At 29.7% G+C, this 122456-nt stretch overlaps 2 protein-coding genes across 3 annotated transcripts; one reads left to right on the top strand and one right to left on the bottom strand.

Moving 5' to 3' along the window:
* Positions 1-59645: 59645 nt before the first annotated feature.
* LOC129989245 (protein spaetzle-like) lies at positions 59646-88948 on the bottom strand. 2 transcript variants are annotated; one of them, XM_056097637.1, is made up of 4 exons: positions 88730-88931; positions 72469-72737; positions 69295-69519; positions 59646-60909 (listed from the first exon to the last, which is right to left on the bottom strand). In XM_056097637.1, exons 1-4 carry the CDS (start codon positions 88760-88762, stop codon positions 60642-60644), a joined length of 795 nt encoding a protein of 264 aa, XP_055953612.1. In that variant the 5' UTR covers positions 88763-88931; the 3' UTR covers positions 59646-60641. The 2 variants fall into 2 exon arrangements, with proteins under 2 accessions (XP_055953612.1, XP_055953621.1); XM_056097646.1 differs by lacking the exon at positions 59646-60909 and adding an exon at positions 67861-68188 and having other exon boundaries at positions 88730-88948.
* Positions 88949-100552: 11604 nt separating this feature from the next.
* Positions 100553-121696, top strand: LOC129962282 (uncharacterized). Its single transcript, XM_056076028.1, has 9 exons — positions 100553-100651; positions 106249-106563; positions 110443-110508; positions 113368-113439; positions 114271-114327; positions 117157-117231; positions 117977-118054; positions 120887-120926; positions 121587-121696. Exons 3-9 carry the CDS (start codon positions 110446-110448, stop codon positions 121694-121696), a joined length of 495 nt encoding a protein of 164 aa, XP_055932003.1. The 5' UTR covers positions 100553-100651; positions 106249-106563; positions 110443-110445.
* The last annotated feature ends 760 nt before the right edge of the window (positions 121697-122456 follow it).

Consider the following 122456-nt stretch of genomic DNA (forward strand, 5'->3'; position numbering starts at 1 on the left):
AACTGCATCAGAAACATATCGTTTGCCACTATTCGTTTATGATGAACATGCCCCATCGAATATATGAGAGAATACAATCATGTAAAGTGTGGTTTCAATGATTTAAAATTGAGGATTTCAAGAAATCTCTAAGTTTCTTGAAATCGCAATCAATCTAATTCAAGAGATTTTTGCAAGATTTCGCCGACATCCTGCTAAATTTAACTAACATTTCGACTCTAAAAAATTTTTAATATATTAAATCATAAGAGTTAAGCAAATATACTTATGAGTCCCTCACAAAAAGAAAGTTTAAATTAAAAAGTAACTCTCTCATAAAATCAAAGGTTGGAGTTTATTAATAGAACACATCGTTTATGAATTTTTGAATTAGAACTTTCAATGGAAAATACTGGGTTCATAACTCTTAAAAGAGATTTATAAGTACAGCTATGTAGATTTTTACCAATGTTGTCTGTTGTATGAGCCCAACAGATGATTTCAATAGACATGCCGAAGAACACGATAAATGACCAAAAAATATGAAATAAAAATCCGGGGAAAAAATCATGATGCAAATACTGCATTATTCGAATAAACCTTCGATGGTGAAAGATACTATATTTTATCGATTCGAACGAAGCATTCAAGCAGAAGTTTCCAGAATATGACGAAAGACTTTACAAGATTATTTACTAACAGAATAATATTTATCCACATGTTACCAGACTAGTGAGGGATACTTTAAAACATGTACATGGGATGTGTTGCTCCTCTCACTTTATTTACCAGACGTTGCTCCTTCAAACTACTATGTATTCCTTTCTGTGCAAAATACTCTTTCTGGAAAGAGATTCAAAGAGATTCAAGCAAATATCAAAAATTGGCTTTATAAGTGGAATGCATTTTCAGGTTACAACCAGGCATTCTCTTTTGCAGAATTCGTTTATTACCCAAAAGATGGTAAAATGCTTTGGGTTTTGAAGTGAAATATTTTGAATATATCAGTTTTTGATTTTTATGACAAACAAGTGTCTACTTTTAGTTTAGAAATGGCAAAATCATATGTGTATCCCCAATAACTACCTTACTACTAAATTTTTAAACCTATCCTAAATATACAAACATTTGAAATATCAATTTTAGCGTTCTTATAAAGGCTAATGGACATTAATTGATTTGAGGTGTCGTGAGAGAAATCATTTACTTACTAACATCAGAGAATGAAAATTCATTAACTGACATCAACTTTTATTAATTGTTTTTTGTTTTGCTTTGTTTAGAGACTAATTAAAATAAAAATCAAACCAAATTACATGTGTACAGACATTTGACAAAAGTAAGGCCATAAAAAATGTTTCAATTCTATTCAGTGTCTGAAGTTGTAATCTCAAGAATCATGGGATGATTCGGGAAATACTGTCTCCGACTGGAGTTAAGAATCATTACAACTCCTGGTCATTAAAGAAACTTAACAATTCAGCAAATCCCTGACTTCGATAACAAATGTTTAATTTGCATGTCTTGCGATTGATTACAATGTTTAATGGTCTGTTTCGAATGACGGTAAGGAATAAGTAACGGACAGATAAAAGTTTCCTCATATTTTCGTTGACAGAATAATGTGAGTAATATCAAAGCCATATTTATTTTTTTCCGGAATGTTTCTCTTTTAGTTTCTTTGCGTAAATAAAGCATTAAAAGAATTTTTTTTAAAAAAATTTGATATTTTAATGAATTGTCGCATTTTAGAACTCTGACACCGAAGCACACACCATTACTATCTTGTATTGGAAGTATCGAGAAAGTATTATTATAGTCAAAGAAAAAATCTTTGAAATCGAAATTCTGAAGAATCTACATGTTTCAGTTTTCTTTTTGTCTGAATACTGTTTATGGCATTATATCTGATTGTCTGTGAATGTACCAACTCAAAAAGGGATTGAGCCATACGGATGAAATCTGGTACATTGAATTAAGTCCAAATTTGTAGATTTTTAACGCATGTTGAAAGAACTCTATTCAGAGGAAGTCTGCCTGCCTGGCTCCTCAATTACAAGTGAACTCGTACGTACAAAACACTAAGAGCTAGATAGATAAATTTGATACATATACTATTTAACATCTAAAATGAAGACTCTCATAAACTTTACAATCACATCTAGCTCAAGATTGACAGTCTGCACCGGTGTCCTGGCTTAGGGGTAGCGCATCTTCCCGTGATCTCGGCATCCTAGGTTCGAGCATGGTTTTTCCATATTTTGTGTTCTGTATGTGAAGTGTTTTCACCCCCCTCCCCGTTAAAGTGAGTGTCATCTTCATATGAGCTAGAAGTCAGACTTCTGCCCCCGGGTGCTCAGGGGTCTTTACCCTTAAAAACTCGGCTTTTACTGACATTCCTCAACGGGCTTGTATAACAAGTGCCATAAGTAACAGCAACATTGACAGTCTGTAGATCTGTATTCATGCATGCTGTAAATACAATAACGCATAAATGCAATGACTTTAATCAATGAGATTCATTGTGGGAGCTTATGACGGTAAATGTAGTTCCGTAACAGATTTTCATTTCCATTATCCGGAAAAAAGGTCTCGAAAATACACATTATTATAATAAATTCAGTAAAAATGCTAGATTCCCTCCAAAATCTATATTTCGTAACAATTGCTCGTCAAAGGCATTCCGGAAATTCGTGGCCTTACTTTTACAATTTTATTCTTGAGAAACCCAGATTACATATTTATTATAGAGTATGCAAGAGGGGTTTGGAAAGACTATTCCCGCTGGTCAGAATTGTACCCGTTTACCTATTTGAGGACATTTGTAATCGAAGGTTAAATGATTCTAAGCAGTAGATATTGCTCAATATTCTAAATACCATTTAACCCTCTGAGCCCTAACTCGCCCGAAATCGCCCCGTCCAACAGAGTCCTGACTCAGGCGCTTTGAGGCGTTTAGGTGAATTTAAGGGGTTGATAGGTATTTCGCGACGAGCCTACTATGTGCTCGCTATGGGGGGTCCGCTAACCTTGACATTGATTGATGAGCGGCTTTTCAAGTCTGCTATGCTTGCGAAAGTAAAAGACACTTCCGATAGTAACTAAGGGGATGAAACATTTTTTATCATTTAAGAAGAACTAAATTCAATGGGTAGATTTTTTAAAACATTTTATTACGATTGTCATAAGTTTTTCAGTTTTTTTTAATGCATAAGATATTAAAATTTTTAATATATTTATCAATTAAAAAATCTATTTTATTCCTCTTTTCTTATTTTTATTGACACTGATTGTTCAAATATTTTTTTTGAAATATGTTTCCTCATGTTTTCTTTTTTTGCTACCTTATTTAATTACAAATCGATTTTTCTAAATTTATTGCATTATCAAAATACCTCGTTTATATACTAAATAAAATTTTCGACAATTACTGTTTCTTTCTTCACCTTTTTACAATTAGCACATTTTAGAAAAAATATGGTGGCTGTTAATTAAAATGAATTGCTGTATAAAATTTAGAAATAAAGTAAAATTTGATGCATTCAGTTTAAATTTTGAAGGAACCTCTTTGAAAATAATTGAAAAATCATGAACCGATAGGTAAATGTCAAATGCGTGTGAAAAGTACAAATAATCTTAACATATTTATTGCCTTATTTGTCAAACTTCTCAGTTTTATACAAATACAAAAATCTTGTTGTTTGGGATAAAATTTATTGTGTTTTAATTATGAAATTAAATAAAAAAAATATTAATTTTAATTCAGAGTCTAATTTGAATTGCTGTAAAAATTCTACAAGTACTAGAATTTTTTTATGAGGATAAATAAAAGGATCATTTGAGGAATCGATAACAATATTTATTTTTCTGTGAAATATCATCAGACCTCTCCTCTTCCCAATTATGTACTTTATATACTAATATAAAAAAAGATTTATTTACTTTTTTGAAGAAGCAAAAGGAGGTAGAATTATGTTAAGATATTCTTCGCGATCATCTTTACTGAATTAGTTTTTCAGGAAATTAAATATACAACGCAGAAAGGAAGAAAGCTTTACAAACTGCATTCTATATTACTGCTGATATTGGTAATTAGAGATGTTATAATTTCATATTGGCAAAATAATAATTTTTAGATATATTTTTTTTTAACCTTTTCATTAGATTCCTTTCAGTTTTTTCTAGTCCCCAACACCTTGTTTAATATTCCACTATATCATTAAAGATTGTAATTTTTTTTTATTTTCATAAAAAAATTTAAATTATTTTATTAATAATTATAAAAAGCTTGAATTTTCAAGATTTTTGTTGCAAAAATAGTTTCCCATTCTTTGAAGACTTTATGATAATTTTCATATGCTTTTTAAAGGTTTAAAAGACACTAAAAATAAAATATAAATTTAAAATTATAAGATTATTTTTATCATCATATGTTTTCATACTTCATAAGTAAGAAAATACACTTTTGAAAATAAAATCAGAAGGAGATTCGAAGATAATAATGTTTTATGTTTAATTAATTTATTCTTATTTTATTTTTTAAATTTACTCTTAATTCTATAGCAACGATAAAATGCAAACAAAAAATCGCCCCTAAAATCGTCGCAACACGTGTGAGTGTAAATTCAGCAACCACAAATTAAGCAAACCCTTCCTTCAAACAGCAAACGACGATCACATGGAGGTAAAAACTGACCACGCATTTCAAATGTATCTCAGTAAGTGTCCCCCTCCTGTTATCTCTCTGAAGGAAAAGACAATTCCATTCTGTTTTCGCCCTCGAAAAATGGCTCGGGACTTTGAGGCAATAGAATTCTCACGTTATCCGGGCTCATAGAGTTAATGTTGTGGTGATATCATAGCAATACTGACGGAAATTTTGCACTAATAGGAAAAAGTATTATCAAGTAGTATCCATAAAGGTGAATTCAATATCTTCCAATGTTAATAGGAGAAGAAAGGAATATATCAATCATTAACATTTCGCTATTTCGCCCGTGCATCTTACGTTTGCTATACTTGCTTGATTTTTTCTAAAGGCAAAAAATAATTTGCAAATTTCTTTATTCTATTTCCTATATTTTTTTTCGTTTAAAATTTTATTTTTTATATCAATAAATTACTTTGAAAATGAGATTGTATTTTGCAGTGTCACAGCATTTGCTCCTTATTTTTTCAGAACAGTCTGAATCTTTCAAATTTCAAAGATCCCAAATGTCCTTTAAAAAACAAACAGTATCTCAAACTTCCAAGTATATCTAACCCCCCCTTTCCCATCGTTATAAGTCGTTTGGTAAATACCTAAACACCGTAACTGTATCATACCGTACTGGGACTAAAAGACACCATTCCGGCATCCTTCCCCGCGATCTGGGCTTCCCGGGTTCGGGTGCTAGTTCGAGCATGGTTGTTCTTTACCCAGTGTTCTATCTGTAAGGTGCTTGAAAGAGCCCCCCCCCCTCTGTAAAAAGGGATTGTGGAAGCGAGTGTGTGTGTCATCTTCATATGAGCTAAAGTCAGACTTCTGCCCTCGGGTGCTCAGGGGCATTTACCCTCAGAAGCTACTGCACCCTTCTTTCCTCGATCTCTTACTTGGTTTGAATTGGAGTTCAATCCAAGGGGGATCAGCAACAACAACAACATGTCTTACTGTGACAGCCCCCCCCCCCCAGATAGATTCCCTTACAACTCTCTTAGAAATTCTAAACATACAGGTTTAATAACTGTATAACTGTAGTTGAACCTTTTTCCTGTAATAATTCTTCCAAACAGCTCACAATCGAGCAAAATCCTCTTTTATGTGTCAATTCATTAAGAGTACAAATTGATTTTCGGGTCACATAGGATCAATGCTTGAACGGGATGCAGACACCTCACAGGAAAAATCTTTGATTTAAATCCCTTATTGAAGGTAACCCTTGATAAAGAGTTCAAGCCGGATTCATTTTTCTTTCATTTTTTTTTTTCAATTTAAATTTTATATTTCTCTAATTTAGTTTGAAGCACTCACTTTATCATTATATAGAAAGAATAAATTTTCATACTAAAGGCCTCAATAATCATGAGATAGCAGATTTTTCTCAGCTGATACTCAATTGTGAAAACGTCTGTTAATATTTATCACAATTTAATGCTCAAAAATACTTTGTTGAGTAAAACATGAAAAATTATAAATTATTGTCGAAAATTTATTTGAAATTTAGCGTAACCAATAACTCAAATGGTCTCAAATGTATTTTGTATATAATAAAACAATAATCAGGAATTAATATCATAGCTCTAAAAAATTTAATGGAATATCTGGCAGATCCAAAGGATTACCCCTAATATTTAATTGTAAAGAAATTGTAAATATGAAAAAAATTTAAACCTTTTTATCATTGTATACAGAGATTTAATTCTGCATTAATAACAATAAGGCTTATGTTGTTCTTGGTAGGGCCGCAGTCGCCTGGTGGTAAGGTCTTGGCTTGTGAGCAGTAGGATTTCAGGTTCGTGACCCGATTCCACAGAATAACCGTCGTGTAAGAGGGTCTGTTGCACGTTAAATCCGTCAGATCAAACGTCCTCCCTCTGGTGTGGTGCGGTGTGGAGAAGTGGGTGCTGGCTCAGGTGTCGTCCTCGTCATCTGACCGCGGTTCAAAATGACGAGGTCCGTCCCAAAATAGCCCTAGTGTTGCTTCACAACGGGACGTTAATATAACTAAACTAAACTAAACTAATCTTGTTCTTGGTAAATTTAAGCACGAAATTACATTTGAGCTCGGAAGATTTTACTGATAATGAGCAACGTCGTGAAGCTCAACCTAATGGAACATTTCTTTGTTCAGAATTCGGCCGAAAAAGTTATAAATGCCATGCCAATGCAGATCATGGAAAATGCAAACACTAAATCACTGGAAGTTTGGATTGTTTTTGCCCTTTTTGTTTTGTAGCTAAGTCGATTAGCAAAAGAATAGATCCAGAAAAGGGTCTTGTATGTTTAATGCTGTGATTGGAAAATTATTCAGACAAGCAAACTGTTTTCTATTAAATTACGCAATGAAACATATTGATTTTTACTACATTTTTTTTTATCGGTATAATTGTTTTTATTTTTTCACACTTCGATACCTCATTATTAAAAGGTATGAGGAAAAAAAACTATTTTAATTGTAACTTTTTAAAAAGAATATTACTTCGAATAGCTATCCCAATGAAAGAGAATTTAGAGTAGTGATACAAGTCTTTAATTTGGTAGCATCACAAAAGTTGTTTTGGAAGGTAGCAACTTTAATGTTTTTCAAACAATACTACAAATGAGTAGGAACCTCTCACTCCAACTTCTTCTTCAGAATCGGAACATGATTTAGAATCCATAAACATGATACAGAATTTCAATCCATATGAACTTTCAGAATAATTACTTCAATTCCTTGATTGCAAATTTCATTGCTTACATTAATTAGTAAATCAACTGATCATAAGATTATTTAATAACAATAAAAATTATTTACTGGCAATAAAAACATTAAAGGCAATAACAGAATAAAAAAAGCATTTAGAAATTTCTTGAAACCTGTTGTGAAATTTTTATTACAGTTTTAAAGATGGAAGCAAAATGCGTAAAATTTCCCACGTATTTTTCAGGAAAAATTTATTTTAAAATTTAAATATATATCTCAATTATGTGCAATAAAATTTACATTTGTATTAAATAAATGTGAATAGTACATATTTGATCTATTATATATTTAGTAATATTTGGATGCGTTATTTTAATTTAAAGAGAAAAAAAATGAAACATTTTTTATGATCAAAAATTAATTCAATGAAGCTATCAATTTAACTTCTCAAAATATAAAGATTCAACGCTCATTTCCAATGTGATATTTTATTCAATTTTTCACTTCATGTTATTTTCAACTATAAATATTGATTCTTTCATTATATATTCAATTCCTTCAATACAACGCACATATTATCATGTGAGAACATGCTGTATTGGTTTAGGGTTTTGGAAGCCACAAAATGCACGGGCAGAAAATTGGTGACCTATCGTTTTTGAGGCATCAATTTTTAACCTCTATCTTTTTAAAAAAAATGATAAAGAATGATGTTCCATTTGGCGACTTAACACCAAAAAAGTCACAACGGCGCAAATGTCCGCCATGTATCCGATTCTCCTGTATGGCCAATAAAGGGAAAGGTCGTAAGAAGCTATTGCCCGAAGAAGCACAGGGAAAAAAATGGGAATTAATGCGATACAACGAAAAGAGGTATCAAATGTTTAAATTTATATATATATATATATATATGTGCAATTTTTCTAGCTGGCAAAAATAGTTTGGGAACTCAAACGAGTTTGAGATGGAGAAAACATCGCTTTTCTAAAAGTTGACTATTGCGCAATACGATAGTTACGTGATCATTCCTAACCAACTTAAACTGGAGTCACACACACACACACAAAAAAAAAAAAAAAAAAAAAAAAAATTCTGGCCTCGAGATAAAGTTTTGGAGCTCGATTGATTTTGAGATGAAAAACACCCATCGTTTTCTAAATATTGACTCTGCGTAATCTGATAGTCACGTGATTGTTTAAAACCGGTTTAAACTAGTTCTTCACAAAAAAACGTTCTAGCCTCGAGGGAAAAAATGTTAGAACTCGATTCATTTTGAGATAATCAAAACCATCGCTTTTCTAAATGTTGGGGATTGTGAAATATGAGTCATGAGAACATGTTTTTCTGTCAGAATGATACCACGTGACTTTAAAAAAATGTTCTCACATGATGACTTGAATTTTGAGATAGCAGATTACAATTTTTTTTCTTTTTCGGATCTGTAGGATATAATGATTTCAAGTAAAATTCAGTTTTAATTTTTTTTTTAATCATACCTTTGATTATATGATTAATTTCATCTAACTTTATTTTTCATTGATTCTGAAACTATGATTTTTTTGCCCATCATTGTCATGAAATCCAAATAACACACTAATTATTGCAAAATTAAAAAGCCCAAAAAATCTTTAACAAATTAAACTTTATTTTTCTTCTAATACGTCACACATACATTGTATATTTTGGGTTATTTTGGGTGAAATAACAAATATAATAATAACACGTGCGCAAGATTTTAACACCAAAAACGTGACCGTGCTATGTTCGTTTAGATTCTGAAGTCTCTATTCCATTTAAAATAATCCTAAAATTCTTATTCCAAGCATCTTGCTGCTCAGCATTAAGTATCTAAATTTCCTACTTGATAATCAGTCACGAAAACTGACCTTGCATCACGGAATGGTGCATTCCTTTTGTTTAAGTAGCTCTTGGATACAAGATTTGGAATGCTGTCTTCCAATTAGAGTTCGATTCATTAAGAGAGCTGTCATTAAGGAAACATAGTAAGAAGTAAGACGGTGTTTCCGATAACCGATAACTGGCTTGCTTACAATGAAATCGATTTCAGTTTTTAACAAAGGATTTCCTCTGGCAATATGAAATCAGAACTTCGGATTTATAGGGCTTCGTTCATCTCGATTGGTCGATAGTAAAATAAATAGTGAAATTTTTTGAATGGATTAGTTAAAAATACAGAATGAAATATTTCATTGATAAGAATGTAATGGAAAGATAGATAATTGATATATTTTACAAGAAATTGTGATATTTTTCCAAATTAGGCCTTTCAATACCAGTTTTTTTCTTTTCCAAAATTAAGATAATTTAGGTATATAATGAGTCAAATAAAGTATAAATAGCTATATTCTGCTAAAATAAAAACAAAAATTGACTATAGGTACATTTTTGGTGGCGGGACATATATGTCTCAGTGGTCTTTTTAAATGGGACATATGTGTCTCAGTGGTCTTTTTAAATGGGACACATGTGTCCTATTGGAGTTGAGGTGACCATATAAGATACAGTGGACACGAAAAAAAATTGCATTAGCATATGAATTTAATCACAGAAAACCATTAGAACATGCACTTCGATAAATTCCCCGCTTACTTATACCTTTCGGTGATTTAAAAATATCAGCGGGGCAAGCATGTCCCTGTGGGGTCAAAAAAATTAAAGATGCAGTTTGAAATGAATGTATAAAAGCACAGAAACCGAAATTGGTGAACAAAAATACAATGGATACTTCTGTCCATTTTAGATATCAAATATAAAAATACTTTCCGAATTTGAGACGCTTCAATGTATGATTATACAGATTCCAATATTGCACCAATTATTTTCAAAACAAAAATTATATTGGTATTTGACATATAATTAATTTTTTTCTGACTTTTACCATTCTTTTGATAATCGTTGATAAACGATAGTAATTGTATGAAATTTGGCTTAACCTGTGATGCAAACTGAGCTCAACAAGTGAACGTTTAATAACCGTTTTGTCAAGGACAGATGTTTGTATACTCCACTAAAGACAGCGGGAAATGGATATTATCTAAGCATTGCATTTCACATTCTTCATGTGATTTTCCACAAGACTAACCTAAAGAAAAATGTCAGTATTTAACCAAAAAAATCCTTCTTGAGCAGACATTTTACAGTTTTTACTTTCTCGTAAATGCAGTATAAAGAAAATACAGTAATCCTCAAAAAATTTGAACACGAGATTTTGACAAATCTCCATGTTCTAGACCTCCCTGGGTTCGAAAAACACATTTTTGGGAAATGTACGTTTGTGTGTGACAAAGAAAACTAAAAAAAGCTTAAAGGTAGGTGGATGAAATTTGGTCTTTATACCAAATCTGTAGATTTCTATCAAATTTTGAGCAAAATCCCCTTAGTGGAAGTCTATCCGTCTGGCTGTTCAAATATAATTTAACATGATAGCTATAACGTGGGGAGCTAGATAGATAAAATTCGGTACATAGAATTAACATTTGTAGTCTAGGCGCCAAGCAAAATTTGAACCAGATCCAACTGCGGATTGATAGTCTATCGGTCTGTACTTTTATAAACATGTAAAATCGATAACCCAAAATTTCACTGGTTTAAATATATCAAATTTGGCATGTGTTTTTGTCATTACAAGTGTAGTTGTGTGTCAAATTTTTATTACAACTGATTTGGAAAAACGCATCTAAAACAAAAATTTGATTTTCGGATTATCTCAACCGCATGCCGGGGATTACCAACAGTCACATGAAGAGACGGATTCAGTAAAAAATGCTAAATTCAAATCAAAGGTTAATATTTCGTAAAAATATACTCCAATGCCATACAAGGCGTTCTCCAGGATAATACTTTTATTAGAGAATATGTGAGAAAGTGTTGGGGAGTTCCACTGGTTTATAATAAATGAAATCCTTAATTACAACTCAGAAAATTTGAAATTGATAGTTCAGTGTGAATTCATATGCAAACAATTCATTACGACTTATTTGCTTTTCAACAACCTAAAGGCTGCAAAATTAAATATGGCTCTATCATTTGTCACATTGCTTCAATCTCTTAATTAGAAATGCCTTTATAAATTCAATTAATAAAATGTTTCATTTCTGTTTTCTCAAGAAATTAATTTCATGTAAGAGAATTTGTTCTATAAATCGCATTATAAACTTTTTTTCTTCATTTTTTTAGATATAAATTCATTACAGTTTAAATAATCAAATAATTTATTTAATATTCGTATTTTTCTAACCATGACCAAATTAAAACCATCGAACCGTAATTACGCATTATATTTCCAAATTCCGAACTCTTCAATCCACTTCAAAACAGTCTTCTTTTTCTTTTCTTCCCCAAACTTTTGCAAAGAATTCCAAGTTTCGAGTTGATAATCAGCAAGATAAAAAGCACTTCTTCCACTTAGAGGCTCCAGGGTATATGTTTCCGCATGTTGACATTAATTAGCTTTCCAACTTATTAAAAGATTCTGTCAGTAAATGTGACAACAAAGATGTAAATAATGGTTTCCTGTCTGATTTCAAAGTTAAATGTATTGCAGTTGAATTCAATTATTAGAACAGAATTCAATATTTAACGAAGCATTCTCCACGTCTATGAATTGAGAATTTTGAACAGTTATAACTTTATTTATATTGATTGAGTGATAAAACAACGGGACGTTTACATTTATTCAATGGGATAATGTATATTATACTATGGGAAATTGATTCAAAAATTTCTTGGAAAATATTGAGATAGCTAATGGACAATTTGAGATTAAAAATGAAAGCAATACATACGAAAATTTTAATCAATACATAATTCCCCACCGCTGTCTGTAATCCAGGGCGGGGTTGAAATATCGCTGCGCTTTAGTCTGCGTCATTATCGGATGCGAAATCTCAACTTTTGTTTTAGCATCTAACAACCGAGAAAAGTTTATTTATGTTTAACCCTTTCTAGGGCCGTAAGAAGTATGCTTCCCACCAAATTTATCAATCTTTGTATGAAATTATGTAGGTTGGCATAAGTTCTGACACACTTTTTTAGAAAGACAAAAACTTAGATGCTTCAGTTCTTTATCTCACACAAAATGATGTGTCTTGATTTATTACTTAATTATTAATTAACCAAATTAATTAATTAATTTAATTTAATTTATCTAATAAGTTCAATAAATCCATTTTCTTATTCTAATTTCCAGTCTAAAAATATTTTAACATAATAAGACTAGAAAAAATGGCCCTTTAAAGGGTAAAGGTACTTGAAAATTCAAAGTTACCAGAACATTGAAGAATTGTCAAGATAAACTTTGTTGGGATTTAAGAAAATCTAGATCAGCATCTACGTCTTCATGTTTAATAAACGGTGTTTATTGGTAGTCCTGGAAAAAATAGCATTTAATAAAAATTTTAAAATTTAATGAGCTATGACTGATGATTATTCCGCCCATAAGATATTAGATCAATGCAATTAGGAACTATGAATACGATAATACAACCTCTCCCCAGATTCATTTTTCTAGAGTTTTCGAAATCTTAAATGAAATGTTTCTTTTGGATTCCAACTATTCCCTTCATCTTACGAAAGTGAAGGAACCCATTTTTAAAAAATCAGATGAGAATTTGAAAGCTTTAATAATTTTAAAGGGTTTCTTTTTATCATGTCAGAACTTCATATTTTGGTTTCGGGTTTTTGAAGCCTCAAAATGCACGGGCACAGAATTGCCGATTTATCGCTTTTGGGACATCATTTATTCGCTTTTAGGGTTATTATAAAATGATAAAGAAGGTTGTCACATTTGGCGACTTATTGCCGATATGCAATGAGTGCAATTTCTTCATTTCAAATTCATTGCAATATGATTATGTGCGAAATATTTATAACATTAGATCGCCAAAATTAACTTCGATTTTCAAACCAAAAACAGTCTATATTTGTGAATGCTGAAGTAACAATTCCAATTCATGGGCACTTAAACATTACGGTAAGTTAAATGTTTACCATGTTATTTAATGTTAAGTATGATAATAAAAAAATGTTGCTGTTCATAAGTTATCAACTGTATACCAAAATTTGATTTCCTCGTTATTAAGGATTTAACCGTTTCGCGGCGGAGCTCTCAGAAATGAATAATGCTCTTGCCAGCCAACGTGACGGTCTTGCTCATCAAAATTAAAAACTTTTGGAGCCAAATTTTGTGCGCTGCAAAAATTTACCGCGTTTCGATGTCTGGTAATTCCTCAATGTTTTCAGAATCAGATTCCGAGCTACTTGGCAGTGGGCGTTTAGGTATAATTCTAAAATCGAATTTTCATTTAATCCTATATGCAAAATTTCCCAAACAGAATTGTCAAAAACGTCGGCATACAATAAATAAGAGAGAGAATCGTGTATGGGTGCAAATAGTTCTACCGAACAAGCAGAAGGGAATGCTTTATCAAATTAAAGAACATTTTAGATGTTCAGAAAGCTTACTTGCAGGCACGAAACGTTCGTATTAGCACCCATCGATGAACAATCTCATAGCTTATCCGCGCTTTTGATTCTAGAAAGTATATTCACTCGATATACCACAGCTCGTTTGTCACATGACTTGTGATTGTTTCATTGAAAATGAAAAAAATAAAGCATCCAAGCCTTGTTTTCACTATTCCATTCTTAAATTAAAGATCAAGGTTAGTGTTCATCCCAGCCCCTTACGATGAAAATAGAATGTATAATACAATTCATACAATTACCTAATTTAAGTAGTATGACTCCAGATGCAAGGTAAAAATTGATCAGATGTCGATAATTGAGCAAAAATTGTTACCGAAGTTTTATTTTAATATGCAACAAAGTCATGAGAAACAACTCATGTGAATATTGGCCTCCCTTTTATAGCCGGAACATTTCAAAGTCTTAAGAATGAAGTCGCCACTCATTTGCAGTTACCTCATTGCAATGACTTATTTGAATGTTTGATTATATATTTTTGATATATTTATTATATTATATATTGAAAAATATTTGATTAAATGCCAAGAGGATACTAAATGTTTTTATATTCAATAATTTCATGTCGATAAAGTTTCGAAATAGATTCTCTAAGGGCAAGTTTTTGAAAGATTAAAATTTCGCCTGGAATAGAATCCGTACATTTAAAGTTAGAGAAAACGGGACGATTTTTAAAAATACATATAAATTGATAAATTTTATTTCTCTAAAGAGTTTTTTTTTTTTGTAAGATTCAGTTTATTTATTCGAAAGTTATTTTGGAATGCTTAGTGGATTAAAAATTAATCTTTAAGGACAAACAAATTCTTGCATGACTGCTAATATACTGTCAGAAAACTTCATTAAGTTTACTCAGCTGAGAATCTGAGATTAATACCAAAGCTAGTCTACTTATTCGAGAAAATGTTCAAAGATTAAACACAAAACTGTTAATGCACGTTTTCAATAATGAATAGCCTCAAACTATTCATTGGAATGCGAATCATTTTGACAATTTAGACACTCAAAATTTGTTAGATGAATTTTTATCCCAAGTAACCCTATATTTTCTTAAATATTTTAAAGAACAATTTCAAACCCAAATTTTTTCCTAAATACACTATTCAGATGGATGAATATGATCAGCTCACAAATAAAAGATTTCGGTGTAGGTATTCACAGTAAGTGTATATCCAGAAATGGTTGCGGATAAAAATTAAAAGTTTGAATGCTTTATACACCAAAGAGCAATATAATGCGTATAAAGTTGAGAATTTCAAGAATTTTAGAGCTTAACTATTTATCCATTTGTTTTAGCTTCTAAAAGTTATAGGTTTGACGGTCTTAGCAACACGTAACTTTGTATGCCAAGCTTGATATAGGCCAAAGGTAAAAGGTCAATTTTCTGAATACTTAATAAATTGATATATATACAAGTTATTTTACGAATGTCCGATTGCTTGAATCCTGATAAATTAAATTCCATTTAAATTAATAAATTAAAAACATCTGGTCAGTGTCTCACCTTGATAGTGATTTCAAATATCTGCCTCGGATAGAACACTGCAGTGAGCGTGATATTTCCATTTTCTTATTTTCATAATTGTTTTGCATAGGCAATACCAGACTAGGATTTTGATGTAAAATAGTAATTGATAGGTAAGTCTTATGTATTTATATGGAGAAGCAGCTTGAAGATATTTAGTTGAAGCTCCTGCAAGAAAATTAAGTGTAAAATATTTCTACGCTATTAGCCTCAGTACTCTTATATTCAATTTTTAACACTATTCTAAACGTTGGAATATTTCGATTTCAGCAGCTCACAGAGTCTTAAGATTAATTTTACGGAAAAACAACTTTTAGCATTGAATTCATGTCTTGGAACATTAAAATGAATCGTTTGGATTTTACTTCTAATTATTTTTCTAGTTGCAAAATTTGAAAACTAAATATACCAAGTCACGTCTGTTCAGCGATACTCAAGAATATTCTAATACACTGGATAAAGAAATTTAACATTCACCGTCAGTTTCATTAACACTCATTCATTTTTACACACGCTTTTCCTCGTTAATGCCTATAATTTCGATAGAATTACATCTTTGAAAATTGTTACAGTTTGTGTTGCAAATACAAGCCTTGAAACATAAGAAGCCTTCTAAGAATTTGTTATTCATTGCAATTTTATCCAAAAAAAATGAATGAAAGTTATTTACCCCGATCGAGTTTTCAGAGGATTTTAAAGCCTTAGTACAGTATAATATCTTGAAGCACGGTTTACTTCTTATCCGAGATTCTATTCACTAAACTTTGAAATTAAGACGCTTCCAGAGAAGTCTGTTCAGCTTAACGAACTTTTCAAACTATTAATGTTAAAATTTAATTAGACCATCCTCTAAACTATTCATAATCATCCAGGCGTGGGTTATTTAATTTGTGTTGCGAGTCATCTTGCTTTCCGAGTTATCACATGTTTAACTGCAGCGCTCAATAGTTAAAATATTGACTTGAAGACTTTAATCCGAAAGGTTTTCTTCTGTGTTCATAACAAGACATTAACACATTTCATACATTTGTATTAAATGCAGGAAATTATTATGAAACGATTTGAAGATTTGAAATAGTTTTCGACTAATTCAGGTGTTCCAACATAGATACAATGGCCATTATTACCATGATTTGTGGAAATAAAAAGTTCATCAAAAGTACAACTTACAAAATAACAATTTTTGATTTAAAATTTTAATAATATAAATTTTTTTTTTAACTAATTCCTTTACCAATAACTGAGAAGATAGTTTCATTTACGAAGCTCACGAAAACTGATGCTAATATATATATTATAAAATTGTGACATGCTGCCAGTTTTAAAGGAAACGCACCGCCTCTCCCCCCCCCTTCTCAAAACATACCATAAATCAACTTAGAAAAACAATAAAAGGTAAAAAGTGGCAGCTATTGGTTTGTTTTAAAATATCTTGAATGATTTCTAACTCATCAAAATAATCCTAATGGATATTTTTTAAACAGGCAACTATTGGTTTGATTTTTCTAACCAATCAAAAGGATTCTAATATGTATTTATTTTCTTTTTAATTTGCATAAAGCTAATCGCTCTATGTTCGTATCGATGCTTTCAAAGCATGGTAGACGTGATGGGACACTTTGCATGGTATCCTTTCATCCTTTGTCCATGGTTTAGAAGTCAAGATTCGAATCAAGTTAGTCCTTGAGTCCCAGCTCAAAATTAGTTATCAGCTCAATTACTCAGTCTCGGTATATTATTTAGATTAAATAATAACAAATGAACATAATAATACATAAACATATTATCTAATGAGCTTAAAATGAATGGAACATAATTGGCTAATGAGCATAATAATATCAATTAGTGCAGTAAAAATAATTCATTAGAAATTGAGTAATAGTAAAACATTTTGGATCTTATTAATAAACTGATATAAGTAAAATCATTCTAAGCTTCCAAATTAAAATGTTAATTTTCATGATATTGTTTGTTTAAAGCATTAATCAAACGTCGAGTATTAAAAGAATCAACAGATGAAATAAGTTAGAAATATGTAATAAATGGCAAATCCTTAGTTATTTAAAAAGTACCGGTGATTTCAGTTCGATCATTTCATGTTTATATAATGATATGAAATCTTAAGATTCTCCTTTCCATATGTGTTTTCAATTTGTAATGGTATTAGAAATGAATAAAAGCAATCTTTTAGAGATAACGGAAGGCATGATTAATAGCATTAATTAAAACAACTGATATTTAATTTCTCCAATTACACCTATTGCTTTTTTTTCATATGATTTGTTTTATTATTTTAATACAATTACAGTTTTTGTGACTTTTTTGTTTAAATATCTTTGAAGTATGGAAACTTAAACATGAAATTTCCAATCCTGAATGAGTCTGCAAATTAAAAAAAAAAAAAAAAAAAATCCCTAGGCCCGATATGGATGTCACTGCGTAGAACTCGTATTCCAGAATTCATAAGTTCGAATTTTAAGTCTTTGAAGCAAAATTTTGATTATGATATGATTAGGCTTTGTGTCTAAAGCAGCTTTCACACGAGGCCAACTGTTGTGCGCAATAGAAAGTCACATCTATCTAAGGAAGATCATGTTACTGCAGTGGACACTGGAAAATAGTTGTCTCGATGAGAAGATCATTGGTCTCATTGAAACTACTATTTGCCATTGTCCCATTGCAGTAATATGATCTTCCTGAGACAGATGTGACTTTGTATTGCGCACAACAGTTGGCCTCGTGTGAAAGCTGCTTTATATTTGTTAAGTACCTATTCGGTCTTTGACTCTTTCGGCAGAATTAAAAATGCAGCATTACAAGACAGCAACTATTTGCAAGAGTTCTTATAAATAACTGGTTAATGTGTTCAAGTAAAGAACTACCTCTCCCATAAATCTTAAAGTGAAAAGGTGAATTATCCTCGTAAGTAGTAAGTACACTTTTAATTTATTGACTTTTAATTAATAAATTAAAATAATAATCCTTATAGGAAGAAGTTCAGGTCAGAAACAATAGAAAATAAAGAAATTAATGTATTTCAATGTCCTAGATAAAAAAAAAATGTTATTGGGGTTGAGAAAAATGAATATGAGTACTTTATAAAAAAAAACATACGCACATGAATATTCAACAGATCGAAAAAATAAATATAAAATTTCGTCAGAAAAATAGATCTATCATTTGTTCCAACTGAAAATGTTGAAAAAGTTCAAAAGTTTTGTAAAGCATCCGATTTTATTTCAGAAAAATGTTTATCTAATACTACATTTTCAACACATTAGCAGACTACATGACTCACCTGAGATTTACAGCTGCTTTTTAATTATCTAATTCCTTATGTATTACAATTAAAAAAAGGAGACATCTAATTAGATACATGATCCGAGTCTCAGAGGTAAACTAAGGTATTGAAATTGGTGAGTTCCCAATTAGGCAGTTGCCTGGGGTCACTGAGTCAAAAGCGGACTGCGAGCACACCAATTTAATATTATTACTTTTAATTAAGTATTAATAAGTAATAATTAAGTATAAGCCTTAATTTGTAAAAAGTATAAAGTCAAGGTATTATAAAATATCAGATTAATATTCTTAATTTAGTTTTCCATTTTAAACACCAAGCGTCTGCTTCAAAATAGTGAATCCAATGTATTCATGAGTTAATGATAAATAGTATGTAAGTTTTCACACAGCTACTTAAATTTTTAAAAAAATTGAAGCTAAATTGACGAGTTCACTGGAAAACCGCTGTTGATGTATATTGCTTAGGATTCCAAAATGCCTACATGCGCCATTATTACTATTAATTGGTATTAAAATATGAAACGATTTTCATCTAGAATTGCCTACAAAAAATATTCTCATGCTTCGATTTTAATATCTCATGCAACAAATATTTTTTTAACATATATATCACTTCTTGAACAAATGCTTCCGCTTTCTTTATTAGCGTTATCAATTATTCAACACAGTTTTTATCAATAATCAGCTTACAATTTCTCACTACTAATTTTTACTGCTGTGTTTACTTTAAAGATCTTGCATTTGACAAAAGTAAGTTAATCACGTGTCTTATTTAGACCATCAGTTATCAGCTTATTCTTTTACAGCATTTTGATGCAATGTACACGTTTTGTGCACGTGACTTCATAAGCAATAAATGTGATCCGAAAATGCCGTGAGAATTAGTTATTAGAATCGAGAATAATTTAGTATTCGAAATCCATTTGGAATTGTTCTTTGAAAACATTTTGATGTAATGTGCACGTTTTGTGCACGTGACTTCATAAGCAATAAATGTGATCAGAAAATGCCATGAGAATTAGTTATTAGAATTGGAATCAAAAATAATTTAGTATTCGAAATCCATTTGGAATTGTTCTTTGAAAACATTTTATGCGCGAGACATAGCTCCTAAATTTTACACAGAAGTTACGATTTTCATCAAAATCTAAAAGATATTTGTAATTCATTTTCTATTATCGTTTGCACAATCTTTGTAAATTAATATTTTTTCTTGATTTTTTTTTAATAGGCATACATACTTCAACTAATAACGAACCTTATTTTGTTCACAGAAACATTGTTGCTATATATGCAAAATCTTTCAGAATGATTAAGTATCAAAAAATAAAATTTTGAGACATTTACACAATTTAGAGCAAATAGTCAAAATCGAAAGATAATACTCTTTTCTATATATTGCCACTAATTATAAATTCTTTTTTTTTCCTTAGTAAAATTTATTGATTGGGAGAATTATTGGGATCTTGCATTCTTTTATGAATTAAATCAGATTAAATCACCTGAATTTTACCGTGACGTTTCATATATTTTGCTTTTTGGCATTGTTCATTTTCCTTCAAATTTTAATATATAAATCAGAAAATAATTTTTACACTATTTTTTTTTAATTCATACTCTTGAAGTTTTAATTATAGTAATGTATAACAAAAATTATGAAATTATATCAGTGAAACAAAAAATTTTTTTATGATTGATTTTAGAAGAAAATAGCAAGGAATAATGACTTCAAACTAAGTATATACAAAATATATTGCAGGTAAAATGAAGAAAACAGATAATTCGATAGCGATCTTAAATAATTTTTCAAATAAATACCGCGTGAATTTATTTTGTATTTTCTCCATAACTTTATTTTTTTATAATTCAAACCCCATATAGGATGGAAATATTTGATATTTACGAAAAAAATATTAAAATATAAAACTTTTTAAAACTCGCCCATTAAAAAATTTTCTTCAGCTTTTTGTTTGAGATCATATGATGATTTTTCTGACAACATAATTTTTCATATCAGTCTTAATTTTAGAATTGTGACAATTGTGTGACTCCATCTTCTCTTATGGATAATAGATGGCGATACCTGAATAAATATGCATCTCACAGCGCTCGGCGATTGTAATTATAATGAGATTATAATAAGATGAGATACTGTTTATGTTAAAGGTGCGCGCTTTCATGTCTTGGCTTGTCGTTCGTGTTTGTTCTGCGTGAAAGTAAATGTTAAAGTAATGTTCCCAAAAAATGCTTCCACTGCATGGATCATAATCTTCATTCCATCACAGAATGAAATTTTATATAAAAAAATAATACCTAGATCAGCAATTAAATTAGTGTAAATAAAATCAAGTTTAAAAAAATGAATTAGTGAAATAATTAATTTGCAAATTTCTAAGAAGGAAAATTCTCAGTCTGGCAATGTGTGTGATTTATCTTTTCATGCCTCTGTATTTCAAATTCCTAATTTTAGTTACTATCAACATGCTGAAAGAAAGTTTAACTGATGATTAAAACAACTTTTTTGAAGCACCCTTTGCAAATTAGAGAATGAATATAAATTCATTAAAAATTTAGAGAAAAAAATGAATTTATGGTGTAAAAGAGATTTATTAAATATTAGTTAATAAATCAAAATATCTTGTGCTATATAGACTTTTTTGCATGCTTTTTGAATTCCTTTTCTTGCTTCTCTTAGGATCATTCCGCTGTTTTATTTCGAAGGTATTTAAAAAAATGAAATTAATTGAAGTATGCGTAATTCAATATCATTGATTAATCGAATTTTTTTCTTTCATCTCATTCAATAAAAAGTGCTACCTTTAGGAAAGAATAGTTCTATTTCCCCTAAAATAGCAATTTCATTACCCTGATTATTCTCCGCGAGTTCTTACGGTTAAATTGTTCTCTTTCCGATATTTTTTCAGTCAGTTCAATACTATAATAATTTATTCGCGAAGAAAAGGTAATTTTTTTTTTCGTCCAATAGAAAACTAAGCTATTTCAAACACTCTTTATCGATTTCATAGGTGTTTTCTTAGTATTCTTATAGGACATCGTTTTTAAGGGAAAATACAATTTTATAATTCTTTTATAAAATGCTAGTAAGATGTAAAACGGATAATTAAAAAAAATAGCAATTTTAATAGATTTTCGATTTAAAAAAGATTCTAGAAAAATTTTATTTCGAAAGGAATGTGAATTCTTTGTGGATTCTTCACAATTCTTTTTACCTCATTGCATAAAATTTTGACAACAATTAATTTTCAAATAAATTGTGAAAAATGACAATTCTTTTTTGTTTTTTAGAAACAATAATTCAAAGAAGGGAAAGATTTATTTCGTTCTTTTGTAAAATATTGACTGGAATAATAAATTATTATCTAAAATATATGAAATGATGAATTCTTTAAATATAAATAATTCGATTGAAATGTAACAACTGGTAATCGATGTATATATATTATACATACAGAAAGACAGAGAGAAAGAGAGAGGAAAATATTCGGAAATACCTATTTATCTAATGCAGAAACGCTTAGAATAAATATGGGTCTATAAATACAGACTTCAAAATTTTAAATTACTTCTGAAAGAATCAAAGAATAAAAGAAGAGACAAAATATCCCGAAAATCTGTATGGACATTTATCAACTTTTGACTTAAATATGCATAGTACTTTTACCATAAATAATATAAATATTGTTACAAAATTTTTCCTGCTACAAATACCGCCACTCAATTGTAATAACTCAGCGCATTTAATCGCTATAGTTCAGCAGCTTTCTTACTGTCTAATCCTCCAGTTTCTTTACGTGTCGGCGACTCCGATTGTTCTCACACACAACTTTTGACAATACATACGACTTCTGACGATATACACGACTTCCCTGCAGCTTTAGAGTGCCTGTCTTTTATAGTTTGGAGAGGCGGGGCTGGAATCTCCCAGACCAATCAGGGCGTCTCTGGGTGTATCTCGGCTCCTACTGGATGGATCGTGAAACTTCTCGAACTTTCCAGTATGATCCATTTAGTCGCCAAACTCACCAAATTCGTCGCCAAATGGTCTCCAAGCTCTCAGGTTATTGACGCGGCAGCCGCTCAGTACAGATCTTACAATGGTCTTTCTCACGATGACACTATTCGTGCCGCGTAACAAAATTACAGATTTCTAACAATATATTTTAATATAAATATTTTCGTATTATTGTTTTAATAATAAATTATCAAATAGCTCATACATTTTTTTTTTCGTTTTTTTTTTTTTTTTTTTTTTTTTTTTTTTTTTTTTTTTTTCACTTTTTCGTATATGCAGTACAGAGAAAGTATAATAATCGTCAAAAAATTCGAACTCCTGATTTTGATGAATCTCCACGTTTTAAACCTCCCTAAATTTGAAAAACAAATTACCTGTAAAATGTCCCCATGTCTGTCTGTGTCGAAAATAAAACAAAAATACTTTAAGCTATACGGTAGAAATTTGGTATATAGTCCTTACAGCGATTTTTTGAATTCTATCATATTTTGAATAAAATCTGTCCAGAAAAATACGTCTGTCCGGCTGTTCGAATATAAGTTAAGACGGTAATTACAAACGAAGAGAACAGGATAGATAAAATTTAGTACTCATATTTAGCATCTATAGTGCAAAACCTGTCAAATTTTCAGCCAGATCCATTAATGGGTTGATTATCTGTCTGTCTATACTTTCAGAAACATTTAAATGCGATAATTTAAAAACGCCATGATGATTTAATTATATCAAATTTAATGTGGGATTTTATGACTACATGTGCGGTTTTGTGTTAAATGTTTGCTTCAATCACTTGAGAAAAACGTGTCTAAAACACAAATTCGATCTTTGGATACTATTAACGCATGCCAGGGATTAATCACCCAATAAATAGTCAAGGATCATACGATAGATTCAGTGTAAATGCTAAATTCACGCCAAAATTTAATATTTCATAAATATTGTACGTCTGTGTCATGTAAGGCTTTCTCTGGCGTGACAAGTCCATTAGAGAGTATGCGAGAAAGTTTTGAGAGACTTTTCCAGCTGTTTTTCCTTCCAGTTGAAAAATTAAGAATTTTTCTTCCAATGTTGACCATTTGACTTATTAACAAACTGACGAATATTTGCATCGTGATTTTTTTTACTATGAACTTCTATAATTTTGTATTCTGTTTGATTAATTTAGCATTTTTGAAATGGTTTTTAATTCATCTTACATATGATGTCGTAAATATTGTTACAAACCTGTAATTTTGCTTTCCAGCACGAATGGTGTCATCATAAGAAAGACCGTCGTACGATCAGCCCTGTGGGTGTTGATCGGGTGCCGCATCAATGACCTCAGAGCTTGACGACAAACTTGGCTACAAAATGGGTAATGCTAGAAAGTTTCACGAAAATTGTCACGATCCATCCAATAGGAACTGAGATACGCCCAGATACTCCTGATTGGCCCAGGTGGTTCTCGATCCGCCTCCTGGGAACTATAAAAGGCCGGCAGTCTCAAGCTGCAAGAGTGAATTGAATCGTAAAGAGTAGGTGGAGTCTTAGATAAGTAACGAGTCTTCGAGAGGATAGCGAAGCACCGGCGGAATGCCAGCGTTGTGTGGAGCAAGTGCTGAATTGCTGTGTGCCGAGTCCTGCTGTCTACTGTGGAAGCGGCGTCGTAGCGCGTGTATAGTAGCCAATTGTTAGAAGTAATGAGTCGGCAGCTAAAACAATAAGAGACAGTAAGAAGTTTAGCCGTTGGAGAGACAGTAGAGCGAAGCTCCGAGGATCTCCTCTCCTGCTGGATTCTGTCTGGCCGCTTTGTGTGCTGTGGTCGATTACTACTTGTGGGCTACTGTCTGCTGTAGAATGCTTCTGTGTGCTGTCCTGTGTTCGTCTCGGCTGTAAATATTTGTCGTCTGTGTCTTCGTGTAAATAAACGTCGTCATTGTTTTCTACCGAAGCCTGCTGATTGTGTTTTCACACTATACACCCACTATAAAGCGAACCAGGCGGCGAAATACGTAATATGCTTTATTTATATTTTTTCCATTGCCTTTATCCTAAAGTATTGCAAGTTTAATTGCTTCTTTCCCTTTACCAGAATCAGAATTTATGAAAAATCAATCTTAGAAGATATTTAAATATATTTCTAACCAAATCTGAATGTTATATACAAATTTCATTATCATATTTATGTATAGTTTTAAATTTATGAAACTGCAACATTTTAAGCATATTAAAAATTTACTTTTTCTGTTTTCTTTACAAAATGTTATACATTCTGCGATATTGTGGAGTATTTTCTACTACAATACCATCACTTCTGTGTGCCCTGTGGTCCGCATCTTACTAACATATTTTTCGCCTAGAGAGCCAATAAATGTCGTAAAACTAATGATCTAACCCTCCTGGAGGTGTGCAAAACTGAATGAAGTAAATACTCCAAGTATTGAGAATCAAATTTTATAACAGACATATCATATAACTTACTAGTAATTCAGTGTATTAAAATTTAGTTTTATATTTTAATGAAATTAAATTTTTCGATCGTTCCGGCCAAACATTTTGAAGCAGCTTTGAGTATCATAAAATATGACATACAAGCCTTCTTTATTATAGTTCATCTTTACCAGGTATCGTGATAAACCAGACATTAAGAATTGTTCTTTAAGGTGTACGTACACACTTGGAGATTTTTTTTTAATTTTAACTTTAAAAATTCAATTTTTTTACAGTAGGTCATTAATATATGTTTAAGCTCATTTCAGTTAGAAAAAAACCATATTTCACTAATTATTAATTAAATAATATTTAATGAGCTAATTAACCTATTTTTTGAATCATGATATCTTAAATTCTAATTTGTACAGACACACAATTCTAGTTGGAAATGATGCCTAATATTAGTCTTCATGTTGTCTTCCTCAATCAAGTTATAAAAATATATAGTTTTTTTTTTCTTTACAATTTTTTCATCAACGATAAATAGAAAAAGAGAGATTTTTTTTTTTGAATTTTATCTTTTAAACAGCTATTAAAAATTTATTTCTAAAAATATAACTTTGATTGAAACACAAAACATCCGTTATTTCATACAGATTATTTTGATATATAAATATCTGTATTTGGTTCATTTCTTGTTGAGTTATGATTGTTTGAATGAAGCAACATAGTGGGAAAATATCATAAAATATCTTCATAAAATGAGTTTTAAAAACACCGTAACTAGAGTTTTCAATGAAAGCACCTCAAGAAAAATAATTAATACTCGAGAAATATTTGGAATATTGGCAACATCTTGGTATCATTTGAAAGCTAAAGAATCAGAGAACATTATTAAGCAATAAAAAAATATTCGACATTTTGAACGATTTTCGAAGTTTCAAGTGTGTACATACACCTTAAATAAAATTTAGTTTTCGGAAACCAAAAACAATTTTTAACTTTACAATTTTAGTTTTGTGCCAAGCACTAAATACATGGTTATTTTAAAAATTGTTTATTGGGGTTATTTATTTTACATGAATATTGGACGGTAATAATCTTAATTTCCTTTTAATGCTAATTTTTGCTTTATATTTACGCTCTGTTAATTAATTTAATTCCATTCATGTCAGTCAAAATGAAATTTTAATCAAATTTTCATTCACTTCAGGTTGCATTAGAAATATAAAATTTAACATAACTACTCATTGCATATGACAATAAAATGTTTCCATACTTTTGGAATTTATTTATAAATTACTTAATTGATTTAATATTAATTTTGATTCCATAACAGAAGCGCAGTATAAAAAGGGACTTTATTTTAAAAAATTGATAAGATTTTTTAATATTTATAATTTGTCACTTTAGGTGATCACCTGGTTTGTGGAAATATTGTTCTATCTGATTTCAAATAAATGGTTTAGATGTGATCTTATGCCCATAGCTACGCCAAATTGTCTGACACTAAAATCGGGTTATTTCAATTGCTTTAAGTTCTTTTCATGGTGTACATGACATTTCTAATAGAGGCTCTTCCAATGACATCATCTTATCGCTCTCAAATATATATATATATATATATATATATAATTATTCCGTTCATCTATTTTCTAAACTTCGCTTCTAACTGCAACTTCACTTTTTTATTCGTCTTGTAAAATACACAGAGATTAAACAAAATTCGTATTTGCTGTTTTTCAATCAAGGAAGAAAATCAGGTGATTGATTATTTGATGAAACAAAGCATACAGTTTGAATTTTAGGACAACAGTGTAATTTATTGTTGGAAATTAGGTAAAAAAAATATTAAATTTTTCCAAAATTCAGGAAAAATTTGTACTACGGGGTTAAGCGGGTATCATTAAAAAGACAATTTTGTTAAATTTTGAATTGGCGTAAAATTTAATTTTGGGTCACTTTTTTCCGAAATTATCATTGAAAAACACCAAAATTCAGCTTAATTAATTCAAATTTTTTTAAAAATTCGTTTTGAAATACGCATTTTCCCCTTTCCAATATATATATATATATATACAGGGAGATCAAGAAATAACAGGAGGTGTTCGGAGCCTTGTAGCGTGTTATGTACTGGAGGAAATATAACAAAATTTGCCCACCATTCACATTAAAGTATGCGGTTTCGATTTATCAAAAAAAAAAAAAAAATTAGTACCAAAAACCGCCGATAGAAGAAATTTTGGAGCTGCGATCGAAAACTTTATTATATAATATGCTTATACGGGTACTTTGTGACATGACATAGAAGATAAAATGAAGGGTTGCGGGAATTTAAGTCATTCTGTGTTGTCACTACGTGGACGCGCCTTATTAGCCAAGCTGATTTATCAGCGAGTGAATATCGGAGGTTAAAACAGTTACATAGAGGACCGATGACCATAACTAACTTATGAAGAATAGTTGAAAGATTTGAAACAACAGGAATTCTTGGTGCGCGAGAATTCAAGGCTGGGGACATAAAGGTATCAAGTAGTGGCAAGTTGTAGAAGTTGCAACTGCCGTTATGGATCAGGCGATAGCTAATAAGCAGGTTAGCAGCAGTGCACGTTCAATATCACGACAAACATAAATATCCGTTCTCGAAGGTGCAGAAGATATTGCGTAAGATCCTGAAATTTTATCTGTATAAGATAACACTCATTTACTAATGACACTAATCTGAATCTTGGCAATTTCTGGTTGTGAGGCGGTTCTGGTTCACTTGAAAAGTGTTGTGTATCAAGGACATGTTCCTGACCTTCCTACTTTAAAAGATCAAATAACGTTACATGCCAGACGCATAAATGCCGATATGATGCGAGCCACCGTCGAAAACCTCGTGTACCGCATACATTATTGGACCATCAAATTGGTGGTCACCTTGAGCCAAATTTGTAAGTTGCTATAATAAACGTTTTTCATTGGTATTTGGTGTGTTACTATTTACTGTTTCCATAGGCAGTTATGTATTCTTTTTTCACACATTATGCGCTCGCAGCACCAGAATTTCCCCTATCGGCGTTTTTTGTACTAATTTTTTTTCTTTTTTTGATAAATCGAAACCGCATACTTTAATGTGTATGGTGGCCAAATTTTGTTATATTTCGTCCAATACATAACACGTTACAAGGCTCCGAACACCTCCTGTTATTTCTTGATCACTCTGTATATATAGAATATACATTCCATATTTGCATAAACATATATACTTGTGCACGATCTGCTCTGTAAAGCACCATGAAAAAAATGCAAATGTGATTTTAAATTCTATTTAATTACATTTAAACGCATATTATATTGCACAACAAAATTTAATTCCTTTGTTATATTTTATTATTCAATCTTAACATCGTTTAATTTGCTCATTTTTTCATTCAGAAATTTTAAAGCATAAGAGTATGTACAGTAATTGGTAGGGAAATATATTTTAGAAATTTATTTGCTATGAGTTAAAAAATAGCTAACATACAGTGAAACATTTTTAAAATTTATTAACATTATGCAATTTGTTTAAACGTGGAATATATAAAAATACTTAAGATAGATACTACTAGGGATTGCAATATCGGACCAAAAGTTCAATACCGGTATTCGGTATTTTTTTGAGATCTTAATACCGGAATATCGGTTTTAAAACCGGTAGTAGAAATTTTAGAAAAAGAAAGAAATCGCAGGTTTTTCTTTATTTTATTTACCAGTTTTAAAAAAGACCGTAAATATCACAAAAAATAGTTTGTAACTTAGAAATTATAACAGTATATAAAGAATCACAAAAAAGTAAAGGAACATCTTATTTAAATCACAAAAAAAAGTGTAAAGATCACTATTCAGTCTGTAGTACTATTAAAAATTTTTGAAATGTGATGTTAAAAAACATAATGCATCAATTGTACTGTCGTTAAGCCTGGAACGTAATTTTGTGCAAAAATTACCAGCTGTCGAAAACGCTCTTTCGGCATCTACGCTAGTTGGTGATACTGTAAGTAACGCGCGATATACTTTTTCCAAGTATTTACCTCTAAATCTCTCATCTTCAAATAAATCGATTTCTTATCAGATGGTTTTGGATATAGCTGATTTCTGTATTGTATTTTGGTTTGTTGAATTTTTTTTATTTATCACTGATTCTAACTTTTGTTCAAGAGCCAATTCCTTTTCGCTATCATATTAGTGTCATCATAATCTTCGATAACTGTACCGAATTTTTCTGAATATGAAATAATTTTTAAAAAATATACTATAAACTTGATCAGATTTGAATTGGGTTTCTCTCTTTTCTTTTTCATTTCCATTTTTAAAATCATTATAATTACGTAAATACCGTAAGAGTGCTGTGTTATTTCTGACAGCATTTTATTTTAACTCAAAATCTCGTATTGATATGTGCAGCCAAAACTGATAAAAAAAGCTTTCAGGAATAGTACGAAGAAAATTTTACATAATATCATTAAATATTGTGATCAAGAAGCAGAAAATGGAGAATTAAAATATTCCCGAAAAAATTTAATAACATATAAAAAAAGAAACATTTTAATATCATCATTATTTTATAAAAAAGTAATTACCAAATTTTCAGAACAGAAATTTTTCATGTATTCTTCATAATTTAATGTTTATGTTCCTTATATTAAATAAAAATTGCTCTGAAATATTTTACTGTGCATTAGTACCTTTTTTCTTCTGTATTACTAATTATCTGTAATGTTTACGAATCATAAAACCTGAAGTCATTAAATGTAAACATTTCGTCCTTTCATCTTTCCTCTCACTCCTAGTTTTGTCGAATTAAACCCATCCTAACACATGCGCAAAAGCGCGGGGAGGGGGGGATTACAATCCGTTGTCAAACAGTATTTTATCACTTCTCTTGATTGTACGAAGCAACTTTGTATTCGCAGGCTAATTAATTTTGCCCGTTAGGGAGACATAAAAACAAAAACGTATACTATTTTGCTATGTTGGCGATCCCTGAATATATAGTGGAGATTATTTAAAAAAAATTAGTAGTAAATAACCTAAAAACGGTATTTAAACTTGTGAACACCGGTATTACAAAAATGTGCAAATGGCTCAAAATACCGGTATTCGGTATCCCGGTATTGCAATCCCTAGATACTACTAATTATTTTCTAGAAGAAAAATAACATTAATCTTTAATTTCAGTTTTTGATATTAATAATTAATAATTCAATCTATTAAATTAGAATTAATCTTTAATATTTTTGCTCTAAAATCATGGACTTTTTTATTAAAAAAACATTTCCTCTAAAAGTAGCATTTCCTTAGAAATGTTGAGCCCACAGTAAACATTCGTTTGGCTAAAACACAGACCGGATAAATGCTGACAGCAAGCGGTGGTCATCAAAGTTGCAGACCCGAAATCACCGAAAGTCTTGCTTGTTTTTGCTCTCTTTGTTCTTTTGTTAATTCAATTATCAGCAGTGTAAATCTAGAAAGAGAGTTCGTGTGCTTACTCTTATAAGTGGATTGTCATTGGGACAAGAAATAGTTCTTTTTCGTTTAATTGTCTTACGAAACAAAAACTAAATTTTTGTTTAATTCTTTTTATAGCCAAAAGCATTACATGTAACTCGTTTGGAAGCTATTAACCATTATTAAGAAAAAGAACTACCAATAAAACTTGATTTCATGAGAATATATTCTCAAATATTGCATCCAAATAGAAATAAATAAGATTAGTAAGAAAAGTATATGAAAGTAGAAGCATTAATAAAAAAAAATCAGAATTTAATATTTGTGGAAAAAGAAAATGTCTGAAGGCCCGAAAGTTAGTAGTAGAAAGTCTTTAATGAAAGCGCGTGGATCTCTGCTTCTATCTGCATGTTTTTGAGATAAAAACTTTTAGGGATTTTGGCCTTAATCTTCCAGGTCCGAAACTTTCGAACCTAGATAATTTCATTCTATCCTCTTCAAAATGGCATCTGCAACAGCGAATTATTTCTTTCTAAGACTTTGGAAAACTAGTTTTCATTCTAAATAAGACAGTTAAACTTCTTATTTCTCGTTCTTTGATTTTATTTCATTGCGGTCTTCACAGACTTGCCAGTTATTCGGCATTTTGTTGATTTTTAAGCAATGTCTAATTTTTTCCTATACTTGCGTGATATTATTAAAGATATTACAGTACTTATCAAGTGTTAATTTTTAAATATAAATTTTATCAAATGATAGAATATAGATTTTATTATAGATTAAATATAGATTTTATCAAATTTAGTGAATATAGATTATATCCCCTAAATTTTCAACAAATGGTTACATCATTTTTAAATATTTGACTATTTAATTAATCAAGACTCTATTTTTTTTAAAAAAATTAAATTAATGATGTTTTACATTAGTTACTCACTCTATGCATATAATAATATTTTAAAGATAAAAATTTGTTTTAGTGAAATATGTTCTAAGCTAAATTCAAACTAATTAAAATCATTTATTTCACAATGAAAAAAAAATATTTAAGAATAATTACTCGAAACTTTTCTGAATATGCCTCTTTATTCGACGACAATTTGGCAAAAATGTTTGCTTCTAATATCTCATACTTACAAATATCTATTCCAAATATAAATGTCAATACAAAAAATTATATAACATAAGGTGTGCCACATCTTTTGTCAAATAATTATTTTAAGAAAAGGGCATTTTCTAGAATTTTTTAATGTATATATATATATCACCATTTAAAACGCATCGGATTACTACATTTTCAATGTTTTTTTAGTAATTACGTTTTTTTTTAGTTTTTCCTCATTTCGAAGCAGACGAGATTAGGAGAATTACCGGTAATTTTTAATTACAAATCATAACATGTGATTAATTTAATTTAATTGACATTCCCTTTTAAAACAACACGAAGCTGACTTTGACACATTCCTCATTATTTAAACTGCAGGAATGGCCTCTTCACAACTTTGTCGCATACTCTCCAATTACGGTCTTATTCATCTCCCTCAACAATAAATTGTGAGCCTTGGGTTTGAATGCCTTGCATGGAAAAAGTAAGCAATAATTACGAAATATAGATACCTGGTATGAATCTCACATTTCTACTGAATCTATGGTGCGAATATGTGTTTTGAAAACCTTTTTACAAACTTAATGGAACCAGAATTTGACGGAGTAACAATTGTAGTTACAATAAAACATACCGAATTTCATTTTTTATATTATTCTGCTTACGAGTTAATGCATCTACATGCCAAATGTCAACAGTTTCACATATTTGGTTCAAAATTTATTTAGAATAATTTTTTAGATCCTAAATCTGTGTACCAAATTTTATCAACCTAGCTCTCTGCGTTTTGGAATTATCGAGTTCACTCAAATAGCCAGACTTCTAAGAGTGGATTTCGCTCAAAATTTGGTAAAACCCATAAATTTGGTAGTTAGCCCCTATGCCAAATTTCTTTCATTACAAAGTTTTTTTAAGTTATAGTGTTCAGCTTAGCTTAGTTTAGTTACATTAACACCCTGTATAAAAGCAAAGCTAGTGCTATTTTGGGACGGACATCGTAGTTTTGAGCCACGGTCAGATGACGAGGACGGCACCTGAACTGACACCCCTCTCTCCAAACTTCCTCAACAGAGAGAGGACGTTTGGTTCCGAAGGATTTAACGTGCACGAGACCCGCTTTCACGACGGTTCTTCGGTGGAACCGGGTTTCGAACCTGAAACCCTCCGGTTCCGAAGCCGAGATCTTATCACCAGGCCACCGCTGCCCTTATCGTGTTCAAAGGAAGAAAAAGGAACGACAAACATAATGCCAAAAATGTGTTTTTGAAACTTAGTTAGATCTGAAACCTGAAGATTCGTTCAAAATCTGTGGTTCAAATTGTTTGACGATTACATTACTTCTTTATTTCGTATATGAAAATAGTAACAATGGTGAAATGGGGAGGAGTAAGCGTATACACCTCTCTTCATCATCTGCACTATTCAACAGAGGAAGAGGGGGCTTTGATGTTCAACATTAAATGTAATGTGTGCCTGATCCATATATATAACGCACGTTTATTGGGTCAAATTTTGAACGTGGGCCTCTCCGATCCTAAAGTCTGGATCTACCAAAACGCGGTGCAATCCTTAAAAGTATAAAAAATATAAGTAATTTATATATATAAAAAAATATTATAGAAATCCTACATAGTAAATGGGCAGAATTGATCCTTTCTAAATTGTCTTACCTCTGATTCAAGGGAGTTTATGCTACATTAAAGAAGAGAAAGAAATTGACGTTACCGCACCATTATTAGCCATAAGAGAAAATTATTTATTTACTTATGTATAAGTAAAAGAAAGAAAACAACTACAATAAACAAAATTGCGCCATCTGGTGTGGTAGACAGAAAATTACATCAATCTTATAAAGCTATGTTTTAATAAATATCTCTTTGAATACTTTTTTTGGTGATTAGAATTTAAATAATTGTAAATAGAAAATAAGGAAAAGAAACAACAGAGGTCATTTTTATTATTTGAATCTCTTTTTTTTTTCATAATTTATATTTTTATGCTAGGAAAAAGAGGAAAGAAAATTAAATCCACGTTCTTTTAAAAGATTTTTTACTCTGTAATTAAGATCCCAAAATTAGTTCCAGGCGAGTGAATATATCTTTGCTTAAACAATCGATATTTCATCATCAGAGTTTCGAAGCTTCATTTGACTTTTATAATGAAAAACAAAATGAAGAATCTTTAGGACAAGACAGAATTAAACCTCTCAAATTAAAGGAAATACAAAAGAAAAAGAATTATATAGAAAAGAAGCTAATTAAATAATAAGCATATTTAGAGAGACGTAATGAACTTATCTATACCTAAAAAAGAATTAACCCTCTCAAATTAAAGGAAATATTTTTTTTAAAAAAACGAACTGGAAAACAGCTAATTAAATAATAAGAATATTTGTGCAAATGAATTGAAACCATTAAAATTAAGTAATCGAGTTTTAAATAAAAAAATAATTAAAGTGTATCAAAGTCTGATTTATTCATCAAACTCATACTCTTTAGATTCATAACAAACATTCTTGCATTTTTTTAAGTAGTTCTGGTACCGAAAGATAATATTAGTTTCAGTAAACACAAATTTTAAGGAGCTTTTATTATAAATTATTCAAAGATTGCTTTATTGTGAGTATATAAAGCAATTTTAAATAAACCAGAATAAAAAACTGCAATTGATCTTTTTAATTAATAATTATAATAAGATAGCTGCTAATGTACTGAAAATGCATAATAATTTTTATTACTTATGACATCAGTTTTGTTTATAACACTGTATTCAAGTTATATCTGAATTCTCTTTCTAATGTTATAGACTCAGTTTTTGCTATTATACATTTAGGAAGGAGGGTAAAAAATATTTGGACATTGCATGAAATAATATTCAAAAACTCGCCAAATTCCTTAATTAAATACATAAGATTTATAGTAAGTAAAGCTCGTATTTAATTTTTAAAATATTTTATTTGAAACTTATTATAGGCTTGTAATAAAAACGAAGATACAAAATTAAGAATATGTTCAAGTAAAATTTAAAGTCGTATAAATATTTCCTTCAATTAAAATGCAGCAAAAATAATAATAATAATTCTTAAGCAGAAATGCAGCTAATGTTATGCATCAAAAAGTAAACAGAGAATGTTGAGAACGAAATTATAAAATAAATAATTAGCAATTAATATTTCTTCTGTTTTTCTTAGGATTATATCACCACCTTTATTCATCTTGGTATAAATTCTATTCTCCTTGATATTTGCAAGATGTTTCAAAAGGTTTATTTTTTCAATATGTATGAAATCTTTTGCTATTCTTCGATAATATTTTTCAATGCTTTCTTATTCTAGTGGTTCATTGACGTAAATAGTTATCAAGATAAATGCACAAGTGCTGAATAGGGTTGACTTATGGGAACTGTAGAGGATGACACCATACCATATTACCCATGTTCATTAACCAGTTTTTTTATGTGTGTGTGTGTGCGTTTTTGAGTATTTTTCACTTTTTACTTTTTCTAATATTTGCTAGATGTTTCTTGAAACTTTCACAGCAGTTGCAACTGGATTTGCTTTTATCTCTCGTACTACTATTCTCACTTCTGTATTAGTAATTCATCTTTGTCTTTCTTTGAAATTTTTGTATCTATTTATTCTTGGTGTATCTTTCAATGATTTTCACGATCCTACAATAATTCCTTCGAGAAATTACTTCTTTCCTCCAATTATTTTCAATTTTGTTTCATATTAACATCTCGATGGCAAATTCTCAGATATTTTCAGCAGAATATTTCAAACTCATTTAATGATTCGATGACCAAAACGTGGAGATGTCTTCAAAATTATATTTAAAAAATTAAGAGAAGACTTGTATTTGTTTAATTTTTTGATATCTAAAAATTGATGTATTTTCCCCTATTAAATTTATTTTTCATCTAGTTACAAAAATTCATTTATTGCTTCCAAGGAATTAAACAAATTGCTAGTAATAACTGTTCTTGCAATGTTACTTTATGTCAAGGTAAAAAATGTTTTTGAAATAAAAAGTTACACATATGAAAAATTATTTTAAAATTTTTGATTCTCATTGTGCATCAACTGCTTCTCAAAGTATGATTCGTTTATAGCAAACTTAATACCATCTTAGCATTTTAGAAAATAAGAATTTCGAGAACAATTTTGTTTTAATTAATTTAAAGTCCCATTTTTATCAAAATTCATTTTGGGATGAACTTTATAGCTTCAAGCGCGCAAATAAGGTCATCGAATTTTATAGCAACAACATTGATCGAAACTCTCAGATCATACCAGTGACAAATGGCCCCTGTCAGATTCATTGAGCATTTAGGCTACGCCTTAAATAGGTCTATGCTGGATTCAGAATTAATAAACTTTCGTCGTTCATGTCAGAATTAATAAATTTCGTCATTCATGTCAGAATTAATAAACTTTCGTCATTCATGTCAGAATTAATAAACTTTCGTCGTTCATGTCAGAATTAATAAACTTTCGTCGTTCATGTCAGAATTAATAAATTTCGTCATTCATGTCAGAATTAATAAACTTTCGTCATTCATGTCAGAATTAATAAACTTTCGTCGTTCATGTCGGAATTAATAAACGTTCGTCGTTCATGTCAGAATTAATAAATTTCGTCTTTCATGTCAGAATTAATAAACTTTCGTCGTTCATGTCAGAATTAATAAACTTTCGTCATTCATGTCAGAATTAATAAACTTTCGCCATTCATGTCTTGATCATAGTCAGTGTAGTTGTTTGAGTTACATGGAGAGATCTATTAAAAGCATAACTTCAATCACAACTGCTTTGAAAATTGTTTGAAGCTCAGTTTAAAATTATAATAACGAAACTTTTAGAGTCCTAATAATAATAATAATTCATCGTCATTAAAAGCATAATCAAATTATGCATTTATTTATTTTTTAATTATTCGACATATTTATGTATATTTGTGTTCTTAGAATAAATTTTATTGTCCAATAAAAAAAATTTTAAATGTTGGAGAAAATGAGCTACATTTATATGTAAGGCATTTGAATTATGGACATGGCTACACATTTGAATTTCAGAAATAATTATAATTCACGTGCCTTTAGGATTGAAAAATTGATTAAAATGCTAAATTATTTAAATAAAAAATTTGATATACCATATTTTTAAAATGGACTAAAAAGTATAAAATAATTTCTCTTAGCTGCATACAAATTTATAAGCCCTTACAGATTTTTTATCCCATTATCCCGTTACATTTATACCTGAAAATTTGTGATAAATAATTTTTGAAATTTGCAGTTACAAATTTTTAGGTCAATCTCTATGAGTGCAAGAAATTATTTTATCGTTTTTTTTTACCAGTTTTAAAATTATGATATATTCTTTTTTGTTTAAATCCTGTGTATGTGTGCGTGTGTATGTGTGTTAATAATGTGTCTGTGAAATTTTGCAGTTTTAAACTAACTTCCAGATGACAAAACCTGTACCGAACGGACAAGAAAGTCAACTAATATTGCATATTCATCCAGTCATCAACTACGTTTGAAATTTCATGTTTCTATCTCAGAGAAGTTGTATATTATTAAATTAATTTAATACTTACTTCAAAATTTGTACAGAATAAACAAAATATCAGACGAGAAAGTGTCTTGAGAGTGCGTTGTCATCCAGTTCTCGGCTATGTTTAAACTTCTTAAGAATCAGGAATCCAGTTTAAAAACTCATTGCAAAATTTGTAAGAAATAGACAGAAAAGGAGTTAACAGAAACATATTAAAACGCATAAAATTAAAAGTAGAAGTCAAAAATTTTTTTGTTTCTTGTTATTTTTATTTCGAGTAAACGTAAGTAATGCTGTAAACAAGCAAGAATCACTCATCCATCCTTTTTGCATTATGACCTAGATAGATATAACAAAAAAATGAGTAACCAGAATCTTTTGAACTTGCATTGTGAATAATAGATGTACTTTGGAATTCTCCATTGAGGAGGAGGTATGATCACTTATATGTTAGAACGCGCTCGTGAATCATTGGATGTTGCATTTCATAACGGACACGTGCGTAAGTATAATTCAAGTATCAACCAAGGCAAGTGATGTCAATAGTGCGTGACCATGCAACCGGACACAATGCAGCCTGAACAAACATCAGCAATCACTGGAAAGGAAATTATCAGGCGTGTGGATGAATGTCTTTTAAGACCAATTAAAACGTATTCAACCATGAAGTAGCTCTTCTCTGAACAGGACACCTATAAACAACACTTCAATGTCCTTGGTACTTATTAAGAAAGGCAAAATTCTTCTTTGGATAAGATATATTATTTTTCTGCAGTAAAGGGAAATATATTTTATGACTCTCTAGTATTTAATCATCATTTTCAGAAAAATTTTAATGGTTGGTAATTATTTTTCTTGACTGGTACTTCATTAATATTTGAATTAATTTTAAAAATCCTAATTGTGTAACTAATGAATAAAAGAAAAGACTCGACATTATAAAATAATATTTGTGTGAAGGAAGCAAATTTTCAGGTGGAAGAGACTTTGACTTGTCGTTTGATTAATACGTTTTACCTGATAGGTAGCTTGAGAAATATGGCAAAATACCGAGCTTCATAAAAATAACCAGCAGGAGTTGTCTTTCCACGCCTTTCTCGCATACTCTCTACTACACTTGTCATGTCAGAAAACGCCTTGCATAGCACTAACGTACAATACTTGGGTAACATTAACTTTTGGCGTGAATTTAGCATTTTTCCTAAATCTATCACGTCAACCTTGACGAGTTATTTGGCAATTAAACTTGGTATGCTTTACGCACGTTTTTCTCAACCAGTTAAAACATTGACACAAAAAATGCACTTGTAATCACAAATTCCATTACCAAATCTGATGTATTTAACTCGTTGCATTTACCGACAACTTCTCAGTTGGATTTGGATCAAAATTTGTTCAGGTGTTTACACTATAGATGTTAAATCTGTGTACTGAATTTTATCTGTCTAGCTCTCTTATTTTGTATTTATCGTGTTAACTTATATTCGAACAGCAGGACAGAGGAATTTCCTCTCAACATATTTTATTCCAAATTTGACATAAATCTGTTTATTTGGTGTAAGGGACCATATACCAAATTTCTGCCATCTAGATTAAAGCTGTTTTTGAAGTCTGTCAGTCACAGGCAGACAGTCCAACATTTTCCGAAAATGTACTTTTCGAACTCAGAAAGGTCTAAAACTTGAGAAAATTCGTCAAAATCTCAAATTCGAATTTTTTAACGATTACTATACTTTTTCCTTACTACGTATGAGAGAAAGTAATAAATAATAGTGCAAGTGGAAAACAAATATACGAGTTTATCTGATGAAGTTCAAAACCCATCTTTTCGTATGTTGTATTACATACATTGTTATATAAAAAAATAACGGAAAAAATAAAATATATTGTGTATGATAAAACTAATTCCATTAATTATTAGGCTCCGTTTGTATCTTCTCATCCTCTTTTTGAAGATAAGATTTTTGTTTGTTGTAGGCCTTGAAAGCCGATTGTACGAAAGATTATCCGTATATTTACTTTCCAAGAGCCATAACGTCTTTTCTTGATATGGCATAGATTTTTGGCAGGTCCCTGTTTCCTTTCTTAGGGTCCAAATTGCGAGTTTTCACCAAATAAACTTATCAACCTCGAGGTCATTTCTTATATAACTTCAAAATGTAATTTTAATACAATTTCTTAGTAAATAATCCATGTATATATTGATTTAAGGGTCTATAGAACCTTTAACAGCTAAGACAGATCTCGATAGTTGGTTAAATGCGACCCTCCCTAACGTAAGAAATAATTCTTAAGTTAGAGATAACTTAAAGTTAATAGATTTTTTAACACAATCTTATATAACATTTCACGTTATAATTATAATTTTTAAGTCTGTGAAATAATTTTCATTAATTAAAATATATATGCAAAAAAAATTTCATATAAATTGTCGAAGACAAGATTTGCTTGCGCGCGAAGTTTTTCAGAAAACAAGGAACTTATATTTATAAATGTTACCCCAATTTACACCCAAAGAACATAACTTGATAATCGTGAAAAGTGATAAATATATTAATAGATTTAATGGAATTATTTTAGTTTTTTAATTTGTTAAAACATAATCAAGGTGTTTTAAAAAAAACATTTTTATCGATTTAGCAAGAACTGAATAAATAATATACATAATAATATTTCGATTTTGAATGATTATCTTTATTATGCGTGTATAAGCAAACCAGAAAAATCTCGTATTGATACAATGGACCATTTTTGTTTTATCCAGAGAACAATCTCAGAAAATTTAGCATTTAAAAAAACGACGGAAGTAAAAATTCCTTTGTTAAACTTTTCTATTGACGAATACCACAATCAAATACCACTGACCTTCACGTTTCTGTGTGACCTTCACGTTTTTGACTATATATTTTAAGCTAATTAAACTTACATGTACAATACATTTAAATCTTCAGAAGAGTTTCGGCTATCAAATGAAATCATAAAAAAATGAAAAATTAAAAGTTTAAAGCCTCTTAATCTATCAAATGCGATGATCATTTTATTTGTAAATACAGTACATTCTCGATCATCCGGACTAATGTGGCTGAAGGGCAGGTCGGATAACAAAAAAGCCAGATCGGCCGGAGTTTTAAGAACTATTTTCTTTGCCCACCAATACCAGAAAAAAGTTTTTATATCAAAACTTACTCTTATAATATGTATTTTCTTACTTCTTATTGAGTAATAAGTTCTCCATTCATTCAAGCCAAGTAGAATGTCAACGTTGCCGTGGCCCGATGAATCATAGGAGCCATTGGCGGTAACGTGTCTATTTAAAATAGAAGGCTCTGTACTGATAATTTATGCATATTTATATACTGAATTGCATATTTCAAGAATTTATTAGGGAAAAAATAAGTTAAAGGATATAAACTGTTCATATTGTAACATAAACTCTGTAATACCTAACTTAAATGTAGAAAACATAAACAAAACTTTACCGTAAATCATGGGCCTATTTTTTGAGAACATTGACTTAAACTGATTTTATTTTTCACTGATACACAGATATGAAAATGTAACCTTAATATATGAGTTAAATTTACAGTTTTTAGTTTTTGAAAATCCAGGCTGGACAGTCGCTAACAGGATACGAGGGAGTGTAAGTATTTAGCATGAAGTGTAAAGAATAAGTATTTTGAATCCTTAAATAGAGAAAGAATTCATTGAATTATTTTCACTTATAAAAATATTTTCTATGAATTTTCTTATAAAACATTAGGATCTAAGAAGAACAACGGTTTAGTGTCAATAACCAAGTCAACCATCTGTTCAAAAAGTTCCACTGCTGTGAACAATCGATTTATTTTCTACCAGTTTCTATCAACTTGAAACTCGGATAATGCGATATTGTTCGAATCGTTATAAAGTGCGCGGAAACAAAAAAAAACTTGGGAGTGGAAACTGTTTTTTCTCACTAGAAATTCTGCGATCTGGAAATAGCATTTGTACCTCGAAGCTTCTCTCTTTTTTTTTCTTTTTTTTTTCGTGTTCCAGCTTTGGATACTGAATAATGAATGAAAGTCGTTGCACTAGAAAATGAAAATACTCAGAAAACAATTCAGTGAATAAGTGAAAGAATAAGCTTTGAATATTTTCTGGAATCCACAGTAAAAAATTGTTCTCTGATGCAAAATAATATCGTCTGCTCGATATTTTGTTGCCAGCTTCCGAACACAATATTTTCGATTTACTGCTTTTATTCTAAAGGCTTAAACTCTTATTTCTATCCAAGTTTGCAAACTTATATTTCCGGTGACTAAACTTTTATTATATATACTTCATAATTTTAGCACATCTGTGCAAAAAATAAGTGTTTGCAAAGAACTTGTAAAACAGATGGAATAAGCTAATTTCATTTTTACAGTTATCAATGGGCAAACTGATTAATTATTTCCAGTATAAGCTGTTTAATTAAAGAGGCTATTGACGCATATTTTTATACACTAACAAAGCAATGCGTATAAATATTTTATTTTGTTATATAGGTTTATTTTTTAGAATTCTTAGTAAATTGCTTTGTCTTGTAAAGAAACATTTTCCATTTCCTGATTAAAAAGGGGATTTTTTTAACTTGAATTCATGCTTTTACATTCATGTAAAAATATAATGAAAAATAAAAATAAATTGACATTTGAATAGAATCAAATGATATATGCTACATTTGAACACTGCTCAAAATTTTGTGATCCGTCCGAAAATAATCTCTAACCTTTATAAAAAATGGATGTTAATGTAATACTATAACATATACTCAGATTTGTTATCCTCATCTTCACAAGATAGAGCAAAACCATTTTTTTTTTCAGAATTTGTTTGTTATTTCAAAAAAAATTCCATCGCTCTTTTTCCCCTAATTTCATCTTTTGGGATTTTTTTTTTCCTTTCTTAAATCTTTTATTCTCCCTTTTTCTGTTTTTGTTATTTTTATTTATTATTATTAATATCGTCATGTTCTTTTTTTTTTCACTGCTTCGCTTTAAGGCGTATCAGTTAGAACAGTTTATAATTATTATTAAATGAACCTTTGTTAGACACTTTTCCGAGGTTAATTCTTAGAGAGATTTAGCCTTTGATAGTGCATTATAATAATTAAAGCCGAATGTCGAACTATATGAATCAAACACAAATCAAGGTAAATCTCACTAGCTGTAATATATTAAAACTTACCTCCATCAAATAGTTTCAGACATTTTCATTCATTAATAAGAAAAATATTACGATTAAAAAAAGAATGAAAGGATATTTTTTATTTAAAGGCAGTTACATAGACAAAATAAATAAGTAAAATGGCTTTTGAAGAGATTAATATTAGAAAGTTTATGAAAAAAAATCCATTCAGTTCCGAAACCGTAACATATCCTCTCGCTACACGTTTCGGTTGGGAACTAAAAGTGTTGAAGTAATAGAGCATTAAGAACCATATTTCGAACTTCTGATTAAAAACTTTAAAAATCTCTACATAAAATGCGTGTTACAAATTATCCCGGCTTCCCCTATTAATTTTAACTCCATTGGTGTTATCTCCAATGGCAAAATCAATGGAACATGGAGACTAACAACAAGCTGCATTTTATTGAACCACAATTGGCCACCTGGTCTTCTAAACTAAATGCAACGATGTAATTTTATCCCGACCACGCATTGGTGACACTCTCTTGACCCTTACAGATTTTTACTTTTTGTCGAGCTCCCTCCAGTATGTGGTAATTGAGCAGATATTTTAACAGTTCGTCACATTTTAATAGAATTTGCAAGTTTTAGTGATCTCCTCTTCAAACATTTTAATTCCAAAAGTTTTAGACTTTTTATTTAGACAACTCAGACTTTTTATTTGGATGATGTGTACATTTTAATTCCAATAGTTTTAGACTTTTTATTTAGACAACTCAGACTTTTTATTTGGATGATGTGTACATTTTAATTCCAATAGTTTTAGACTTTTTATTTAGACAACTCAGACTTTTTATTTGGATGATGTGTACATTTTAATTCCAATAGTTTTAGACTTTTTATTTAGATAACTCAGACTTTTTATTTGGATGATGTGTACATTTTAATTCCAATAGTTTTAGACTTTTTATTTAGACAACTCAGACTTTTTATTTGGATGATGTGTACATTTTAATTCCAATAGTTTTAGATTTTTTATTTAGACAACTCAGACTTTTTATTTGGATGATGTGTACATTTTAATTCCAATAGTTTTAGACTTTTTATTTAGACAACTCAGACTTTTTATTTGGATGATGTGTACATTTTAATTCCAATAGTTTTAGACTTTTTATTTAGACAACTCAGACTTTTTATTTGGATGATGTGTACATTTTAATTCCAATAGTTTTAGACTTTTTATTTAGACAACTCAGACTTTTTATTTGGATGATGTGTACATTTTAATTCCAATAGTTTTAGACTATTTATTTAGACAACTCAGACTTTTTATTTGGATGATGTGAGACACATCATCCAAACATTTTCTTGTACCTTAAAGAATCCAGCAAAATTTAACTTCTAGTTTTTTACCTGCGCTCCTTTTCAGTTTGTGACTAAGTTGAACGCAGTTTCATACACTTTCTACAATTTAAAAATGCTTTTTGTTTTACTGAAAATTTTTTAACCTGTTTCGGAGCGGCATATTCTGTATTAGGATCATATGCCAGATATCCAAATCCTACTAACTACTGAAGGCTAAAATAGTTACACACAAGACACAAAGTTTTCAGATTCCTCAAATTCGAGCGGTGAAGGCATCATTCACAATGAAAGCTATACCATATATCATGTCGTAGATACAGTAGTATTATTTTAAAATAAATCACAAATCCCTCTAATGTTGATGAATTGGATATGTCCGGGACACTGGAAATTTATGGGGCTCTTCACTGGTCCACTTAATCCTATATCAGAAACTGTTATAATTAATGACCCAAAAATCCACTATTTAGATTGGAATAAATGTTCCGCATGCTCCAATGAAAACTGAGCATATTTGGTGACTAGTTAATTTGCTGGAATTATTGGCTATGTCTAATTTCAATTAAATCTCTTGCACGCGACTTGATGTTTCTGATTCTCTCAATAAAGTAATTTTATGTATCAAATTGTAATAAACTTTAATACGTATTATTTTACCACAATGCCACTAAAGATGTAACTCTGCAGATAATCCACCTTCAAATTTTACAATGTCTTTCACATTATTTTTCATTGTCTTCAGGGATTATGAATTTCTCATTGTGCGTGGAAATTTATAATCCAAACTATATAATCATGTTTAAATAATAAGCAGAATCTTTTGTTCTCAGCTTTTAACAATGGAAGAAAATTAAACCATTGAATGTTTCATAAAATAATAAAAAGGGCTTGAACTTCTTTTAGGAAAAGGAAACTATTCTTCAAAATTGGATCAAACAAATTGTATTTTTAAATGAAGTGCCAAAATTGAAAAAAAAAAGTTTGTTATAGTTCGATACCAATAAAAATATAATTTTTTAAACTTTAAAAAGGCGAAAATTTAATCTTATGTGAGGGAACAATTTCGGAAAATATCGCAAGACTGAAAACATTTTCTTTTAATTTTAAATTAAAATTCGAAATAAATTATCAAAAAATTATGTCAAGGTACACACTCTTATCCTCCATTAATTTATATGTAACAATACATAAATTATGTAGATCTAGATCGAACAGCCAGTCCTATCAAGTCACATTCACACACTTATCTCCTTTATCCCCACTAATAATAAAGGTGTGTGTGTGTGTGTGTGTGTGTGTGTGTGTGTGTGTGTGTGTGTGTGTGTGTGTGTGTGTGTGTGTGTGTGTGTGTGTGTGTGTGTGTGTGTGTGTGTGTGTGTGTGTGTGTGTGTGTGTGTGTGTGTGTGTACTACTACTACTACTTTACTTCAGAAATAAGGAAAAAAATTTTAAGTACTTCCAGTTTTAAACACTGCTGTTCTTTCCGGTGATATAATTGTTGTTTATACCATATATATTATAGTCAGAAAATAAGAAAAAAGCATATGACAATAAACAGAAGGCTTCTGAGATAATATAAGTTATATGTTTATAAAAAGTTGAACTTAAAATATATTTTGCTCAGGAAGGCATTAAAACATAGCTACACAAAATAATAAATTGGAATTTTTTGCACCCATTCATCTTTGTTAACTAATTAGTCGCCAAAGGCGGCTAATAATTACTATGTATTAATGATGATAGTTATTTATTCATTCATTTACGTAGACTAGTTCTGTATTTCTGCCAGGGTCTCAAGATCCAAAAAACAGTCCTGAAAACATTTACAATACCAAAGGACTATATATTAACTTGATTCAGAATTATAAATATTCTAGAGAAATTATTGAAATTGACAACGATACATTTAACGTTAACTGAATTTTAATGAATACAACCTGTCGGAAGTGGCCAGTATAAAATAGATCTATTAAGTATTGATATTGAAATAGTCCTTAAGCATTTAAGTCCTTAATATCCCTATTGAAATTGTCCTAATCGCCTTCTAAACAAGTAAATAAACGAGGGATGTATGAAATTTCTGATTTACCCTGAATATAAAGATGATTAAAAAATCAGATCATTAAATCAAAATTTTTAAACAGTGTTCATTTTAAATTTGCTTAGGGTAATTTTGCTCTGTATTGCAATCTTTAGCTATCGAACATTAAGGATTACATTCTTGTAACAAATTAATTTTGAGCATTAAAAATAAATTAATTATGTTAAGGTGTAAATGGCTAGCTGTTTATTTTATCTTGAATAAATGTTCTTAAAAAGTCCATTAATAAGTTTATTTTTTTTTAAGGCTGTGTGTATAATTGTACATAAATAAAAAGTTTGTATGTGTAAAGATTTACTCTAGCTGGAGGTTTCTTAATATCAAATAATATCATAATTTTAGTTTCGACAAATTTAATATTTATTGAAGTCATAATAAAAAGTTATTGTATTTCCCACTGTTTCGCACATAAACACACAAACGCATATCTATATGCACACAAAAAGTAATTCATAAATGATTATATAAAATTAAAAAAACTGAATTCTTAAAAATCAGTTGAAAATATCTTTATCACCCTCATTTTACTGCTGAAGTTGTATCCAGTGTCCCATATATTTATAACAGTAATGAAAATATAATTTTTTCAACAATAAAAATTTTGAAATAACAAATAAATATTACATATGTTTTTTTTGGGGGGGGGTGCCTGATAACTCTTTCTAAAATGTAGGTGCCCACCCATTTAAGTCCAATCATATAAGAACTCATTACCTTTTATTAGATAGTTATAAATTAACTTTTGCTCCTAAGCCATTGAGTAGTTTAAAAAATTTCATATATCATTTTAAAGAGTAAAACTTATTGTACATTTTGATATATTACAATAAAAAATTTTCGTTTTTTTTATAAATATTATATAAAAATATTCAAGCAATGCTTCTAAAAATATCATAAATATTTACCTGTTAACTGAAAGTTGGCTTATTTGCATTTTTAGGGTCATATAATCAAAATTACATTTCATCACAAAAAAAGGGGGGAAAGTTGAGAGAGAATAATAGGAATATCAAACCTCTTTTTTGTTTATTGATTTTTCTTTGCACAAAAGGAGCAGTAGATGGCAGCACTAGTCATTTATTAAAAAATCTTAGCGAATTAGGAAATACGGCAATTAACAAACTTTTCGTAAGCGATTGTTTAAAAAACAATATTTTATCCCTTCGAAGATTGCATTGAATTAATTCATTAAACATTATTCGATTCCGTTTTTTTTTTTTTTTTTTTGGCCCTACTGCTAGAATAGGAATAACTTTCAATTGTCACATAAATGAAATGCGCTGCAGAATAAATAATCAAAATAATATTAATTAAATAGCATAAAAATAATAACATTTCATAAATTTTATATATATATATATATATGATATAATACGATTATAAGGAACAATGAAACCAAAAACTGATTAAAAAGAATATATTTCACGAAAAATTTTACGTGGCTCAATTTATTTTCTTCAACCTGTAAGATTTAAAATAAATTTCAATCGAATATACTATTCACTAAAGATACTTAAAATATATAAGAATTAAGCACATTATATGACTCAGTGTAGTAAAACAAATGCATGATAGTTTCTTGTTTCTCAACGGCTATAATAGCGTTTAAAACAAATTTCAGATATATTGTTCTTAAACTTTCAAAATAATTTTATTAAAAAATTCTTTAACTTAAAAATAATCAACAAAAATCATTGATTTTCCATTTCATTCCATGATAATAAATAAAGAAAATGTACAAAAATATTGAAAAATATATACTGCATCTGTCAACAATATTTAAATTTCATAAACTACTTCATCTAATATAATGTGTTGAAAATTGCTTATATCTATTTTATGCAATATTTCTAAACAACTTGAAAATAATCTACAATAAAAGGTATTTGACATATATCATAATATATATTAATTAGCAATTCCTTTTTGCAAAATTTTATTATTCTATTTTTGTACAACAATGGGGGAAATAATCCAAATTTGTGCTAAAAATATGATGCGCATGATGTATTTTAAAAATCAAACAACGCTTCATTTACAAAAAAAATTTTAAACATTTACTGAAAATATCATTATAGCAATCCTTACAAAAAAAAAATTTTTAATCTTCAAATTAAGCTAACGAATAAAAATTTCGAAAGAAAAAAATATATTTTTTCAGATCAATTGCTTCGAAAATGTTTTCTATAAAAGAACATAAATTTAATCAAAAATTCCAATATTGGTTAATTTTTCGCATTTAATTTATTTACCGTAATCTTAAATCCTACGATATTCTACGTCTATTGAGACATTTTATTAATATAATTTACATCATTTAATTATATCAGTCGCTTCACTGACCATTCGAATGCCCTAAAGTCGGATCCAGTTATTAATCTGAACCAAACAATTTATCAAATCGTTTTACAAAATCCCACTACCAAATTAATGTTTAAAAAGTCTTTTTACAATTAAATGTGACATTATTTTAACAAGAATTCAATTGTTCATACACTTTCAGCGCGATAGTGTTGTTTTTTTTCACAATCCTACACGGTAGCTATGCATAATTAATGTTAAAACTCAAGCGCAAATATTGCAATTACTAAAACTGAAACATCATAAACCAAGCTGTTTTAAAGAGGTAACTTTAATTTTAACTGAATTTTTGTGGACAATGCTCTGGCGAACATATCTGAATCTTGAAACACTATTCTTTTAAACAATAAAATTTATTAGTGATAGTTATATTTTTTATCATTCATTTTTATTTTAATTCATTTTTTTTTCATGCATTTCATTGCTAACAAATATTAGACGCAATATAGCCTAGTCTAACCAATGAGCCATAAAACCGAACTTAACTAAAAAAAGCTTCCGTGCATGCATAAAGAAGGGTGAAAACCATTCTTTACGTGCTCTTCTTTATCCTTTCAGAACTTCGGCCATATAAATAACAAAGGATTATTGATTCTCCTTGATTCCCTTATGAGACCAAATAAACAAGATGAATAGCAGTTTCATCTAATTGGATTTTTACACCAGGCGAGAGTCTGAGCTTTATTATTGTTAACAGAAAGATTCTATTTAATATACATAACTTAGATAAGGAGTAAGGATTAGTTTTGATTTTGATCCAAAGTATAAAATAAATTTTACATTAGGAAGATTGTTTTTTATGTGCTTCAAGGGAAAATAAATTTTTTATAACATATTTTTAATAAGGATTAAGTTTTCGCACGACGTAAATTGGATTAAAGAATTTTTTTTCTTATTTTTATGCATAAAAATCTGTAGAAACCGTATCCATAGTTCGAATTTAATCAAAGAAAACGTATTTGTATGATATTAATTGGATTAAACGCAATAAGAAATATTTAAACTCATCAAATGTTTCTCTTAGTAGTAAAAATGTATCTTAGTATTACTTCAAGACAAATCATCTGCAGAGTAAAATTAAATCAATACATTTTATCCACTTCAAAAAATTAAACATTTTTACACTATTTATCCGATATAGTTAGATTACTAAACTTTAATCAGCCATTTAAATCTAATTTTCAATCAGCGTTACCTAGCAAGCATTAGACATTCCCTCAAGAATGGAGAAATTCTCTAACTATTGTCGTTTTATTTATTTTTGAGTGTACAAACAAAAAATGGCGGATATCCTTCTTTTCAAGTTTGTTATATTTTTATCCTTTCAAAACTTGGCAATAACAAACAAAATAAAACACGTTGGCTCGCCACAGGGACTGAATAAACAAGATAAATAGGATTTCTTCTTTAATCCAAGCGTCAGTTTTCGGTTCTTTATTATTTTTAACTGAAATACCTAAAGGAAGATCTTGTTTAATGCCCATAATTTAGGAGGGGAATTGAAACAAATGCGATTTCAGGTTTAATTGTAAATTAAGGCCTTATAATCTGGAATTATCTTTTGAAGTTTATAGAAAGTTTAAAAGACTCATTAATTTTTTTTTTTTGTATTTTGATAGTATTTCAAAGTCTGTCAATCTTCAGACTAAAGTAAATACACATAGTCGACCCCTTGACAAATTTGATGTATATTTAAACTTTAGAAATTAATTCTGAGTCCTAAATTTAATCTACCACTCTTTGTTTTGGAGTTATAGTGTTAGACTATATTCGAATAACCAAGCATATATACTTCCACTGAATTAATTTCACACCAAATTGATAGAAATGTACAAATTTGATTCTAAATCAATGTACCGAATTTCATCCATCTAGCTGAAAGCGTTTATGAGATTTCGGGTTTATAAACAGGCATAATTCCAAAAAAAAAAAAAATTCGAACACAGAAAGGTCTGAAAGTGTCAAGTGAAAAGATCAAGTGATTCGTCAAGTTGTCTGACAATTAAAATTCTTTTTAGTATACTTCATATTTCAAAAAGTAATAATTTACTCTATATAGTTAAATCTGGCAAAAAAAAAATCTTTACTGATTTCATTGTTTCGATCGTTACATTATTACACAGACTTGTCACGAATGAATTTCTTCCAAAATGTAATAGAAAATTACATTTTTTATTTACAAACCTGATACCAAATGTCATTCTTCTAGCTTATTCCGCTTCCAGATTAAGGTGTCCATGGATAGACAAAAAAATTTATATTTTTTTTTTCTGTGATTCAGAAAGAGTTAAAAAGTTTATCAAAATCTAGTGATTGAAATGTTTTGACAATCAAATAATTTTTCTTTAAATAAAATCCATATAAGAGGATAGGAGGGTAGTGGCATAAAGTAAAACTCGATTTCTTATAAAATTTTGTTATATAAATTATAGTTTAAGTTATAAATTATAATTTTGTTATTTCATAAATATATTAAATTGGTACTACAACATTACAAAGACGAATGTATTTGCCGAAAAAGTAAAAAATAAATTTAAAAACAGTTTTGAGAAAGAAATAATAGGATTGTAATAAATGTGATGTTGTTGATGCATTTTTTTCCCTACTTTTCGGTGTTGGTATATTTTCAATCCTTCATTAACGCAGGAACAAAATTCAACCAAATCCGGCAAACTTTGAATCAGTGCATTTTTGGAAGCAGTGTAAACTTTGACTCAACTGCATTGTCCTTCACCCCTAAATTTAAGTTCCGAGCTCGAAAGCGTCCCAGCTATGGCTTTGTCAAGCGGAGTTATTTGAGGGGAGTCCGAGCTCATAGGGTTAATTCCTGACTTATCAGAACAGATTGATCTGATATAATGCTATTCTAACGTTATAGTTGCCTAATTTACACAATCAGATCTTAATATAGAAAATATCCTAAGTTTTCAGAATCAAATTTAAAATCCTTTTAAATGTTTGTAATTTAAACCCCTTCCCTTCATCGCTTTCTAGTAATTTATTACATTTCTTAATCTAATTTAGTAATCTTTTTCCAAGGGCAGTGTTAAGACAAAAATCGGTCTGTTTTAAGGATGTACTTAATACTTTAGAGAAAGACTGTAAGAATACTGTAAGAGAAAGACATCTTAACGGCGTTCGTAATCGCCATCTGAACGGTGTTTCACCACATGCTAGCACTATTACTGTCTTGTCCCCCATACCCATTGCAGCTCTTAAAAGAAAAAAGAAACTTTGATTCTCCTCTGGAGTTCCTTAAACAAGGTAGAATTTCCCTTTAAATTTAGAGCTGAAAAGGAGATCAAATGGGTTTTAAATAAAAAAAAATTATATAAAATTGTGCTACAGGGAAGTTTTAATTTCGGATTTGGAAAATTAATTTAAAAATGGTTTAGAAATAGTTTTTGAGACGGGGATCTTTGAATTAAATCGGTTATCTCAAAATAGGAATTAAAAAGTTTTGTTCCCAATTTTTACATCTAGTTGTCTGTGTGTTGATTTATGGTTAATTTTACAGGGAAATGTCATTGATAAGATTTGGAGCAAATCAATATTTTATTTTATCTTCAATGGCAAACAACATTTTTTGGCATAAAAATACTTATTATATACTTACTTACAAATTGCCGCTTTTTTAATCATATTTCATAAATACCCACCAAATTCATTTCATTTCATAAATACATTTTGTTCCATTCGTAGCCATAACTTCATGGTTACGAAGATTCAGATTTTATTATTCCTGATTTATTATTTAAAAAGAAGTTTCTTTCTTTCTTTCTTTTTTCGATGTATTCACATTCAAAAAATTAAAAGAACGTCATAAAAACTATTTCTAAGCAATTAAATTTTTTCAATATGACTGACTTAGGCAGTAAAGAAAGGCAGATATCTCATAAAATATAATTTTAAAGACATAAATTTTTCAGTCGAAGGCAATCGTTATTACAAAACGAATATTTGAATCGAATGTACAGAAAAATGTGAAATTTCTCATAATAATTATGTACACATTTCAAAATTCCATACTAATGACAGAAGCTCCTATTTTTTAAAAAAATACTTTTCAATAACAAGACCATGAGAAGTTACCGTCTTCGAATCATAAGTCTTTCATACTTCTTTCTTCCGTCTTCATACATAATCATACTTCTTTCTTGATTTCGTTCTTCAAAAGCATATAATGATTTCAAACTTATTTCAGTGTTTAAATTTTTTTTAGTTCATTTAACAGAAATTCAGATATACCTTTCCTTGTTAGTAAATTGATATCTCGTCACCTAAGCCTTCAGCTACTAGACGAATTGGTCCCAACCCACAAAATTAAATATTATATATATATATATATATATATATATATATATATATATATATATATATATATATATATATATATATATATATATATATATATATATATATATATATATAGTTACGAACCTGTGATGCTGCTTCCCAGCATAGTGGGTTCCATAGGTGGTCCCAGAGCTTGGCGACTTTGGCGCCAAAATAGATTATACCCGAAACATCGAGAATTTTCCCGATCCGTCCTGTAGGAACGGAGTTACGCCTCGAACGCTCCTGATTGGCTGAGAGGCTTCTAGCCCCGCCTCCTGAGACCTATAAAAGGAAGCAGTCCTGCCGCTGCCGAGTAGTCGTGACCCAGCGGTGAATTGAGGAGAAGTCGGAAGCGACAGAGCAGAGCAGAGTAGAGTGAACCAGAGTCTTCGTGATGAATTGAATCATGGACCAGTGGAGTCGAAGAGTAGTCGGAAGCGACGGTGAAGAACTCGTCTTCCAGGGACTAGCGGAGCAGCGACGAAGTAGAGCTCCTGTGTATACTGTTGTATGCTGCACGTCTCGCTGAAGATAATCGTCTTCTGTGTTGTCGTTGTGATAATCGTCTATATAGTTGTCATCTTTGTGCTGACCTGTGTGTCTTCGTGTAAATAAACGTCGTTGTTTTTTTTTCTACTGCCGCCTAGTGATTGAGCGTTCTCCACACCATATAACCCCCACTATCCAAACGAATCCCGGAAATTTCGTAACAATATATATCTATACTTATAATAAAGCTCAATGTGTGTGTGTGTGTGTGTGTGTGTGTGTGTGTGTGTGTGTGTGTGTGTGTGTGTGTGTGTGTGTGTGTGTGTGTGTGTGTGTGTGTGTGTGTGTGTGTGTGTGTTGGCACTCTACAGGCTAGACCATTCAACCTACAGCTACCAAATTTGGCATGTGTATACCTTGGAGGCCGGGAATGTGCACCTGAGGGTTATTTTTTCGAATTTTTAATTATAATTTTATTTATTTCAAAATTAAGCGAAATTTTGGCGTGTTTCTGCTATAACTTCCGAAAATATTACCGCACAAAAAAGATTTTTACATGAAGTTAAAGATCAAAAATTTATCTTTTAAATGATACCAATGTTTTAACCTTAAAATTAAATTTCTATTTTTAATGAATTTTTAAATAAATATCTTAACTATATTTTTCAACAATTTTTTTCGTACAAAATAAAAATAAAATTTAAGCTGCACGAGCACCTTTCGCATTCATGGGGAAAAAATTAGCTTTTTTCAAAGTGTTGCCATCACATTGATTAAAGCTCCAACTAAAAATAAATTAAATCTTTTTGGAAATGAAATCTGCAAAAATATAATTTTCGGCACGTGTCTGTAGGAAATGAAACGAATATAAAATATTATTTTTTTTAAAGAATAAATTCAAGAAAAATTATTTTATGATCTTTTACACTCTCTATATTATTAATCCAATAAATCAGTTTTATTTTAAGGCAAGTTTTGTTTAATATGAACAGGATATCCATTCAAATCAAGGCCACACAGCAAATTTGTAAACCTTTAGTAAGACACAGATCTGCTAAAATGGTCTAAATGGAAAATGATTATATTTTATGTAACTTGATTCAATAAATGCTCTAATAAATAACGAATTTTTGATTTTACATAAAGCTTCTGCTGTGGAAATCACAAATAACAAAATGTTCTTGAAACACTAATATTTTAAATAAAAAGAGTTAATTTCCAATCAACTAAATCAATCACTTAAACTGACTGATTTATGAAAATTTATATATCACTATTCAATAAAAAAAGGATAATTTTAGATTTTTCATCGATCGTTTCACAGAAAATAAGCCAATCAGCGCGCAGGTTTCTCAAGGTTAATTGGCCTAAGATTATGAAAATGTTGAGTTTTTTTAAATTTTTAGCATTCAAAACTTCATAAATCAGTCTTAGTTAATCGTGGAAAATAGAAACATTCATTCATTTATTTAAAATTTGGTGTGTCCAGAATATTTCTCAGAATATGATACCTTACTGCATAAAATTTAGACTTCATAATTTTTGAAATATATTTATAGGCCGGAACAAAATATTATTATTGATTTCATTTCAATCATTTTGAAAGCAAAACTAAAAACTGAATTTTATGCTAAATCTGAGAAATTTTTGTTGAATTATTCTTTGAGATATTACACAAATTATGAAAAATCTTTTGTAGTTCACATAAGACTTAAATACCGAACGATTATGTTTGCAGTACTCATATTCAATAATAATAATAATTAATTAATAACAACAAAATGATAAATAAAATAAAACGCTTGGTTTCATTAAAAAATATCTTTATATTAATTGCAATTTCAGCATTCACTTTAAATTAAAGTTGAAGTTTTACCGGAAATGACAACAAATTAGCAAAATATATATAGTAAATTGAACGAAACGATCTAAACAACAGTATACGTTTGGTATGACTATCAAAATTTGAAGATTAAAAATGTTTTGTTTGAGAAGCTATTAAGAGACAAGTTACTTAAAATATTTAATTGAAAATTGTAGCTAGCGGTAATACTGGTGAACCGGCTGGTCGCCAAAGGCGGCTAGTATATATATATATATTGAAGAACAGGAAAATCCAGGCGTTCAGGAAAACTGGTTTTCTTAATTTAAAAACCGATTTTTTAAAACCGGGTTTGAAAAACCGTCAATCCCTAATCAAAATAACTTAAATAACAAAACACTGGAATATCAATGCATTGATAAATATTCCATTGTTCTTTGACAAATAATTAACAAAATCTTACTGAAATTTTATTTGGCATAAAAATGCTGATTTTAATAACCGTTCAGCCATTTGTTAACTTCCATCTAAAAATAATATGCACTAAATTTTTATAATCAGGGGAGAGTTAAAATCTTTCCCATTCAGGCTATTTTTACTTCCAACTAGTAAACTAATTAATATATATCCCAAATCTTTATTCAAGTACCTCACTAGATACATAACCCTTCTTAAATCCGGTCGAGATTTGCTCCAATACCATACTATTATCAAAATCAGAGCCTTTAAGAAAACATATAATAGCTTCTTTTCATAAACGCTCGGAAATCATTGATTATACAGCAAGCAGCCTCTTACGATTGGAAATTTTCCAGGCTATTATCAAACTTTTCCAGCCTGGTGCACACACAAAGAACGTTGAAAATCATTCTTTTTCGGGTTTGCTTCTACTCTTTCCTACTGAACACATGCCCTCGTCTGCACCATAGAAGCTTGGGTTCTCCTCTAGGACTAAATAAACAAGATACAATTTTCTTTTATGCACTTTCTTAATCCAGAGACAGGTTGGTAACTTTGTTATTGTTAAGTGAAAGTTTGCGATGAAGATTCGACCTATTATTCGTCTAAACCATGAGCATTAGAGATTTTAATGAAACTTTGGCTTTGTGTATATAATAAATATTGATTCTTCAAAGTTTAGAAAAGTAAAGATTTTGCATAAATATGAAAGGGCACCTTAAAAGCAATTTATTGGCCAATAATCTGAAGATTAAGAAAATAAATCTTGGAGAAACAAGTTTGTTTTCCTAAATTTCGGCTTTATAATTCTTACGGTAATTCTTAAAGAACAATACCTATTCAAGAATAAATCCTAATATTTGAAAGATTAAGTAGTAAAAGATGAAAAGGGTAATATTTTCTGGACACAAAATAAAACGGTTGATTTTTTTAAATGAAAAATATCCGATAAATTAATAGAAAAAAATCCTCAAAAATATTGATACACTTACAAAAAAAATAATTTTATAGCTACAATAATATTTCTTATTCTTGACAGAGGTAAAGTATAAAATCATGTTCACTTTAAATTTATTTTTATAAGATATCGATTTTTTTTTCTAAAAATTTCATTTTAAATATACCACATTAAAATTTTTCTTTATTCAACGCCTATCTAGGATCAATTTCCCTATCTGTTTTTCAATTAATTAGATATTCTTCGTAAGTTATTATGCCTTATCTATCATATTCAGCGTTCAGCATCGTCCCAAACAAGTTTTTACTACGTGGAAATGTTCTTCTTTCAGTTTTTTACAATTCTACATCTAATTTTATCTTTACGTTTCAAACTGCTCTTTTTTCAGTCTTAGACAGTTCACTTTCTACAGTTTAGTTAGAATTGGCTATCTTTTGTCATGGTTGAATGTTAAACATTCAAAAACATACAATTAAATTATTTTTTTAATTTAGAAATTTGAAATTTAAAATCAGAAAATGCTCGTAAAAAAAGACTTTAAACAAAATTATATGCTTCTTTTTATTCAGTTTTCAATGACTGATCCCCAGATCTTTCTGGCAAATTACCACAATGAACTTAGGGGCATTAAAGAGGGATTTTGGACATCTATATCCGTTTTAGAAAAAGAAAAGGTATTTTCTTAAACATTTTGAAAATGCCCAATATTTTTTTTTAATTTCTTTTAAATCCAATTTTTTACAAAGCGACTCATAATTTTTTAAGCTGGTATTTATTTGTTTAAGGAAAAAAGTTTTAGGCAGTTTGAGTGAAATCTGTTTAACTTTTATCATTTTGTTACAAGCACGAGTCCGGAAAAAGCAAACTGAGCAAAAGAGATTAAAATACATAAATTAAGAATAATTCAGAGTCAAGCGGAAATCAAACTCTAAATTATATATATGCAAATTGCAATAAGCCACCATATGACACCGATAGTACGTCACAATGACGAGAGTGTAAGAGAGTGATGTCTAAGGAATACAGGCAAAGAAGTAAAATTGTTCGCAAGCGCTTTATAAGCCTTTCAGTGCAATAACCGCATAGTTATGATACAAAGGAAGCATTTGGATGATTTTTTAGGTGGTAGAATTATCGGCCGTCTGAAATCTGTGCGTACCCAGATAGAAGTATCCAATAAACTTGGAATCGCCCAGAATGTCATCTCCACTCTTTGGCAATGATTCCAATATGATGGTAATGTGAGTAGACGTTACAGCTCAGGTCGCCTCAGAGTTACAATGCCGAATGAGGCCCGGAATTTGGCAGTTATTGCCAAAAGAAACAGACGGAGCATAGCATCAGACCTGTCTCGTCAGCTCTCTTCAGCCCCTAGTACGACAGTTTCAAGGCAGACCGTGCACAGACGCTTAGGGAAGATTGGTCTATATGCTCGTAGGCCGGTCAGATGTGTTCCACTTACTGCAACTCACTATCGCCTGCAGTTAGCCTGGAAAAGAGAGCATGAATTGTAGACACTGCAACAGTGGGCTTGTGAGTCCAGGTTTAGCTTGCAGTCTGATTCTAGCGGGCCTTTCATATGGAGAGCGCCAGGTACCCGTTACCACCAAGAGAACATCATTGAACGACACCATTACAGTGGTGTAGGGTTGCTCATTTGGGGAGGAATTATTCTGGTCTCCCGAACTGACCTGCATGTTCAAATTGGAACCATGACAGGCAAAAATCTATCGGGACGTCATTCTGGAACAACATGTACGTTTGCTTCGGGGCGTAGAATTCGTGTTTTTGGATGACAACGACCGTCCTCATCGTGCAAACATCATAAATGAATGCCTTCGATCGGAGGATATCACCCGTATAAACTGGCCAGCATTCTCACCAGACTTGAATCCAGTACAGCATGTGGGGGACATGCTTGTCCGAAGAGTTGTAACTCGTCAACCACCTCCTACGGTGTAATATTCCCCAAGATCAAGTCGATAATTTGATAATCAGCATGCCTAGGCATTGTATGGACTGTATTGCATCGTCTGGGAGACATATTATGTATTAACTATCATACCAACCATGTAATATTGGTTTTTGTAAATAGGATTTTTTTTATTTTGTTCCAGGGCGTAAAAAATCGCAATTTTTATTAATGATATCAAACTTATAGCATCTTTTTTGCTCTTAACCTTTTTGTTTAATGAATAGGCTTTACAAATAAGACACATTTGTTTTGCTTCTGACCTTCTTTTCCTGAACTTACATTATCCTTAATGTATGTGATGTTTCTTTGATGTAATGAGTCTATTTCATAAGAAAGGCATTGTAATAAAGACAGCTTATATCAAACCAATTAATTTTCTCAACAATAAAATATACAAATTAGGTATCAGTAATTTAATAGATCTTTATTCAATACCATAGTAATATATATCGTTTAATTTAGCAATAATTAGAAAAGTTTCAATTTTTTTTTATCTAGTCAAATTGCCATTGTAATTATCAAAATCATTCCTTAATTTTTTGTTATAAATTCTTATTAACTTACCGAAATAATTGTAAATAATTTGAATAATATTCAAATTTAAAAAAAAACATTCGGAAACTAGTAAAATTCCTAAAAAAAGAAACTGAATAAAAATAGGCTTAAAATACTATAAGAATTCTTTTAATCTCTAAATTTTAATACCAAATAAAACTATATTGAAAAAGTTATTTTAAATGTTCACTCTTTGGAACAAAAATGCTACGGTTAACATCCTCAGTATTCATTAATTGCTGCTTCACTGACGAATTTGACAATGGAAATCCAAGTCGTTTTGGAAATTATTTTATTTGGAACATTCGATTCAAGCCTTCCATTTCTTATCATTCATACCAAAATAATATGCCTTTCTGTTATATCGTGGTATTTTAAACTTATGAAAATTGAAATAAGCAATAAACTGTGTTTATTAAATCTAACTGCACCCAGTCTTAAGCACATATATACACTTAGTTCGTAATTGTTCGTGCGTCTGATTAGAAATTTTTCATGATATTAGATGCTTCTGACATGGCATGACTGCCATTTTAAAATCTCTATAAAATTTATATTCTACTTTTGATTTTTTTTAAAAAATGCCAATTTACTCATACTAAAAATACCTTGTGTACCTAATCAATTTAAAAACAAAATTCACACTCCAGTACGTATAGATGACTTCACCGCCGACGTGCTTTTATCTGAAATTAATTTGCTCTGGTAAGTATCTATTTTTTAATTGGATAGATCGAACTCAAATGATAAAATGTGATTAATTTGTAAAAAAAACTATAAAATGGATAACTATAACTCTTAATAGTTGGAATTTAAGTATTTTTATTAATAAAACCTTTAACATATAAAAGACATTCAAATGTACAAAATTTCACATAATGAAAAATGTCTCAAAATAAATCTGTGTGCGTTTGTTGACAATCTAGCCAAGAATAATTAAGCTGGATTCCTGATTTTTTAGCTTTAGTTTTATAGAAAATATACAAGTTATTGATTTATCATAACCAAATAATTTAGAAAATAGTTTTAAAAAAAGTACCACTTTCGGTAGTTTTAGCAAGAACTGTGAAAAAAATCTTTCCATGTCCTAAGCGAAAATAATTTTCAATGAAATCATTATTATTATATTCAATTTGTAGTTCAAAATAAAATAAGAACTTAAAAACATTAGAAACATTGAAATCTGAAATTATTGAACAAAATTGATTAAGAAAAGAAAACGAGCTGAAGAATTATTTTCCAGTTGTTACAGTTCTCAAAAATATCAAAACTAAAAATAAATAATCAATCGTACAATACTAATCTTAAAAGAAGACACATAAAAGTATTCACTATCTTTGGATAAGTCTCGTCTGTACTCTTATCAATTAGAATATAAAATTTTAATAAATCTATTATGCATATATGCTTTACAAACACCATCGACAAAAAAAATGCTTATCAGCACTTATTGTCTTTCTAAATATACGTCGTAAAATTAACAGTAATAAGGGATTGTGGATATTTGTTCTGGTTCTTGAGTGATAGAATTTTCGTTAGATATACAGAAAACTTATGCAAGAAACAAGATGTGTGCAATGAAAACCATCGATCATTTGAAGGAAAATGCAATTTTTAAAGTTTAAATATTTATACTTCATTTCCTATTTATGGCATTTTCATGAAAGTTAGGAAAATTTCTCAAGATTGTAGCAAAGATAGTTCTTTACAGAAAACAAAACAATCATTACAAGATTTTACCAAGTATGCCAACAAATAGAAATGTTCAAACCAGGCTTATATACGATGTAATTTAAGGCTCCCTAGGATTTCTTTGCCTAACATTGGATGTTTGAGCTGGTGTTTGATCTCCAACTTCGATAGTTCTAGTTCTTGTCATGATGAAAGGCTTCTTCACATAGCATATACAGCATGATGGGAAACGAAAAGCATCTGTGTATGTCTTTTTCTTGTTGGGATGCAAAGCTAGAAGTCTTTTGTACGCGAATTTTTGACGACATCTAGACGTGACATCCCACGGGAGGGTTCCGTCCAAGAAGCGACAAGGCTGCTCGTCATTCCTGGAACAGACAATAATATGTATTTAATACTAGAACTACCGATATTAAATATATGCTTAATTTTACCATACCCGTCAAATTGACTGTTTTTTGATTGCCATAGTTTTCATTGTAACTTTTGGCTTAGTTTATGTAAATAAAAAATTTAACTAAAACAACATTTAATATAATAATGCATTAATTATTAATAAAAAAATCAAGAAAAACAGTTTGTATTTGCCTTTATAAGATATCCAGTTAGAGCTTTTAGTTCTAAACTGAATCATAATTAGAATAAAATAGATCCCATTATAACGGCTGCCGAACACTTTGAATTAATAAATATAATTTCATATGAAAAACATAATTCAAAATTTTTTTAGGAAATGTCTGAAAACGGAGTATAAATTAATGTAAATACGTATCGATATCCATCATTTCATAGATGATCCATAAAATATAATAAACTTTGAAATTGCTAAAGCTCTCATCTTGACTGGTCTTGGTATAAAGAGGTCATATTGATTATGAAAGTCAAAATGACTGAGTGGAAATTGAATAGGAATATGTAATTATTCTTATATTTCAATAAAAGTCGTCAAAAAGTTCTAGAACAATACATAAATTATATCAGAATTCCTAAACATAGAATTTTAAAACTGTCAAAATGATGGTCTTAATAGTTCTAGTGTTAAATAACATTTTATGGATTTAAAATTGCATCATTTCAAGTATTACAAAACAAACAAACGTTGGTTTGGATGAAACTTGTAGCTTCCTTTTCAGAATATAAACTAACCGAATTTTTAAAATACTTTATGAAACAGAAAATTTTTAATTAATTTGGAGTAAAAAATAATTACATTCTACAATGCATCAAATAATTGAATAATTTAAAATCAATAAGATGAAAACTCAAGATATAAAAAAATGATTCGTTAAGATAAAAATCTTTGTTCTATTCACTTTTCATTTTTAAGCGCAGCATTTAGAATTAATTTTAATTAAAAAAAAACTTTTAAATATTGGCACAACATATTTTTAACATAAAGCATGTTTTGGAAATTCTGTATTTTCTGATGTAATTGCATAAATGTAAATCATTATATAAAATTTCAATGAAAGTTTATACTTATTAAATAAGATTTTATTACGATTTTCTAGTCAAGTCTGAATTGAAAGTAATGGTACTAAAATCTGTTGTTCATCTTGGGGTGTTACAAGAATATGATAATTAAATAGTGGAAATAACAAAACTAAATATTCACAAATACTGAGCTGTCTTCCATGAGTTAGAGCATGATTATTACAAACTGTGTGCATCGAAACAACTTCGGCAGCAGCATTTCGATTCTTAATTATCTATATAACTATTAATCATGAATTGATGAATAAAAGTAAATTAATATTAATAATATGTTAAGTTTAATATCATCGTCTTTATCATTAAACTATAAATTTAAAAAATTGAAGACTTGATACAATATATCCAAATTCGTTTCAAAACTTATTCAATTAGTATATATATATATATATATATATATATATTGCTGAGTTCTGCCATATGTATATTTACAGGCGAAAACTATTTTTACGCGATTGCCATAAGATGCGTTAAGAAAAGGTCTATAACCATATCTTTCAAGTGATACATTACAGTTTCTATCAATTAATTGTTAGAATCTTAACCATCTTAAGCATCCTATATTCCTATCACATATATTGTAATCTTCAATTTGAGTAGCTTTTAAGCTTTGACTTCTCTTAGATTTCAGATAGAATTATTTATAAGTTAACCAGTATCACCAAGAAAGCAACAACTATGTTTACTGTCTTTAAACATTTATTCTACTAGTTGCGCGAAATTTAATTTAATTTATTAGGCTTTTATTTCATTTTTAAATAATAATAATTCATTTATTATTACTTATTGATATATCTGCATTAAATAAGAGGATAATATTATTATAGTGGATCTATGGTTACATACTGCTGCGGTTATAATGTGTAGGCAAATAACGCAATTTATGTTAGATGTGTTATTATAATATACAATTTACAAGTCATGCATTAATTTAAAAGTATTTGTGTAGTATTTAGTATATTTCCGTATTTTGCAATTTTATATAACTAATCAAAGATTATTTAAAATATAGAAATTTGGAAGAAAACTCTACAATATTAAGTTTCTCTTGTAGAGCAACTGAAATTCAGTTCTTGCAATGTCAGCAGATTTCCAATATGATATGTGCAGGATTCCAGAAAAATTATTGTATTAGAATATTTTTTTATTAGTATTTTGTGGCGATTTCAACTTGAAAAATTTGATATTGCTTCAATAATACAAATATTTTTTTTAATGAATCTCTTCATTTCCTGTAAAATTTTACAGAAATATTTAATTATATATGTTAATTGATTTCTATGATTCCTTTCCATTTTTATGCGTTTTTATTTCCATTAATGTTGTATGGTTTTTGGTACTCTAAATCGCTCGAAAATATTTGTTTCGCCAGTCACCAATATAATTTGTTTACAAAAACAAAGAGCTTTATTTCTTGCAACAATTAGCTTTAAAAAAAAGGTAATTTGTATTCTTTATCTGGTAACGTTCCTGATTCAGCTCAAGCGCACAAAATTAAATCGTTTAGAAATCTGTATTATTCGTTAAAATTCAATTTCATATTTTTTCATACCTTGCAAATAGATTGCTATTAATATGCCTTATATTAAATTCAAAATACTATTATGTATTCCGACGGTTCATTTTATGTCCTTAGAAAAAATATATAATAATTTAATCCAATGTCCCATATCGGCAATATACTTTTTATTACAGCTATCTATTTAATGCAAAAAATATAATTTTACACATAATTTCCAGTTGGTAATTTTCTACATTTTTATATTACTATTACTCAAAATTTATAAAGAACAAGAAATGCAAAAGATTTTCCCATACAATGCAAACCTAAAGAAACATTTCAGAAATATCTGAATTTATTATTTTATTAAAAGGAAACCTCTGTTAAAAAATACAGAAATTCAGTGATATAATTTTAAATGTATTGTCTTCATTCAAAACATTTCAAATAGAAATGTCATTTTTTTATTCAGTTGCATTATTTTTATCATGTAATATAAGATACGCCGTTATAATGAAACGATTAGCAAAAAACGAAAAAAAAAGTTACTTTGAAGGTATAATAAATATTTTATTTTTATCAAAATATCAATAAATTTATACTGCAAAAGTCATTTCAGACTATTCCTTTAGACAGCTACACATACCTAACAAAAATATTAAGATGTATTTTCTAATAATAAAATTGAATGTATTATATCTGCAATAAGCACATTTGACACAGTGGAAGGTAAAAATTTGCACTTGAGATTACTGGGTGAGTACAAACAATGGACCCTATCGGGTTTTGCTACAAAATGTTTGGAATGAACTGGATTACAAATTGGACGTACACTAATAGAAAATATAGATACACATCGAACATTTGTAACCGAAAAAAAAACTTGGTATATTTCTCTTTAAATTCATGCATCAGTATGCAGAATTATTTAAAACCGCTATAACTTAAGTAAATGAAATTGCGAAAGCAATTTTCTGACTACAGTTGTAGTGTTTTATCAAATTTCAATAAGTCAAAAAGAAAGGTATCCAAAAAACATTCAGTTCTCTGGTGCTCGTATATTAATAGCAACCCAGCAATTTATTGACAAAAAAAATCGTCAAAAATCGCACTTTATTAGGCCTTTTCATAACTATTATTTTCCAACAGCATATGGTTAATAATACACAAATATATTATTAGAGAATATGAAAAAAAGTTTTTGTTGAAACCACACCTCTTGATTCTTCATAATACAGTGCTTAGAAATACAAAACGTGCTGCATTTTGTCACAATACTCGAAATCTTGGGAAGGGAGAAATACATCCCTTCATTATACTGTCATTTTATAGGACCTTAGAAGGTTGGACGATATCTTTCTTCCCAATCCCCTCTATACATTCAGAAGTCTCAGAACACGGCCCTTTTCCTGCCTACCTCAAAAGGTTCAATCTGACTGAGAGTGATCAGTGCAATGGTGGTGGGATTGGCATGGCACTTCATTATGCTATGGAATGCATCCTCACAATCTCCTGGCATATAAAAAAAACCATCACCAAGCCATGAACAGGAATGGCTGAAAAGAGTTGCCAGCAACTTCCTTTCCAGTCAAAAAATCCATTGGATAATTATATTTATAAGTGAAATATATAGATCTATTCTTGCCTCAATAGCTCACAACATCAAATATCATACTCACAAAGACTAAGGGGGAAAGCAAGCACTGCAGTCTCCTATCATATATTTCAGTCAAACAGAGTTTCTCTTAGTTTCCATTAACCAAATTATTTTCCATCTGATTTTTTTAACTGCGTCCTCCTCTACTATGTCATAAAAATAAGCGAACACAGAATACATGTATATTTTTACACGTTTTATCTCTCAGCATATTATTATTTCAAATAATTTTTCAAAGTTGAAAATCTTTGTAAACGGTTTCATCTCAATATCATTTCTCATATACTTGTAAATTCTGTCAATAGTTTTTTTTCTACTGTAAATATTTTGGTATTTAAGTAAAATTCCGGTAATATGTCTACCAAACCGTTCAGTGACTAGAACGGTCACGGATACGGGGTATTTCTTGTTTTGTTCTATACGTCCACAAGATGCATACGTGAAAAGGAACTACATAATTTAAATAAATATACGGTGAGAGAAAATCGCTTCTTTTACATCAGGCAAGCCTGGTTTTAAAATCCGGTGTCTTCAGGACTACAGGATATCAATATTATTCATATTTTTTCACATCTTTCTCATATTAGAAGAAGGCATACATCTAGTAGTGTATTTAAATTTATTTTCAAATGATATTTTACGGAACTTAAGCATAAGTTTCCAACGTAGGAAATTGATATACCGCTGGCAATCAAGATTTTGGGTGGACTGAAAAAGTAAAAAAATACGAGACCATGTTTCATCTAGAATAATACTTTGAAATTATGATAATTGTCAGAAATGCTCATCAAGTGTTTGATTTTTTTCACTATGAGAACTCAAGGTTTTCTGGGTAAAAAAATAATCCCCAATAAAATATTTCAGATACGATATAAAATGGTGTAAGTAGGCGAATACAGCTAAAACAAGAACAAGGATAGTTACACTTCGCACATTTCTAAGAAGTTATTGCACAGATGTAAATCTAAATGCAAGAAATAAGTAAATAATTTGATATAAGGGCCAGGATTGGATTTTGTTAAATTGCGTTCCATTAAAATATATCGAAGCAATAAATATATATTCCAAAAAATGCAGATTGCATTACTAAATCCGATTTCTGCGAGATATAAAAATAAATTTAAAAGTTATTTAGGAAGTTGTAAATATACTGAATTGAACAAATTTCTCACATTATATTTCAGAATTTAGACGCGCTATTAGAGTTCTCATTTCCGGTTATTTCAACGTAATATGGAGTCCAACACAAAAGAAAGTTAAAACATGATTGATAAAATTTCTATATAAAGAAAAAAATTTGAGCTCCAGTAGATGGCCACCTAAAAGCGTACTGTAAAGTTTGAAGACAACTCCAATCAACATATATTTTCCTTTCTTTTTTTCCTCCATCTTGTTTAAAAATACAAAAATATGGATTTCAGACACACCGAAAACTACAAAAAACCGAAAACTACAAAAATGTACTGAAATTATAAGACGTAGTGCATTTTTTTATATAAAAAAAGAATATAAATTATTTTGAAGTATTCTTAATTAAACAAGAAAATATTATCAATTCTCCAAAGGTGAGGTTTTAAAGGCGAGTTTTGTTATTTCACTCTTTCAATGTTTAAAGATCTTGCAACATGTGTTGTAATCTTGTAATTTTTTTTATTCTATTCCAAGCTATTCTATTCATATGTAGTTTTTAGATTAAATTATTTTTTTTGTATTCATTATTATACCTATTTAGTTCATCAAACACTATGACAATAAAACAGATAAGATACGTTCAAATAAATTCTTCCATGACCAAAAAAACAAGTGTTTCGATACACGAGTGAAAAAAAAAACATGAGCGAACGAAGCTTATGTTTATGTCAAAATTTTAAATGCTGTTTCGTCAAGAGTGGAACAAGAAAAATGTGTGAAACATCATAAGGATTTTCTATAATCAGGCTAACGAACTCAAAATCAATAAATTATCACTTAACACTTTCATTAACTCAACTCTTCATTATTATATTTATTGTGAAATCTTGGAAATAAAATTTTCACAAATTCTGAACCTGATGGTGCCAAGTATATACATTTTTCGTATGAAACAACATGAAATTCCTTCACAATCAACAAGAAAAAAAAACTCATTTTTAAGCATGAGGACTATTAATAATATTTATATCTCATATCATAAACCATATTATATATATATACAAGTTTCTTTATTTTTATCTTGCCTAACCATTATGAATCGCTGACAGCAAAAGTTGATATTTGGATTTCGATGCATCTCGCGTTAAAGAAAACTGGCGGAAGACTAAAAACCTTTCGTGTAAACACAAATTTGCAAAAGCACTTTAAGCTGAAATAGATGAAAATTGGAACATGAAACTAATAAAGTCATAGGTTATAAAAAATGATGTAATCTGTAAATTTTAAATTTTGGAAAAGGTAACTTTAAAACCATGTGAACTGTTTTTTAAAATGCTGGTCAAGTTATTGAAAGAAAAACAGTGTTTATAGAAAAAAAAATCAACAAAACAGTTCTTGTTGCAAAAGAAAGTCTGCAAAACAGTTCTTGTTGCAAAAGAAAATCTAGAAAACAAAACAAAAATATGGAAGTCATACGGAAAAAAATTATCACAGATGAAGACAATCAAATTTCAAATTTATTTTCAAAAACGTGCAGCTTTGCAAAATATTTCTCATAAGATAAATGAAAGTCTTAATACGAAACAAAAATTTAGTTCTTTAGATTTTTCAACATGCTTACGTTGCACGTGGATTAATATTTTAAAATCGCTTTCCATGGTTTAAATTCTTGAACACTAAGAAGTATTCTTTCTTCACATAGCACTGGCAACAAGTCGGGAATTTGAATGAATCTATGTAGGTATATGTACCATTTGGATTGAATGCGAAAAGTCTCTTGTAAGAATACTTTTGGCGGCATGACGCAGTATGTTCCAATGGAAGAATTCCACTGTCACTGTAATAGCGACAGGGCCCATCAGGATTTCTGGAAGACAAGTAAATTGAATAGATGTGTATGGCTGAATTCATAAATATGGATGTCTTAATTTGAATTATAAATTCGAATGGCTTTTGTAGGTTCTAACATCATAGTGTGATAAAACCTCAAATGGCATTTAGCTGAGCATTTTTTAAATCCTTTTTACTTATACTTTGTCGATGTATTATTAAAACTCCTAAAACTATAGAATTCGGTCATTATCTGACAACAGTTAATCATTATTCAAGAATTTAAAAAAAAGACATCTTTTAGACTAATCAGAAGTAAAAATGTGAATGTTGCGTTACGTCTAGAATTAAAATGTTATGTTCAATTTCATCTCTACACACTTCAATCAATATTTTATCTCTAGAAAATGAAATTCTTAGAAGACAAACACCAAATTCTAAATATACTAAAAGCCCCCGATTTTCCCATCGTAATTATAACAACTCACAAAATAACACTTAATAATTTCAAGCACAAAAAAAAACAATCCTATAGAAAAGGGTAATTTTTTTTCTTCAATAAAAAAAACTCTACGAATATAACATTTTATTCAGATCGTTGGTCCTGTTAACCATATTTAGTAAAGCTACAATAACATTTTAAATGAAAATAAATGACTACTTTATTGTGTCGAAAATCCAATTAATTATGAATTTTGAATATTAAAATCGCGCAGTTTTATAAGATTGTAAGGCACTCCATTAACAATTTTAAAACTAATGTGCCAAAAGGCTCAGTTAGTTTTCTTTCAATCTAAAATTATGAAATTGTTGATTGTTTTAATCATCGCCAATATAGATTTTTTATAACTATTTACGAAAAAAAAAAATTCTAAAAATGAAAAAGATGAATGAAGTGGTAGATTTTGATATCAAAACAGCAGCTTTCCAACTTTATGGTCAAAAGAAACAAAAAGGTAATTTTCCTTCCCTTAAAATAAAAATGTTATTCGATTTTATTATACCTTACTTCTAGAAATTCAATACTTAATGATTAAAATGGGTAATATCATGCAAAAATAAAAAAAAACAATCACTATAAGCCGGAGAGGAAATAAAAAAGAAAAATCTGGAGAATTCTTTTCTTTTTTTTTCTTCACTTACTCGCATACTTCTGCCATGACGGTCTGTATATAGTCTACATCATTCACTACGAAGGCCCATTGGTCATTCTCGTTGACCGCCGCCCTGGGATAGAAGATCCTAGACTGTTGTTTGCAAACGGTGTCTTCGTCCAAGTCACCGGATTTTCGAGAACTAATGGCCATCGTGCCGAACAGTTCCACGAACTCCTCAGACGAATAGTTGATGGCTTTCCGGATTTCCTGCCTGGAAGAGTTTTTATTTTTCAATTACGAAGGTGTAAATTGATGACAGGAAGGAAAATGAATGAAGGCAATCAATAAAAGAAATCGCTTTCGTAATTTATGAAGTTGCGAGAAAAACTGTAAGAGTAAGAGATATAATAGTGAAAGAAAGGACTTTTGTCGTTTAAGATTTACATTATGTTGAAAGAATAATCAATACAAGTTTAAATTTAGAAAATTCAATATGAAGAAATGTACAGTTCGGTTATAATGGCGACCAAAATGAGACAAGAAAAAATTTCGCAAAATTATAAAAATATATTCAAGTGCATAAATAAATTTATTATATTATATTATATATTATACAAAAGTAAATTATATGTACAAGAAACGCGAATCACATGCTATAAAGTTTAGAAGTATTGAGGAGAATTGAAGCATAGTTTGAGAATTGAAATTGCCAAATTGGTAATCTTGGCGCTTTTTAGTCACCGTTACAGCCGACAAGTACCAGAAGAAAAAAAAAATTCAATTTTTCTCAATAAAATTGCTCTCTTCAATTTAATTTGATTCTTTAATTTCTTTTTAAATAGAAATTAAAGTATTACTGCTTTATCACATCTGTTCATGGTTTAATTATTACATCGAATCAATGAGAGTACATGCAGAATTTTATAATTGTTGCCTATAAATATCTTTCAGTCTTCAAAAAGATCTAATATATGAATAACCATACGTCATGGGCAACCATGATATTCTTTCGATACATATCTATATAGATGTATAAAATATGGAAAACATGCTTAATTTTTTTACGGTACTATCACAATTGATTTATTTAAACATGCCGTTAAATAATTGTAAAATTTGAACATCTCAATTCCACTGAATTGAGTTTCTAAACAGTATCTCCTTCAGTCTGTTCTAATTATTAAATTCTGTATAGTAAAATGTAACTTTGTCAGAATTAATTAATATTATAATTAATAATTAGTAATAAATTAAATAGATAAAAAAATAAGTAGTATAAGTATATGAAGTAATAACTATAACTAACGAAGTAATAACAACCGATACGAAGAAATAACCATAAAGTTCAATAGTATTATCACCATAAATATTATTAAATTATTAAACACAGAGCCTTAAAATCATGAAATAAGTTGCCTTTACAATTTAACTAAGCATTTAACTGGAATTTAATCATGCGTTAAATAATTGTAAGATTCTAACATTTCAATTCCATTGAACCGAGTTTCTAAGCAAAATCTCTTCCAATTATTAAATTCTATTTAGTAGAATGTTACATTGTCGGAATTAATTAATATTATCGGCAATAATTAGTAATAAGAAGGTAAATAGTCAAAATAGTAAGTAGTATGTGTATAAGAAATAATACCCCCCCCTAATAAAGAAATAACCATAAAATTATAAAATACAAATTTAAGCCTGAAAATCATGAAACATACAAGTTAGTTAAATGTCACAGATTCTATTCATTGAATTTTTTGTGAGGAAAAAAAAAAGGCATATAAGTTCTGGTGGATGATCAATAAATGTTACGTATGCACTGATATCATCGTTATGTCTGTGAAAAGCTACATTTATTTACAAGTTTGTCAGATTCATCTGTATGTAGGTTCTCAGTTCATTTGAATAATTAAATGATCAATAACAATAACATGATTTTTTAAAGCTGAATGGAAATATGTTTTAAACGACTAGAGATTAAATTTATATTTGAATATAACATTAAAAATAACAAAAACGCTGTATTTAAATCTATTGAGTTTATTCTCATAAATTGCCTTTTAAAGGCCATGAATCAAGAGAACAATAAAATAGAATGTAAACCAATTAACACTGTAAGTATGCATGTAGGTCATTCATTTTCTTGACGTATCAACGAGATTTTCGGTGAGCATTTTCAAAGAAATAAATTGGAGAACCATTCAATATTGTAACGAATCTACAATGTTGCTTCCTAGCACGATTAGTTCCATCGTAGGAAAGACCGTTTTACGATCACCTCTATTGGATGCTGATCAGATGCCGAATCAATGACCCCCAAGCTTGACGACAATATGGTGACTTGGCGACAAAATGAATAATACCAGAATCTTCCAAAATTTTGGCGATTGAACCAATAGAGGCCGAGTTATGCTTGCTTGTTCAAGAACCTCTGCCCTGCTCTGGAAACTATAAGAAGCCGAAGTTAATGGTATAGAGTCGTATAACGAATGAGCGGGGGTTTAATTGGATCAGCCCACCGAAGCACGAGCATTGAATCGAGCTCAAGCGTTTGGGTAATTGAGCTATGTGCCAAATCTTGAAGTTTACAGCAAAAGCAGCATCGAATCCAATTGTTCAATAGTCGACAATTGGATACAACTAAAGCGAGGAGACAGTGGAGAATAGCAGACGTTTGGAGAGTCCGTAGAGAATAGCTACGTAGATTCCCTCCTCCTGCTGATACCTATCTGGCAGCTTTGGGAGCAATGGGGGGTTATTTACTACCGATTACTACTTACGGGCTTCTGTTTGTTCTAAGTGTGCTACCGTGTGTTTCTTTTATACGTCTCGGCTGTGTATTCGTGCCTTTGCATTAATAAACGTCTTTTGTTATTGAGGCCCATTGACTTTACGGACTACAAAATTAATATTCTTGTCTTATTAAAAATAAATTTATTTTTAGACAATAAAATAAAATAAATTCCTGACTCTTGCCAAATATTTATAGAAATTGTAAAAATGCTTGATGAATTTTGAGGACCATGTCTACAATAGATGTATTTTAAATGAAGCATGCTAGATGCTCTTTTGCCATATTAATATAATGAGATAATTTGCAATTATTAGGATTTCTTTATGCGCATGTTTCCTTCATTATTTTTTTTTTACTTTGAATTATTCGAATACGAGGAACCCACAACATTTTAATATATAAAACAATGGTAGGACATCGACTCACTCAGGATAATTTTCCACTTTCTCGCAGAAGGTGTCGCCCGGTTTTTGGGCACAAAGTGGGTGCCCGAAGTTATCGGTGGGTGGAGCCAGAGGTTGTTGGCGTCCCACGTACGACACAACAGGATCCGGAAACACCGGAAGAGAGTGCTCCGTCACATTGGTTTCCGGAAACAGGACCGTCTTTTCACTTTGCTTGTTATTCCTCGCTCTGGGTGGGTCTCGAGTCAACTGGGAAGACTCCCGGACATCACTCAACAGAAAAAATGCGATCTAAAAATAATAAAAATAATTATTCGGAATAGAATTTTTAAATGGCTTCGATTTCATTCCTTTCCCTGAAGTAAACACCGCAGTGTAGATAAAAGTGTATTAAATGTGTGTTCCGTTTCTTTTCTCAAAAAAAAAAAAAAATTGCAACAATTTACGAAGTATTAGAAATTAAATTTTAAAATCTTTTTAATATTTTTATGACTTTATTAAAAACAAAAAAATCTTTTTCAGGGGAAAAAAATGTAATACCAAAATCTTAAAAAGCATTATACATTTTAATTTATTTGCAAATTTTCTTTGATATTTATTGTGGCTTAGTTTCTTCATCGACTTTTCTTTCTATGTCTATCACTTTCAGATTTTTGTTTTAATTTTCAGAATATTGTTGAAACTAATTTCATTTTTACTTTCCTGTATACGAAATACACAAAGCGAAAGTATTATAATAGAAAAAAAAAATCTATTTTGAAATTTTGATGAATCGCCATAGTTCAGAACTTCGAGTATTCGATTATGTTTGCAAGTATGTTGCTCTATCCATATGTGAATATAACTCAAAAGTATTTTGGGCTAAACACATGAAATTTGGCACGTAGTCTTTGCAACAAATATTTAAATTCACATCACACTTTGTATGAAATCCATTTAGATTAACTGTGCGAGTTCAGGTGAACACAACCATAAAATGAAAAACGCAGTCAACAAAAAAAAAAAAAAAAAAAAAAAAAAAAAATGCTACACAAATTTAGTATATGGATCTGCATCAAATTTTAAATCAAATCCGTCAAACAGTTGACTGTCTGTTGGTCTACCTTTGCATGCGTACATAAACGCAAGAACTTAAATTATAATAAAAAATTTCATTAATTTAAGTCCTTAATTGTGGACTTAATAATTGTAATTTCGCAAATTTCATAGCCAGATCCAGCTTCTCATGTGGAATTATTACTTAACTAGCTGCCTTTGGCGACCAGCCGGTTCTCCAATCTTAATGTTCGTTAAAATTTTAATAATTAAATATTTTATGCAATTTCTACTTTAATAGTTTCTTCATCAAAATATTTTAAAACTTCAAATTTTGATTATCATATAATTCATTCATAATATTATAAAGGCCTTCAATCATAACGTAATATGTATCTCTCTCATTTTCTGTTAGCGCCCGTAGAATTTATGCTTTAAATTAAAGTGGAAAGAATTTATCTTCAATTAATATAATAATATTTTTTACTGAAACAAAGCATTTTTTTATAATCTGATTACTGAAAATAGAGTCACTCAGCGTTTAAACTTTATGGGCACTAAAGAATATCTTTTTTAATTTATGTAATATCTCAAGAGTTGGTCAACAAAATTTTCTTAGATTCATTATGAGCAGATCGATTAATTAACAATGTTAAAATTTAAATGCATCAAACACTAAGAAAATAAAACGACTCGTTTAAAATAAACGGTTGAAAACAGGTTTTAAAAAAACTACTTAAAAAACGATGTACTTAAAACTATAAGCATATAAAAAAATATATAACTAACATAAATACAATTTACTTACAAAAGCATGCAACTAACCCAAAAATAATTTAAATCATCCATTGATAACGTTGTCATGGCAACAATCAGAACAGAATGCGCATGCGGGAATTTTCTTCGCCGGTTACGTAACGCAAATACGTGATTTTTTCTACGCCAGTTGGGGTAACGCTATGCGGATTAGAAATTTTGAATTTCCTTTATTCTGTTTTATTTTAATTCAAAAGTACTTCACAATGAATCTGAAAGATTGATTCATTAACAATGTTTAATTTTTAATGCATCAAACATTAAGAAAATAAACAGAACCGATTGAAATAATCCGCCGAAAAATTTTAACCCTAGCCTCATTACTGTTGGGAGAAAAAAAAACTGAAGCCTTTCTCGTTTGGCGGTGGGGAAAATGGAAGATTTTTTTGGCGGAAAAGTTGGCGGTGGGGAAAATGGAAGATTTTTTTGGCGGGAAAGTTAGTTTTTAATTAATAATTAAAATTCTAATTAAAAATTCGAAAAAAGAAACCCCAGGTGCACATTCCCAACCTCCAAGGTATACATGTACCAAATTTGGTAGCTGTATGTCAAACGGTCTGGCCTTTAGAGCGTAAACACACACACACACATTGAGCTTTATTATAAGTATAGATTAATAAATTAATTCATAATTAAAAAATGCACTTTCATTGTGAGCGTGCAATTATAGAAAAACTAAAACCTCTAGTAAATGATAGATTAAAAAATTACATCTTAAGAAAAATTGAACCCCAAAACGCGATAAAATTTTTTACATGCAAAACTGAAGGGTATAATAGAATTCAAAGATATTTGAAATGACGACTTAAGATAAACAGACAATATTTTGACTGCAACTGTTAAATTATTGTAACTGACAATTTACTGTAACTTTGGCTACTTATTATTGCATATTTTGATTGCAGCATTGCATAAGTAATGTAATTAAATATTATTTTCGAATTATTTTTCATTATCTTATTACCAACGTTATTTGTTTCAAGAATTGATATTCCAGACCAAAATATAGTGGAATGATTGAAATAAAAATAAGGATTGAGGTTAATACAAATGTAATAATTCAAAAATTGATTTGTGTTGCAGTGCATATCGTCTTTCTTACCTTCTCACTATTACATAACCAGAAAATATTGTATGAAAAGGGAGAATTGCCTCGTATACAAAGAGAGAGTAGTGTAGTCGGTAAAATTCAAAGTCGCGAATTTGACTAATCTACACATTTCATATCTTTCCGAGTCCGAAAAATCAAATTTTTGGAAATGTGTCTCTCCGTCTGAATACTATAGCTCAAAAACTCTTTGAGCTGTACAAATTAAATTTAGTAAATGATCTTTAAACTGAATTTGAAGACATTTCTTTTTTAGATATTGAAAGATATCCATTCACAAGAAGCATGTGGTTAATTATCTTTACTAGAGATATAAGCTAATAATGTTAATATATAAATAGATGGGTAGAATTCAGAAGACAGATGTAGTATTTAAAGTATTGATTGAATGGAATTTTAAACCAAATTTGTGAAAGATTTGATTGTCTCTCACTTTCTACACATTTGCATGTATGTATGTAGCTGCGATTAATTTTAAATCGCAGCGAATTAAATACATGAAATTTAGTATATATTCTTGTTACTTAAATTATAGCTCAATATCAAATTTTGAATTTAATGAATCGAAAAAAAATGTCCGAAATGAATTTTCGATTTCTTTTACTCTATTACGAAGCATAACACTCATGTACTGGACTCTAAGAATGAAAATTAGAGCACTCTTGGCGCTCATGAACTTGCCCAAGATTCTTTATTCTATGCGGATGGAGAGGGTAAAACAAATTTATCAAAGAATGTGCCACAAGCTTTCGAAAGACCACTCCCATTTTTCTATCTCAGATTCAATCGGCTTTGACAAACAGCTTGTTGATTAAAATTAAACTGTCTGAAAATTACTCAAACAGTTGGCGTTTTACCGTATCTTTGTATTGAAGAAGAATCGAAATATTGCATTTTCTATTTTATAATCTAAAAGTAAATCAATTATAGATACTTTGATATCCAGAACTAATAACCAGGTTTGAGTTATCATTCGATGATTGAACAAACCGCAGCTATAAGATCACTGACAGTAGGAATATGAATTATACAAATATATATATATAAAAAATCTTCACTAATCCAAACATGAAAAAGGATATTGAAATTATAGTCCTAATTTACTATATAGATATAAGTGGTTTTACATTTAAAACCCAGGGAAGGGCCAAACCTAAATTTCCTCACACACTTTCTAATAAACTTATCATGCCCGAGAACGCCTTATATGGTATTGGCATATAATAGCTAAGAAAATCAACTTTTGGCATGAAGTTAGCCTTTCATTGAATCTGTCGTGTCATCCTTGGCGAGTTATTTGGCGATTAGTCCCTGGCATGCGCTAATTGTATCCAAAACTCGAATTTTTGTTTTAGACACGTTTTTCTCAACCGACTGAAATAGAAGTTTGACACAAAACTGTATTTGTAATCACAAATTCCTGTACGAAATTAGATATATTTAAGCCATTTTGCTTTTGAATTATCGCATGTACTTATTTCTAAAAGTACAGACCGACAGACAGTTAATCCGCTGCTAGATTTGGCTTAAAATTTGAAAGATATCTACACTGTTGAAGTTAAACCGGTGTACCGAATTTTATCTATCTTGCTCTTCGTTTTATAGTTATCGTATACGCTTATATTAAATCAGTCAGACATACAGACAGACTTCCTCTGAACAGATTTTACACTAAATTTGAAAGTAATCTACAAATTTGGTGTAAAAACAATATACCAAATTTTAATTGTCTGAATAAGAGTGTTTTTGAATTATCTTTGTCACAGACAGACATTTCCAAAAAATTTGTTTTTCAAACTCAGGAAGGTCTAAAACGTGGAAATTCGTCCAAATCTCGTGTTCGAATTTTTTGACGATTCTCTACTTTCTCTATACTACATATACGAGAAAGTAAACTCTGAAAGTGAAGTCATTTGAATGGTTTTGGGTTTACAATTGTTCAGCCTAAGAATTAACGTAGTCTTTAAGTATCTAAATTTTATCTCTAATTTAACAAATTCTCCGGAATTATTTTTGAAATGTTTAAACATCTTAGATTTTTTCAATATAAACTCAAAAACGAAGCTGCTAATCCAGCATACCATGTTCATACATTTAATACTTTCCAGAAATTTCTCATGGTTTGTGCTTTACAGGAGAAATATATATAAATATATATAAAACACTAATGTTCGTGGCCGAAAAATCGCTTTTATTACTTATTGTTGAATAACATTGGTCAAATATAAACAAAACCAAAACCATCCTACGAATTTGAGATTATTTCATGAACGTTTTTACAACTACATTGAATTTAACGCTTCGCTCAGCTAATTAATAGAGTTACAGAGTATTTTTATAAACGTCCTGGCGATGCTTTGTCCTGTCATTAGAAAATACATTCATTTAAAGTAAAAAAGATGCAAAAGAAATCGAGAACTAGGCTTCAAATTGTGAAGTTTAATCGAGCACAAAAATAGGCTTTATCTTCGCCGAATGGGTAATCGTTATGACTTGTCTATAAAAATTAATGTTCATATCTTCCAAAACAATTATGTTATAACACTAGTCATTGTATTATCTTAAGACTCAAAAAATTATCTTTTTAATGATATCCATTTTATTATCATAATTTTTTCCTTAATTTTTATAATATTTTAATTCAATTTGCTACATTATATAACATTATTTTCAACAAAACATTCAGTTGTGTGTTTTCGCCAATCATTACCTCCGTTTGATATCCGTTGAGCAAGATTTTCAATTCCTATTTTATTTCATAAATATGTACACGTTTTAATTCGAAATAAAAGATTCAATTGAATTCATGTTTTTTCAGTCATATTTAATAATAAGGCGATTATTTTTAAAAAAAAAATATGCATTCCATATTAATCGTATGCATTCCATATTAATCATATGCATTCCATATTAATCATATGCATATGATTAATATTAAATTCATTAATCATATGCATTTCATATTAATCATATGCATATGATTAATATGAAATTCATTAATCATATGCATTTCATATTAATCATATGCATATGATTAATATTAAATTCATTAATCATATGCATTTCATATTAATCATATGCATATGATTAATATGAAATTCATTAATCATATGCATTTCATATTAATCATATGCATATGATTAATATGAAATTCATTAATCATATGCATTTCATATTAATCAATCTAAAAAGTCAATAATCTGGTCTCCAAAGATGACTGGTTATAGATAAATAGGCCAACAACAAGCATTGCTGTTAGTATTCTTGGAGAGTATAAAAGAATCCTTTCAGTATTTACCGTAAAAGACTTCTTACAAAAGCAATTAATTAGATAAAATATTTTTCTAGTGCATTAACGCAATGTATCGATTTGTTTCTAAGTACTATTAAAAATTACTCCAATTTCAGTGAAGCTTTGTTATTCTCGTTTAGCAAAGAAAATGAAATCATATAGAATACATGTTCCTTTTTTTTCCAAATTAATTTTTCTTTGTTATATGTTCTTATCAATGTCATCATTCCGAAACAGGAAGCAAAGTTACAATATATTAATAGCCAAGGCTTCTAATTAGAAGCAAAAATGCATCAGATAAAAAAAAATAGGAATAAATGAAAAAATTGACTTAATTTTAAAGTGAAAATAATTTTTCAATTGAATTTTTCAAACAGTAAATACCAATTTAAATCTTTTTCAGGTATATCGAGCTTCATTCTTTACGATTTAAAGCATTTATAAAAAAGCTAACATTGTTGAGCTTTATCTCTGTCTCTACTAATAATAAAGATGTGTTGGCGCTCTAAAGAACCGACCTTTTAACATAAAAACTTCAAATGTGGCACATATATACCTTGGAAAGCGAAAATGTGCATCTCGGAGCAAATGCTTTCAAATTTTATAAAAAAATTTACTTGAATTTTGGCATTTTTCCGCATTAACTTCTGAGAATATTCCAGCACAATAGTATTGACACCACAATATTTTAGAGAACATAAAATTATCTTTTCAATGATGCCAATTTAGTTGTTATAAAATTGTCTTCGTCTAGAATTATTTAATTTTTAAAGATAATTTTAGTTATATTTCAAAACAATATTTTCATTGTTGAACCCAAATCGTTTTCCTTGTTTCAAATATGTGATCGCGTAATCTTTTTCCCATTCTTTAAAGCTAAAAAAGAATTATGTTTAATACGTAAATAGTTTATAAGACAAATTAAAAAAAGTGAAGTCACAATATCGCTATATTTAGAAGATATATGAATTGGAAACTTAAATTTTTCATAAAGCTAGAATGTCATGGAACTGGCGTTCATAAACATATTATGGGTAAGATAATTAAAATAACACGGTTTTATAGTCTAACAGTTCGACAAAAATTCATAATCACAAATTTTCAAAACAGTTCGAATGAAGTTATAAATTTGTATGGGGCTAAGTAATATTTTATATTATTAATTTGTTTTTAAAATGTAGCTTGTTAATTTTTAATTTAAATAATTTTCAATTACTCAATATCGTAGCTTTTTTCAATGATTTAGTATATTCTATTTCGTGTTTATTATAAATCACAATTCGCTTATTACGGAAGTCGCGATTTACACGCAGACGTTGCATATAAATAGCGACAAAAATACATCAACATTTAAAGGCTTGTGAACTGAACATTGCATAAGGCAAAGTCAAAGGAAATTACAGAAATTTTCAGGATGTAGCCCTACATGTGTATTTTACCATAATATCTAATTTATCATATACTGATAATACATATTCTACTAAAAATATCTTATTTTTTATGAAAAAATGATGTTTACGTTTTATATTTGTTTAATTTTAAACAAAACAGATTTTGAAAAAATATTTTTTTTTTTACTTTTAGCTGATTTATTCTCAAACTGTTGATCTATTAAGTCTTTATTTAAACGCAACCTTTGTAAATATATCCAAAAACCTTTTTAAACGAAGAGTGTTGTTCATACCCAGTGCTGTAATAATTAAGAGTAAATACAAAGTAGCACGCGGAAATCACCAATGGCAATAGAAAACGAACCAACAATTAACCGAAGTAAACATTGGAGTACGCAAACTTCAAATGTTAAGATAATAGGGTATTAGAAGTGAACTCGTCGATTCATTACTTTTATATATTTTATATGCCGGCGTCCTCACATAGGGGTAGCGTGTCTTCCCCGTGATCTGGGCGTCCCGGGTTCGAGTCCCGGTTCGGGCATGGTTGTTCTTCATCTGTGTTCTATATGTGAGGTGTGTGAATGTGCCCCCCTGTAAAAAGGGGCTGTGCAAGCGAATGTGTGTGAGTTTCATGAGCTAGAAGTCAGACTTCTGTCCTCGGGTGCTCAGGGGTCTTTACCCTACTGAAGCTACTGCAACCCCTTCCCGTGGTAACGCGGACGCGATATCAACATCATATATTTTATATAACATCAAAATTAATAATACATCTATAAAAACACCCAATCATGACATTATGGAGGTCATAATATCCTCACAATCAGAAGTCGCTAGATTTAATTTACGTTAAATAAAAGGAGTGTACATTTAATTTAAACCCCACAATGAATTAAAAGATTTGGTTTAATCCCATGGAATAAATTTCATTCTAAAATGATTTTCTATTCGCCCCATAAGAAATTTAACTCCTTGACATACATTGATGTGTCTAACACATTCATCGAACTGCAAAATTTTTAATTTTGAATCTGCAATTAAGTGAAAGTATAAGGTTATTTAAAGAGCAAAAATCATTTCGATATTCAAGATTTTTTTTCTTAATATTAAAGTTAAAATGGCAAATAACTCAAATGGGATATATATTATCTAATTAGGAAATAGAATAAATTCTTAAGTCAAAGGGTTAATCGCAAAATTCTACAAAATTAAACCTTTAAATTTGTGATGGTCACAAATTACGGATTTAAATTTGTGAATATCCAAAAATTTTAAATAAAAAGTAAATCATGTGCCTTAACAACTTATGCTAACGCACACTTAGAAAAATAGAACTTTTCGTTCATAAGTAAATGCTTTACTTTTATGCGACAACAAATAAAGAGTTTCTTAATTAGTAATTTAGTATTTAAAAAATCAGCAAAGAAATTAAAATATTGCTTTTAAATTATGTCCTAATTGTGCTTCAAATTGACTGAAGAAGACAATCTGATTCCAAAAAAAGGTTTCATATATATCATTCTAATTTGTTTTGCTTTCTAATTAAGTATTAGTTCATTCACCGAACCAAATTTAACAATACTCATAAACGACTGGCCAATTATTTCCGAAGTCTTAAAATTTCCATCTTTATTGGGTTTCGTTAAACTAGTAAATATTCGTTTTAAAATTTGGTTTCCAGTAGAAATTTTTAAAAGTGGTGTTTTTTTTTTAAAGATGAATGCTGAACACATTTAGTAGGAGGGGAATGAAAAGTGCCGCCTGCTTATAATTAAAATGCGTTTGAAGGTCTCTAGAAGAAAAACTATTAGGAATATGTTGAATAAACTGGTATTTGTAATATTTATAGCATGGGAATGTAAATTATACAATAAAAAATAGTTCAGATTTTGTTTATAGGTAGCGCTATTTTATACTAACATAACTGGTTTCAACTAACATAACAAGTTTAAAATTATAGAACATTTTTTCTTTGTTAAAAGATATGAATGAATTACTACAATATTTTCTCAGTATGTAAGCCCTTAAATCTAACCAAATACTGCAGACTCAAGACAGCGTGGTTTATAGTAGCACCTAATACTTCATGGTGAGTTTCTATGACATAATATTTAGTAATGCCGATTCTTAAATAAGTAATAAAATTATTACAGACATGATTTTTTAAATATCCCCACAATCAGAAGTCGTAAAAATGTAACGCAAGAATTTTTGTATGTCACACATGGTATTGATATGGTCCTTTCTACATGTCGTTACCAGCGATTCTGGATCAATTGCTTCCCGAATTTCTTCCACAACTTTTTGATTCACAACCCTTCCTCCTATAATTCCAAGAAGCACCCCGAGTTCTGAGATAGCTTTACATTTACTAATCATTTTCATCAGGCGAGTCACCAATATCGGTCCTATTTTTAAACCTTTAAGAGGACGATATTCTTTTAAAGCAGCTGTATAATTGCTATTATTTTGGTAAAGGCTTTTTATTAAAAGATCATTTTCTATATTATTGCTACAATTAAAGATATTCTTATTATTTCTTATTCTTATTAATAACCAACGCGTTCTTTGGTTATAGCTTAGCCATTTTGACAAAATTTTAAAAAAAAGCTTCTACAAGCTACATCCATCTGTCGAAAAAAATGAACTAAATTGTTTTCATTATGCAAACTCGTTTCATCATGTTGTAAAAACTACACATACCAAGTTCCTCCAACGTATTCCAAATTCTTTTCCTACTAGAACTCTTTAAGCATTTGCACTTTAAGTATGATCAGCCTGTACATCTTCCGGCAGTTGACAACTTTGGTGGTAGCAGTAGAAGGTATTAGACAAACGCAACGTAGGATGTATTCTAAAAATTAAACTAAAATGCTGCACTTGAAACGATTCAAGTGGTTACCATAATTTTCAAAATTTTTATTTTTATTTGCTTAGGTTATTATAAATTATATGATTTACGCAGTTAAAAGTTGTACATTTTATCTGAAATAAATGCGGATGTTTTTTAATTTTAAAAATCTTTAGCTTGCAAATTGAAAAACAGGTACAAAATCATTTTATATTTCAAGCTAAACTCTCAACTACTGCGGTTGCTTTTTTAAAATCTAATATCAGTACATTTCCCTAATTATCGATATTTCAAACGATAAAATAATATCTCGAACTGTTAATTCCTAAACATGCGGGATATCCTAAAACGTTCTTACTATTTAATAATAAGGATTTGCAGAAAATTTGTACCTCTCGTCCTCTTGATAGTCAAAATTGATATTCAGATTGGAAACTAGAAATTCTGTTTCTGATTAATTTGAAAACATTTTCAAAAAAATTATATGACTAGCTAACACAAAACTATCAAAAATGAATTGATGAAATGAAATGAATTGAATATTGTCTTTAACATGTTTGCCTCCATCGGTTAGATTTTCTTTTCATTTTCGGAACATTTCAATAACTAAGCCATTAATTATTAACGACTCCAAGCAATCAGAAAGAAATGAGCTAACTGAGAGAAGTGATATTCTTAGAAACATTTTTAAATTTCTCGGAAACTAAAATTATCAGAGAAAGGGTCTAAAAGGAAAATGCATCCAAATTGACTTTCGAAAATGATTAACAAAATTAATGAATTGCTTTAAAAATATCAACTTTCAGCAATTTATATTATATCTCAGATTTTTATTTGCTTCTCAAAGAATAACTTTAGGAAAAGAACTTTCGATGGAACTATCAAATAAATCTTTCTAATAGTACTTTAATCAGATTTGGATTATTTATCAAAAAGTTTTTTTTTAATTTCTGCTTTTGTTGAAAAATTATCAAAAGCAACTACCAACCCGAAAGGCGAAATTCTTAGAGAATTCTAAAATGTGGAATAAATGGAATATTATACCATTGGAATCGATCAATCGAAATTAACGTAAAACTAAGGCAAATTCTTTGGCATGTTCTTCTATGAATAATAAACTGTAGGGACTTACACCTCAAGATACTTGAAATTTAGATAAGAAATCTCTACCCTTAGGACGCACAGTTATTTTAAAGAGATATAAAAAATAGCAAATGGTGAGTAAGAAAAGGGAAAGATTTTCTGCTTAAAAAGGTATTATTTTAATGATGGACAGAAGATTGGAATAGAAATTTAAATGGAATCCTCATTCAAATTTATTTTCTAAAGTCAATGTTGAGTTAAAGGCTTGTATTCAAAAAGAAGGATTGATTTTTGTAACGAAGCATGCAGCGGTGAAAGGATATAGTTATCGCTTTAAGTACTAAAAGAAAAATTACTAATAATGTCATACATTCCGAAAAAATAATCGACTCTCAAATTCTTTATTTTACTGATTAAAACAATTCTTTAAATATCAGTATATGCGAAAATATTGCAAACCATCAGGAAATGATCCCCCCAAAACTTTCTGCACGCTCTCCAATTAAGGGTCTTATCCCCGTGCATGAAATTACGGACGAGTAAGACAGTGACATGACTTTAACGAACAATAGTTATGGAATTTGGAGCTGTGTGAATCTATCATCTACCGCGCGAATATGCATTTCGAATGCTTTTTTAACTGACCGAATGAAACTAAAATTTGTTACTAAACTATAGTTGGGGTCAGAAGATAACACTGTTGATTTGTGTCATTCCGGTTACGAGTTATTGCGTCTGCATGCGTAAGAAAGTACAGACCGACAGACAGTCTACCCTTTGACGGATTTGGTTGAAAATTTGATAAGACTTTATATTTTAGAGGCTAAACTTATGTACCGAATTTTAGGTACGTAGCTCTTTGTAGTATTTTAAAGTTAACGAATTTGCATGTGTTCTAACAGTCAGGCTTGCTTCTTTCAATGGATTTCTTTCAAAATTTGTTAGAAATCAGCAAAATTGATTATAAGTTTATATACCGAATTTCATTCGTCTAGATCAAAAAGTTTCAATTTCGTGTTCATAGACAGATAGACATAATTCCATGAATATGTTTTTCGAATTCAGGGAGATCTGAAACATGGAGATGCGTCAAAATATTGAATTGGAATTTTTTGACGATTACAATATTTCCTCTATACTTTGTATGCAAGAAAGAAAGACGGTTGGTTCTAATTGGACTATTGAATTGAAAATAATGAATATTTACCGAGATATCTGGAATTTCAATATAATATTAAACTATGACATGACTGTTTTGAAAATTAAGAAAATATTTGTAACAAAAGGATTCTGTTTTGTTTGTGTTACTGGAGACAAACTAAACTAGATTTTTTTTTTATTCTGAAATGTATAGCCTAAAATATTCTTCAGTTGTCGGCTGTTCTAAAATAGGGTTAATTTATTATCCGACCGTTCCGAATAAGCATAAAAGCTCCCCATGATGATTTTTAAAAGCTTCATAATTAATCAGATGGCAAGGCAACTCCTTAAACATAATACCACTGTCATAGAGCTTTGCATGCTACCGAAATGCGAAGCTATGCAAATGAGCGAGTTTCTGACCATTTGGGTCTTCAAAAAATAAGTTTGAATTTGAGCACTTAAAACCAAGTTTCCTTCACAAGGATATTTATCATTTATCAGATTAAAATGCTTTAAATTTGAGTGAAAATGTTTCCTTCAGAGAACATTATTGTTGTAATTTTTTATATAACAAGATGTCATGCCGCTATTTTCACTTGTTTTTTAATCTTGTGACTAAAGTATGTAATTGCAAATCTTACGTAAATTCAATGAAAATAAACAAACCGATTCATTTTTTAAATTAAAAATTCAAATTCTCATTTAGCATTAAAAATCCTTGTAAGTGATAGGCGATAGGTTATACCATGATGCAGATTATTTATTGAGTAATAATCCACATTTTGACAGTTTTGTCTACTTAGCAACAAACAAATCGTAGTTTAAATAAGAATTTAAACTTATTGTTTATTCTATTCCTTATTTTGATGATTGCAAACTACAAATATTGTGCTTGGAAACTACTGCAGTTTAAATACGATGCAACATTTTAGACAAATTCAATAACAGAAAGCAGCGTCTTTAACTTCTAAAATTAAAATTATTGAAAAGTAATCTGATCATCTGAAATGCATTCAAGAAAATAAAATTACTGAAGTCAGATTTTTCTATTTAAAGAGGAAAATTTGAACAAAAATTGGCCATATAGGCTCATCATAGGCATGAAAGTAAATTCAAATCCTTTCACTAAAAAAAAATTAGAAGATTACTTGAAGAATATCGATTATGTAATACACTAAGCTCTAAGCTTGATTGAATTTCGTTCCCGTTTAGCCTTTGGTACTTCATGGCTATAAGGTTGTAATAAGAATCCGTGTAATACTTCAAAATACTTCTGCTCTATTTCTTATCGCAATTGTACTTTGTATTCTTTCAGAAATTCCTTTCCTTCAATCATTTGTTTATGTACCGTATTCCATATTCAATTCAATAATTCTCATTGAAATTTTTGGCAGAGGCGACAAGCTATATTAAGTTTATACTTTTATATATTCCAAATTGTTTACATTTTATTTGTAGAAGAATATAATTTCTGTATCAGTCACTGAAACGTCTGGAACAAAAAGTATTTTAAAATATTTTTCTCGGTCATCATTGACGTACGCAGTCTCGATGAAAGATGCACTATCAATAACCAATGACCGACATAGTTTGAAAGGAAAATAAAGCGTCAGTCGCCAAAGACTGATACTATTTGATTGCAAAGTATATTGTTAGTCACCGATAGGTGATCAGAACGGAAAGCATAATATCAGTCACTGATGACTTACATGGCACTTAATGTGTTAAAAAATACAATCAAATCTAATTAAAAAAAGTTAGAACGCAGCAATACTTCTTATTTCGGTTTTCTCAATGTCATACAAAATCTGATAGCATTCATAAGTTACTTATACAACAATATTAAGTGCACATATATGAAATAATTACTTTAAAGTTTCAGTTAATATAAAAAAATAGCAGAAGTAGAAACTAAATGTAAACTTACAATTGAAAGTACAATCTTTTCTTGAATTAATTTTATGATAATAAAAATTGTAAGAGCAATAACAAAAAAAATCGAAATTTCAATTAGCGCTTATTTTTGACACGGTGAAAGCTGTAGAAGAAAAAAGCCATGTTATTGAAAACACGCTTTTTGGATAATAAATATCCTGTTAATGTATTCAATTCATTCAACGCTTTGTGACCTTCGTTTTCAATCCGTAATATTTTTTTAGCGTTGGTTACCGTCATTTGAACAGCTCAGCAATTTTTTGAATGTGTGAGTGTGCGTTTTTGTCTAAATTTGCAAGCTTGTTGTAAACTGCTGTTGCTCGATAATGCAGCCAATTCTTTTCATCTTGTAAACCGTTTTGGAAGCACTTTAAACAACTCTGTGAATGTGTTTTTAGAATTTTTTTATGGCGTTTTCTAATTTTCGTAAAATTATAAAACGCCATAAAATTAGAAAAATACGTGTCATAATTTATTTGCTATCAAAACTGTAATTTTGTTTTCACCGAAAACTTGACATTTCTTCTTAAGTCAAACAAGATTTGAAGTGGTGTTGAATTTCAATTTAAAATCGTTCCGCTTCATACAAATTAAAAATAATGATAATCTCTAATCATTTATGAGATATATAAGCATATGATGAAGGAGATGATTTAAGAAGTTATGTTGACAGCTACTTCTTTTCTGTTTGAACTTTTGCAACGTTTGTAGTTGTAGGAAGTTAAAATTGCATAAATTTACACAAGTTTTTATCGATAATGCGATAAGAGTTTAGTAAATAATTGTAAAAAGATAATTACAGCAGATCGAGCTTAGAGCTTTTTTTTATAAATGAAGTAAACAATATGAAGTAAACCTTTTTTTTAAATGAAATGGGATTTCAATTATTCACATTTTATTCTAAATCTCCATTATTTTCAAAAAAAATTGAAATTTCGTTTACAGAGTGAAGCAAGTTCCATTATCCTCTTTAGAATAAAAATGTACACTTCATTTACGCAATGTCTCAAATGCGTATAACATGTAAATATTAATTAATCGTATATAGGGAAGAAAAAAAAAGAATTACTCTTTAATAAGAATCATTTCATTCAATAAAATAATATTTTCTATAAAATTTACTAATATTTATATTCATATTATATTTTGTATAAGTTACAATTTCTTTTATAACCATTAATGACGAAACTAATTAACAAGTAGCTTTTAAAAATTAGGGAAGACTTAATTCTCTTAATGTGTTAAAAAATAGTTAAAAGTTGATTTCAAAGGACAATTTTTTGAAAATAAATTGAAATATCTGAAAGCGCATAATTATTACAATGAAAAAAAAATCTGAATTTTTTTCAATCTAAAATTCTATTAGATTGAATTTTATAATATTCAGGTTGAAATGAACATTGAGAAGTTAAAATTAAAAAGCTTAATTTTTAAAAAATATTTAAAAATGAACAGCATAAACATATTTCAAAATCAACTTTCAGAAAGATTCCAATTATATAATTAAAATTCAATAATGCAATAATAATTCAGTAAAATAAAATGGCAATAACACTGCTGAATTGATACTTAACCATACATATTAAGCATGTGTTCAGAGATTGATGTTCAAATGAACTGAGAACTCACCAAAACGCAGCTTGCTAAGGCCCGGTGCTCCATAGCCGATGCTCTAACTTGTCCCAGAAATCAAGCAATCTACCTGAGGGGAAGGACGAAATAAAATACTGATTTTTTGTCGTTGCCCAAGGTCATGACGTCAGACCTGACGTAGTAGGAACTATCCGATTGTCAAATTCCACGTGCTGCAGCTAATTATAAATTGTCAACATTCTAAAGATTGTACATTTAATTTTTCACTCTAGCTCTGAAATCTGCTAATTATTTGTTAATGTTTTTGGCTACGCGCGTTGATTATTTTTGTTCATTACCGTTTTCCAAAATAGATTCAAATGAGAACCTGTTTTCTCGTGTTTGTCTGTGAATGTAAATTTTTCTTAATGCGCTATTCGTCTCTGTGTCGCTCGTAACAAAATAAACACAACTTAGGTCATTGGCGTTGTCCTAATTGTAACTTAAGTTTCTTTTTTTTTGTTTCGGAATATTGCGATATTTTAATGGAGTTGATACGTGAGAAGTTTTATTCGTCAACCTTGCTTAGAATTATAATGTTCAATGTTCCATTGAATTTGTTGTAACAAAAACTTTGATTAAATTTTCTAACCGTGGCAAACTAAATGGAAAGGTGTGACAGCAATTATCTTTTCTTCGACTTTGATTTAAAGCATGACGGTAGGTTCTTTTTATGGAATGATGAAATTTTTTTAAAAGAAATGTGTATTCAGAATTTTGAGAAACCATCTATCGATTTCACACATAGATGATAAGATTCTTTTCCTTTGGTCTCTTAAAATCATTTATTCGCGTTGGTATGTAAAGGCCGGTATTCTTAAGAACTGATATTTTTATGGGATATCTATAAGTTCATAGAAACAAATATAAAGCTAGATATGTTCCTGTTTACGAATTTTATATTGAATTATCTTTTGATATCAACTTCATAATCTTAAAAATAGAGCTTATTGTATGACCATGAAAGTATTCCATCTGAAATGAACTTAAAGAACCGTTCAAACCTTCTAAAATAATGATGTTTTAATAATTGAAATAAATTATCCTTGCAATATAAGAGGTAATTAATCTTGAAGCATAAAAAAAATCTTAATTATAAGTTCATATAAACTGGTATAATAATGCAGGTAATAATAATAATATAAACTGATATAATAAATAGATGCTTTATATAAAGGTCTACATTTATTTATTATTACTCAAGAACTATTCATACAGTTTTTTACTAAGCAATTTTTTGAACAAAATTGTCTCAAATGAAAATCACTGTATTTCCTTTGAATGACACTATTGAACTCTAATCAAAGCCAGGTGCACTTGACCTCGAGTTGACAGCCCTTACTGGGCCTCTGTAACCGGCGGAAAGCGGTACACACCAGTCGCTGATAATTAAACAATGTCATTTGTTGCGCAACTCACTTTTAGGTGGAAAAATTTATTTTTTTCAATTTAATTTCCGCATATTAAATACTAATGTCAATTTTTCATTCAAATGCTTTAAAACTTTGAATAATTATCCGTACGGAAGTTTAGAATGTATTCATGAAAATTATCCTCAAATAATGATTTTCTGCCCATTCTTGGTCGTCGTCCAAAATTTCATAACGGTCTATACGTTTGGTGTAAAATCCGAATACAGTATATTCCCGAGTATCCGTTTCGCGACTATCCGGCCTGATATTCTTTTATCGTCATTAAATGAGAAAGGCAAGACTTCTGTTAGATCATCTATTAAAGACTTTTTCAATACCTGTTAGTTTTGACTCTTATCTGATGGCTACCTTTTCATATCCGTTTAATCATTTATCAGTGAAAAATAAAATCAGTCAATTTTTTTAAGAATTAGGCCTACAATTAACATTAATGTTTTGTTCATGTTCCTTGTATTTATGTTGGGCATTACAGAATTTATGTTAAAATGTGAACAGTTTATATCCTTATATACTTTTAGTATATAACAGTTTATATTCTTACTTTTCTCTAATAAATGTTTGAAACGTGCAATGCAGTATACAAACTTATATAAACTACCAGTACAGAGCCTTCTATTATAACTCGACACTTTACCGCCAATTGCTTGTATGATTCACAGGGCCGGGCCGCGGTGGCCTAGTGGTAAGGTCTCGGCTTCGGAACCGGAGAATTTCAGGTTCGTGACCCGATTCCACCAAAGAATCGACGTGTAAGGGGGTCTGTTGCACGTTAAATCCGTCATGACCAAACGTCCTCCAGTTGGTTTGGCTGTGGTGTGGAGAGGGGGGTGCCAGCTCAGGGGTCGTCCTCGTCATCTGACCGTGGTTCAAAATTACGAGGTTCGTCCCAAAATAGCCCTAGTATTGCTTCAAAACGGGACGTTAATATAACCAAACCAAACCAATTCACCGGGCCACGGCTGCTTTCACATTGAGATAAATGGAGGGCTTAGTACTCAGTATGAAATGAGAAATAACGTATTATAACAGTGAGTTTTAGATAAAAACTTCATCTTCTGGGAAAAAGAATTAATTCATAAAATTCCGGCCTATAAGGCAAGTCTTTTTGCCACATTAGAAAGGATACTCAGGAGTGTACTGTACTAAATTCCTTTCACAGTTGCGTTTTTAAGATGCATCCACAAACAGATAGACATTCCTCCAAAAAATATATGTTTCCTAGACTCCAGAAAAATCTTAAAAATGGAGGTGTTTTTTTTAACAATTACAATATCCTCTTATTGCACATTTCGTATAAAAAAATGCTGCAAAACTAAGCTGTACTTTCACAAAATTCACTGACGTATTATGAGTAATTTATTATGACCGTTTCTGTGCAGCATCGATCAATATTATTTAACAAAGAATACAAATGTAGATAAACTTTTCAATTGAGCTGTGAACTAAAATTCATGTAATAATGTTGCTTTCTGATTCTGAATTGCATCCAAATAAAAGCGGAGAGCATTTCCTTTCCAATAATGTTTGAATACATGGGGAATTATGTTTAGAATATGACTTCTGACCGCTTATTTTTCGTACGTTTTCCTTCGAATGTTATTTCCGTCTTTTAATCTGAGAGGCGCTCACGCATCCCATTACACGCACAACTCAAAATCCTAGTTTCATTGTTTGTAGACAATAGTTATTATCGCATGAGAGTGTACATAAACATTCAATGAAGTAATCAGGGGTTTTCCTCGGCTACTTCGGTATCTCTCTCCAATCAAAAATAAATTATACGCCTACAGTTGTAATTTCTTAAACGTGCCTTGATGAATGTTTTACCTTCCGGTTCTTATTCACAAATAAGATTACTATGGAAATTTTGACATCGTGGAAGAAAATAAAGCAATAATACTCCTTAAAGTACGAATTTCATTAATGTTGAAATTAAATAATGTAGCTATTTAAGACACACAAACACACGCACACATATATATATATATAAATTGTTTTTTAAGTTTATTGCTACTTTGACTAACTCACAGATTTAAAAATCAAAATCCAGAATAATGTTACTTTCTAATTCCAAAACTTTCTCCATATTTTCTAATGACAACTTCTAATATTCTTGATCCTTGGCTCATTTGAACTGAATCTAATGTGCGATCCTTGGCAAGTAATTTGGCGATTACTCCCTGGCGTGCGGTTAATAATATCCAAAATAATTTGACAGAAAACTACAATAGAAGTCACAAAATTACATACCAAATTTGATATATTTAAGTCATTGCCTTTTTGAATTACACATTTACATGTTTCTAAAAGTACAAATCGACAGACGGTCAGCATCTTGTTGTATTTGTCTCAAAATTTGATAAGTGTCTACACTTTAGATATTAAATCTGTGTAGCAAATTTCATTCATCTAGCTCTCTCATTTTGCAATTATTGTGTTTACTTATATTTGGACAGGCGCACTTCCTCTAAGTGATTTCGTTCAAAATTTGATTGAAATCTATAAATTTGACAAATTTCTTCCATCTTACTCAAAATGTTTTTGGGTTATCATGTTCAAACAGGTAGACATAACGCCGAAAATCTGGTATTGACCAATAACAGCATCCGAACTGATGGTCTAAAACATGGAAATTCGTCAAACTCTTAAATTCGAATTTTACAATACTTTTTCTATGCACAGTATACCAAAAAAAGTCACTAATTCCGTGCGCGATCTACATTTGTCATTATACGTGGAAGGAAAGAAAAATCACGCTTCTAAATATATCTAGCAATGTCAAATTAGAAATCTGATTTCCCCAAAGTGTAAGTGGATGCTAAATCCTTCAAACCTTGAGTTTCTGTGAGATGTTTGTTTGGAAAGGAAATTGCTAATTTAAGTGTAGTTAGCTTTAATGGATTGGGATTCAAAGATAAAATGAGTCTTCCAAAGATCTCATGTATTTTCAAAATATTTAGCTAAATCAAATTAAACTAAACACGTTGCGATATTCACTTTTATCAGCTTATTTTAAAAGTATTTATATTCAAATAGCGGAAGGCTGCATAATAATAAAGCATCCATTTTCTTGAAAACAGAATAAGAAGTACATTAAGAATTCAATAGACAAAGAAATCATAAACAGACTATCAAAAAATAAGAAATAAACTAACAACATTTTCTAAAAGATACAAAATAAATGAAAGAAGTTTAAATAGATTAGCAGATTAATTAAAAAACACAAAACAAAAAAGTAAAAAGAGGGGGGGGAGAAAAACTTAAGAGAAATGTTATTTAAAAAAGGGGGGGGGGGACTTCGATAGAAGTTCATAATACTACTTCAATGAATTATGTAACTGATTTAAACTTTTCTAAGTTGCAAGATGGATGCATCAAAACTACAATATTGAAGAAAAATTTATAATTAACACTGTGAATAAATGTTTAATTTCAGATCTAGGGATTTTTCATTAAAAAAAATAAAAGATTTGGAAAAAAAAAACACTTTTTGACAGATATATATGCTAGATATCCTCTATGTAGCATATTTTCACCTTCAGAAAGCTCTGACATTGTTGACCAAATTTCATTTAATTAAATGCTAGCCACTTATTGACCTATTTAAATGTTAACCAACTATTGGCCTAATTAACTAGTAACCAATTTTTGACCTAATAAAAAGACCACTAATTTCACAAAATCCTCTTCTCTTAACATTAATAAGCATCTCCAAAGTGTGCTTAATTTTTTTTAATGTCTGTTACTACAGTTGATTATTTAAATTTTTATTCTTAAATTTTTTGATAAACAATAACTCATATTTTTTATATTAACATCTATTTTATAAAACAAATTCATTCGAATTGTTTGCATACCATTGATCAAATAATTAGTTAGATATTCGATTCTTTGAGAATGATGCAAAAATGAAAAGAATAACTTTTAATTAAAAAATCAAGAATATTATTAATGCACTAGTTAGAAAATTATACACAAATGAGCAAAAAGATATTTTTCTTTATTTATTATGGTATTTCCAGTAAATAAAAAAAATTCACCATTTTTATAATGTTAAACAATTACAATTTAATGTAATGCGCTGAAAATCGCTTTGTACAAATATATGTGACTCTCAATCTAAAACAGTAACCTTTTTATCTTTACTAATAATAAAAGAAAATGCGAGTACTTTTTGGAATTCAACATAATAGACTATTTGCTTAAAAGCTGCCGTATTTATAAATTACTTTGCCAATGTATAACTTTGAGTAACTTTAAACTAGTAATAAAGATTTCATTTAATTTATTTTCTCGAGAAAACAGTCGAAAGCAACGCAGAAAAGTAATTTTTTTACACCATTTTAAAATTAAAAAAAAAATTATCTTTCTCATAATGCCAATTTAGTTGTGTAATTTTTTTTAATTTAACATTTTTCAACAAATATATGCTTTGCATAATTTTAAACAATTTATAGAATTGTTGATATTAAATTCAAATCTTTTTCATTGTTATTATATAAATATTTCAATCAAATATTTCATCTCGTGACATTTTTCCACTGTTGAAAAATAGAGATCAGATTCTGTTTATTATCAACACAGAAGTGAAATTGTGTCACCGCAAAAGACAACGCACGATTAGAAAATGCATTATCTAAATAATTAAGCTCTGAAGAACACAAAGATATCATGGAACTTGATTCCATTTGGAAGGTTATTTTATAGAACAATACAGGGGAAGGCCACTGAAATAACACGGTTTGAAGGTCTATCATAATTTTAAACCTAAGGACTTCTTAAGGATCAATATTAAAGAATACTTGAAAGAAGTTAATGAAATAATTAATATTTTGCATGAGTTATCTTATCTCCAAAGGCAGCTAGTAATTATATGAAAATTACCTTATTTTGTACGTAATTTAGGGAAACTACATATTTTCATCTAATTTCCAAAAGATAATGAAATTCTGTCCCATTCTTAACCTCACATTTTTTTACTGTATGTGGGATTATTTTACTGAACAGTTTACATCTTGAAATTGCAGAAAATTTATATCAAAATTCTGAATCTTTCTCGGATATCGACACTCCTTCCTAATTGTACGTACTGTTTTCCGTTTTGCAGTAATAAAAAAAAGCTACTTGGGAACAAACATCGTAATTTTTAGGCGAAATTTTTTGATGACGGCTTGAGTTGAGTTTCCAAATTTTCGTGCACACCAGCTACAGAATATTATCCTGTTGAAGTGGGATTTAATATGCATTACTTCACATACACGACGGATCTTTGTGGAACTCAAAACTGGAACTCTTCGATCTCGACTTTACCCCAGGTTACCAAGGTGTCAAATGGACAATTGAAGCCCATCCTCACTCCTTCTAACACACATTTCACACATAGAAGGCCTATTGAAATATCTGTAATGGAGTATCTGACATTGGTTTTGTGCATCAGCAATGATATCAGCACTATAACCTGTGACCACCATTCACTACCGGGGACCGCGGTGGCCTGGTGGTAAGGTCTCGGCTTCGGAACCGGAGGGTTTCAGGTTCGTGACCCGATTTCACCGAACAACCGTCGTGTAAGGGGGTCTGTTGCACGTTAAATCCGTCATGACCAACCGTCCTTCCGCTGGTGTGGTGTGGAGAGGGGGGTGCCAGCTCAGGTGTCGTCCTCGTCATCTGAATGCGGTTCAAAATTACGAGGTCCGTCCCAAAATAGCCCTAGTGTTGCTTTAAACACGGGACGTTAATATAACTAAACTAAACTAAAACACCATTCACTACCCTAAAAAATTCATAAAAAATTATGAATTAAATCTATAATTAAAGAGTATGTCTCAAGTCCTTAAATAATTGTTGAAACAATTAATTATTCATAAATCTGATTTTTTTGTATTTTTGAGTTTTATAATCTTTATCAAATAATTGAAAATTTTCAATGTCTATCATAAATATTTAATCATTTGACAATAAATACCAGTTAAGCCACCCTTAAACGTTGCAAATATCAATAAACTTTTCTAGTAATTTGTAGAATTTTAAATTGCAAATATCAACATATTTACTATTCAAATTTCCTTGTAAAAAAATAAAATTCTTTATAGATTCCATATTTTTTTTTATATATATTTACACGTTTTTAAACATTATATTTTATTTTTCACTTCATTTACTGCATTTTCTCCAAAAAGATTAGATTTCCTGAACTTTTTTCTCCATTGCTTTCCCCGTACCTCTTTTAATTTTATCTTTTCTCCTTAAATTAGTGCGACAATCAAGATGGAAAATCGCTCTGAAATGCATTTTCAATTTAGGCATGAATGAATTTAATGGATCTAAGAAACTTTGAAAAAGGTTTTGTTTAAAATAAACGTACAAAAAAAAAAACCTCAAAAATGCTATCATGTACCCTTCAAAACTCACTGACATAGTTGAGTAATTTCCCAGAGACTGCATGGAAACTATCTAAGATCCCACGCTTTCCGCTCCACACAGAGAGGAAAATCTATTATCTCCCAAACCGCAATTCTCAATTCATGAAAAAAAATTGTTTGCAGGTTTGTTCTACATTTACATTCTAGACAGGGTTAGATAAACAAATAACATTTCGGAAAAGCAAATTTATTCCGACAAAGACTGATTGGATGAAACCGATTCTTTCAAACGAAAAAGTAAAACTCTTCGGTCAGTTTTCACATAGATTTCAGCAGAAAAGAAGAGAATTGTTTACAGAGGACATTTACAGAATTTAAATGCATATTCATTTTAAATAAATGCAAGGAATAATTTTTTTATGTAACAACCGGAATGTTTCGCCATCAGCTGTTTACAACTTTCATCCGTTGATGCTTATTTAAATGCACCTCGTGTTGGATACAATCCCATTTTCAAACATTTTCCATGACGATAGAAAAACGTTGAACAGTCCTTTTAATTCAAATACAATTGGAAAAAATATTTTTTAGTCTTTACTATTGAATTACATTAACAATAACTACTGATTGTCTTAGACTTTATTATAATTATATGTCATAGACTTTATTATAATTACATGTCTTAGACTTTATTATAATTATATGTCTTACATTATTGCTTCTTAAACTCATAAGATTGTATTAAATTATCCAAAGCCTCTATAATTCGATAAAAATAAAGTCATATGTAAGCAACAAACATCTGTGGATTATTATCAAAGGAATGACTAGTTCCCACAACAGATGTTGTTATATAGAAAATAGCTGTAAAATATTGCTCAAAAACTTATGAAAGATTTTACGCTAGTGATTTCATTACAGCTCAGGAAAATGTAAATTATCATGATGATGGTTTCAAATATTGGTTTAACTTTAGTAATGGCAGGAAGAAACCTTGGCTTTAGAATTGGTGCATACAGATTACTGTACTACAGGCGCAGTTGAAACCAAGGTGTTAGATATGATTTGTAATAAAAATTCTGACGTTTTTTGTATTAATTTATCTTCTTTAAGAAAAATATGCATAGAAAAGACCAATGTAAGAACTGTTCTGTATGCTGTACGATTGGTTACTTGATCCGATTAGTTTTCCCAGACTGTAAGGCAGTTAACTACATTAGTTTAAATAAATGAATCAAATATCCATAAATTATGCAAAAAATAACTAAGAAAAAAATTTTGAGCTGAGTATTTAGGAGTTTTTCAAACGCCCAAAAATAATAAAATTGCTGAAATCGTTGTTGTATTTTTTTTTTTTTTGAAATGTTGTTCTGGTTGAAGTCGACGGTATTAAGCGTATAAGATAATCCCTTGGCAAAGTTTAATCTTGCTTCGACAATGGTTTCAGTTTATTTCATCAATAATTCTTATGAGTTATCTTTCCTAAGTTATCTGATAATAAAATAGTCATATTAAATGTTCTGAAATCTTCCAATTAACATTTTTACTTCACGAAACCCAGCTACATGTAAATAATATAATTAATTCATACTTTTCGGATACGAAAATTAAATTTTGAAATCCATTAGCATCTTGCATAAAGAAATAAATTTCAAAAAAAAGTGAAAAAAAACAATTTAAAGAGGTTCGAATCTTTAGTTCGAAATATCATAGCTTCATGACATGACTCGAGTATCTTTATTTTTTTAAAATTTGCTTCTAATTACACAGCAGTCAAACCATACGCACAAAAACACATTTAAAATCCCTGCAAAGTGCGAGAATATAAATTCAGTAGCTAAAACAAATTAAAATTTTTGCTGTCAAACATACCTTACAATACTCTTATTAAGTTATAAAAAAATTTTAAAAAATTATGGAAACAAATTAATTTTTTCTGAGATATTTTTTAATTTTAAAGAGATTTATAAATAATTTGTGTATAAAACCAACTACAATAAAATTTGAGTACTTTTTAATGAAACATGTTATCAAATTTTAAAAATTCTTTTTTTAACGACCATTTACTAAAGAAGTAATGGTCCAAATTTCGCAGCTGTAGGTTGAATTGACTTACGTATAGAGCGTTTGTAACGATGGTTCTATACTGCATATCTAAGTGTTACCGATAATATGATAGCATTTGAACGTTAAAAAGTTGAAATTAAGTAAGTCAAAATATAGTTATATGTTATAACGTGCAGGTTTAAATTCATTATTTGAACGCGACGTTATATAATTGCTTCAAATGTTTATTGTTTACATGCAAGGCTGAGCAATTAATAGATTAAGCATTGTGCCCTAAATATATTGCTTAACTTCAGATTTTATATTTCCATCTCCTGACAGTTCACAAGTAAAATGCTTAAATTCACTTAATACCTTAAAGCAAATAATAAATGCGACTAAAAAAGTCTTACAGTTCTTTTTAAATTCAATTTGAATATGAATTTGTTAGTTTGACAGTGTTATGTGAAATTTCATTCCTGTTCGTACTTATAGCGCAAATCACGAAAATACATCAACCAACCTATTAAAATCGATGAAACTTATGAATCTGATTTCCAATGGTTACAATAAATTACTCATTTAATAGAAATTATTTATTAATAATTTATTTTTTCTTGATATCTGAAATATGTACGACATGCTATCCAGAGGTATATTCACCTGGTTATCCTGAAGTATCTTCGTTGAAATGTTTATATGACTATATTCAATCAAGTAAGTGTTATTGCGGTATCTTTATATTCAATTTAAACAGAATAAATATGAATTCAATTGAGAAGTAATTCAATTATTTAAATGATTAATTACTTTTTCGTTAATCGAGCCCTAATCGTCGCCAAGTTGAAATGTTGTTATTATTCTATTTCGGCACCAGCATTCTGTTCTACTCATGAATAATATTTGGTCGCCCAAGTTGAATTCATTTAAAGAATTTTCAATAAATATGATAGTCTTGATAATCTTTACTGCAGTTCTAAAAGACAGTTATTACCATTCCTTTATTCCTTGCAACCATCTGAGATGATGATCTTCTGGCGAGTTCTTGTACCATTAGCTTGATTTTGTAGTACTTGGCGAGAAACCAAAAACTCATTTTAAGTCTTACCCAACATTCTTCATTAAAATAACTACTCATCAGATTCAGCAATTTGCCTCTAAGATTTGACGTTTTTATTCTGGGAATCGGTTAAGAGAAAAATATCAATTATTATTTCCAACATCTTTACTTGGACTATCTTTTCTAAGGATATAAATTTTAGAATTTTGGTTATGATTTATTTTTAAAGATTTATATGAAATTTGTTTCAACCATGTTTTCAGGAACAATCCATTTATTTAGCCAAATATTTCATTTTTTTTTTCGAGAGAGAAAGATTGAAAGGCAAACATAAAAATGTATCCATTATAAGCCATATAAAAAACCTCTTATGGGAAACTTCTTTCAACATGCTGGTATGATTTTGCTATAATTCAGTTTTTACTTAAATATGTTTTTACGCATCATTGATCATATTATTACCATTAGAAATGTAAGAATTAGTAGGCTAACATCATTTTCTTAACGCTTTCAACATTTTATAAAATATTGTGCTTTTTTATACAGACTTTACTGATTCTGGTTACTTTGTTATATTAATATTCCTTGTTTAATTTTTGCTTTTAAATTTCATAACGTTCAAAACTTAAATTTTATCTTAAGCTTTAATCTTTAAGACGTCTCAAATTACAGATTTTAAACTGCTTGTGTATTTTTTACCATCTTTCAGCTTTGCCAAGCTTAGTTTTAGCGCGTTTAAACTATATCTAAATTAAAACCTAATTTAGCGTAGTCTAAATAAAAACTATCATTTGTCATAATATATCATCATCTTACTTCATTTTTCTCTGTGATATATAATTTCATACTGCTATTGCTTTGTAATATACATGCAAAAGACTTAAACAAAATCTTAAACACAACAGGGTGGTATCCGGATGAACCGAAATCCAAAGAACTGGAACTGGTTAGAAAACCTGCGGCAACTGAGTCGGGAATATGTCCTGCGACCAGAAAGATCCTTGGTCCATCTGATCCTGTAGGTAAAGTTGCCAATTCAATTCAATTCTAATTCTAAAAGCTGATGTATTATGCATCCATATTTTGCACATCTGTAGCAAAATTTAAACTTAATTTGCAGCTTTTATTTCTTTTATTTATCAGAATAACTTTATAAAACTAAGTTACTTAGTGTATCTGATATAAAAGTAATAAAAAAAAGTATAAAGTAAAGCAGCTATAATAAAAGTACCTAAACATTTCAGATTTCATTTGATGCACAAACTATAGCAATGTTTTTTATTGTTGTGATGAAACTCAAACTTATTGTGTTTCCATGAATATTAAAATCAAGATTTAAAAAAATAAATACTTTATGTTTACCTTAATTCCAAAATTTGAAGTTAATGAAAACAGAATTTTCACTTCTTTTTTATTTCGTATTATAAACTCTTTCTAATATGCACCTGCATTAATTTCTAGTAGATTAATTTCCTTAAATACTTATTTTTCCCTCTTATCAAATCGAGATGTGAAATTTCAAGTAAATGCATTCCATATAAATAGTTCAAGAAACAGGAAAGTCAATACTTCGGTCGAACAAGCTGGACATAAATGGCAGCAAGAATAATCATAAAATGGCATTTGCCTTTTTAACTTAGTCTCCAATCAATCATATATAAAAAGAGGGATTTTGCACCTAATATGGTGTGGTATTACCTTTCATAATTAAAACTACTTGAATCCTTCTTGAAATGGACATATACAGAAACATATACAGGACATATACAGAAATGGACATAAGTTCTGTATGATGGTAAATGGGATTTTGTACCATTCCTCATGTAGAAACTACTCTAACTCCCGGAGAGACACAAGAGGGGGATAACAGGTCTCACTCTTTTTTTTTTTTTTTTTCAAAAAAAGATCACAGGAACTCTACGATGTTCAAATCCGGGTATTGGGCAGGCCACGGAAGGTGTGTAACTGAGCGCTCAGGTTCCAGAAACCATGATTGAGCAGTTCGACTACCTAATGAATTATCGAATTGATAGGTGCAATTTCCAGATGGAAACAATGTCTGCGCCGTAGAATGCAATTGGTCTGCCAAAAGAGTGACATAGTCATCGCTAGTGACCTTTCCTTGTAAGATGACAAGGGGACCTACTCCAAACCATGAGATGATGCCCCCAAACCATTACGGAACCATCCTCATGCTTCACTGTAGGTTGGAGGCAGGACTACGGGAATTCGCTTCACGTAAACCTATCACGTGGTGTAGAATAGGAAGAAACTTAATTCATCGGAAAACAAGACATGTTTCCATTGATCTGCAGTCCAGGTTTTATGGTCTTTGCATTCACCGTTTCTGATTTACATCTGTCACAAGGGGTTTTGCAATCGCAGCTCTGCCCCAAATATTTTGTTTATGCAATTTTCTTCGAACTATATGGGTCGACAATGGATTCTATAGATGCTCATTCAGCTGAGCAGTGACTTTTGCTGCCATGGTCTTCCTTCTGGTGATCGCAATCCTTCTTAATATCCAAAATAATATCATAATAATAACATTATGTTGTTTTGCCATGACCATTGTATGCTATCATGGCCTTCGACATGATGTCTATTGATTCCTCCAACAACTGTGTCACCGTAGTTGCCGATGCATCAATCAGATGGGCTCCCACTATCTGCACTCTTTGGAACTCTGGCTAGTCTCTCTTTTTAGCTTCACCCGAAACGAAATCAAGCAAAAAATGATGCACAATACACTCGCACACACCTTTGAGACTATAAAAAACAGTGTAATACAAAAACACTTGTAGTTACGAATTTAATTTAGTCCTATACTATCACACATGGAAGTCACTGTTCTCAGCGAGGCTTTTCCATTATTTTGAACAACCCTTCTATATTAGCGTATTTTAACTTTTTAGCTCTTAACCATATGTTGATACTATAAATAAAATGAATACATTGATACGATGAGTTTTCTTGCTTTCATTTCCATATATGCATGTATTCTTTTTTTTTTCGTGAATTTTATTAATACGTTTTATAGCAGTGACTTTTTTCGAATAACTCTCAGACAAAGAGAACATCAGAAATACGTTTCGCTCATGTGTTATGCTCTCCAAATTAGCTCATCTCTGAACGCAACGTAACACATTTCTTTCTTTCTGCATGAAGTAGCCCTATTCGAATATTGATGTGCCCGCGTTAAAAATACTGAAAGGCACTAGCTTCTCTGTCAGTTTCACTAATAATAATTTGCAAATATCAAATAAAGTTTCAAGACTGTTTAAAGCTACAAATATAATATAAATCTATTCCATAGAAAAAGGATTAAATTGTAAGAAAACTAGGCAATTTTATCAGATCGTAAAGAAATTAAATTCAAATTTTTGATTCGATTTCAAAAATATTTCGTCATTTTTCAACCTATAGCATCTCGAGGGTGATCGATCTATATACACTACTAAGATAAAAAAAATGACCCGAAAATAAATTGATACCTTTTGTTTTGTACTAGAATAGTGATAAAACTAAAAATATCAATACATAGTTCAAAATTAATTGCATCGTTTTCAAAATAATCTCTTCCGAATGCGATGCATTTCTGCTAACATTTTTTCCAATCATCAAAACATACCTTAAATCCTTTTTGTGAAATCCCTTCAGAGTTCGTAGCAAATATTCTTTTATTGTATTATTGGACTCAAAATGATGGCCACAAAGAGACATATTCAACCATAAAAATAAGAAAACACAGTGTCATTGCAATGGAATACAGAACTTCTGGAACCATGTTTAACCAGGTGTCATTTCGCAGATTTTTTTTGTTGATTGTTTTTATATAATAACTTTTTATTAATGCTTTTAATTGTTAAACGACGATCATTAAACGCCATTTTGATCAACATGTTGTTGATTAGATGAAGTGGATGGTCTTCCAGAGAGTGATTCATCTATGAAGGATTCTCTCATTTTCATTCATTTTATTAATCTTGATCATTCTTGGGTATTTTTGTTCTCAAAAAAAGTTATTTTTAAAGTCTTTTAGCAAACATATCAAATATTTTTGTCCAAGAATTGTTTAATGCGAGCAAATTTTAATGCATATTCTTTACTCAGTCACATTCGCCATTTTGGAAAATCAACAAATTTAAAATTCGTATCTCCTTAAAAATAAACTAACTTTATAGGTCAAGCTTAAAGCAATACAATACGACATCTTCGATGGGGGTACGAATCTATTTAAAATTTTCAAAAACTGTTAGAGAAAAGTAATATTTAAACTGTTATTTTAGAAAATCTATCTCTTTTTTATAAAAGCTCAAATCTGAAAGAACTTTTAATAAATAGTCTTTTGAGGCGCAAATTAAACATTTTAGAGTTTTAAATATTTTTCTGCAGGTATCTTATATTAATAAATCAGAAATATTATAAAATTTTGGGCTATGTTTAATGTTCATTATATACTCATCATATTGGTATTGTGTACGAAGTATACAAAAAGAAATTATTGTAATAGTCAAAACATTCGAATCCGAACTTTAGATTAATCTTAAATTTCAAACCTCCCTTCATCCAAAAAACTGATCTGTGGAATTATGGCTGTATATCTGTGAACATAACCCTTTGAACCCTTGAACATAAAGAAACGCTTTCAGCTAGACGAATTAAATGTGTTACGATGTGGGTTTTTTTTACACCAAATTTGTATATTTCCATCAAAAGTTAAAGAAATCCATTCTTAGGAAGTTCATCTATCTTCTTTTTTTGTCTTTAAATGAACATCATATCTACAAAAAGAAAGAGCTAGATAAATAAAATTTCGTACAGAGTTTTCGCATCTAAAGTGTACATTTGTTTCAACTTTTGAATCTAATCTGTCAAAGGGTTAAAGGTTTACATGCATGCGAATAAATGTAAACGCGAAACTTCAAAACATAGCACCTTAGATAAATGAAATTTTGTATGCGATCTTGTTCCAGAATTGTAATTATGTGACCAATTTTGAAATACTTTCATCTATGAATCGATGGTCGGTCAATTTGTATCTATGTAAACGATATAACTCAAAAATACAATGCTTTATATCAATGAAATTCAATCTGTGATCTTGTTACTAAAATTGTAGTTCTTGATTCTAACTCTGTAGTAACTCTGATTTCAAGCAGTTGGCAAAAAGGCATGCAAGATACATATTTTATTTTTTCCGCTAAATTACAAATCACAAAACACTCGTGAGCGAGACTCTGAAAATAAAAATCTGAACACTCGTCGAGTTTATGCTCTTGCCAATAGACCTAATTTACTTTTATCTTTTGTATGTGTGGTATGTGTAATTCTGTTGGATTTATTTGTACTCCAAAATCATGAATTTTCCTATTTTAATATTAATTCGTTCAAAAGGGTAAATAGCCGTCCCTACATCTGTTAACAAGATAGTTCTTAAACACAATAATCTTAATAAAGAAAATTTCTACATAATTATATCTCTGATATTATAGATCTATATTATGTTCCTCGTCCAGTCAATTAACGGAAGGAATTTTAAAAAGTATGTTCCTTTCTCTTGGTTATACTGCGAACTTAAATGTTTAACTTTTAAGTATACAAAAAATTTAATATTCCTTGCATACTCTCTAATAAGCTTGTCATGCCATTGGCATTGATGTACAATACATGGTGAACTCACATGGCATCGGTATGCAATAGTTACGAAATATTTACTTTTGGCGTGAGTTTAGCATTTTTACTGAATGCATCGCGTCATCCTTGGCGAGTTATTTGGCGATTAATCCCTGGGTAGCATTAATAGTATCCAAAAATCGAATCTGTGTTTTAGACACGTTTTTCTCAACCATTGAAAGTAAAAATTTGACGCAAAACTACACTTGTGGTCACAAAATCTCATATTAAAGTTCATATATTTAAGTCAGTGCGTTTTTGAGTTATGACACTGACATGGTTTTTGAAAATTCAGACTGACAGACTGTTAATCCCTTGTTGGATTTAGCTGAAAATTTGACAGGTGTCTTTACTATAGATAATAAATCTGTGTACGAATTCTTATCTACCTAGATCTCTTTCTTTTCTAGTTATCATATTAACTTTTATTCGAACAGCTGGACAGACAGACGGTTTATCTCTTCAGAGATTTTACTCAAAATTTGAAAAAAAATCTGCAAATTGGTGTAAAGACCGTATACTAAATTTCAATCGTCTAGCCCAAATCGTTTTTGAGTTATCTTTTTCACAGATATATAGATAGATGGACATTTTCTAAAAATATTTTTTTCGAACTCAGGTGAGGGAGAGGGGGTGTCGTCAAAATCTTGAGTTCGAATTTTTCGATGATTACTGTACTTTCTCTATATTACATACATGAGAAAGTAAAAACGCATTTTTCAACCAAGAACATTTTTATTAAGTAGTATTAAATAAATTAAGGCGTATGTATATTACTGATAACATTGCTTGAATTTCGTATATAATCCGATTTGTTTATAATTCCAAAATTCTAAGAAATGATTTTGCTTTACGTTAAGAATACAATTTTAACATTACATTTTTTTTTCCATCTTAGCAATTTTTGTCGTAAAATTTTAGAATACCAATTTTTTTTAGATCTGTGAAAAACGAAATAACGAAGTTACAACTGCTGGTTACAAGACTAATAATGAAGATGAAAAAAGGAAAAGAACCATTTCTTCTTTTACGTCAGCGGAAAAAAAGAAGCAAGATAACAGTGCGAGTGAAGCTGTAAAAAAGAGACATACATCATTTGACTCTTACGTAAACTGGAAACCGGCTGAGGGTAACTGGACTACTTATGGGTTACATTTGGAAATTCCAGTAACTGATAAGACATTTCTTCAGATATTTACTGTTGAAATAGCGTTAATCCTTATTTTGCTGTTTTCTTTGCGTTATTACATTTTAGTAAGTACTTCTAGTTTCATAAAATTTTACATTATCGACAAATTTTATTTCCTTCCATTTTCCTTGCGACTGTGTCATTTTAGAAATAATCCTATAAATTTTCTAGCAGGATTTTACTATTAGGTGCTTGCATGCATTTAGATCCTTTTTTCACTTTATAAAAGCATTTATTGAGAAAATTCACACAATATATATCAATGAAAATATTTTCCATCATTTTCTTTAACGTTTTTCCATTGTCGTCCAATAAGTCTTGTAACTGATTGCCTTCGAATTTGTTTGGTCTTCCATGCCGTTCTTTGTCATTGACATCGAAATCACCACTCTTAAATCGTTGAAACCAAAACCGACAACTGGGATATAACGGGATCAGCATCACCATAAGTTTCTAAAAGTACACGATGTGCTTCAGCAGCAGATTTCTTCAAATCAAACAACAAAAGCAATGAATGTCGAAAATGCAATTTGGAGCGTTCCATGATTGGGGTCTTTATACGTTGAGTAACTCAATAATACTAAATGGAAAACTTTCAAAACGATAACAATAAAGTAATAGTAAATCGGTAAACCCCAAATCCATTGTCATTTATATAGATATTTCGCATGTTTACCAATAGATGTATCTGATTAAAATACATGCAAGCATCTAATAAGATGTTTAACTAGGCGAGCCTTCATCGCTTATTTCATGGTAGATGTACTGTAATAAATGTAAATTTGAAATCTTTAATTTCTGTAATGCTGACAGATTGAAGCGAAATGTGTTATTCAAAGTTATCGTTCATTCCTAGGCTCATGCAAACGTTGTTAATTAATTCTAAATAATTGCATTTATTTGTACTTTTCAGTTAGAATGACAGCATTTGTTTCTAAGCATAAATTTTCATGGAATGCTTTTTCTGTTTTGGTTAGTCAAGCGACAAAATGGGTGCGCCAAATAAACAAACTTATATAGGTAATTTGGCGAATAATATCACATTTGACGCATTTGGCGTTGTGATATCCATTTCGTTCACAGTGAAAGGACGATAATTTAATAAAATAGTATTTATTTATAGATAACTCTTTGACTGTTCTCTAAGTTGAAGAGCTTTGAATAAGTGGACAGCAGTAGCGATTGATGGTCACTCTTATAGGCTGTTTATTAATGCATTATAATAAAAGTACATAATCCAATCACTATTACTTCGTCCCCTCGGTACAAATGGATTTCCATGCCACCGCGATAAATCTCCAAATCATGTAAAAACAGCCAAAAGTAGCCAAACTAAGAGCAACCATACACACTTTCACTTTGGGTTTCACGAGTAATTGTATCTTGGCGTTATTCTTGGCATCGTTTTAATAGCGATCATCGAGGAAATCAAGATGTTCTGTCCATTCTAAAACGGATCCGAACATTTTTTTATTTGTAATATATATTGCTTTTTCATCAATGGTAAAGTTTTAAAACAGCATAATTTGGTAATTAAAACTTACGTATTTAGATATCGAAAACTGAAAAATTGAACAAGTAACAAATAACATGAATATTCTATAAATAGACAAAAACTTTCTTTTAAAAACAAAAACAAAAACCATAAGAAAAATTATTAATTCAATTGCGTCTGTGAAATCTAAAAGCAAGTATGTTGTCAATACTCCATACGAGTACATAAAATTCGATGTCATATTTTGTATACTCCTATGAAAATCCTTCGTTCTTTTTGTTTAATGCGGACAACAAATTTTCTTCTACACAAATTGCTAACTGTATTTAACATATTTGGTGGGAAATGTCTATACGTCAGACTAAATGGTAGGATGAATCAAACCTAATAACCTACTAAAGTAACTAAATAAACGATATTTCATTTTCTCTAATTGCTAAGCAACGAGGTATGAGGTGTCTGTGAGTATTGGACATATACGATAGAAATAATTTACATTTATATGTGAGATGCAGTAAACAGCCAAAGCCTTCGCCGGAAGCACATATGTGACCACAGCGAAGGTTTTTGCTGACCTCATATATGCACCCATAGCAGTCAATGAGTTAAATGAAGGTGCTTACAAATTTTTGATTTTGTCTGTTTCTACTTGACTATAACAATTGCCATCGGGGAATTGGCTGCACGGATTTTAAATTCAGCAATCAATGTATTGCCGACGGCGAGATCCGCGATGTTTTCTTCCAAAATGAACAGGGGATAGATGGTTTACAGTCACCTCTTTCATCACTTTTTAAAAACATTAGTTTAACCTACTTTGATTTTACCCTTTCTTACATTAACACTTCGTTACTAGTTCTCCTTATTCTCCTTACTTTCTTCGTAAAATCTTGTGTGTCATCTATGAACAGTCTCCAAACCGATCTGTTAGCTCTGGTTCTATATCTTGTATTCAGATTTAAATATCTGAACTTCTCTGATGACGGACATGCAGTTTGACAAGAGCATGTCTAGCATAAAAGCGCTTATTTAAAATTGTTCTAACTGAAAAGAGTAGGGCTGAAAAATAATAGACTTAAATGTTTCATTGAAAAAAGTTAATTGCATTTTTTTCAAAATGAATAATTTTTAAATTCTGAATATTTTTTATTTATGTTTCCTTTTGTAAATGCTATTTAATCTCTATAATTTAAAATTTTAAACCACCATCACAAACATAGGGGGAAATTAGAATGCTCTGAAGCATAGAGATATAATCGAATTCGAAAAAAAAAATTCTTATGTCAATATGGTAAAATTATGTAAACAACACCCTGTTATGCTAGTAAACACTGTTATATATTTAATTTTTTTCAAGAAGTAGTCGTCAGAGTGATTTTTATTATTATTATTATTATGAGAGAAAGTGCAAATGAAAGCCTAGCTACCAAATGTAAAGAGCCAGATAGATCAAATTGGATCCACAAGTTTAGCATCTAAAATGTAGAACCACCCCACACTTGGAAAAAAGTTCGGCAGGTGGTTGACCGTCTGACAATTTATACTTTTGTCCACATATAAACGCAATAATTCAAAAACCACTTAGATAAAGGAAATAACACTATTATAGATTTGTATCAACTTTTTCATCAAATCTGTCACTGTCTGTCGGTCTGTACTTTCGTATGCATTTAAACGCAATGACTTACATAAATTTAATCTAAGTTGTAATCTTGTGATTGCAATTATAGTTCGAAGTAAAAATTCGTTTTTAATTTATTGGAAAAAAAAAGTTACCCAGAATATGTATTCTTTTTTAATACTCGTGTATCAATCGCATGCCAGCGATCAATCATCAACGATCGCACACAAGATTCAGTAAAAACACTAGTTTTGCTACAAAGCTAGTGTCTATATTTTTTAACTAATATTTGTCAATCATTCAAGGTATTCGCACAAATACCAAAGTTCCATAATTTTAAGCATGGAAAAGGCATTTCTCGCACACTGTCTTTATAACAGGGTGGGTTAAAAACGTTATAAGAAAACAGTTTAGATTCACTTGTAAAAAATTAATGTTTATCATTTTTTTAAATAGATTACATGAAATGAAGAATAATGAAAGAACGAATTCAGTTTGACTTTAAAATAAATGGGAATAGATTCCCACCTATCCTCAAACATTCACTCGCAGGTTCTTCTATGTGTTTACTAGCTTAAAAATGACGCAGTTCTTTATTTGTTGTGCTTGCCGTTTTGTAGACCATTTTATAAACCACCTACTCAATGCAAAAAATTTCACATAACCAAATTTTCTTTAATAAATTTGCTGTATTTTAAAAAAATATTTATAATTCCGTTTCGCATTTTAAGAAAAAAATAAATAAAACGAAAGCAAAATCTAAACATTAATTTATGATGAATAAGAATTCTTATTTCTAACTGTAGTACGTTTTCTCTTCTATGAAAGGAAATGAAATCTTTAAAAAACTCTGTGAGTGAAATTATGGCAAGAGCTCAAAGAACTGCTTACTCGGTAAGTACTTTAAATGTTTTAACATTTGATTCTGAAGATCATTAAATTTCAATTATTTTAATGATTCATTGATTTTGATCTATTAACTAAACTTTATTAACTAACTAAACTAACGAAATGCAAAATATTATTTTAATATATTAATGAGAATTTGTAATCTCTCTAGAACCCAAATTCCAACATTTTTAAAATACATTTCTTTTATTTCAATACACTATGATTGAGTTAATTGAGATTAGACCTTTTTTATATTATTATAAAATGAAATGTAATTATTTTTTATGATTAAAGTTACTTTGCATCGATAAGGAATTAAAAGTATAATAATTTAGTGTATGATAATGTAAAAACTGAGAAAACAGAAATTATATTTCTTATCAGAAACATTTTTAAATCTGCTTCATTTTTAATGCTTCAATTTTTTTGTAACGGGGATACAGCAAATGAATCATTTTTTTTATTCTATGTCATGCTATGTTTATACAAAAGTGATAAAAATGAAAACAAAAATAAATTTTTTAATGATTTTCTAATGTTTCATGATATGATGGTAGAAACTTTTAAACCAACAAAAACGTTAAACTATTTAGCAGATTTAAAATTAAAATATAAAAATTGTGTTTTAATTATTATCATAAAGCTGAAAGTAAAAAAAAAAAAGGAAAAAGAATGTTAATGAGAAGTGTCAGAACAATTTATCAAGAAAATAAAATGTGTGAAAATAAAGAACACAAAGAGACATCGTGGCATTTTTTTCGACCAATATAAAGAAATTAATGAAATTAAAATAAAAGCAATAAAAAGATGTCAGGGAATTTATTTAATATCTTGTAAACTCATTATTGTTCTTAATGATCCCATTTATTCAATATTTCTTCAATAATATTCATTTTTGAAACAATTCAAGACTAGTTTTGTACTATTAGTCTCCTATCGTTGGTCTATTATTCTGTCTTTATAGTATAGAAAAAAACATCAAATTTATAAACTCATTTTGTTAGATTAACCCAAATGTAAAAGCTGCCACATATTTGAAACAACTTTAGATTAACGTTTCTGTTTGAAAGTTTGAGCTTCATTAATTTCGAATTAAAATATTTTTTTATAACTTTGGTGCAGGAATATATTGTCTGTTGATAGATCCAATTTGAGCTGAAAACAAAATAAGAAATCTATAACAATGAACTGGTGTCAATAAGCACCTACATATTCTTTTGGGTGCGCTTTCTCTCTCTCTTTTTTCAGAAACACATATTAAAATTCCATAATATTAAACGAAAAGTTGTCCTTTGACAAAACAGATCTTGCACGTGATTGATGTTTTGATAACTTTTTTTCCTTTCTCAAATCATGCCAATGATATTTCTAGAAATAATACTTAAATTCCAGTTTTTAAACGTAATGTATACCATTGAAATGCTATTTATAAATTTTCTCATGCGATATCCATTGAAGAACCAGCAAAACTGGTACATCAACTTGATACCGTGTAGAGCCCCACTAACGCTAAGAAGTGCCGCAAAACGACATGGCATGAGTTCGATTAACGTCTGAAAATATACAAAAGGAAATTCGCATCATGAATTCTGCAGGACGGCTCACAAATCTATAGGATAACGACTCTTCTGAACAACCCGTTGTAATCACAGATATGTTCATTAATGTTCATATCTGGAGACCAATGGAAGTGTCTAAAATCAAAAGATTGTTCTTGGAGACACGCGGTCGCTATTATCAATGTTTGGGGTGCCGTATTGTATTGTTGGTATGGTCTCTATCATCAGAATGCACAATGGACAATGAATGTAGGTGACAGGATGTTTACTTATCATATTCATCTCTTGACGTACCAGAGCTTCCATATCACGCTAACTGCACATGCTCCATATCATCCCAGAGGTTCTACCAAATTAAATAGACTCCTGTTGATATGTAAGGTCCATAGATTCATGAGCTTGTTTCCATATCCATACACGTGCATCAACGCGATACAAGTGGAAATGAACATCAGGAAAGGCAACATGTTTCAAGTCATCAACAGTTCAATGGTGGTGCTGGCTGTCTCAGGAAAGGAGTATAGCTTTGTACCATGCAGTCAAAGTGGTATACGATCTGGCTTTTAGCTCCAAAAGTGCGTTGACTAATTTGCACACCTAACTAATTGATGCTTCAGCATTAAAATCTGCTGAAATCTGAGGAAGGATCGCACGTTTATCTCATTTTAAAAGGTCGATGGCATCACTGCAGGCTACGTTTGGCATTAACATCTGCGACAAATGGCTTAGGAATTGCTAAAAATTAATATTCCATAAATATTCTGTTTACTAAGGTCCCTCCTATCAATATTTATTGAAAACAGAGAATCCAAATGCTAACTGAGCTCTGCGGTCATTTTCAGCGCCGTTCTTTTGTTTTTTTTTCTTTTTTTTTTAATTATTACAATCCGCATCAATACCCGTCGGTCTCTTTCTCTCAGCTTTTTCTTCTGTCTACTATTTTGCTTTCCTGAGCTTATCTAGCCATGCTGTATGCATGACATCATGATTTTAGACACCGTACCTTTAGAAATACCTAAAATCTGTGATATTTCGATCACAATTGCTCAAACTAGTCGGGCTTCAACAATTTGGCCTCTTTGAATGCGACATTTGGTATTTTAAGCTTTTGACAAAAAAAAAAAAAACATACAACTTTATTAAGGCTACTTCATACTACCATGAGATATACTACCATTTTATATTAAAAGGAACCTATTGCTAAGATTATCTTTTAATGCTTACGGAACACATTCTTAAATGCCACTTTTATTCACAGGGGTTTCTATTATTTTGCATGTATATGTATATACTTATTTTATAGATTGCTGAAGAGGACGTACGGGGTAGCCGGAGGTATCCAGAAACTAACGAAGAAGATGAATCAATTTCTAGAGTAAGAAATAGTAAATGTCAATTGAAATAAGCGTGAAAATTAATTATAAATGAGAAATGAAAATACCCTGTCTCAGGTTGAAAATTTCCAGTTCCAAATTTTATGTAGAAAAATTATTTAAAATACACACATGAATCATTGGTATCAGCTAAAGAAATTTGTAGCATATATGGGCTCGAAAAATATTTTTAGACCGAATTGCAAACAAGGAAATAAGTCACTTTTTTCTCAAATTATTATTCAGAGAGCAATTATATAGTAATTTTAATAGTCTGAAAAATAAAGATTCACTTTGAAGTTCTAAGCAGTTATTCTAGCTAATGTATTCAAATTGATCTACAGGAAACAATGATTCTTAATTTCTGATGATACTGAAAATTTTAAATAATATATTTGAGTAACAAAGAAATATTTTTAAAATTTTGACACCAAATTTGCTATACAATTTTTAAAAAAGATTTAAAGAGCTACAGAAATAAAAAGCAAATATAAGAACACAGATTAATTCAACAATTATAATGTTTAGACATTATTAAATAAGATTTATTATTAATGTTTAATTTTTAGCCTTTATTAAATAAGTTAAATAACTTATTTAATATTTAATCTATTTTTTTGATTAAGACACAAGCAGCGAATGAGAAAAAAATTACGAATCGCTGTTACTTCTTCACGACTGGCAGATTTATTCTAGAAAAATAATAAAATCGCTTTCTTACTCTCCATTATTACTTGTCGTGAAAATATCATTCTCCATAAAATTATTAGAAAATATTTTTGAATGAAAAGAAAACGCCAATTTCCTTCTTTACAAAATTTTATATTTTTCAGAATGATGAGCTAGCCTTCATGACGTCAGCGTCGATGGTTCATTCTCATCTACAAAACGTAAGTGTTTAATGAAGATTTATCATTATTAAAGTTATCACCATAAGTTCTTGGAACTGAAATAAATCTGCCATTTTTTCTTGGGCAGTAAATAAGAAGGTGGAGAAAATTCAATTGCCAACATCGTTATACAACAAAACTAGCTGTACAACACCTGATTACATCTTATCTTATACTGTGATTATTTATACATCATGTAGTGGATTGTTATGAGCGAGAATAGAACCTGGGACCTTGTGGTTCGCAGCCGAGTAACAAGACCACAAGACAAAAGTAATTGCTCGTGTTCCGTAGCTGTTATCTGGCTTATATGCTTTTCACCACTGTACTCTCCCTCCAGTGAGTCGAAGGTGAGACGAGCGATATGGCTGTTGAGAGGTGATGTTTTAGCTGTTGAGTCTAATGCGCTTGTACCCATTTGAGCATTTGAATAGCGCCAAGCGTTATGGTGAGCGTGTGTGGATGAGTGGTTGCTATTGCGTCAAGCGAGTCTGACGACTTTGGTTGCTGCGTCAAGTGTGTCTGACGACTTTGGTTGCTGCGTCAAGTGTGTCTAACGACTTTGGGTTGCTGCGAGTAGATGACGCCACAACAGCTGTACAAAGGTTGAAGGTTCATCGTCCGAGGCACCAATGTAGCAGATTGTTATGAGCGAGGATCGAATTATGAATCATTATCAACAGCAAATGACCAGCAGGAGTGATCTCCCGAAAACTATCTCGCCTGCTCTCTAACGAATTTGTCATGCCAGAGAACTCCTTACATGATATTGGCTTACAATAATTACAAAATATTAACTGTTGGCGTGAATTTAGTATTTTTATTGAATCAGTCATGCCATCTTTGGTGAGTTATTTAGCGATTAATACCTGGCTTGTGTTAATCGTATCCACAAATCGAATTTGTGGGTTGGACACATTTTTCTCAACCGATTGAAACGAAAATTTGACGCAAAACTGCACTTTCAGTCACAAAATCACATACCAAATTTCATATGCCGTTTCCATTGCGTTTTTGAGCTATGTTTCTGAAAGTACAGTCTGACAGACAGTCAATCCTTTGTTGGATTTGGCTCAAAATTTGAGAGATGTCTGCACTAAAGATGTTCCGAATTTTATCTATCGAACTTCTTTCGTTTTGTAGTCATTGTGCAAATTCATATTCGAACAGCCGGACAGACGGATTTCCTCTGAGCAGATTTTACTCAAAATTTGATAGAAATCTGAAAATTTAGTGTAAAGACCGTTTATCAAATTTCAGCTATCTTGTTAAAAGCGTTTTTGAATTATCTTTGTCACAGATGGATAGATTGACGTTCTCCAAAAAAGTGTTTTTGCGTACTCAAGGAGGTCTAAAACATGGTGATTCGTCAAAATCATGATTCCAAATTTTTTGACAATTACCATACTGTCTCTATACTATGTATAGGAGAAAAAAATCGGTTCTTGTAATTGTTATGATTGAGTAATGCTTGTTGATGTAATACTACGTTTTATTGTTGCCAACATCCCTTTCTTAACTAATAGAAATCCGACAATAATGAATAAGATATTAGAGGCTAAGGTTTTTTGAAGACATCTGATGCAACTTATTCGATTGCCGTTAAAATACATTCTTCGTAATTAGATCAAATTACAAAGAATACGATACTTTATATTAAAGGAAAATTTTAAGAAATCAAATAAATTTTGATAAATTATCAGTCTAACAGTAAACCAGTCGAAAGATATAAATAATATCGTTAAATCGTGTTTTGTCAATACTATTTAGTCGATATGTTAAGTATTGTTTCATTTTTATATCTTACTGATGAATTTAATTATAATCGATTCAATTTTTTATCACCGATTTCTGAAATAATATTCACAATTGTTACAAACGAATATTTAATCGTTTGCATTTGCTTCTTAATTCTTTCATAATTTTTTTGATTATAAGGTGTTTAAATGGTAAATCTTTCGGAGCATCCTATTCAGTATTCAATGCTTTATTGATGAAAATAAATTCCTTTATATTATAATTTTATTTATTTCCAGCTAAGTTAATTCAAGCTCATCGATAATTGATATCTTTTTGTGTGACCCCTTGAATTTTTAAATATATATATATATATATATATATATATATATATATATTATATGGTCTGTATATGCATTTATTTTGGGCTGTTCGAAATCAGAATATTAGGTTTATTTAAGAATTATTTCCAGATATCAATTATATTTTTTGTTCAATTAATGAAGTGAGTAACTTTTATGGATTTTTAATTCAACAGAAGATTTTATAGTTGCATAATGCAAGCAATTGAAAAAGCAATACAAATCTTTTACTTTGCTTTAAAAATAAATTCCTGAGACTTGAACTGTACAGTTTATTCCGAAATTGAATTGAAAATTTATTTTATACTAATTTTTTTTTGTTATACTTTTTAGATATTATAATTGCTCTCTTTTTTCTTAAAGGAATCAATTTTTTAAATTTTGAATATTTTGAATTAAAATTATCATTTTATGTAATAAAATCACTTACATTTTATTTATCAGAATTGCTAAATATTAAATCGATAGTTTCATTTTCAATTTAAATCCTTATTTTTTTATTTAGTCTTACTTATTTTTAGAGCCAGATTCTGCTGATCCTAACATTAGGGTGAATTAAGCTTCTATTATGCACACTTAGTTTTAAATTAATCCAATTCCATCGTATTTGTTTTTGCATAACTGATATATTGAACAAGAATGAATAACAAAATTTGAAATGCTATTTTCGGAAGAAAAAAATATATCTATAGTTCTAATTTTTTTTTGTATTGTTTTTGTTTTTATGAAGTTAGTGAACGAAATTAAACGAACCAAACCTGAAGAAAATTCAGAGAAGTATTTAACAGAAGAGTTTCTACAATTGGTGAGATGTTATTTTCAGTTATTGCCTTAACAAATGAGCATAAATTGTTATTCTATTAATTGTTACCTTAAAACTTAAACATGAAATAAAATTTATTAAAACATAAAATTATGCTCTACTATAACATTAACCATATTTTTAACATTAAAGTACTGTTTATGAAAAAATAGTTTGGCCTTATGATTAATTTTTAACAATAATAAGCGAGAAGAGAAACAAGATGACTTAGATTTTTCCAAATAACTAAGATAATTGATTAAAAAAAATATTAAATTCATATGTGAGCTCGTTTTTATTCAGTTTTTAAATCAAAAATCCAACTAATACAGTTTACTAAAGACATCTTATCCTTACAATAAATCTCTCAAAATTAAAAAGAAAATGAATGTATTATATCTGTTGTATTATGTTAGATTTGGATTCCTAGATTTTTAATTATAGAATGCATCATAGATATATATTTGATAGAGACGACTTGCGATTTTTTTTTCAAAACTTTATCTAGCTTTCAATTAATTAATATTTAATAGAATTGCGCAATAAATTTTACTTCTTCTTAAAATAGATCCAAAAATGGTAATTTTATTGATATCGACTTGATAAAAATAAGAATAATTTTGCCCTTTTAGTCATTTTAAGAATGTGGTGTGAAAGTAAATAGAATTTTCTTAACTCGTTCATAAATAAATTGTTGTATAAGGAGAATATTAGACAAATGATAGTGAGAAATTTTTCTTTTCTTTAGATTGCTGATCGTATTGCTCAAGAAGGTTTTATGAGATCCAATTTTCAGAATCTACTTACAGCAGAATCCTTATTTCGGGTAAAGTTATTAATTTTATTTACATAATTTCAGATTCATTATTTATTTAATTTATATCATAAAATGCAGTATCAATAAAATGATGATAAAATTACTGAGTGAAAATGAAGAATTCCATTTTTCAACCATATGATTTCTTTGTTCATGAAATGATTTCCTTCAAAGTTGAAACGACTTAATTACATTTGAAAAATTCTTGAATAATAAATGAAATTACTTCTTGAAATTCAAAAAATCTCAGATTCTATTCTTATTGGATATATGTTTCACTTATTAATTCTGTTCTATCGTCTCAGAAAAAAAAAATATTAAATATTAAAATTTTGAAAATTCCCATTGTCTCCATAAATAATTATTTTTAATTTTGATGACTGATTATGTAAAGACAAATTATCAGCAGACGAATGAAGTATGATTTCTGACCTACAATTTTAAAGTTTCTTGAATCTATCATACCTTATATTTAACCAAACGATTTTTCAGCATTTCTTTTACAATGGTTATTTGGCAATTAACTATGCTCTTCAACGAAAGGAAAAAAAACAACAAAAAAAACTGCCTTCTCAAGTCTGAAAAAATTATCTTTTTCTATTCTTTTCTAATGGAAAAACTGCACCACTAAATTGAAGTGAAATGTAACTGATGTAGAATTTAACTTACCACTAAAAATAAAAGGATAAAAAAAGGATAAATTATTTTTTTGTGAATGTATGATTTTAATAAAAGAAATAAAATGTTACGACTATCTACAAAAAAAAGATTAAATAATGAATTATATAGTAGCTATTTATTTCTGGGATATTTTGCAATAATTATGTACAATTCAACAAAGTTTTATAATCCAATATTTTATCATTATTCTACTGATAAAAATGTTTTACACTTTTTTTATTTTAAACTGGCAAGATTAGATTTAAAAGGAAAGTTGATATGCAACTTATTAGTTTTATATGAATAGAAAGTTGATAAGAAACTGGATATAATTTGTGGAAAAACATGCGTAATTTTCAAGTAGTCCCCTTTTTTCAGTAAGAATCTGTAAATAGCCAAATTAGTTATCTGCAAATCGCCACAAGTTTTATTAAATAAAGAGCTTTTCATCATCATCATATTTGGCTAGACAGCCCAGGGTAGGCCAGTGCCTTCCTCTGAATTCTGTTCCACCGCATTCTATGTTTGATACTTGTGCGCCATTTCTTTCCTGGATGGCCAGGAAGTACGTCTTCACTGACTCCATCCATCTCATTTTGGGTCTACTCCTTTTCCTACTTGTTTGAGGTTCATGTAAAAGAATCTTTTTTTACTATGGAATCATCATCCATTCTATATATATGAGCCGCCGATGAGTTCATCCGATTTATTTTTCTGCGCTTTATAATATCTGGTTCTCTATAGATTTTACATAGCTCAAAGTTATATCCTCTTCTCCAAACATTATTGATTTCTATCCCACCAAGAAAGGCTCGCAGAATTTTTCTTTCGAGCTATTTGAAAATAAAATGGCTATTTTATTTTCTCCAGTTTTGTTCAGGGTCCATGTCTCTGAGCCATAGGTATGTATTGGTGTAATTAAGGTTTTATATAGTAACAATTTTGTCCGTAAAAGGCTTTATTTGCATTCATTAGACACCTTGGATTTCCTGGACTCATGCTTTTCTCATCAGTAACTATAGAACCAAGATAAGTTAAACTTTGGACAACCTGAAATTTGTGAGAACCAATTTCTAGGTGGGATTCATGCAAAGTTCCATTACTTAGTACAGGCATATATTTGGTCTTCTCACTGTTTATGATAAGTCCCATGCTATTAGCAGCATGCTCTAAAGAAAGAAAAGCATCTATTAATGCAGAAACAGTTCTTGAAATAATGTCAATATCGTCGGCATAGGCTAAAATTTGTATTGATTTTGAGAATATATTGCTTCTGATGTTAATTCCTGAATCTCTTATGACTTTCTCTAAAGCAACATTAAAAAGAAGACAGGATAAATAATCACCCTGCCTGACTCCATTATTGACACTAATTTCTTCTGTTAAAGATCCTAAGAACTTGACCCTGCAAGTGGTGTTGGACATACTTGCAACTACAAGTTTAATTAGTTTAGGCGGTATTTGAAATTCAGCCACAGCTTCATGCAAGCGATTTCTATTAATACTATCAAAAGATTCTTTGAAGTCTATGAAAAGGTGATGTGCAGTAAAACCAAATTCTCTGGTCCTTGCCAGAATTCGCCTAAGTGCAAAAATCGATGTTTAGTAGATTTTTCTATGCCAAAACCACATTGATAACTTCTAATCTGAGGGTCTATATATTCTGTAAGTCTTTTGTATAAGATGTTAGACAAAATTTTATAAGTGGTACATAACAAACTGATGCCTCTATAATTATAACAATCCATTGTGTCACATTTTATATGCAATATATTGGGCATATAACGCTTGTGTTCCAATCAGAAGGCAGTATCTCAGCATTCCAAATATTAGTAATAAGATTATAGATTAACTTTAGAAATACTGGTCCATGACATTTCAACAGCTGAGCTGCGAAAATAAACAGCTTTTGAATTATCTAATTCTGAAAATGAAATGGGAATTTAAAATGATTTTGAAAGTTATTCAAAACATAATAATATGAATCAAGATTAATCCAAAAAAATATTATTATCCAACTTAAAATGTTATTAAAATAAATCAATTAGATATTTTAAGACCTGCTTTTATAGAAATTTAAATTTATTTTTAAAATAAAAAATAAGTTTTGAAATATTTTCCCCGAAAATCTATATAAAAATCTTATAAAAGTTTTTTTTTTTTTTTCCCTTCTCATTACAGCTAGGTCAAGTCTATTATTATCAAAAGAATAGAAATTCTGGTAAGTCAAAACGAGTTTCATTGCATTTGGAGAGTGATGAGATAGTATCGCATCAATATCATGAGACATAAATAGTTTTTAAAAAATTTCAATACTTTTCTATAATAAAGTAATTTTAGTAGTAATAAGTACTAAGGAAAATTACTTTAATCGGTTTTGTCTTGGTGTTCTACAAATTATTTGAAAGAAATTTAAAATTTTGACTGAAAACCTAAGTATTTATCTCGATCTGTAGTTTAGTAATCCTGCTGATAAACATTCAGAAATCCACAAATAGTCTTTTTCGGACCTAAATAATGAGGAGAAAAAACTTATATAAAATTTAAAATTCAGTTTCTTGACGATTACAATAATTTCTATACTTAATATAAGAAAACATAAAAAAGTATAGGAGTATTTCTTCTCAATAATTTAAAGACTGTGATTTAATATTAACGACTCATTAATTATTTTTATGATTTAATAATTATTATGAAAGTTAGAAATACCATTATAATTTATACGGACACTTAATGCCGGAATACAGTTATCGGAAAACTACATCGCTTTATACTTTATATTGAATTTCTGAATTTTAAAAAAAAAATCGAATTACTGACATATATATATATTTTAAGCATAAACTTGATGAATTCACTCAGTGTGATTTCTCTTTAATAGGAAATTCCAATATTCGAGATGTTAAGCTGAATATAGGAGTTCAGGTTGGAGGCCAAGAAATCACTTTACCCAAGTCAAAAACAGAAAAGCGAGAAGATACTTCGCATTAATATCTTTCATTACGAAGCTAATTTATATCATACTTGCTTTAATATAAATATTCATTATAAAACTAAGAAATATGATATTATTACCAGTACAAATTTATACCAATTTCACATTTTTTTTCAACTACTATATTATTTTTTTCAATTAATGAAGTAAATTTCTCCACACAAGATTTAATACTTTTTTTAACTTTGTCTTTATTTTTGCAGCATGAATTATGAATGATAATTTCATTCTCATAAACAAATTTCGTTCCAAAAGGGGCAATCTTTTTTAGGAAGAGGAAAGCTCAGGCTAACCAAAGTACAGCATTATTTTTTTACTCCTTTTCCCAGTTTTTATTATAACTGGACGGAAGAAAATAAGGATAATGGAACGAATATCAATAACTTAAAAAATGAAATAAGTGTAAAAATGCTTCATTTTCAAAGCGGGTTACACAGAGTATCATCAGCTCCTATTTCTTTGAACTTTTAAGTCTGTGTCGTTATAATTTTGCACATTCTTATAATAGCTTTATATACTGAAAGTTTATACTTAAGCTAAAAAATTTTTAAGAAGAGGGGGGGGGGAAGAAATCGATTTACAGCGACGATTTTAAATATTACTCCCGTTCATTTCCACGATGTTCTTTTAAAACAATATGAAACTATAGAAAGCAAGCTTTATTATTTTATGTAACCCCATGTTTATCTTATATTAATTTTTCTTCAAAGTATACTTATTTTCAGGGGTTTCCTTTTTCTCTATCCACAATTTACT

The sequence above is a fragment of the Argiope bruennichi genome, chromosome 2, assembly GCF_947563725.1.
Source record: "Argiope bruennichi chromosome 2, qqArgBrue1.1, whole genome shotgun sequence".
Classification (NCBI taxonomy): Eukaryota; Metazoa; Arthropoda; class Arachnida; order Araneae; family Araneidae; genus Argiope; species Argiope bruennichi.

Bases quoted from the DNA above. Each gene is read 5' to 3' on its own strand.
- LOC129989245 (XM_056097637.1), bottom strand. From the start codon at position 88,762: ATGGAGCACCGGGCCTTAGCAAGCTGCGTTTTG. The intron at 72,738-88,729 runs GTGAGTTCTCAG...TATTATTTTTAG, and splicing joins CCTTAGCAAGCTGCGTTTTG to ATCGCATTTTTTCTGTTGAG. The intron at 60,910-69,294 runs GTAAGTGAAGAA...TGTCTGTTCCAG, and splicing joins GTCATGGCAGAAGTATGCGA to GAATGACGAGCAGCCTTGTC.
- LOC129962282 (XM_056076028.1), top strand. From the start codon at position 110,446: ATGAAATCTTTAAAAAACTCTGTGAGTGAAATTATGGCAAGAGCTCAA. The intron at 118,055-120,886 runs GTAAAGTTATTA...TTCTCATTACAG, and splicing joins CAGCAGAATCCTTATTTCGG to CTAGGTCAAGTCTATTATTA. The intron at 120,927-121,586 runs GTAAGTCAAAAC...TCTCTTTAATAG, and splicing joins TCAAAAGAATAGAAATTCTG to GAAATTCCAATATTCGAGAT.